This window comes from Tinamus guttatus, unplaced genomic scaffold (assembly GCF_059628265.1).
Source record: "Tinamus guttatus ecotype Peru unplaced genomic scaffold, ASM5962826v1 Tinamus_guttatus_pri_ptg000459l, whole genome shotgun sequence".
Classification (NCBI taxonomy): domain Eukaryota; kingdom Metazoa; phylum Chordata; class Aves; order Tinamiformes; family Tinamidae; genus Tinamus; species Tinamus guttatus.
In genome coordinates this window covers 10230706-10352500 of record NW_028288993.1, presented here as the reverse complement: position 1 = coordinate 10352500, position 121795 = coordinate 10230706, and the positions used below count along the sequence as shown (strand labels likewise).

General features: G+C 50.8%; 4 protein-coding genes and 1 long non-coding RNA gene across 5 annotated transcripts in view; 3 read left to right on the top strand and 2 right to left on the bottom strand.

The window, feature by feature from the left end:
- Positions 1-4048, bottom strand: part of ABCB9 (ATP binding cassette subfamily B member 9) — an 8467-nt gene extending 4419 nt beyond the window's left edge. The window contains exons 1-5 of the mRNA XM_088532534.1: positions 3379-4048; positions 2642-2756; positions 2116-2246; positions 1025-1230; positions 683-880 (exon numbers count right to left, since the gene is read on the bottom strand). Of these exons, the coding sequence (XP_088388660.1) occupies positions 683-880; positions 1025-1230; positions 2116-2246; positions 2642-2756; positions 3379-3979 (1251 nt within the window). The 5' untranslated portion in view covers positions 3980-4048. The remainder of the gene's footprint in view (positions 1-682; positions 881-1024; positions 1231-2115; positions 2247-2641; positions 2757-3378) is intronic.
- An 8094-nt stretch (positions 4049-12142) lies between these two features.
- OGFOD2 (2-oxoglutarate and iron dependent oxygenase domain containing 2) lies at positions 12143-17240 on the top strand. The gene is made up of 7 exons (XM_088532533.1): positions 12143-12265; positions 12341-12397; positions 13056-13166; positions 14225-14324; positions 15376-15500; positions 15994-16251; positions 16933-17240. Exons 1-7 carry the CDS (start codon positions 12143-12145, stop codon positions 17206-17208), a joined length of 1050 nt encoding a protein of 349 aa, XP_088388659.1. The 3' UTR covers positions 17209-17240.
- Positions 17241-19095: 1855 nt separating this feature from the next.
- Positions 19096-21684, top strand: ARL6IP4 (ARF like GTPase 6 interacting protein 4). Its single transcript, XM_088532231.1, has 5 exons — positions 19096-19300; positions 19485-19802; positions 20216-20333; positions 21412-21481; positions 21611-21684. The coding sequence occupies exons 1-5, from the start codon at positions 19096-19098 to the stop codon at positions 21665-21667; spliced, it is 768 nt and encodes a 255-aa protein (XP_088388357.1). The 3' UTR covers positions 21668-21684.
- A 933-nt stretch (positions 21685-22617) lies between these two features.
- LOC148593117 (uncharacterized) lies at positions 22618-23666 on the top strand. The gene is made up of 2 exons (XR_015913817.1): positions 22618-22706; positions 23151-23666. It is a non-coding gene; the product is annotated as an uncharacterized LOC148593117 (long non-coding RNA).
- Positions 23667-25715: 2049 nt separating this feature from the next.
- Positions 25716-120116, bottom strand: PITPNM2 (phosphatidylinositol transfer protein membrane associated 2). Its single transcript, XM_088532539.1, is given in 28 exon segments — positions 25716-25924; positions 25926-25995; positions 25997-26220; positions 26438-26566; positions 27731-27914; positions 27997-28146; positions 28896-29044; positions 29401-29517; positions 30015-30131; positions 30553-30701; positions 32050-32259; positions 33633-33797; positions 37662-37811; positions 40479-40649; positions 41083-41258; positions 45047-45258; positions 45701-45820; positions 46847-47036; positions 47505-47749; positions 48317-48387; positions 49261-49365; positions 52446-52541; positions 54779-55102; positions 60060-60293; positions 61535-61656; positions 63326-63540; positions 78520-78692; positions 120021-120116. Coding segments are annotated over 27 exon segments (4206 nt in total). The 5' UTR covers positions 78598-78692; positions 120021-120116; the 3' UTR covers positions 25716-25891.
- Positions 120117-121795: the final 1679 nt, after the last annotated feature.

Sequence of the window (121795 nt, the reverse complement as noted above, 5' to 3'; positions counted from 1 at the left end):
CCTCCAGGCCCTGCCTTTCCTCCGAGGAAGACTTTGCTAGGGCGGTGCTCAATCTGGCAGCATCTGCTTACATGAACCCCACGGGAGCTGTTTCTGATGGGTTTTGACTGCTTGAAATCAGCTGGATCTGCTCTGACCCAGTTCCCGCTGCTGCCTTCACTGGAAGCTCAGGAACAGCGTTAGAAATGCTCTAATTTTGCCTCCAAGCCTGACCAGCCCCAACCCTCCCACAGTCGTGCGAAGCTGTCCCAAGTCCCAAGCCTTCCAGCCGAAGCTGTTTATGTCCTGGGGCACAGGAGGAAGAGGGGAGCCTCGCACAAAGGCTTTGCGCAGCCGCAGTGCTGCGGGAGAAGTCGCAGAGCACCGACAAAAACGCAGTGTGCGGAGAAGCCCAGCAGCCTCCACCACCCTGGGCAGGCGGCTCTGCAGCCACTTCGCATCCAGAGCCACCAAGGAGGAGCTGGAAAAACGCACAATGCAGCAGTGCGGCGCACGGGGGTTCCCGTGACCTTGGGAGCTTCTCAGCTACCTTCTTGCTCACCTAGACGGACAGCTTGGTGGCACTGTGCAGCAGTGCCCAGAGGGGAGCAGAGCCTCTCATGAGCGGAAAGCCAAGGAAAGACAGGAGAAGCAGCCGCCCCGGGAGCGAGCGAGCCGTCCACGTGCGGCGCAGACCACCTACCCCACTGGACCACACGTAGTAGGTGTAGGCCAGGGCCTCCTTCTTGTTGAGCTTGTAGACTTGCTGCAGCTTCTGCCAGTACACGTCGGCCTCGGCCTCCTCGTTGGCGAAGCTGCGCACAGTTTTCATGGCCGAGATGGTCTCCTCGGCCGTGTTGTTGGCCTTGGCCAGGGCGCTCTGCACCTCCTTGGAAAGCTTCTGCGGGGAGCCAAGGGGAGGGAAAAGGGCTCAGACAAGGCTGGGGCAGAGTCAGGGTGAAGGCAAGGACGGAGCAGAGGCCACACTTGTCCATGCAAGGAGGCACAAGGCATCTCTGTGGTCCTGCTGGCTGCTCTCACCTACCTGGTAGTACTTGCCATAGACCTCGGACACCAGCATGATAATGGGGAAGCCCATGAAGGTGACGAGCGAGAGCTTCCAGGAGAGGCTGAACATGAAGAAGATCACGCCCGTGGCCTTCACCACGTTGCGCAGGAAGATGTTGATGTTCTGGGACACCAGGTCGCTCACGATGGTGGTGTCCGACGTCAGGCGGGAGATGACGTCCCCTGCAGGAAGGAGGGGGTCAGGGAAGTGCATGGACCCATCACCATGGCAGGACCTGGCCAAGTCACGTTCCCACCCATCCAGCTCCCTCAGCACCTGCTGCGGGTGTGAAGCAAAAACCCAAAGCGCTGCATGCACGAGGGACAGGAACCACAGCGATGGCCCTGCTCCGGGTCCCTGCGAGAGCCTGGGGCTGCTGCAGCAATGGGCACCTTCCCATGCTGGCCCCACATGAGCCCGGCAGAGCAAAAATAACATCCCTGGTGTCCTTGGCTACCAGGCCACCAGCGATTGCTAAATGCGGCAACAGCCTCCAGACTAAAAATACTGCTGGGAAGGAATGAAACAAAGGAAGAGCCGCATAGGGCTGGATGGGAGCTGCAAGTGCCCATGGCAGCTGTGTGGAGGTGGTGGGTGTGAGGCTTTCCAGAACCCAAGGGAGATGCTAGAAGGGGAAATGTTGGGATACACAGCCCTGAACATCTTGGCCTGGATGGCTGGGAATCAGGTCGCTCACTGGTGGTGTCCCCAGGGCAATGGGAGACCTGTGCCTCACAGAGCCGTGGCCACTCTAGCAGGCACTGATATTCTGTGCAAATTCAGTTCTCCCCCAAAATGCTTTATCTATACGGAAGCTCTTTTGCTGTGTCCTTCTGCATGCTTGCACTTAAAAACCCCTAAGAGTGCTTTTAAACCAGCTTCCCACTGTCAACTCTAGCTGGCCCCAATCTGCTGCTTGCTGGGTGGGTAAAAACCAAGAAGAAAAAAAGCACCATGTGTCCAGGACAAGTCAGCGGCTCAGAGGAGCCTTGGGATAAGCGTCTGGCAGGATGTGGGCAAAGAGGGCACGTGGGCATCACCGCCACCCGTGGCGGGGAGGCACCGACCTGTGCGGTTCTCATCGAAGAAGCTCATCTCCTGGGCCACCAATGACCTGAAGAGGCAGTTGCGAAGGCGGAGGTTCAGCCTGGCAAATATGAGCGTAAAAACGCCGCCCCGGATACCTGCGGCAAACGAGCTAATTGCAGATAAGAAACGTTATAGAGCAATGGCCACGAAACCCGCGCCTCCGCGACGCAACGCTGCCCCGGCACCGGCGCCACAGCAGCGCGGTGACACGGGGGGAACCCTCCCAAACCCCTTCGGCTGTCGCCAGCCCCTTGCACAGTGCCGGCTTGAAGCCCTGGAAGACATTCCTGCTGGTTTTGCCTGTTGGCAGCGTGGCTGCTGCCATCGCCGGCTCTGCCAGCACGGTGCAACCTTGCCCCGAGCATGGGAGATCGGCAGCTCCCGCTAGCAGGAGGCTCTGGACCCTTCTCCCTCCTGGAGCTTGGGAGCAGCCTCCCAGCTCTTTAGGGACCCTCTGTGAGCGAGATGGAGGTGCCCTCCGGATCAGAGCAGCCCCCTGGTTACCTGCCGATGGCCAGCAGCGACATGACGAGCACGGCGGTGGAGAAGCGGTCCATGCTCTTCTGCACCACGATGCCGTCGATGGCCACCCCGGTGTAGTAGGGCAGGAAGGTCTCTCCTGTGGCCAGGCACAGGGCGAGGGTCATGGAGGTGCCGCGCTCTCCTGGAGCCCTCCCTGGGTCCCTTCCTCAGGCTCCATGGAGCTGCCAGCCGCCTACACCTTCCCTGGCCACGGCTCTGCACACCGCAATGGCCCAGGGCCAACCCTGTCCCTCCCTGCCACAGAGATATCGGCCCTGGGGCGACACGTGCCAGGAGGCCCAGCCAGCACGTGCGCAGAGGCTGAGCTTTGCACCGCATTTCTGCCCCCTCTGCATATTTCCTTTGCATTTCCCCCGACTGCATTTTTCATCCCCACCGCATTTTCCCATCGCATTCTTGCCTCTGCTACATTTTTACCCTCCCATTTTTTTTCCATTTAATTCCCCCAACACTGCATTTTTCCATTGCATTCTCACCCCACGCTGCATTTTTTACCTGCCTCCCATCCATTTTTCCATCGCACCTCCTATTCCCACTGCATTTTCCACCCACCCAACAGTATTTCCCCTTGCATTCCCACCCCAGCCCATGCAGCACTTGCCAACTAGCCCAGCCACAGGAGCACCCCAGGGATGCCCCCACTGCAGCTCCGCATCCCCCCAACCCCATTGAGGTGCACAGCATCCCCCCAGGCTCACCTAGGGCGGCCACGAGGAGGAAGAAGGAGGCCACCCCCAGGAAGAAGGCGTCGGGCTTGGTGTAAGCGAGCAGCTTGTGGATGGTGGGTCCCGCGGCCTCCTCGCGCTTCTGGTGCGCCGAGCCGCCCTCACAGCTCTCCTCGGCACGCGACTCGGAGCCCAGCGCCTCGCGGGAGGACGTCACCGACGCCAGCAGCTGCCACAGCCCCAAGGTGGCCGCCAGCGCCACGTAGGTCCAGGCAAAGAGCCCCCAGAACCAGGGGTCGCGGATGGTCCTGCGCACCTCGGCGTAGAGCAGCAGCTTCACCAGCATGTAGATGCCCATGAGGAGGCAGACGATGGCGATGAAGGCCCGCGAGGCGCGCAGGCGCCGGGGGCCGTAGGCCGTGTTGGTGGCCACGCCGATGGCGGCGCCCAGCAGCACGCAGCCGCGGTACAGGCAGCCGCCCCACACGTCGAGCAGCGAGTTGAAGATGTTGAAGTGCCGCAGGTCCTCGAGCAGGGCCCGGCCGCCGCGGCCGTGCGCGTAGAGCAGCGTCGTCACCGCCACGTCGGCCCCGCTCAGCACCAGCGTGCCGGCCACCGCCTTCCAGGCCCGCATGCTGCCAACGGGGCCCAGGCGTCCCCTGGACACTCCTAGTGCAAGGATGGAGCCTCCATGTCCACTTCTTCCTGCAGGAAAGAAAGCAGAGGTGAGGAGAGATGCTCCCCAATGTCCAGGGCCTGGGATTGATGCGAGAAGACGACGTGGGAGGAGGACGGCTGGGTGGGATGTCGAGCACTGGTGGGAGATTTAAGCACTGCTTGCTGAGTGCGCTCCCCTCTGGAGCTGGATCCCGCCGGGATGCATCGCTGGAATGACACATCCACATGGTCCCATATTGCTGCTTTAAACTTGTCCTCCTCCCTGCTTTCCCGAGGATGCTGCTGAAATGGAGCACTTGGTGGTGGTGGGGGGGAGGGAGGTAATTATTATTATTACTCTATCAAAGCACAGCACCAGCAGCAAGTGAAACGGGCGGTGGGGACCCGAGGCCACGTCCGAGGGCCTCCCGCCCCCGGGCACGGGGAGCGGAGGAGGCTCCGCGCCGGGCGCAAGGGAAGGGAGGAAGAAGAGGAGGAGGAGGAGCAGGCGGCGGCCAGGGCTCCGCGCCAGCCCCGGCTGCGGAGGCGCAGGGCTCAGCCCGGCCGCAGGGAGCCGGGCACGGGCGGTGGCACCGGCGCTGCCGTCGGGGCGGCGGTGGGGGCTGCGAAACGGGGCTGCGGGCTCCGCAAAGGGGAAGGGCCCGAGGGTGCCCAGGCGGCCGCGGTCCCCCCACCTCCACCCCCGGTTACCGGAGCGGCCCCGCGCAGGCCCGGCAGCCCCGTGCCGGGGATTAGACAGCAGATTAGAGCGGTTGGCGCGTGGGTAACGGCTCCCGCCGCCGCCGCCCCCCAAGGCCGGGCAGTGCGAGCGCGACACGGCCCCTACCTGCCCGCTCCGCCCCGGTGCCGGCCCCGGTACCGATGCCACTCGCTGCGGCGCGTCCCGGTCCCGAGGCGGGGCCACCCCGGCGCAAGGTCGCCAGGGGGCGGGGCCTGCGGGCGCCCCGCCCCCCTCGGCAGCCGCGGCCCCGCCCCTTCCCCCGCCGCAGCGGAGCCTCCCGCCCCCCGGCGCGGAGCGAGACCCCCCCGAGGAAGCTCCGCACGCGGCGGGACTGGGGACGCGGCCCGTTTATTTCTGCAGCGCTCGAGCAAAGGAGCGGGGTACAGAGCTTGGAGACACAGCGGTGACCCCGAGCCCCATCCCGCTCCCCAGCTCCGCGTCCGCTCCTCCCCGCGGCGGGATTCGGGACTTCCCGGCTCTCCCGAGATGCAGCCTCAAAAATCCCTTGTTTAAGGTGCCGCCGTGCAGCTCCCGCGGCCCCGGAGCAGGCAAGCGTGGGATGTTGGAGCTTGCCCGCTCCCGGAGAGGTTGGGATGTGCTATGGAAGGAGCTGGCTGCTTCCCCTGCTGCCATCGCCACCAAACGCCCCTTTCTGCCCCGGGCTGTATTTTTTATGATGCCCTCTCCCGAGGCAGCGCCCCAGCTGCTGCCAGGATGCTCCAGCCCTGTCTCGCAGCCAAGGGCAAACAAGGTCCAGCCTCTGCTTCTCATCTGCGCCCTGGTCCCCGCACAGGCCCCGGTGACTCCTCGGGGCAGGATCCACCCTGCGTCAAGGCAGAGAGTTCGGCAACACTCGGGCTCCTGCTGCCAAAGCGTAAACAAGGGTCACGCCACTCCTCTGCCTTGTACAGATGGTCCAAGGGCAAAGCCGGACTGGGAAGGGACTGAGCAGACTGAACATCCTCGTGTGAACCCCTCCTTCCTTCCTCGCCAGGCAGTGCGTGCCCTGGACTCCAGCCACAGACCTCGGGGACAGTTCATGCTACTGGCACCAGCCCTACAGGGTCCCCTGAGCTAACTGGTTGTCTTCGCTGTGGACACGGCTCTGCTCGGGCGGCAGGACCGTCTCAATTTGAAATGACACAAACTGGCCCTTCTTCAGCTTCTTCAGGGAAGTGGCAGCGTTGCTCCCAAACACGGTGTCCTCCACTTTGAAGGGAAGAGTGGGCAGGGCCCGGCTTTTCCTTTTCACGCTCTTTCGCTCCTGCTTGAAAGCTGCGGTCATGTTGGCAATCACCTGTAAAGCAGATTGCTCGGGTTGGGCCTGGAGATGCTGCTTAGAAAGCAGTTGGCCCCTGTCCCATGCGAGCTCAGCTACCGAGAGCCCCACGGCGACAGAGCCGTGGGGCAGCCGAGCCCGGCAGGACGTTGTGCAACCAGCCAGGAGAGCCGCTGCCAGCTCGGGCACAGGAGGGACTAGACAAGGTCCGTCCTTGTCCCATTCTCACCAGGAGCACGTGAGACCTTACACAGCAAGAGATCTCACGTAAGGAAACCACAAGACGAGTGCTCAGGAGACCTGTTCGCTCTCCATCGGTAGAGGGCAGAAGGGGATCTTGGCTGGAGTTACGCTGGGCAGAGGGAAGCTTTTAATTTCTCTTGTTAATTATAGCTCCTGCTATGGCCATGGACCACCAGCAGGTGAGGGATGGATGCCAGAGAAGAAGGGACAGGACGGGATGCTTCGGCACTGCCCCATGCACTTCTTGCTGCCCAATGCCACCCTGTGTATCTCCTTTTCGTGAAAGGGGAATCTCAGGGAGTGAGCTTGAGCTGCCAAGAGAAGCTGGGAATAGATCCCACGTGTTCAGCTTCCACCTGCCCACCTGCCTTTCCTACAAAAGTCCAGGTGAGCTCAGAGAGGACCTTGAATCAAAGAAGTGACGGAGCAAACAAAGGCACTTGAGCCTTGTCTAGCACTTTTTGGCATGCAGCTCTCCCAGCATTTTATAAGGGACATCAAGGTCATTTTTCAAGTCAGGAAATCAAGATACAGAGAGACAAAATAATGTGCCCAAGGTCACCCAGCACAGCAAAGGCACAGCCAGGAAGTGGATGCTGCTTTCTGAACCCAGCACTGTACCACAAGGCTGCTGGTCTTCCTTGTAACTCCAACGTCCCCAGCTCCTCTCCTCCCATCCTGGAGTAGGGTTATGTTTAACAGTTCTTATTACAGGGTAGGTTCCAAAGGTTTTTTTTTTTTTTTTTTTTTTTTGTCCCTGCCTATGAAAGGACTGATCTGAGCTGCAGATTACAAGGGAAAATCCTGGGCAGGCTGAGACACAGCTCTCATTAGCCTTGGCGAGGGCAGCTAATGCCCGGGATTTCCTCACCCAGTCCTGAGCTGCAGCACCCCCAGCTTCCCGAGGGAACCTTGTGGTGCCTGCTCAGTGCTGGGGAGGGCCAGGCCAAATTCCTGCTGCCCTTGGTACATATGGACACATCACTGCCCACCTCTCAAGTCAGAGTGGTGGCATCTCAGGCACCGCTCGACTGGCTGCTCCCTCCCTCTTCCCCAGCCAGATGAGCACCGTGGGCGTCCGCAGCGCGAGGCCTCCCTCACACCCTCCACTTGCACCCGTGGGTTGAGCCCATCAGTCACCTTCCATGTCCAGAGGAGAGACACCTGCGAGATGGTCCCGCTCCATCTGGACAGATGGGGCCAAGGGCCATCTCTGTGTGCATGAGCAGCATGTGTCTTCACATGGCACTTGTACGGTCAAATCTGTCCTGGTGCACCCTGCTGCAAGGGACACTGTGGGGAGCTCAGAGGCCGACAAAATGATCTTGAAGCACTGCAAGACTTACAATTTCCTTCACTGCGTTCTGCTGCTCCTGCACTGCGGCTGTGAACGGTGGGAGGCTGTCTGTCTTAGTGGAGCCGGCTCCCTGTTCTTTAGAGTTCTTAACAAAATCCAGCTGCAATGTACAGATAACTGAGTGTTATTTGTCTGGGTGTTACTTTGGACAGTGACAAACCCCCTCCACAAGTCCCCTTTATCAAGAAGTTACCTCAGACGACAAGCACACGTATCGGTTGAACATGAGGAAGAAGGGGGTGTACTTTGTGACAGAGTTCACCGAGGTGCGGAAGTCGAAGAGCACGGGATCGAGGTGGGCATCCCATTCACCGGGCTTCTCGTTCACCACGTTGCAGATGGAGGATCTGAGCAGCTCAGTGCTGCGGTCATCCAGGGCAGTGCAGTCTGCGGGCTCTGCAGGGGTGAGGATCTGTGAGATGTTCCAGCGCTCACACAAATGCCGGCTGACCTGCAAAGGCAGGGGGTTATGCCCACCCAAGAGCAAGGTGGGTCTGCACCACCACAGCAGTCAGCTAAGAGCCTCCCCGGCACAGGAGCAGCACGGTGCAGGCCCAGGGGAGGCTGCCCAGCAGTGAGCTTCACTGGCAGTCATGAAGAACAGGTTTGGGAACCCATCTTCTAAGTGCCTTAAACTACATGCTCTGGCGCTGACAGGATCTGGCATCGGGAACAGCTAGAAACACCAGGTCACAACTGAAACTCTTGTATCTACCTACTACAGGTCCCTGAATGATGTTAAGTAGACAGGTAGTCAGTCGGAGGCAGCTAGGTTACCTTATTTAATGTACTTGGTTAAAGCAAGTTGACTCAATATCACTTATAATGAAAGCCACTGAGCAGAAATTCTCCTGAAGGCCTGAGAAGGCTACAGGAATGGGAGGAAGGTCTGGGCGTACACCAAGCTCTGCAGGAATGTCAGAGCCTGACAAAAGGTTTTGCAACAGCTATCTCTGTTTGGGGCTTTCCACAGTGCTGGGAAGCCAGGCTAATGCAGGGCAGGGCAGCAAGCTCACTGGCATCACCTCTCAGGACCCTTTCCTGCAGGGGAAGGGCTGCTCTGGAGGTGTGACTTGCACTACAGAACCACAGCTTCCAAATCCCTAACAGTGAAATCCCTTGCAGTGAAAGCACTGGCAAGTCACCCCCTGCTTGTGACAGGGCAGGGAGGAGGTGGCATCAGCCTGTGGCACCCTGTGCCCGGCGTGCTGTGGCTCTGTCTTTGGGACCCCCTGCCTAAAAGAAAATGCTGCAAGCCCCATGGCTTTTCCCTGCACCATCCCATGCCTGACTTACCTCCTCACAGAAGTCCCAGCCCTGACTGGTGTAAATGTTCTTGGATGCTCCAAACCTGAACAACAAGAGGACACACGGCCACATGTCATCAGTCTCAGGGCAAAGTCAGAAGAGTTCATGCCCCATGGAAAAGGGGATGAAAAAGGACAGGGGCCCTCCAAGAGAGCTCAGTGCTAAAGAGACAGGCATTACCTCAGTCTTTCTCCCCACCTCTAAAAAATAGAGGGTAACAGATTCTTTCCAGATACTTTGTGAAGGGCAGCCAAGAGGCATTGCAGACTTCCCTGTAGCTCTTTCAGGGAATCATCTTGTGGACATAGAGTATTTCTGCATCACATGTCCCAAGATCCCTGTCTTTCTGCAGAGATACAATACAATGAGTGACAAAAGAGCCCACCTGTAAAAAATCGTAGCCAGGGCTTTAGCTGCTGCTAAGGGATCTTTCTTCTGCAGAGGAACAGCTTCAGTCCACTTGGTGAAGTAGTCAGTCACAATGAGGATGTGTGTGTTGCTCTGGCTTGTCTCAGGGAAAGGTCCTACAAAACAATTACCAAGAAAAATCAATGCCACTCTGTAATATCACCCAAACAAGGAAAGTAATAACCCAGACCAGCAAAATGATCACTGCGAAAAGGTAAACAACTGCAATCCTGCTCTGTAATGTCATTTGACAGGTACATTTCCATGGCATTTGTCAGCAAAAAAGCATGCGTCACCGTCCCAATCTGGGCAGTGATGCACACCCACGACTCCTGCTGTGCACAGGGAGGATACAGAGCCAATCGTGCGGATGAGGCTGCACCTCAGCAGGCTGCTAAGGCCCCCTCGGCGCTTCCCTGTCACAGATGGAGGCAGTTTTTGCTCCCAGGTGCTTCTGAGGGCCGGCGAGCCCATTTGCCAGCCGTAAGCACCCACCGTGGATGTCTAATCCCAGCACCTCCCAGGGGAATTCCACTTTGACAGGCTTTGCTTTCCGCGCTACATTCTTGTTGTGCTCTGCATTTTGGCACGTTTCACACATTTTGATCTGGAAGAGAGAGAGGAAAAAAAAAAGAAAAAAAAAGATGCATTAAAAGACTTAAAATATGCTGACAAATTCTGTCAGGTTCAGCCTGGATGGGATGAACAAGGCAGTACATCAGAGCTCCTTCCCTGCAACCAGTAAGAACAGAGGGAAATAAGAAAAATGGGACAGAACACAATAGACTGACAAAGTTCACCTCTGTCAAAACTCACCTGACAGCTTTCTCTGACACAATAGCATTTTTTTTTCTTCCAATGTGGCCTACAGCTAAGACATTACACATCCTGCTCTTTGGTAAACATTTGGTTTATTTTAACACTCAAACTGTGAGCTAACAAGAGTAGGGAGCTCTGGGAAAGGCTAAATTACCTAAAGGAAAGGGAACACGCCACAGGAGGGGAAATATCAAGAGATTAAGAGGTTAAAAAGCAGTCATTACTAGACCCTGTGGACTAAGTTCTGAACTCACTGAACCTAATAATTTTAACACAGAAGGAAGTATAAAGGTGAAATTTATTGCTGATAAAAAAGGGAAGTGTGATCACACAAGGAAGATAAGAACATGACAAAGATCAATTTTATGACAAAAAAAAAAGTGACATGTTTGAGGAACAAACTCTGGGACACTGCAGGGGCGGGGGAGGCTCGGAGCATGCAAGGTACCCACAGGCAACACAGCAGGTGAGGCAGAAGCAGCCAGAGAAGGTGGAAACACCAAGCTCCTCCTGCCCTGCAACTGTCCAGGAAAGTGAGAAGCTCTGGCAGGAATCCAGCGTGTCCAGAGCTAGACCCAGTCACGCTCATCTGGAACAAGCCCACGCTCCGCAGCTGGCCCAGCCTGCCCTGCATGAGCAGACCTACCTGCGCAGGATTCCTGACGCTCACGAGAAAGTCACCGCAGCTCTCCAGCTGCCTCGGGCCGTCGCAGCAGGTTCACCTGCAGTTGCGCAGCGCGTGGCTTCGAAGCAACAGGCACTAGACGCCACATCCTCCCTGCACGAGGGCTCTTCTAGCTGCTCATCCAGGACTGCTGCCTGAGCATCCCGGGAAACGCCTCTCGCCTGGATGCTCCAGACTTACCCAGTCCACGACATCCTTCACGATCCCCAGCCAGTAGTAGCGACTCTGAATCTTGTGCACGGTCTTCTTCTGGCCCAGGTGGTTCCCGATCTCGGTGAAGTGGCTCTCCAGGAAGACCTGCCGCCTCCGCTCGGGATCCACGATCACCTCGCGCTTCTCCTCCTTCTTGGGCCCCACGTAGTAGAGGCAGCCGCCTGCAGAGGGGAGCGGGTTGTCAGCCGGGCACTGCTCCAGGCTGGAGACCTGGGAGGTTCATCCAGAGCCATGCGCTCCCCTGGGCACTTTGGCTATGCAGGGGGGCCCTTTTCCACAGCGGGAAAAATGGCCAGGAGACAACAAGAGGGGAGGGTTCCCTGGCGTCTCCTGTAGCACCCGGAGAAGCAGCTACATGGGATTATTCCCGGATAAACCCAAGGGCCTCCTTTCCGTGCCCGGGGGGCAGCCAGAGCCCTCCGGTACCATAAGGTCACCCCGACGGCCTCCCACCACCCATGGCAGCGCGTCAGGGTGCCGCGCGAGTGTCCCCGTCCACTCCCGCCGCCGTCCCCACCGTCGACGACGAATTTCTGTGCGTAGCGCTTGAGGTTCTTTCTCTTGATGGAGCAGAAGCCCGGCGGGAAGCAGCCCTCGGCCAGCAGCCGGTAGATGTCCTCGAACTTGCTGCTGGGGCCGCCCGCCTCGGCCGCCACCACCTCCTCCTCGGCCACCTGCAGCGCCGAGTCCATGGCCGGGACCGGAGCCCGGGCCGGAACCGGGACCGGCCGCGTCCCGCCTCCCGCGCGCGGCCCCGCGCTGCAGCCGCTGGACGGCGCGCGCGCCCGCGGCCCGGGAGGAGCGTCTCCCAGGGAGCGTCTGCAAATAACCCGCCGCCGCCGCACCGGGCAGGCTCTGCCGCCTCGCTGTGCCGCCTGGCGCTCCCTCCCGGCCGCAGGGCCTCCTTGGTGACGCCCTGGAAGTTAAACCACCCTCGAACCGAGAAAAAAAGCACAAAAATGGCAGGAAAGGGACACGTTTCTTGCCTCCCCTCCCTTCGTTTTCTCGCCCCCTGAGGAATTTGCCGACGGCCCCTCGCTGGCGCCGGCACGCCCGGAGGTGACGCGCGGCCGCCCGGCGGGAGCCATGTCCGCGGCGCGGCCGTTCCTGTCCTGCGCCTGCTTCTTCTCGGACAACGTGTTCGTGGGGCGCTACGGGCTGCACGTGCGGTACCGCGACGAGCAGCAGCTGCGCCGCGAGCACGGGCGGGTAACGGCGGCAGCGGCGGCGGCGCGGGGGGCCCGGGGCCGCGGCGCCCTCCGCTGAACCGCGCTCTGGTTGCAGGCGCTGCGGGAGCGCGGCTGCCGGAGCGCGCGGGACTTCGAGGAGCTGCTGCGGGAGGTAACGGCGGCCGCGGCGGGGGGGGAAGCGGCGGCGGAAGCGGCGGCCGCGCGCCATTTTACCTCAGGGCCCGGGGCCGCCGCCCTGACACAAACCCCGCGTTGGAGGGAGAGCAGAGACCGATCCCGCTCCCCTTTCCCCATTTTTTTTTCCCCCTAGGGAATATTAAACCTCACAGGGGTTTATGAAACATGCACGAGCCAGCTGTTGCTACAGCTGTTTCCTCTGGCTGACACATCAGCCCGTGCCTGCCCCACTCAGTAGCAATCGTGCCCTGACAAGCTTCGTCTCCCTTCTGGCTTCATGGTGGGCAGGGTTATAGGGCCAGAACAGAAGCCAGGCTCTTGCAGCATAAGTTGGCAGTTCAGAGGGGTTCAAACCCTCACAGCTCCCTTTGACACCCATCCAGGGAAAGCCTTCAGAGTCATTTTTTGAGAAAATCGTGGTGGGAAGGTGTCTTGAATCCCTCTTAGGCAGCTGACTTTGCAGAGCTTTATTATACATGTCTTGACTACAGAAAAGCAAAGGCACCCAAGCTCTGTCCCTTGGAGGTGCCCTGAACAACAAAGTGGCATAAATCACTGAGGAAATTCCTGGAATTGTTTTAGATGCTACCAGCCTTTGCTTATCTAATGAGATGTCCTGTTATTTATTCCAGATTGAGGCAGAAGTGCAGAGAAGAAAACAATTAATTCATCAGTCAGCGGAACGGAAAGCCATCATTTCACAGTGTTACAAACCCAAGCACCCAGACGTGTACATTCTGCAGGTAGACAGTATCCATGGGCTCTGTTTTGCACCCAGGGAATTGCTAGAAAGTTTGTTTTGGCAATAGGAAGTCCCTGTGCTCCTCAGGATCCTTCAAAATTCTGCAGCTGAACTGATCGAAAAGCAAAACGACTGTCACAATCACAGAATGCTTAGGGTTGGAAGGGACCTCTAGAGATCATCTAGTCCAACCCCGCTGCTCCAGAAGGGGCACCTAGAGCACATGGCACAGGGTGGCATCCAGGCAGGGACACAGCTTAGCATAATCTCCAGGCAAGATTCAGCCTGCTTTACAGCTACATAAGAGTAATTATTTATTAAAGCTGCCCCAGCGCCTAGTACTGGGCTCAAAATACCATTGGTTCTTTAGGTCTGAAGCCTCATCTCAGCAAACAGAGTGTGTGGAGTCTATGAGCTGCCAACAGAAATCAGCATTTAGTGGCTTAACATAGACCAGTTCCTGGCTACCAGCTGCAGGCTGCTTGCAGGTGTTCCCCCCAGGCCAACACAAGCCCTCCTTGTTGTGGGCTGCTCTGATTTGAATTTCCTTGTGTTTGCAAGACCAAAGCCTTCCCAGCTGGGTAATTAGCACAGATCAGCAGTGTGCAGGCAGGTTCTCACACCCTCTGCTCCATGATGCTCCAGCAGCAAGTTCTGCTGTTGCCTGCCGAACTCTTGTGGGGAGGCATTCACAGCAGAGCCTAATCACCACTGTGCCTGTGCCATGGCAAAGTGCTGCCTCTAGTAAGCATGAGTCTGCATTTACCTGCATATTATGTGTCCATAATATGAGCCAGGCTCTTTTCCTCATTATGCCAAGGATAAATCTGGCCAGTAATACTTAGAAACACCCATGAAACACAGGAAAACAAAATCAAAAAACCTGCAAAAAGTAACAATAATTCTGCCTTTCTTGTCATATAAATAACAACTGTGACCTTGGTCGCTGGGCTCTTCATAGCTTCCCATGACTGGAAGTCTGTTTTCTTACTGGGTTTTAAAAGCCTGCATGAGCTAATTGTTTTTCTGTCTATTTTTATCATCCTCCTCTGATGCAAGGATTCGTTCCTGGCCCCGAAGTTTCTAGAAATAGTGAGATACTGCACATCACCAGATGCTCATCTCGATGGCCTCCTACGCTACACAGAGTCCTTCCCAGGTAAAGGAAACAACCCATCAGCAGCAGAGAACTTCCAGTGTGACACTGAAACTTCAGTGGTGACAGCTATTTCCAACCCCTGTCCTCAATATCCGAGTTCTGATACACAACCAAAACAATCAGGGTGTTATTTGCTGCCTGATGAAAGTCTCTGGAGAGACAGTAGTGTGTAGCAGCTACACTCTGGATGAGATCATGTTTTCTGCTCTTCCAGCCCCAACCTGCTGATGTCTCACCAGAGACAGCTACCTGAGTTCACAAGGGAGGCAACTGGAGGAACTTCATTAGCCCGGAGACTTGGTTTTCCCCAAGTGCATTACTGTTTCAGATAGTCCCTTTTGGTTAGAGCTGGAATATTTTCAGTCTACATTTCAGTCTTCTAAAATTTTCCATTTTCCTGGTAGCATCCATGAAGCTCTTTCCCCTACAAGAACCACTATAAATGTAGAGGGGAAGCTGCCTCAAAGGTGCCTCCTTTTCTCAAGGCAACAAGGTGCATTTTTTCAGGGCTCCTGGTGGTTATTTATCCAGGGGACAGTTGCCAGGCACGCAGTTTTTTCATGTTCCTATAACATTAATACCGAGCACTCTCTCCTCCCCATAGAGACCTTTGGGGCCCTACCCTAAAAGGCCACACACACAACACAGTCCTCAAGAAAAGTTGTTCCTGGGCAAGTGAATCCCATCCCCTAAAAGACCTTGACTCCCATTCATCCACAAGGCTGACCTTGGACTGCTGGGGATGAGCTGTTGATGCAGTATGACTCCTCCAGAGCTCATAGACCCTCTTGAGGCATTTCCTTGGCACCTACTGCAGGCATTTAAATCAGTGCCAGGTTTTCTGACTGGTTGAGAAAGCCAGGAAACAAAGGGCCTGTATAGACACGCAGATGTATCCCAGAACCTGTCCCACAAATGGTGCCTGACCACAAGGTGATGCACATGGGTGCTGCATTCTCACTGCTGTCACCATCTACTTACACATTGTGGCAGCCAGGTGCTTTTCTTCCTGTTGTTCTCCCCACCATCAGCATCTCCCTTCTCCTGACAGATAAGCGGATCTGTCGGCTCCCGGTGTTCACAGAGGAATTCTGCCAAGCCTTTGTTGATGAGCTGGAGAACTTTGAGCAGTCGGACATGCCTAAAGGCAGGCCCAACACCATGAATAACTATGGGGTAGGACTCACTGGCTCTTGTTCTTTGGTGGAAGTGTTCCTTAGCAGATGCTGTTTAGCTCTTTGCTTCACATGCTTTTCCCTTCCAAAACAAGTGAAACTGTACTCAAATTATGCATGACTTATAGCATCCTTCCGAGTGAAAGGGCTGAGGGAATGTTTATGACCTATCCAGAGACAAAAGGACAAGGCAAACAGGGGAAGGGGAGCTGATAGAGTAAAGAGCACCCTGTACTTAAGCAATACCCTTTTAAATCCAGGACTCTATTTTTACATGAACATTCAACTTTTGATCTTTCTCACTATTCACCATTATTTTCCACCTTTATCCTCATTCCTTTGTGTGTAGCTGGAGCCTTTGCTCTTCAGGTATTTTTGTCTGAGCAAGTAGCAGAGTTGAAGAATAAAACACAGCTCTGCAGCAGCTCTGCTGTTACAGCAGATGTGACCTAGGTGATGGTCAGATGTTCCCACCTCCTCTCTCTTTGGGACAGGTTTTGCTAAATGAACTTGGGATGGATGAAACTTTCATCACACCCCTGCGTGAAAAGTACCTGCGTCCCATAACAGCCCTGCTGTATCCCGACCTGGGGGGGGCCTGTCTGGACAGCCACAAAGCCTTTGTGGTCAAGTACTCACTACATGAAGATCTGGATTTGAGCTCTCATTATGACAATGCAGAAGTCACCTTAAATGTCTCACTGGGAAAAGACTTCACGGAAGGCAACTTGTACTTTGGGGAATTCCACCAGGTACTCAGCATCTTCCTAATGTGCACCCCAATCCTGTTCCCCTGACACTCTGCCCTACTTTAGACCTATAACTGCTTCAGGAAGCAGCTCTATTAGAAGGAGTGTTATTCATTAGAACTCTTAGAATTAGGACAGTTAGGAGTTTTTTTTGTTTTTTGTTTTTTTTTTTCCCTCTTCAACTGTGGTTTAGGTTTCCGTCTAGAGAAGTCTGTAGATAGAATGAATGGGGAGGGAGCTACCAGAAAGAAAAGTTAGTCAACTTCTGGCTAATCTAAAGACAACAACAACAAATTCACTTCTGACAGTCGAAAGTCACTCTCTTCCTTTCTAAATGCAGGAGTTATACACGAGCCTTTTCTCCTGCAGCAAAAGCTCTCAATAGTTAACTGCAGCCAATTCAAAGAGGTGCTATAGACAACTATCACAGCAGAAACTGGAATGAAAGAAACCAACCCATTTTTCCACAGATAAAACAATGAGCAGGGAGTTTCAACGAAAGAGAAGCTATTTAAATCTATGGCCCCTATTCCCAGGGGAATCCAGACAAGAGAGGGTAATAACACCAATACACCAGTAAACCAGCTTCTTTGACTGAAATTCTGTTTAAATTCCCTCTGGACCCAGTACTGGCTATGTCTTACGTACAGTCAGTTGTACTGAGCCATTTCCTTCCTTTTCCAGGATCCCAGCCCTGTACCAAAGTACCTTGAGATCGAACACGTGAGGACCCAAGGGCTGCTGCACCGAGGAGGGCACATCCACGGGGCACTTCCCATCGCCTCCGGCGAACGCTGGAACCTCATTATTTGGATGAGATCCTCTGCCATCCGCAACAAGCTTTGCCCCATGTGCAACAAGAAACCTGAGCTGGTGGAAGCAGAGGGATTTGGAGATGGGTTCACCGAGACCCTCGAAGATGAAACACCCGAGACTGTGAATCTCTGTTCCTTGTGGTAGCGGGACATGGCTTCTCCACACCAAGATGCTGCTTTCCAACCTCTGGGCACACGAATGGCCTCTGAGGGACACTTCAGTCACGCAGCAAGTAGCAGCACCTGGGAGAACACCACAAACCCGATCCTGCTGGAGGTCAGGAAGCTGCTGCTTGGCCACCGAAGCGCTGGTACTTGGGCCAGCCTGGGCTTGCCCCCAGCCTTAGGCCCTGGAGAATGTTTGGGAGATGTAAAAAGCCTTAACACTTCGATTCAGTGTGTCAATATGTGTAAATTATTTCGGGTACACAAGAAAGACCAAAGCTGCTTGGCCCTTGTGAAGGCCAATAGCAGCATTTTGGATTCCTCTGTAAATGGAAGAGTCCTACAATAAAGTCCTACAATTACCTCCTCTCCCACCTGGAGGGTCCCGTTCCCTCCCAGGTGAGAGGGAAGAGCCTTTTACTGCTATGGAGTGAGGAGGTTGCTGGGGCTTTACCTAGTCCCAGCTCAGAAACACTTGCCAAGAGCAATGCAGGGAGAGCTGATCCCCGAGGGCGGGAGAGCACCTCACAAGGGCTCTACCAGCTCCTTCTGAGCAGACGTTCTGGAGATACCGTGAAGCTCAACAAGCAGAAATCAGCCCAAGAGGCAGCTCCCAGAGCTCGGTGCCCATGGCACAGCCATCCCGAGGAAGGCAAGAGCACAAAACCTGAGCCGAGATGATTCATTCCCTGCATCCAGGTGCCCAGACAGGCGGCCACACAAATAACCCCTCAGTGTGGGCGCAGGAGGCCCGTGACACCCGAGTTTGGCACCTGGATGCCTCGGTGACCAACAGCATTAACAAGCTCACGTGGTCCCTCACCAGTGAGCGGAGGGCATCAAATCAGCTGCAGGTGGAAGAGCCTCTTATTGACAAAACAAATTAAAGACAGCGGATATCTTTCCACTTGGCTTCTGCATTTGGCTCCATAGAAAATTATCTGTGTGTAGTCGATACACACACAGTCCCCTGCATTTCTAGGGGCTTTTAAAAGATTTACTTACTCAACACCAACAACTAGGGTGCAAGGACTGGGCATAGTCAATAGCTTTGAAAGGCCGAGCGTGAGCAGCACCAATATAACTATCGCATAACAAATATCCGGTACGTGGTGCTGAACCCGCAGCAGCACCGAGGGCAGATGCTTTTTCCCCACTTTCCCTATCAGGAAAAAACATTCACAGAATTTCTCAGCACAAAACGTCAGCACTGCCTGCTTGCTGGAAGGGCACCCAAGGAATATAAAAAATATTCAGTTACCGGCCGACAGACATCACTGTAAGCCACCTCTCGCCTGGCACCCGCGCGCAGCAGAGGCCACGAGCGGCTCCGCAGGCCGAGACCGAAATCTCCCCTTTTCGCTTAAAAACGGAGCCAAGAGGAGGCGCGGGGAGCCCCGGAACCAGCGTGCGCCGCCGCTGTTGCCGTCCCGCCCGACGGCCGGAAGTGGGGAGGCGGACGCGGAAGCAGCAGGTCCCCTCGGTGCCGCAGGGGCCGGCGCGGCCGTTACCGGCGGGACCGGGCGGCGCGGGGGCGGCCGGGGCGGGACGCGCATGCGCGCGGCAGCGGCGGCACCGCGGGGCGGGCCCGGTGGGGGCGGAGCTCTTAAAGGGGCCGCTGACCCCTTCTTAAAGGGCCAGCGCGCTCTTGAGCGGCTCTTAAAGGGCCAGCACACCCCGCGCCACGGAGGCCGCCAGCTCCTGCCAGGCCGGGAGCGCGACTCCCCGCTGGCGTTGGAGCCTCGAGGCCTTCACCCCCGTGTCCTCGTCCCCCAGTGCTGCTTATTTTTTAATTATTATTTTTTTTTCCAGGTTCGTTATCAGTTGGTGGCGAGGAGCCCGCGGGCCGGCGGCTCCCTAGGGCGCCATGGGGCACGGCCGGGCCCGGCAGCGCTCCCGGAGCAGGAGCAGGAGCCGCGGCGGCTCACGGCGGCGGCGGGAGAGGAAGGAGCCGAGGAGGAAGAGGAGGAGGGGGAGGAGCAGCAGCGGGGACTCGGCCCGGGGCAGCCGCTCGCCTGCCAGGACGCGGAGCTCCGGGTCCCGCCGGCGCCGGCCCAGCTCGGCCCGGGAAGGTGGGAACCACCTGCGAGGGCACCGGGGAGGAGAGAAGGAGGGTTGGTGTCACCCTGGCACCGGTGGGTTGCGTTGAGGGCACCTTTGAGGACATTTAGGGGCTTCGTTCCCCAATAAGAGGTTGGCAGAGCGGGAAGTGTTGGAGAGCAGCGGCGTTCCCATCCTCTGGCTTATCTGCTGCAGGGAGGAAGAAGGATGGAAAGGCCAAAAGGAAGAGGAAGGCGAGCACGTCGTCTTCGGCCTCCTCTTCCTCTTCCAGCTCGTCCTCATCCTTGACATCCTCCAGCTCCTCTTCTGATGACTCCAGTGACAGTGATGCCAAAGCCAAGAAGAGGCGGCACACCAAAAAGAAGCAGAAAGACAAAAAGAAGAAAAGGATAAAAAAGAAGCAGAAAAAGGAGCCCAAGGAGAGGGCTCGGGAGGAGCGAGCCGAGCCGGAGGCGCTGCCAGGCCCCTCGCTGGAGCAGTGGCAGAAGGAGGCGCTGGGGGACTCCGGGCCGGGTAAACCTGCAGGTCCCTCCCGCCTGCGCTGGGGCAGAAAAGTGTCACCCATGTCACCATGTGCGGGGTCCCACAAGGTTTCTGGGGTGGCAGAGCTGCATACAGAGGGACACCCCTGACTCCCCTCCCTCCTACGTCCCGTGGCCTTCTGCAAGTCACATTTGCAGATTAACACACACTTAGCTCTAGTTTATAAATGGGAGCGAAGAGGCCCCACAGAAGTGCCTGGTTGGCAGTAACAAACCGGCAGCGCTGGTGCCCCCTGCGAGGCCGCGGCGCCCGCGCTGCTCTGCCCCGTTTATCTTCCTCGCGGCTCCTCGGGCACCGCTGTGGCCGTGGAGGTGGCTGTGGCTGTGCCCCTTGGGCTGGCACTGGTCCCACGAGCTTGGTTCTTACTAATGGCCTTGTTCCAGTTTTGACAGACGAGCAGAAGTCCCGAATCAAGGCCATGAAGCCCATGACGAAGGAAGAGTGGGACGCGAGGCAGAGCGTCATACGGAGAGTTGTGGATCCCGAAACAGGCAGAACCAGGTACGAGCCATGGGGGCAGAGACCAGTGCCGGCTCGGAGGCAGCTTGTCCATCCCCATCCCCATCAGGTGGGAGAATCCCATAGGATGTGGGTCAGCATCCACCAGGCCACTGTGATCCAGAAAGTCTGGAGCTGGCATGAACGATCCCTTTGGCTTTGCTGAGGTTCCTCAGCAGGGCACGCGCAGCACCCGCTGCTCCTGCTGCGGAGGAGCCACCGGGTGAAGGGAGCCCCGGCAGCCCCGCGTGTGAGTGGCTGGGGACAGACATGTCCCTGGGGGGGGTCACAAACAGCAGAACTGAGGTTAGTTTTGCTGCCAACTAGGAATGACCCAGTTTTTAGTAAACTGCATCTTCCCGGCGAGGGAAAAACATTGCGCCAAAGAGACTTGGCTGTGACAAGGCCAGCCTTAAAATAGCCAGCGGCCTGTGGCGCTGGGGAGGCAGGTGGCCAAGGTCGCTGCCCCACGGCGCGGGCACCACGCGCGGGTGATTAAAGCCCCGTTGCCTCTGCTCGGAGGTGTGAGCTGCCCCCGGTGCTCCAGGCTGCCTCCCATTCCCCAGAAGCTCTGCAGCTTCCTCGGCAGCCAGGACCAGACCTGAACTCAGTTAAAAATAGTTATTATTTTTCGGTAGGGTTTGGTAGGCTGTGCTGGCCAGCAAAGCCCCTGCAGCACGCCGGGAGATGCTTTTATCATGGGTATTTCCTCCTTAGCTGCACTGGCATTAATCCCAGCAGCCTAATTAGAAGGCTAATGGGAAAGCCTAAGGTGCTAGTTAAGCTTCATTGGGCCAAAAAATTAAACACCCAGTGCAGCTGCAGGGCATGGGCAGTCAGGGAACTTGCAGGGAGTCACCTCAATGTGTCAGCCCAGGGGCTGCTGATGTATCCACAGCAGTGCTGGAGTGGCTCAGGATTGGGTGGTTGGTTGGATTTTGGTTTCCAGCCCCGTTTCCCCACGGTGCCCAAGGAGGGGTGGCAGCAGCAGCCAGGAGGAGCTGGGGGCAGCGCGTTCTGTGGCGGGGAAACCGCAGCCGACGCTGGCGTGAGCCCTCAGGGCCCCGCGTGCCTCTTCCAGGCTCATTAAGGGAGACGGAGAAGTGCTGGAAGAAATCGTCAGCAAGGAGCGGCACAAGGAGATCAACAAGGTAGGCCGGGGGCGGCGGTGAAACCCCGGGGCTGCGGTGCCCAGGGCCCCGGTCCTGCCTCCCGGGGGGACGTGCGGTGCGGGGCGGCTCTGCCGGCCACGAGCGAGCGCCTGTCCCGTCCCCTCGCAGCAGGCCACCCGCGGGGACGGGCTGGCCTTCCAGGCGCGCACCGGGATGCTGCAGTGACGGCGCCGGCCCCGTCCAGCCTGTGGGACGCTGACGGCTTCCTCCGTGCCACCGCGCGGGGCGCGTGCAGGACAGCACCCTGCCCGCGGGCAGCCTCCATCCGCCCCGTAAGTTACCCACGGGGAGGAGAGACATCAGCAGCTCCTCTCCCTCCACGCTCGGCCGCTGGTGCCCGTCCTGCGGGCGGGACGTGCGCGGGGCAGCGGATGGAACACGGAGCCGGCCGCTGCGTCCGCTCTCCTGGGCCTGCTGGATCTGCCCTTCCCGCACGTGCCCTGCAGCCATGGCAGCCCTGTGGCCACTATTATTTCTCCCCTCCGTCTGGGAAAATGGTAAGCCTGGAAAATGTTATAAAAAAGGAGGAAAGGTGGTGGTTAAAGGTGAAGTGCATCCTGCAGGACTGGCCTGCATGGAGCATCTCCCGGGTCTCTTCGTTGCTTTGGCTCCATTAAACCATCTCCTGCTCGTGCCTGGCGTTCTGTGACTTTCTGGCGTCTCCCCAATAAGCAGACAGAGAGCAGCCTTCCCAAGTCTTTAATCGGTGCAGGCACACGCACAACGACAGTGACACAAAGCACACGCAGGCGCGGGGACGATGCACGAACAGCGAGGAGGAGGAGGAGGAGGAAGGCGCGCGGAGGGTCCGTCACACACAGGCGCAGTGGCCACACGGTGCAGGACACGGCCCGCAGCTCCCTCCACCCCTCGGGGACCCCAAAAGCAGTTTTTTTTATAAACAAATGATAACTAACATCATAGAATATAAAACGGACGGTCACGGATCTCAAGAGGCAGAGGGTGCCGAGGGCAGGAAGGGACCATAAGGCTTCTAGCACTAGGAGGAGCCGCAGCGGCCGGCGGCGCTACCTGAAGGGGCTGCTGCAGCGCCCGGCCCGCGCGTCGGACGCTGTAAACATTTTTGGTATTTGAATTTTGCCTCCTCTGACGGGGCGAGCAAATCCAGGAAAAACAATGTGATGCGAATGCACAAGGGCCGTTTTGTTCCGCTTTGGAAAAGGCTTTAAAGAGACAGCGTCAGGTAAGAATTCTCGCTTGATCTTTTAATTAATAAAGCAGCTTTATGTATTCAAAAAAAAAAAAAACTGAGTTCCGTAGAGGAATTTGATTCCCATATAAATAACTGGAAAAAAAATAATGAAACAAAACCAACAACCCCAAACCAGCACTGCCAGCGGCCGCCCTGCCGGCTACCCAGACACCAGCCGTACAGAGGGGTATGAGAAACTTTTAATAGTCTTTCAGTTCAGAGCAAACAAGTTATTTGTAACAAAGATAAACTAGGTCTTTGACCTGACAGTGCCCCTTCAGCACGGGTGGATGTACATTCATGTCGCCCTCACCGTGTCCGGCCGCTCCTCGCGCGCTCAGAAAGGCAGCGCGTCGCGTGCATCGCTCTCCCCAGCGCGTCGGAACGAACGGGTTACAAACACAAGGAGTTGAACTATTGCTATTGTTCTTCGAGTGCGTGGTACGTTGATCTTTGCTTCGGGTAGGTGAGTGCCAGGTGGCTGAAGAGAGACTGATGGAGACTGGGATGGACCAAAGAGGTGGAGAAACCCCCCGGGCATCTTCCTGCTGACTACACCCACGTCACCTGGTTTATTGCAGCGATAAAGGTCCTGCTCTACAGTTGCTTCTCCGTGTTGGATTGTACAATGGCAACAGACCGGGGCGCAAAGAAGGGGCCTGGGGAAGCTTCAAGGAGCTCAACAGAGGATGCAGATGGAGGTGCTGTGATTGTCAGGCTGACTGGTTAGTATCTGCCGAAACACGGAGTGATGGAGAGGTGAGAGTAATATTGCACTTCTGCATTCAGTGACAGTTACATTAAACTTGGTCCATAAAATAATTGCTTTGTACATAATGCCTGAAACAAAAAAAGCTACATTTTTAAATATTAATAAACCCTGAAGGTTCCAGTCCCTCCAGACATCTTTTTCCTCTACATAAAATAAATAACTTTCAATTTATATATCCACTTTATGTTGAACATTTACATTCGCCCGTTTTGTTTTACACTATCTACACATAAGAAAATGTGAACATCCGTCTCATCAGCACTGGAAAATGTGCAGATCACACCTTGCTGCGGACTCTTCTTTCAGAGGAAGGTTGAATTTTGTGAAGGCCATATCCAAATTTGCAGAAATTACTTCGTGACGTGGTTGGGTGACTCTGTGGGACGGATTGTGGCTTGACCTCCTACTCCGATGGCAAGTGCTCAATCCAGCGTTTGACTAGTAGAAAGCTGGGACAATTCCCCTTGGTTCTGAACCCAGAAAGCTCTGGCTATACATTCAAAGAGAGCTAAGCTGAGCTGGCACAAAGGGAAGTTGGTTTTCAGTAAGGAAAATCCTCGGGTGCGTTTTGGAATCGGATAATTACTCAAGTGGCCAAGTCACCGCTGGGCTGCTGGAGCTGGGAGCCGCTGTGGCCTCGAGCTGACGGACACGTGAGCCCTGTCCGCGGCGTCCGGGAGATCCCGCCGGGGCCGGGAGCGGAGCGGCGCTCACAGTGCTGCCCGTCTCGGTGCAGCCGCCCGCGCTCCGCAGCCAAGCGGGTAATAAAACCAAGCAGCCGGTCTAAAAAATCTGTTATAAACAAGATCCTCCTAAGTAGAAAGTGGTATAAAGACAGGATCCTGTGCCAGAGGAAAGCACTACGTCGGGCAGCTCGGTAGGACTAGAAAATCTTCACGGACACAGGCGGGCTGGAGTCTGCAACATCCCTGGACCTCCAGGGTGGACGATCCCGAGCCCTGGAAGCCACGTGCGGGACGGGCAGCGGGCCCAGCACCGGGATCCGGGAGCTCTCCGGGAAGCGCCGGCTCTCGGCTCCCGCCCCAGCCCGGCCCTGACCGCCAGCTCGGGCACAGCCGCTGCAAACGCGCCAGGAAAACTGAGATTTGGCCTTTTCTTAAGCTTGCCCGACTGCTGCCTTGCCTCCTTACAGTCTCCTTACTGCTGGAAAAACTTCTGCACAGAAAATTTATATATTTTATATATATATGTGTATATATATACTACATATATGTGTGTGTATATATGTATACATATACACGCTCTGGCTTAGCAATATTTCATTGTCATGCACTACAAAGGTAGGTGCAGCTACATGAGATGGTAACAGGTTTCCATTCTAAAAATTATCAGTGCAAAAACAATGAGGTTTTACAGTTCAGTAACTACTACCGATAAAAGAAGCGTGTCTAATTCCCATGAAAGCTGCTACTGAACTTGGAGACAACCTGGGAAGAAGGAAATGTTTCGGATGTGGGTGTTGAAATAGTCAGACCCTGCACCTGGATGAGAACTGTTACGCAATCCAGCCGCTGAGTGTCTTCAGCTGCTTGCAAATGTATGGTGGTTACTTTGGGAAATAACATACAGCAATAGAATTTGGAGACTTTTAGCAGACAGTAAAGTAAGTGTCTGAGGTTTGTAACAGCTTAATCAAAATAGCTTGTATTCTTCTTTTAATAGGTCAATGCATTAAATTCCATCAGCTTCTAAAATGTCTCTTTATAAAAATAACAGTAATAACAATAACGACCCCACTTCCTTGGACGTGAATCTGCTGAAATGCTGCCCCTACCACCCGCGCCGCCGTCCCTGTGCTCTGCCCCTGCACGTGCTCCTGCAGAGAGCGGCTCAACTCGAAGCTCTTTGTACAGGTCAGGCCCGCGGGTGCTCCGCCTGGCACAGCCCAGGACAGGCCCCCTCGCGCAGGGCTCTCCGTGCCGGGAACGCGCGTCTTCCCCGGGCCCAAACCCGCAGCAGGGCCCGACCCGGGACAGCCAAGAGCAAGATCCCGCAGCCTCACCCGGTTCCTGCGGCTCTGGGGACGGCGCCGGTGCCGCGTGTCGGAGCGATGGCTAACGAGGCGAGGAGGCACAGGTATTTACAGTCACTAAACCTGGATAAGAGAAGGAGGCAGGAGAGCGCGCGATCCTGACCGGGAGACTGTTCCCCCCTTGGTTTCCAGCTGTTCCTGGGGCTCCTGCTGCACACTCGCGCCGCTCCCCGCTGCAAGGCCTGCACGTTCCGCGTGGGAAACACCCCGTCTCCTGCTGCAACACCACGATGTTATTAAGAGTAGCACCATATTTACCCTTCCAGCGCGTAACGCCGGCCTCGTCCCTCTTCCCTTTTTCATTTTCCTCCTCCGGTGGCTACAGCCGACTGTCGCTGGGCTCTGGCCTGGCTATTTCTGCCCCAGGAGGCCAGACTCCAGGCGGGGCCGCCGCGCTCCGGCCCCAGCACCCCGTGGCGATGCTCATGCTCCTTTGGCTGCGCTCCCTGTCCCTTGTCGCCGTCGGACTGGCTCTGGGTGCGCTCGGGCCGGTGGCCGGCGCCGGGCGGCTGCGAGGAGATGGTCCGGAGCAGGTGGTTCCTCTTGCGCAGGAACTCGGTCTGGCCGGGCAGCCCGAAGCTGCCCTTGCGCAGCGCCATGCGCGTCGTGTTCTTGGCGGGCCGCGCGCGGTGGCTGTACTCCAGCTGCGCCAGGTGGGCCGCGTAGCCCTCCGTGATGAACTGCAAGACAGCGGCGCCGTCAGAGGGGACCGCGCGCGTCTCCCCACGGACACCCACAGCCCCACGTGGCCCTCACCAACGCGCTGGATCCCGGCACAGGGGATGGTCCCTGTCCTCTTTGCAAGCACCAGGTCGGTAACCAGGACAAACCCCTGCTGCCCTCCCGAGCCCGGGCTCTGCTGACCGCACAGGAGGGCTCGGAGAAGCTGCCTCCTACCTGGCACTGGCTCTGCAGCTTCTTGGTGGGGCGGCCGACGATGTAGATGTGCGTGGGCGGGAGGCTGATGGAGCTGTACACGGAGATGTCCTTAGTGGAGCCGTACGCCGCGTGGATCTTCATGTGGAGCTGCGGGGCGGGAAAGCAACACGCTGTCAGGACATATGGCACTCCGGGCTGCCCAACGCATGGGCTTTTTTCCGCCCCCCCCCCATTTTTTCCCTCTTTCTTTTCATTTTTCTTCCCTGTCTTATTACAGCACTTGCAGAAATCTCAGGGCAGGAAGTTATGTAAGATCCCAGCTGGATAAGGCACCGCTGAGCGAGGCGCTAATTAACAGAGCCGGGGACACGGGCAGGGCAGACGGTGACAAGCAGCAGCAACACGAACGCAGCCCTCCGCTCGCGAGCAAAACCGGGGGCTGCGGGGCAGGGAGGGGAGCGGAGGCTTCGGCAGCCCCCGGTGCCGCAGGCGTCAGCCCGAAGCGGCCGCGTCCCGGCCGCGCTGCAGCCTGCGACGCCGCTGCTGCCGCTGGGGCGGAGGGAGGAGGCCGGGCAGCCAAACGCGGCCGGTCGCGGAGAGCGGAGGCGGCTCCCGGCCAAGGGCCTCGCTGGTGGGATGACACCGGGGCTGGCAGGGGAGCCGCTGTCCTGCCGCACGCCGGCCCCGTCCGCCCCCGCGCTGCAGGAAAAGGGAATTCTGGCTGCGGCTGCAGCCTCCGGGCGAGCGAGGGAGGGCGTCTGCCCGCCCTGTGACACGGGCCAAAACACAGGCGTTAATGAAGGGCTTCCCTGCAGCTGCAGGAAGGACGCGGTGCTCTGCACACCGGTGCTGTCAGCCCCAGGGAGATCTTCATGATACCCAGTGCAAAGGCCTTGTGAAAGCGTAAAACAAGTGCAGGCTCCTTGGAGTATCCCCTTGAGAGCGCCCTGCCCTCCCTATGGCATCTGGGACCTGCTGGTTACGCCACGGGCAGCCCCAGATCTGGCTTTTAACCCAAATCGGTTAAAAAGCACCCGCATGGGGAGGGAGAGGCACTGCCCGCTTCGTTTTATTAGGCATTTTGTGCTGGAAGGAGCAGTGATGAAATGGGACACGGCAGAGAGGAGATGACACGATTTAAGAGCGCAGACGCTTCTACAGAGAGCAATAAAAGAAACGGAAACGAAAAGAACAGGGATTAATCTTGCACTGCGGGTCGCCTCGCTGCCAAGAGCAGTGCTGACAGGGGCAATGAGAGGAGCAGCAAGCCGAGCCCGGGCCGCAGCCGCGTCTGGGGACAGCCAGGCTTACGTCCGTGATGAGGGATTTGAGGAAGTTGGCCTTGTGCCGCAGCGGGTCGTGGACCAGCCCGTCGCAGAAGGAGACGATCCCGTGGGGGAAGTTGTGCTGTGCCAACCACGCCACCACCCTCTGCTTCTGCATGTCGGGGCGGCCCGTGACGTAGATTATGAGGTAGCCGAGGTCTTGCCAGTGCCTAGAAGAAAAGCCACAACCCACCGGGTTACAGAGCTACGGCAAGGCCGAGATCCAAGCGAGCCGACCGCCCCAGCCCTGACCTTACGACGTCGACCGCTCCGGCGCGGACCTTGGGGTCGCTGCCCATGATGGACACGCTGGCTGCGAAGGAGCCGTCGATGCTGAACACCACGAACTCCGTCCCCTTAGGCAGGACCGTCATGTAGCTGTCTGCAAACGTGTGGTCACCCCTGAAAGGGACACGAGTATTTAAAGGCTTCAAGATGCAGAGGCTCTTTTGCAAGGCATTGCAAGCCCAGGGGAGGACCCCAAATCTGGCTTCAAGACTCCACTGGTTATGCCACCCTTGTCTACAGCAGTGGTGGGTGCTGCAGGAAGACCAGTGAGCTAAAGCAGGGCTGGGAGCAGTATTCTGGAGCCCTGGCTTTAGTGCATTTCAGTGGTTCAAAAAACACCCTCAAGAAGATACTGTTAGTTTTGCCACTGAAAAGATGCTCCCTTCCTCCTCCTCCTCCTCCTAATAGAGCTGAATACCAGCAATCGGAGCTGAGCTGAGCCCTGGGCTGTGACTTACCATGAAAACAAAGTTCTGTCCCTCATGGACAAGTTCACGGTCTTTAAAATATGCCTAGTTGTGTAGTATTTGCAAATGACTGTGGGGCCTTATGTCTGGGGCACAGAAGGCCTGCCCTGGGGTGGGAAATCAATTGCCCTGCAGCTGGTGAGAGCCAAATGCAGCTTCTCCTCTCAGAGCCGTGGAGTAAACACGACTTTGTCTCGTTGCTGATAAATCAGACTCTAATGCACCTGAGAGTCTGAGCTCCCACATAAGGAGGGACCATATTCCGCAGTCATTTTCCCAACCAAGTTCCTCTTTCCTTCATTGGCAACAGACGTGTGGTTTTGTATCATGCAACCACAGGGCCTGTTTCCAGCACCTTGTGTCCTCCTGCAGACGCCACCACGCAGGCAGCCTCACCTGACCACCATCTTCACGGGGTACACGCCAATGCCCAGGCGGCGGCTCTCCGGGATGACGTAGGAGATCCTGCCGCTGCTGTTGCTGATCTCGGTGTCGAAGTAAACCCACTCCCCGGACGGCGGCTGCGTCATGATGTGAATGTCCACCTGAGAAGGCAGTGGGGCTGAGTCAACAACAGCATCCAAGGTGACACAACAGGCCACGCGCTGGCATCTTCTCCCCAACTCCCTTTGCCCAACAGCAGTGCCAGGTCCTGACCTGCACTTTGCAGAGCTGGGAAGTGCCCCAGCATCCCAATATGGGGATGAAACCTGGTGAAATCAGCTCTGAAAACCAACCTGGTCACAGCTGGTCCTGTGGTGGCACCAGCTGTGCGTGAGCAGGGGAGCCCGGCAAGGACCAAGGGTGCCAGACCCAGGCAGGGACCATCTCCCCACACCCTCGCTGCCCCCAAGGACGGTTTTCCCAGCACGGTGCCGATCCCCCCGCGCAGACACGGTACCTTTTCCCCCGTGAGCGTGACCATGTCTAACGGACCGTACATAAACCTTCCAGTTAAGGTCTGGGGCCCGTCTTCATTAGCGATGGTGTCGTTTATCCTGTGGTTGGCTGTGACATTCTGCACAAATCAAAGGTGGAAAAGAAAAGGTAAGAACAAGTGAGTGAGTCCCCTGAGTGTGTGGAATGGGCACCACACGGTGCAAGGCCAAACACAACAGGTCTAACTGAGCGCAGGTTCCTCTGGGTTGTGGCCTCCCTCTGCATCCCACAGCTTTAGATGAGAAAGAAGTTTTGACCCACAACAGCAGTGAGCACCTGCGCCCCACAGAAACAGGGGTTTGACCATACCTACCCCAAGAGCCAACTTAAGCAGCAGCGATTAATTCCGGTCCTACCCCAGAGGAACGTTGGATTTAGGAGGCAACACATACAGTTTCCAGCAGAAATCTGCTGACACTGTTTTAGTTCTAGTGCAGAACTGTCCCTTTTGGGAATCAGAGATGTTTCCTGAGAGTGAAGGGCGTTATGGACTGGGCAACTCAGTCTTTTGGATGTGGAAAGGAGCTCGACCACGGACCCTCCCGCAGCCCGAACCCGCCGGCCCCTCTCCCTCACCCGCAGCTTCACGTGCGTCCTCTTGCGCAGCCACTTCTCCCGGGGCTTGGAGGGCGTGAAGACGGACACCTCCTTCCCGTCCAGCTCCAGGACGCTGCTGTTCTCGTGCCTCATCACCTGCGGGACGACAGAGCCCTCCCCACGTTGGCCACGGGACCTCTCCTTCTGCCCGCGCCAACCCAGCCCTTCGGAAAGCTCAGGTGAGCACTGCCAGCCCCAGAGACGCTTTCGGCTTCGCTCCTCCTCTGCTGGGCACTGAAAACCACACACAGAGCTTCTCCTTCACTGCGGTTACATTTGGTGCTATTCTACACTAAGAAGGTTTTCCTCAGGTTTCAGGGTTGAGATCCAAACATGCATCCAGGGAGCAGCTTGCTGTTGAGAAGGGAAAAGAGAGGACAGAAAACAGGTCTGCGGCCGCAAAGGGGGTTTCTTCCCCATCTCCAAACCAAAAAGAGTTACGGAAGGCGCCAACGGAGGGGGAAAGCAAAGGAGCCCTAACAACCTCCAGCAGAAACGTGGCCTGGGCGGCCCGTACCTGTCTCAGCAGGAAGGAGACGACGTCCGTGGACTCCCAGTAGCTGGCGTGGAAGAGGTGCGGCAGGGCCACGGTGGGGAAGGCCGTCAGCGCGTCGGGGCAGTACAGGGCATAGTCGATCCTCTTGGTTCCCCACCACTTGGCGGCAACTGGAAGGAGAAGGAGCCTCGTTGAAGAGGGCTGGCCGGCGCGCGCGGCCGCAGGCCCCGGCGCACGTGGACGCAGCGGCTCCTCGCTCCAGGACACGCTGGGAAGCTGCTCCCGGCTGCTCTTCCCGCGGAGACGGGACAGAGCCGGGCCAGGGCTCGCACGGCGGCACCAGCACCTTTGCTCAAAGGGAAAGGAAGGCACTAGGGCAGGTATTAACCCCTGGGCACCGGGACCCCAGGCAGGATGTGCCCAGGGCCCCACGTCCTCCTCCTCAGACTTTCACAAAGGGATAAAAACTCTTTGGCATCCAAGTATCGGCTGCACCGGGCAGGATCCGAACCCTGGGAGCCCACAGAAATGGTCAGAGATGCCAGTTCGGCCTCCCCGCGAGCACGGATGGAAGAAGCATCCTGGGCTCCAGCACTCTGCACTGGGGACTGAAAAAGAACCTGGGATTTGGAGCGGGGGGTAAAGTTAAAGCCAGCAGAGATCAGTTTCTCCCCCAGGCAGAGGGGGACAGGCTCCCCCGTGGGACATGGCCCCAGGCTCCAGCGCTGCCCCGGCCCCATGCTCAGCCTGAAGACTCTGACCCTGCCGCCGCCTTCCTGTGCGCTCCGGCTGCGGAAAGAGGAGCCAAGAGAGGAGAGCAGGGAGAGGAGGCGCAGGCGCATGCACGCTGCGAGCTGGGGCTTTGCAAGGCCTTTCCCCAGCTCCGTACTGACAATTCTCCCCTTCCAGGGGCTTCCAGGTGTAAGGCACAATCCATCAAAACCCTCGTGCGAGGGGGAATCCGGCTGGCACCGAGCACGGGCGATGGGCAGAGGTCACAGACCCACCGGCTCCTTCCAGAGCCCCGTGCAAGCTCCCCCCATGCCAGAGGCACAGGCATCCCAACGGCTCCAGCATTCCCAGAGAGCCCCGGGCAGGCGGAGAGGGCACTGCTGTGGGAGGCTTTTCCGGAGCGCTCAGCCCTCTCCTTGCAACCGTGTCCGACCCCGCGCTCCAAACTATCAGGTCCTGGTCACGTCCCAACCTTCCACCTTCCATGCACGTCCCCAGCTCAGGCACCATTCGAACGAAGCAGCCGGGATTTGCTGTTCCATGCTCAGAGGACAGCACGAGAGTGGTGTCGGCAGACCCGTTTCCCAGAGGAAATGCTGCTCTTGCTGCTGTTAGCAGTGTTAGGGCAGATCTTTAGAGTAGAGTGACAGAAATACTTGTTAAAAAAAGTGCAATCGGAAACCGCAAGTGCCTCGGTGAAAGGAGAAAGTGTGTAGATTTTGCTGTGAAGTTTGGTGATACCAAGTGCCAGAGGAGGCTGGAGCAGAACGCCTCGCTCCGGAGTACCTTGCTTCATGTCCAGGTCGGGTATCCGAAGAGCACAGCCCGCGTCCCGGCTCCATGGCCCTTCGAGCTTTCTTCCTAAGTGACTCGGAGGGATTTCATGCTTACGCGGCCTACGTCTCTTGGACGAGGTCTGGGTAGGGGATTTGTGAGGGAGGGCAAGTTGGGCCAGAAGGCTAAAGCCTCTGCAATGATTAACGTGGTATTTGGTTTCTAAAAATAAAAATAAAATACAGGAAACAAAGCAGAAATCACACATTATTAAGGCATCCGCGCGCTGAAGGCAACAGCGTTTTCATGCTCCGGAAATTCAGAGGGCAAGAAGGATGTGCACCAGGGAGAGCTCCTAGGAGGAAACTGCGACTCGGCGGCGCCGCCTGGATTTCCTCCTGCTCTTCCGATGGGATAAACGCTAACGCATCCAGCCCTGGGCTCCGCAGCTTTCCAGTGCCGCCGCCTGAGGAAAGCTGAGCCTGGCTGCCGCGAGGATGGAGCTCCAAGGATGGGGCAGCATTTGGGCCCCAAGGAAGGGGCTGTGAGGGCCCGTGTAGCCATGAGGAAGGAGCCAGGCTGAGGATGTGTCCTGTAGCCCCATCCCGTGCCCGGCCGGGGCTCCGCGGGCCTCCACGGCGGCTGCTGAGGACCCGTCTCCGCCTCTCCCATTGGAAAAGGGTTTCAGCTGCTGGGACGCAATCGTGGGAGCAAGTTGCACAAAACAAAGTCAAAGTAGTCGGGAATTATGGGCCGAGCAGTCCACAGCTCTGTGAACTGATGTGATCCCTAAATCTCCACCACCTTCCAGGAGGAAGCTTAGGCTGAGGCTCGGGGGCTCTTACATTTGTTTTTCAGCCTCTTTCTGCCCAAGCTACCCGAGGTCCCAAGGACAGGCCCAGGGGATCTCACACCCCGCTGCAATAAGGAACACGCGGAGCCACTAGCAGAGCCCGCTGGTCCCCACTCTGTAGCTGGGGAGGTTAAGCAGGTCTCAAAAACCCAAAATCCTCTTTATGCCTTGCTCAGTGGTGACGTGGGGGTCATAACTTGGCTGACTCGCTGAGCTGCTCTGCAGGCTACAGAAAAGCTCAATTTCTACTCTTAGAAGCCAAAGCTTTTTCCTTCTTGGCATTGCAGAAGACTCTACCCACCCCTTCTTCCTGTGGGTCGCACTGAAACAATCTGCATCAAGGCACCTACTGCATCCTGCATCAGTCATGTAGCCAAGCAGATCCCTGGTGGTCCTGAGACTCCTACCAACCATCCCTCTGGATTAACCCCAACCACACACAGCAGCCAAACGGTGCTCGCCATGATCAGCCTGAAAATAATTCTTATTTTTTAACATTTGATCATTTACACCCATAGCCACCAGCAGAGCCCAACAAGCAGCACGATGGCCCCTCTACCAAGAGCTGCTCCGAAGGACACGGTGCCGCCAGCCGGGACAAAACCGGACTAAGGCAAAACGGTTCCAATGATCGAAAACACAACAGCAGACAGACAGACTGACAGACAGAAGCTGAGCGGGTCTGTCCCGGCACGGGACGGCCGGGTGCGAGGCGCCGGCGTCGCAGCGGGGAGGCACTTACTGTTGGCTATGTTGGAAGCAGTGTAACTGTCTGCCATTCCCGAGACCTGGCTGGCAATGCTGATCTCACTGGCTCGTCGGAAGCCCCTGAACTGAGGGGCGGACATGGGGGTGGACAGGGACGCGCTTTCCATGAAGACGGCACCATGAGACTGAACAACATCTGCTACAAAGTTGAAACAGGGAAATCAAAATATTAGACCGACAGACAGAGGCTGGGCAAGATGAACTCGAAGAGGAAGAGGAGGGAAACAGGGCATTTAGAGGCAAAAATAATAATAAAAAACTTTCAAGAGTGATTGGTATGAAGCATGTTTCATTGCAGCTCTGCTTGGAAAAGCAAGCAAACACCACGGCAGGAAGAGAGATGTGTGGCTGCAGAAGCGGTCTTTGGTTGAGAAAAGCAAAATAATTAACTCAAAAAATACATCTAAAACCCCAAACAGAAATCAAGGCAGGCTTATTTGAGCAGCAATAGCAGAAGCATCTGTCATACATCCAAATGTGAATATATACAGCTTTATACATTCACATTGAGGCAAAATAATTAAGGGAAGGGGAACAACATCATCCTAGAAAGCAGATATGTTTTCTTGAAATATTTAGTTTTCCTGAATCAACATCTCTCCGAGGGGGAAAGTGTTAATGCAAAAATATCAAGAAAACATTTTCATGCCTGGCAGGGGCTAAATTTAAACTTGTATTTTATTGCTAATGATACACCAACACTCGTTAAACTAAAATAAGGGTTGCTGAAAGGAAGGGGCCTGGTGCTGAGCATGCTCACAGGGATCATCTATGTGCATCAGAGGGAAAAGGACCCAAAATGCTCAGGACTGGCAAACCAGGAGATGCTAGAAGTCAAGAGGAGAGCTCTGCACCTTGGTTTTCTCCCTGCAGCGGGTGGGAGCAGCATCTACCCGCCTGTGCAAGGCCGAACTAAAAGCCCCTGGCATATCCCAACCTCCTGTGCTGCCAGGGATTTAGGATAAGGAGTCCCAGCAGGCAGCACAGGAGGGACAGGACCATGCACGAGCAAAGCGAGCTACTGTCATCCCACGTTGCCCATCTCTGCTGTACCTGGTGGCAGCACCTGAACTTTTCCTGAGTTTCACCCAGGTAGGAGGTGCCAGGGGACCGCGAGCGCTAACACTTGCCACCTATTCCAGCCAGTTTAAATGTCCTTGGATTTAACCCTGCTACACAGCTTACCGAGGGGGTTGGGCTGGCAACTGTTTTACTTCAACGCGGATCTTTTTGCTTGGGGCTCCTGATCAGCCTCCTCCGTCTGTGCCCCCGCTGCATCGCGGGGAAAGCCAAACTCCGAGCGGGAGCACGGGGACAAGGGCTGGTGACAGAGACCTGCCCTCAGCAGGGAAAACAAGACCACAGGCTGCTCTGTGCAAAAGCTCCGGGGGCTGCTAAATCCGAGACCGAGCAGGAGCCCGACCCGCTGACGAGCTTCACGCGCTGCCCACGTTGTGCCTCCAAGGCCACCCCCAGCATGGCTTTCTCAGCACTTTCCTCCTCTTTTTTCCTGCCTTGCATGGAAGCTGCCTGCACGGCTTTCCGAGCGCCGCAGGCATCGGGGAGCAAGAGGAGGGGACTCGGGCCAAGGCGACATTCTGCCAGCTGCCCCCGCATCGGGCCAGGCGCCGCGGGAGCTCCGGCCTTGTCCGCGCCAGGAGAAACGTCGGGCTCCGTTCGGGGTTAGCCAGCGCCTACCAGCTAAGCCTGAACTCCTTCCTCCTCCCCCTTAAAAATAAAACAGTTGTGGCCTGAAATAGGAAGCAGCTGGAAGGCGTGCTAAAAAAAGCATTACAGCAATGCTGCACGAGAGGGAAAGCGGGGCTGAGCGCGGGGCTGTGTCTGCACCGAGCCCAGCCCTGCCTGCACGAGCTCTCTTGAGAGCAAAACCCGAGAGATTAAAAAAATAGCAGTTTTTTGGCTTGTTCTTTTCAGGCAGTCTCCCTTTTCCAGGCCTGATGCTGAATTTTTGCATATGATGGGCTTGAAGCAGCAGCCCTCAGAGTAGCCTCCTGGCTAGTGCCAGCACAGGAGCAGTTTTCACGCGCGCAAACGCCGAGACGGCGCTGGGGCTGCTGAACTGTTCAGCTTGGTACCGCCGCGTTGGCGGCAGGAGCCGGCTGTGCCAGGGCTGGGGCGCAGGCTGACAGCAGCTCCAGCCCACTCACGCTGCCTCCACGTTTCCAGAGATACTGGAATAGCTTTTTTAGCACCCATGCAGCCCCTGTCCTCAAAAGAGGCCAGTTTTTTGAGAGCAACAATGGCCAGGAAGCGGCAGGCTGGGGATGGAGGACAGAAAAGTTCTCCTGGGCATTGCTCCTGCCATAGTTGAGCTTCGCTGACTGGCAAAGCTGCAGCAACAGTGACTTACGGATCAACCTTAAGACCTGATTCCCTCGTGGAAAAAACCTGGCACAGCCACTTGGCACTTTCCTCCTAAGCTCCACGTCCTCTTCGCACCAGCGTCGCGTGCAGCGCCATCCTTGCCCTTTAGATGCATGGGTTGACCTAAGCACCTGCCGGGGTTTCTGCTCCAGCATGGCCGCGTTTTCTGCTTGTCAAAGGTGTCTTTTTAAGGGCAGACTTTCTGAGGGCAGTGTCCTCCTTCAGACAGAGGACACCTGACAAGCAGAGCACCCTGATCAGCCCTTCTCCTGGCATGCACCGCCCGGGGCTGTGTGGTGAACGGAGGGTTTCCTGCACTTCCAGAAAGGGTGGGACAAGCAGCACAACCAATTTCTTTTATTTTGCCTACCTACAGATCTTTAATACTCAATCCAGTGCTGTGCCTTTCCATTTACGGACTTGTTTGTCAGTGTTCTCACTAATTGCTTCCTACTAAGTGAACAGCTCCTAAGGCACCGCTGACACCGTCTTAGGTCCTTGGGGTATCCGAATGGCAGATTCCAACACATGCAGGTTGAGCTGTGGCACCAAAGCAGGGAGTTCCAAAAGCATTCAATAAAAATAAATAAAATAAAATAGCCAGGAATTGTTCAGCACCAGCCAGATCCTGCTTGCACTGGAACCTCTGGTCAGAAGTTTTCATGCTCAGTGCCATGGCCGGACTGGGACACTGGCAATGGCCACAGCTGAATCCAGCACTCTTGGCCAAGCCCTGTTCTTGACACACAGGGCAGAGAGCAGAGAAGCTTCTGAGTCCTGTCCTGGCAGCGGGGTGTACCAGATAACAGCTAAATGGCATTTCCTCAGCAACCTCCAAAGTGATTAATTCATAGCGCCTCATCCTTTCCCTCTGCTTTCTCTACAGAACATCCCAGTGCAGGCAAGGTGGCCATGGCATACCTACAAATCTGCAAACATCCTCAAAAGGTGGCAGAAGGCACTGTGTGGCATTGTCAGCAACGCTGCCATTCGTATGACCACGTAACGCGCGGCACTGCTCAGCTTGTTAGCAAAATTAAAAAGCAGCAGAAACAAGCTCTCAAAGCAAAATGCTGAGAAAGGGCAAGAACAGAGAGGTTAAGTGAGAAGAAAAAACTCAAAGTCCAAAGTCCCATTGAGATTGCAGAGGTAGCAACAGCCACAACCAGAATAAGGCCATGCAGCACTTATGATGGAAATTAAATAAGCCAAATACATCAAACTTCACTTTTAAGGCAGGAATTGAGAAATTAACTTTAACAAAGCCACCGTAGGGGCTGAAAGCCTCATTCACTGAACTCAGCAGAGCCACAAGAAGTGTCCCAATAGGAAAGACTCCAAATGGGCAAATGCTGCTCTCCAACACAGGCCATCCCAGAAGGGGAAAAATAAGCATGTGGCTCCCGGCTGCCCTACAGCATTGCCCCAGGGAGGGTCACAGCTCGTGACTGTTCCCGCTGTTTTCCAAGGTGGTTGCCTAGACCTGGACAGTCATTTCCTGTGGCACAGCCTGAGACCCAGCGTGAAGATTTCAGCTCCAGGAGGCAACAGAGCAATCTCCAAAGAAGCACCCCAAGTACCCGACACCATAGACAATACGAAAGTGTAGATTACACACACTCAGCAAAACCAGCACTTTTATTGGAAACATCTTGCCAATTCAGAACGGGAACAGGGATACTTGTTTCCATGAAGCTGTCCTGGTGCTGGAGAGCACCCAAAGGGCTGCTTTCCATGAGCAGGATGGGATTGTTCTGGATTGTCTCAACTAGAAGCAGATGGGGAAGAAAACAGAAGGACAAGGAACAACAGACATGTGGCCACAAGTGTTAACATACAAACAGTTACAACCGAGCACTTAAGACTGTGGATCGGGGTCTTCTATGAAAGGACAACCTTCAAATAGAGGAGAAGAAACCAACCTGAGTGACTTTCCAAATAGACCCACACCAGCAGATTTTAACTGGTAGCAGAGGAAAGCACAAGGACGGCATTTCCCCAGCAGAAGAGGAGGAACTCCTCTTACTCGGCTCGCTCCTCCAAATGAGCCAGCTCCATAAACACCCAGCAGATCCAGGGAAATCTTTTTTACTACGAGGACAGGAGTGTACTCAGAGGGGAGATTTACTTGAATCAGATTCCCAGCCTACACACTGCAAAGCACAGGAGTAAGCAGGGATGTGAATCTGATTTCCACTCCACAAGTTGGCTGTAATGAAATGGGGACTCAACACTTAGTACAGATGGGAAAACAGAAAACAAAACAAAACGTCTAAGAGGCCTCCTGAACTCTGGGCTTGAAAGGCAAGAGGAAACCTGGGGCACAAGCAGAGTCATGGAAGGTTTTGTGCACAAATAATTATAATCGAGCACCTGAATTTTACATCATCACCAAATCCCATGCCTTAATTACAGGAGCAATTAACTTGGTGAGGGTGCCCTACGGTGCACGCGCCAGCGTCAGGTCTGGATTTGCAAACCTGGGTCTGACCAGTCCTCCTGTGTAATGTGTAAATCACAGCTCTGAAATTTTGATTCTGATGAAAAAGAATAGCCTACTGCTTTCTGCTAAGCAAATGAAGAGGCTTTGTCTTAACGCAAGAAGAGAAATCAAAGCTGCTCTTTTTATCACTTCTATTCATCACGACAGAGCAGCATCTCCTCTAATAAACCTGGAGAGGGCTTTGGAATCACTCTGTGCATCTTGTACTTAATTGCTGTTTAACTCCTCTCCATTATATCACAAGTGTCTCTCCAAACTTTGACACACCAACTTAACCAAGGTCCAGGGAGGCACCGTAGACTAATAAGTCCCCTGCTGTTGCACAGAACGATAACCAGAATGTGAGTTTCTCAATGTCAATGGGGTTTCTGCCTCAGGCTTCTATGGCAACAGGGGATTTTAAATGGATTTAAGAGGAAGAAAGTAGGATATTTAGGATTTTTCCAAGAAGCCACTCGCAGCTGATACTTAAAATACACCCAAGAAGCAAACTGCTGTTCAAGTTGCTATAGATTCCCTGAGCTTTTCTAAGCCTAACTGGACTTGATACAAATGTAGCTGTGGGTGGATCCATTTTTAAAAAGCTCTGTGGCAAAATCTTTGTGAAATCTGAATAGTGTGTGCAGAAAGCACAGAAAGTATTCCATTTGCTTTATTAAACACTGGGTCTAGTTCATGCCCATTTTACACAGCAGACCTCCAGATTCAGCAATTAAAATACTGTATTTAAATGTATAGAACCATCAGGAGCACTGCGTTGCATTTCAATTTTAAAGTGATGCATAGCACAGAGTTATTCATCTCTAGATATGCATTCTTCTTCATTTAGTCCTGCATGATTCAAATATTAAACAAGTGGAAACTTACCAGAGCTTTGAAAGAAAAAAAAAAAACAGCCTTGGTAGCTGGTGGCTTTGACATTCTACTTTGGTTTGCTGCCTTCGTTTCTTTCGTGTTGTAGGCCTAGTTTTACAGCAGTGACCCCTAGCCTTTGACTGACAACCTCTAACGTACACACAAAGAAAAAAAAAAATATGGTGCAACTGTTCTTCTTGCCCCAAAGCCTCAATCCTGCAGGGAACCAAAGCTCCAGGTGAAGCAGAAATGTCAAATTTAATTTAATTCTGTAGAGCACTGAGCTTCCCTGAAAGCTTCTTGCAATGAGAGCCTGTATGGGGATGGCAACAGACCATGAGAGCCCAGGCACAGGAGTGAGGTGAAGATGGTAGGAAATATAATTTGTTTTATCAGATCAACTGCAAGAGCACTGATGTAATGGGAGCTGAGGCAGGACATGGCAAGGACACAGTTGCTTCAGTGCAGCCCCGCAGGACAGCAGGGCAAGCACACAGCCATTCTGGACTTTGCTACTACTGCAACTGGGGCAGAGCAAGTGAGGAGGCCACAGATGGCAGAGAAATGTTTCCTAGGGAAACGGAGCATCTCCCTGGCAAGCTGCTAAGGGCAAGGCACTGTCACCAGCCCAGCAAGCCGCAGCCACCAGTGCTTTGCCTGGTCCCACCAAAAAGCACCTGGTGCAACCAAGTAAATCATCTCATGACCACACTCTTGACTCTCCTCCTTCCAGTCTTTGCTGGCCCCCAAAGCAACAACCTCCTAAAACTCAGCCAAGTTGATCATGCTTTGTTATTACAGAAGAGTCCCAAGCACAAGAGCTGTCTGGGGTGTAAAACAGGGACCTCCACAGAGAGGTCACTGCATGGTGACTCTCCGCAACTGATGGCCTTTGCGTGACAAGTTGGGGCAATCTGGGCCACAAGACACCGGCTTTGTCAGCAGAAAACTACTTGTCTGCTAAATCGGGCACCAAGTTAACATGACAGGGCCAATTCTCCTTCTTGTCATTCCCAATTGCTTTGGCAGTGTCACGTAGAAGGCGACTAGAGCCACCAGGGACACCAAGAGACTCACCCAGCACAGCCGAATTGCCGTCACCCAGCGGGAACCTCTGGTAGCGGGGGACGTTGAAGGGGGGCAGCAGGTAGAACTTCCTCTCCAGCAGCGGCTCCAGGCGGGAGGCGGACGGGTCTGCGGGGTGGAACAGGTTATAGACTTGCTGGCAGGCTGGCCTCAGCTGAAAGACTGAAGAGGTGGGGAGAAAAAAATAAAAATAAATTAAAAAAAGAGAGATTTTCAAGTATCCTGGGGTGATGTGGTGGAGTATCAGAAATATTTCTGTGAAAGGGGTGTAAAAAAATAAAATAAAATAAAGCACTAAAGATTAATTACCTTCCTCCAATTCTAGTGTAATCAACTGAATCACTTTATCGGTACAATATTTAGGGAGCAGTTTTTTGAATCTTTGTTAATGTTTGGAAGCAAATCACAAACAGACTGCCTAATCAGCATTGGCTGGAGCAGCCAGTGCTCTGTTTCCTTATGGTGCAATATAGATTATATATGCATACTTGGCTTTACCTGCACTTAGAGTTTGTCTCATCAAATTACTGCATTTGTAGCAGGAGGTGCTTCAACCCTCTGCTCGGTGAGCACAGCGGTTTATGTCAGGACTTACTGTCTAGAGCTGGGATGACAGTTTTTCTCAGCGCAAGAACCAGCCCCAGGGGAGAACCAAAGAGGAAGAAGTCCGTGATCTCAAATTCAAACTTTCCAATATTTCCTCCATCCAACATCGTGGAGCTGCTGGAGCGCCTGGAGCCTGGGTCGTTCCTCAGAACACTAGAATGTAAACTGGGACAAAAGCAGAAAAGCAAGTCAGAACTGGGTGCAGTACGCCTTCCTCTTAATTGAAGGCTGAGTAAGTGATTGACAGTGAAGATAACTTCTATCACTTTCGTGAAGGAACTGTGCCAATCAATCCGCCATGCCTCTGCACTGCAGTTGCACTAGCCAGCAAACTGTCCCTCCGCTTCATCGGCATAATTTAGACCATGGAAATTCAGGCTCTGCGTGGGCTCATTGACACACTCCTCCTAGCTCCTCAAAGTGTTTTTTGGAGGAGTCAAAATGTGGGTTGCTGGTAGTGTAACAGCCATTTGCAAGCTAAAAAAAAAAAAGCCCCCTCAGCAAACCAAAATTACTACAATACCAGGGGAAAGAGAGCAGCTTTGCAGTGATTCATTTAATTACACATATCACTGTTATGCTCTCTGCTTGTCAACATTTGAGTTCCTTTCATCACCTTATTCTCAAATGTTACGGAAAGCTGCACTTATCCATTTCTTCGTCATGGAAGTAGATGGACAAATATTACAGGATTAAAAAAGAAAAAAGAAAATGAAAAAGGAAAAAGAAAGATCAAGATCTGCAAGACAGTTTCTAAGATCCTTGTGCACTGATTTCACCCTGCAGTTTCCATGCATGTACAAATGCACAGGGGAAGAATTTGGGCCAACGGCCGCAGTGACCACATGGTAAATCACATAGTGGTAAGTCTTTATCATGCACCTGCGAGACTCCCACCTCTCTTCATGCTCTCTCAGGCCACACAAGCCAAGCTACTACCATCCTAACTACCTCTCAATCAGCCCAGCATATGTAGATCATTGTAATTAAAATAATAATAATGATACAAAATGTCCTTAGCTTTTTTCCCGTTTTGGTAAATCAAGGATTGCCCCAGAGAGAGCACCTGTGCCGCTGCCAATGCCATGGGATGCTAACGAAACCTTCTCTTCACGCTGCACTATTCTATATTCTCCCAGTTCTCGCACAAATTATTCTCTTTGGTTACCCAGCACCAAGAAATAACAAGCTTCCCTATGCCAGACATACGAAACACAAAACCAAAATGGCAACGTCTAAAGTGAGGGGAATGGAAAGCCACAGAAAGTGGCAGCGAAGACAAGGAGGCTCCCCTTGGTGTGAGGGGACAGAGTCTCCCCGAGACCATCCTGCCCAGACAGGCAACACTGGAGAGCATCTAAAAACAAGGCACTTTCGGTGAAACTGGGTGGGTTTTGGCTGTCAGGCCTGCAAGGAGCGTGCAAGGAACACAAAGCTGTTTGGCTGTGCAGACGGCAGCCAGCGCAGCTCAACTCCAACGAGCACAAACCGACAGGGTCTCCGGAAAGCAGGATGGTCGCACGGGCTTTGAGCACTCCGGCCTTCCTCCCACGGTCTTCCTCATTGTGGAGCAGCAGAGAACAAGGAGGCTTCTCCTGCTACGCCGTTTGGACAGCTTATCCCCTTTCCCTGGGCATTTGATAGTCTTTTTAGCAATCAAAAGAAATGAGAGCCAAGGGGGAACTCTGAATCCGTCATGCTCCAAGCAACCTACAGTGCTCTGTTCTGCCTTTAAAAAGCAGCAGATGTACTGTGTGCATTAATTAAACACGAGCTCATGGATTTCAGAAGCAAATCAACTCATTTACAATAATACAAGTACAGCACAGCCAGAAATAATGGACTTGTGCAGAAGGACTGAATTTAAAAATAAATGTGTGATTGTAATCTCCAGATGCTGCTCTGGCTTGCTGGGCCTTATCCCAGAGAAGGGGATAAGGCTGATACATGAATAAAAAAAGAGTATCTTTGGCACAAGTCGAAAGCTGCAATAGGCCTGGACAAAAAGGCCTGCGTGTGCCAAGCTGCCATTTTCTGTGCCCATTAGCAAACCCTGGCTCCGTCTTGCCCGTCTCCGGAGTAAAGCCATGCCACAACAGGGCTTGGTTTGCAAATGAGAGAGTGAAGATTGCTCCGTGATGGAGCCTGGCGGGATGCTCTGCTGAGGGCTGCACGGGCAGCAGCGACGCTGCAAGCGCCGGGCACAGGGCCCGACCCGCCGGAGGGCACGGGCTGAAGCCCTGCAGCGGGACGGGCACCCGGAGCAATCCTGCAGCACGAAGCCTGTCCCTTCCCGCAGGGCATCCTGCTCTGGAGCCACGGGCAAAGACTCATTTCTCACCTGTGGTGGACAGACAGATTACAACAGAAGATCTGTAAACCCCAGAAGGAGTGAAGGAGAGCCCATCCAGCAGGGCACTGAACATGGGCAGCCCTCGCCAGGCTCCCTACAAGCGCTTCATGTTGGGAGCAGGAATGTCCCTTAGGACATGGAGCAGGAGGCATCAGGATGACACTCAGGACATGGCCTCAGGCCACTGCTTATCCCGAAACGTATGTAAACCCGCAGCCAGATGCCGGCCCCCTTCCCCGAGCTTAGTCCATGCCCAAGTGCAAGACCAAGGAGGAGGACACGCGCTCACGTGACAAACATCTTCCCCTGCAACAGGGGAGGCTGTTTTGATAGGGGATGAGCATGACACTGATGATGTTTTAGTCACCTGCTGGAAAGAGCTGAGAAGATTACTGGTTTTTTTGCAAACGTGGCCATCTTTCTGCATACAACATCCCTGAGCACCACCGACAGCGCTGTGACCCTTGCTCACTCCCATGGGGCTGTGACAAGGGAGGCCAACGTGAGCTGCAGCAAGGGCTGCAGGCAGCGAGGACGGGGAGAGGAGCGCGTGGGTCAGGCCTCTGCCCAGCACGGGGCCAGAGGAACAGCCCTGTGAGCACAGCTGCAATGCAGATAACGGGGTTTGATGGCTGGGACCTTGCTCCCTAGCGCCTGGGATCTGGGAGGAAAGGGTGTTGAGATGTTGGTGCAATTCTTCTGGGCCAAAAGCAGAAAAATGCAGGGAATGTCCAGCTCCCCAGGCTGAGGAAAAGGATGCAGTGAGGAAAAGCCTCCAGGCTTACGCAGTAATCCCTGAACAATCAGCAATGGAGAGGCTGCTATGAAAATTTCATTAGTTATGTTAACAGATACGTTTTCTGAAAGTCCATTTGAGGCAGCTTAGCGAAGCAACCTGGAGAGCTTCAGCACGGAATAACAAATTTCAAACATGACCTTGGTGTGAAGGAGGTGCCCTTACAGGAGCCAGAATGCGACCCCCCAGACCCTGCTTCACACAGGGAACTCACGTTTCTTTGATGGAGAGTCATATAAAACATTACAGATGGAGCCATCCTCATCCATGGCTGAAGGCTGCTCCTCGAATCAACACAATGAGGGTTGAGGATGCCTCATCCAGAGCATCTCCATTGCCCTGGCAGCGAGGTCCTACTCATGTGACACAAAAAAGGGCACTGCAGTCCACTCTTATCCTTGAACGAGGCCAAAATTAAAGGATACTCAACTTGTGGGCACCTTTAACAACTCTGTTTCACTGCCTTCACACACACATTGCTTAGAGATTTGCTCGATTTCTTCCATTCTGCAACAGCAGCACAGAAAAAAGCAGCCACCTCAGTGCAACCGCATGAAGGGCGTTTCTGTCTGCTGCAATACAGGTGCTGCAGAGCAGTTGGTTTCTCCCACTGCCACTGAGCAAGGCTGCTGTGAACAGTTTTCTTTTTTTTTTTTTTTTTTTTGCATATGCACAAAAATTTCTACCCCTCTAATCTCACTCAACACTTTGCTTGCCATAGGATGACAAAGTAATATTTGAGATGCCAAGTTACATCCCTCTTATCCCCAGAATATTGGTGGTTCTGCTCCTTTGAAATCGTACCTTGAAAGAAAGGCCTGATGCTGCTTTATTGTGTCCAGCTCGTAGGTTGATGAATCACTCCTCTTGCGTGGCAGCTGCTTCTTTGGATCTTCTCCGTTGCTACGAGGAATATCAATGTTGCTCCTGCTGAGGTGTCTGCTGCCTTCCAGATTAGAGCCACTGGAACAATAGCTATTGTTCACTGTTATTCCAGGAGACAGGAGATCGGTATCCTGAGGTTTGAAATATATGGATTTATTCCTCCTGCAGCTGAGTCAGGAATACAGCCACTCTATAGCTTCCTCCTTCCAAAAACTTGCTTCTCCATTTGCCCCGATCCAGCTGACAGCTACGCGGTACCCCAGATCAGATGCTTCCCAAAGGTGTGTGCACACCCACAACGTGATCTACAGGAGCCACCCCACAGATGAGCCACAGCGCATAAAACACCCCAGCAATTCAAACCCCTTCCCCTACCAACCCTGCCTGAGATGTCAGGCAATGAAGCACCCCCCGTTCAGAGCAAAGCTTGCCCAAGCCCTCAGACACACGTGCTGGCCTCAATCAGAGAGGCTTTGGTCTTTCTCACAAAGATCCTTACTAAAATCAGGCTTGGGGATGCTGCAGCTGGCTGAGCTGTTGCAAGCAGACCTCCATGGTGTCTTCACTCCTTACCTGCACGCTCACCACGCTGCCTCGCCGGCTGCTGTTCTGGCTCTCCGACACGGTCTGATTGCTGTAGCATAAGGCATCAAACCCCAGAATGCCTCCGACACAGTCCCCTACCAAGCAAACCTGGAAGAGGCAACACAAGCAGGGGAGGAGGAAAAACACCCCCCTGGGTTCAGATCAGAGAAGGCAATGAAAGGAGCGCTGGTTATAGCTAGGAAAGGTGGGGCAATGGGATGCCTCGTTTTTATCAGTAGAATTGCTCTGTCAGTGGACACACGCTCATCCCGTGCAGACTCGCTAGCAAACACAGCTAATGTGTCCTCCTAGTTGTCCCCATCAGCCAAACAGAGAGAAGTAACAGCAAGATGGAGCACAGCTATGGCCCTAACGCAGGTCCCGAAACACAAGCTAGATTCTCTCTTTGCCAACCTTCTGTATGACTTGGGGAAAGCTTCCCTGCTGCTTCTGCTCCTTGTCTCTATGGAGAGAAGACAACCTCGTTCTGCCTGCCAGGGTACTCGGCAGACTGGCACAACGAAGTGTTGAGACCCCTGAGTGCCAACAGCCTGTTTAAGGAGTTGGGGACCATGGGCTCAGTGCTGTCCCAGAGCAAATCCCGGACGGGGAAATCACACCACAGCAGTGCATGTGCACAGCTGGCTGATCTCTCAAACCATGCTAGGCTACAGAGCCCCTCTGCTCACAGAGGTGTTCTGTTTTGGGGGCCAGCAGCTGTGCTGGCTCAAAAAGCAGCCCATTTCTGCAACAACTCCAGCACTGGAGGCCCTTCGAAGACAGGAATGCTTAAACAGCCTTGGCTTGCCATGGGAATAGAGATCACACGTAGCAACAGCGGTAGCGCTCCGAATTTGGAAAGGTGTGTCGTGCTGAAAATTGATTAGCTTCACAGCTTTGTAGCTTCATTTCTGAACACAAGCTCAGGCTTTGCTCTGAATCCCACCGGTTCAAGACAGAGCCTAAGCAATAATCTCTCTCTCAGAAAGAAAAGGAAGCTCAACACTTCCTTACTGCAGCCCAACACTGTCGCGTTTCCATCCCTTCCAAGAGATTAATGACAGAAGAGCTTCAGAAGGAAATTGCTTCACTTGCTCTTCCTTTCATCGTGGCTAAAAGCAGCCCGTGGCTCACCTGGCCGTTGAACGACGTGCCCTCCGGGGAGCGGATGAACTCGCTGTAGGCCTGGTTGGCTCTGACGATCACGGTGGCCACGGCCTCCTGGTACTGCGGGGACGAGGTCGCTAGCAAAGGGAGTGCGGCGAGTGGGATGTGGTCCTGGCTGTTGGACAGGCAGCCTTCGTCGTAGCTGTACGGGCTGAGGCTGCACAGGGCAAGAGAGATTGGAAAGACTGAGCCCAGTGTGCAGGGAGATGAAAGGTGTTCGCAGGCTGCATGGTCAGTATTGTGGATCATTAAAATAAGCCTCAAGATAGAAAGGCCATTTATTCCACTGTGAATGGGCAAGAGCTTAATAAATCTTTCCCTCCCATCAAATACAAATCTTCAAGAACAACATACTTACATTTGTAGAACAACCCTTAGACAAGAAATTAAAGCCTTAGTATATACTGGATTAATTAGAATAAATCAATCACAGAAGTCTTGCAGCATGATTACTGTATTCACTACAACTAAGTATGAAATTGAGATTGAATGCCTCACTAGTTTATTAGTGAGTGCATTTGCAAAGCGTAGTCATAGTTCCCAATATGACCTGCAGAACACCTCATGGATAAGAAAAACAGCAAAATTTTATACGTGTCTCTGTGATAAGGTGGTGGCAACTTACCTGGACACCAGCGAAAAGGCTTCAGAGCAGATGGCTGGGCAAGGGACTAGCTTGATGGCAATGTGTCCAAGAGCAGCTGGGTAATGTACCCTCATCACCGTGTCAAACACGGTCGTGATGGTGTTGACGTCCCCTTGTTTAGAGCTCTGGTCACCACTTCCTGAGTCCAGGATGTTGCCTCCATGCAGGACCAAGAGGAGGACATGGATTTTACTTGGCTGCATTAAGGGCTGCACTGATTCATCCTAGGTGGGAAGGAAATACAGTGGAATCATCCCCAGGTAAAACACAGCAGCAGTAAAGAGGTTGCTTGTGCATTTTAGGCTGGGAAATGAAGAACCAAAAATCAGGCATCGCTTTCTGTTGGGTTTCTGTGCTCAGCTGCAGCAGTTGACAGTCAACCATGTATTTAGCCAAACCAGCAAACATGAGCAGATAGGTCAGCAAGTTACTGGGAAAACAGTTGTAGGAGGATGTCAATCATTGCCTCTGCTTGACTAACTGCAAAGTTATAAATAAGTTTAAACCTTCAGGTTTACTTAAAGCCTTGTAGAAGAGGAACTGGAAGAGAAAAACCTTCAAGTCCCCTCTCACCCAGGGAATGGTCAACATCTGGTTGGTTGCCTGCTGAAAGAAGAAGGGAACAGCTGTCCAGATCCTTTGCTTCACCCTGATAAGGCCACCAACTGCATCGCCCACTTTCTATGCGGTGTCCAAAAATGGGTGAAATAACCCCTGAAATCCAGCCCTGAAATAGCTGGGGCACCTCGGAGCGCCCGCGGTGCGGGCAGCGAGCGCGCCGCCGCGCTCACCTCGATGATGCTGAGCCGCTCCACGCTGGAGGCCACGCGGTACTCTGCCGACGGCTCGCGGTACAGGTCGCCTGCAAGCACAGAGGGTCGAAACGTCAGCGTGCCCACTGCAAAGACCATCCTTCATGGCAGCATTGCTTGCGCCAGTGCCTCCCAGCCCCAGATCTTCATTATTCCCCCAAAATTGCCCTCTGCTCCCCTCCCTCTTGGGCAGCCCGGACAATGTAGGCTCACTGCTGCCCAGCATTTCTTATCACCCTAGTAAGCGGAGGGCACTAGCAGCCGCCTCTCATTGCTCACTTTAAAAAAAGTGAGGATACTGGGTCACTGCAACAGTGGGATATTGGTGCCCAAGTGTCAGAAATGCTGGGTTTGTGGAGAAAACAAAAGGCACTGGGCGAGCTGTGCTGCAGGAGCAGAGCTCTGATGTGATGCTGAACCGCACCGGCACGGAGCTACGTGGCTCCCAAAAGCTTAAGTGTCATTTTCCAGCACGTGGCTACACAGCACACGCTCGGGTGGACAAGGCGGCTTCCCTTCCAACTTGCACAAAGGGGAGCAGAAAATAAAACCGAGGCAGGTAGAGGGGAGAACAAAGCAAGGAGCAAGAGGAAAAGAAGAGCCGGGAGAAATGCAAGTAATTCAAGCCAGAGCTGGAATGTTTCATTATTAGAGCAGAGAATCCTGTTTGTCGCACAAAAGAGCCGAACCAAAGTGGAAAATAAAGAGAAATCGAGAGCTTCCTCTTCCCAGCTCCCACCGGGCAGCTTGTTCTGCAGCGCCGGACAGATATTTTTATGCTCTGTCTCAGCTTTTCCTTTTGTGAGATAAAGATAACAAGTGTTACCTTTTTCTGAATGTGGCTGCAACAATGACATGGAAAGACTGTAAAATGCCACATGCAGTTCTTTTTTAAAAAAATAAAAAAATAAAAAAAAATTTACCCTGGACATCATCGCATTCAGGGGTTTCAATTTTATCCATCAGATCATTGGAACTCCATTTGGTTATTTCTTTCGGGAACATTTCCTCATTGTCAGACAAGTCCTCTTTAAAAAACAGATTTTTTTTTTTTTTAGAATCACACAAATACATACACAGAGAAGAGTACAGAACAGCATTAGAAATAAAAGTAAGACCTCATAATTCTCTGTAATCTTATTATGACTTAAGTCAGCCAAATGTTTTTAAAGCATGATACCATGGCTTTTGCCATACAGAAAAATCGAAGTTCATTTAAAGCATGTAAACCAACATGTTGTTAACAAACGAAATCCTAGCACGTGGGAGAAAATAAAGCCAAAAGCGGGCATTTTTCTGCTCCCATTTTGAGGGGGAAGCTGGAGGTTTGGCTCGCCTGCCTGCTGGCCGCCCTCGCAGCCCTGCTCCGTGATGCTGCTGCAGGAGATGGGGAAGCTGTGATACAAATCCCTGGATTAACAGGACCACCACCTAAAAAAGCACGAGGAGGGGAGGAAACGGGAACTCTCGGGGCTATCTTTAGCCCGGTTTCCTCTGGAGATGAGAGCGGCTCGCTCGGAGGGCGCCTCTCGTTTCCTGCCTGCCCCAACAGCGCCAGGATCTGCCGCCTACCGTGTTCATCGGGAACAAGGGACCCCCCAACATCACATTCCAAGAAGACTAAGGAAAAGGAGCAGATGCCCCTGCGGTTTCTAGTTTGGCTATTAGAGACATCCAGGCTCTCCCGAGGGCTGAGAAGGGGCCCAAAGACGCACATGACAAATGGCACTTTAGCCGCCGGGCACGGACCAAGGCCCAGCACCCGCAGCCCACGGCCGCCCCGGTCCATAAACCCTTCACCAGGACACCTTGGAGCCCACGGGAATCCAAATCTGGGCAAGCCAAGCCCTGGAGGAGCGCCTTCTGTTTGGGCTGTTGGGTTTGTTATTTTTTAATTTGATGATGCATCTTTGGTTAGAGAGGTTAATCGCTTTCTGATTAATTTATTGTTCTAGGTCTGGTATTTCTACCCCGAAAATTTAGTGTTTGGTAAATTTAATAGAGTTATAAACATCATAATAACAGCAATTTCAGATGTCTTGGAGATCGAAAAGCTGTAATCTTGAGAGTCACGGACCAGGATTCCCTCTTTCTGGTGTTGTTACTAATAAAATAATCAGTTGGAAGAATCCCAGCATCAGTGACAAACAGGTTTTGAAATGCGTTATTCTTTGTGGCGAACCTAAGCCATAGCTTAAAAGCCCCTATGTACAGAGGACTGTACAGAGCTGAGCAAAGACAGTTTATTTTTAGGACTTTCTATTAACACTTTGACCATAAAAGACAGCACCTGGAGAGCGCGGTGTCAATATGCTGCTTTGTTTTTCAATTGTGTGAAAAAAACGTGAGCAAATTCCCCTCTCTCTGCAAAAGGGAGTGCGGAGCGACGTGTTCAGAGCGAGGCGAATGTGCCCGCGCGCAGCACTCCAGCAACTTCAGCTAAATATTAAACTTCTTTCCCTGAGAGGTGTAATTACAACCCTTCTTGCTGCACAAGCCATGGCGATGGGGACACTGCTCCTGTTATTAGTGTTTATTACAGGGTGGGCACTGCTGAATTTGTCAGCACGTCCCCAGCACCGCCGGGCCGGTCTCCAGGGCTGCCCGTGCAGAGCGGCACGCAGCACGGCTCCCACTCCCAAGCCCAAATCCTTTCCCATTAGGCAGATTTTCCAAGCTCCTCTGTGTGGATTGCAGAGCACAATCTGTACATCGAGAGACACATTCTGTACTAGCAGAAGCAGAGCTGCCTTTTTTATTATTATTATTATTTTACCAGCAAGCTCCTTGGAGCATTGCAAAGGAGCTGCAGGTACCCGGTGGGGCACAAGGCTCAGTTTGGTTACCTCTCCTTCCCTGGCCCCTTAGGAGCCCTCCAGGGATTCCCCGGGGACCTGGATCCCAATGGGCAATGTCTCTATCTCTATTTTTATTACCGCCTAGTTAAAAAGGCAGGACAGAGGGTGGATAGCAACGAAGCCATTCCGATGACTCATTCCTCTTTTCTCGGATGCATCCTGCTACAATAAATCCCTTACGCGCAGGTCTTGCGGATGCTACCTGAGTTGATAAACAGAGACACTTAAAGCAAGTTGGCCCTTCTTTTTCTGGGCAAGAGCCACATTTATCACCTCGACTTGCACACACGCACAGCACTTACTCTGCCATTGTGCAAGTCACTGCTCTACAGCAGCATTCCCCGGGCTTGCTCTCACTCCCTGGGAATTTGGGATGCACGCCTGAACACTTGGCACGAGCCCCCTCCTGGAACGCCAAACTACCAGTTTCTTGAGCCTGAACTGCGGTTCAGCCGAACATCGGCGAAATTCTGCTTTACAAAAACGGGGCATGATCTTCTAACAACTTCATTGAACAGAAAGGTCACCAACTTCATCCAAACGTGTTGGGCTACCGGGCTAGATTAGCATTGCAAGCAGAGCGGGGAGTCCATCTGTCATCAGCAGAGATGGAGCCTTCCAGGCTTAAATACACACCAAGTACAATATACAAAATGAGTGCAGGCAAACAAAGCATCTCCACACGCACATGCACGGAAATAAAACCAGAGCTTTTGCCCAGCCCAAAGTCGAATTCCTTTGGGAATTCTGCAAGCCACATGGACGAGATTTGGCACCTGAAGTACCTCACTGCATGCACTATCATATTTCTTGCAGCAGGAGAATAAGGAGTTAATAAAGGCAAATGGGGGTGTCCTATGGCCCAGACAGGGCAATTCATCATGCTTTTTACTGATCTTAAAAGAAGAAAAAAGAATTCAGTCATTCTGAATCTGAAGGATTCAGGCACACCCACAGTTCAGTTCGTATGGATGGATTTTACCCACCACTTTGCACCAAATAAAATACATCTCCAGACACTAAGATCACTTCAGACAGTTCATCCTGAGCCCCGAACATCGCTGCGTGAAATCTAAGGGTGTGCTGGGAGATGCTGGGAATGCCTGAAGAAGCTGCACCCAGGCTGCACATATCTCAGTTAGAAAGGAGCAGATTTCAGACAAAGCAAGAAGTCTCCCCCACCCCGGGCTTTCTTTTCTCTCCCCGCAGCGCTTCAGAAAGCAAACGCTGGTGGTTCAGCTTCCACATACCATGTGCATCGAAGAATTCATCGTCCGAGCTGTCATCCGAGTCTCTGGCAATGCTCTGCATCCTCCACTCCGAGATGCTATGGCGTGAGGGACTTGCTGGAGAAAGCAGAAAAGCCTTATGCGATACGCTAAACCGGCAAGACAGAGAGTTCCCAACATGATCTTTGCTGGAGGAAGAGTCGTGCGCTCCCTATGAAAAATTCACTGCTGCAATATTAAAACACAAAACCCCGATGATGCGGGTGTGATGTCAGTGTACTGCTTTAGAGATCCTGTTTGTTTACTGTTGTTATAACCTGCCAGCGAGATGTTACATGAAAGCAAGCTGTTTGTATCACTCTTAGGCTATTTTGAATGGCAGCTATTTATAATTGTTAGTAGGATGTGCAAAGTCAGCTGGGTTTTAAAGTTTGCAATTAGCAGGGCTGATGGGGAGCTCTGCGCGCTCGCAGCCGCGCACCCACCGTGCCTCAGCTCCAGCAACTTTCCGACGGGCAGCTAAGCAGAGCAGCCTGGGCAGAAATAATCTGTTTTCTGCAAGGAAATTGCTTCCACACAAATTGGATTAGAGATCTATTTAAGCTCGGAACTTGAATGATTTAAACAACATGCTCTCCCCGGCTTCGTCGGGAGCCGCGGCAGCAGCTGTCCTGCGGCAGCGAGGAAGATCCCGGCGAGCCCTCGGGGTCCTGCTCGTCTCTCAGCCCTCCCTGCTGCCCCTTCCTTCCCACTCCGCCGCTCCCTGTGCCATAGGAGTGTTTTACGGCGTTAGTTTTGCCAGCTGTGGCTCAGCCCCGGGCCAGCCTCAACGCCTCTCGCTGACCGTGTCGCCGCACGGAGGCTGCTGGAGCGAGCGCTGCCGAGGGAGACGGGCTCTCCGCTCCTCGGGACCGCGGCCGCGCCGCGGAGCCGTCGCTGCAGCCGCCCCGCGCCGCAAAACCCCCGGAGCCTCACAAACCCGCGCTTAGCATACGGAAAGACACGGAAAGGCTCTGGTTACTAGGACGGCTGTACAAGCGGCTTCACGCTAGCGTGGCCGCGGCATTCAGCATGCAAGAAAAACGCTTTTGTGACTCCGTGCTGGCACGTGGGAGGGCTCCGGGGACGCTGCGCCGTCACCTAACCGCAGCTCCGCACCGGGGCTCGCGAGGCCCCGGCCGCCCCGCGGGGACGGCGAGCGGGGAGGCTGGCGGAGCCGAGCCCCGTCCTCGGTGCTGTGCTGACGTCAAGGCACTCGCATAATGGATGCTAAAAATAGAGCGTAAAATAACATATGGGGTGGTGACAAGGGTCCTGCCAGCAGCAGAGGTCTCGCTCGGGCGGTTTCGAGAGGCTGAGCTCCCCGGGAGCCGCGGCTGCGGGGAGGCCGAGCAGCCCTGCTCGCCTCCGCATGCTAATGCGCTGCCATTTCTTACAGCCAGCACGAAGAAGGATTAAAATATCTGCGTGACGTACTTCCCAGCACATCACAATTCATTTCTTTCATTAGTTTTTTTTTTTCTCCTCTCTAAAAGCTGAAGCAATCTGCAATTTGAAAGAAACTCAGCTTTCGCTACCCGAGAAAACCTCCAAGTAAAATCCTGAAAGGTGGGAAAACGGCAGCTTCCAAGGAGGCTTCCACGGGCTGCCCAGGAGGTGCCCAGGGCACCACAAAGCCTGGGCCCAGCGCTGTAAGATCCTGGGGCTTTCATATTTATGTAATTATTTATAAAGTGACTACTAGGTTCTTCCCTGGGGCTCACTCCACTGAATCACTGCAAGGTAAAACTGCTGTTCATTTCCCGGTCACCCTGGGATGAAGTCAGTGCTGGAGTGGAAAAGGAAAAGCTGCGAGTCCATGTGCAATCTTTCGTGTGTATGAAGGATGGCAAAGCTTCCCGCACTTGAGGGAACCTGCTGAGACCTCAAGCCCTCTTTCTGCAGAACCAGAGCAGGTAGCCACCAGCGAAGCCCTTGGCCATGGCTCTCTTTGGAGCGTGGTGACTCCTCCTTGTCCCCAGGAGCTGATGGGGATGGAGCTGCACGAGCTGGACTGCAGCACCCAGGCAGCCTAACGGCAGCGCTTGGCATGATCGGCACGTAGGAGCATTTCCCCACAGCCAAAGAGCATGAGTCACACCCGTGGACAGCTCAACACATCCCCTGCAACAGGGCATCTGAGAAGACGGAGCCTGCACCAGCACCAGAGAAGGCCTCTTGAACGGGCATTACAAGGGTCTTGCTGGAGCAAAATGCCTTGTCCCACAAGGACAGCCATCAGGCATGCTCGCAACACCAAAACGCACAACCTCCCCCCAGCTCCCAGAGGAGCAAGTCACCGTGTCCCAGCTTACCTCCTCTCTTTGAAGAGCGTGAGGACTTGGAAGAGGTGGACCACTGCTTGGTGAGGGACCTCCCGGACGCCGTTTCGCTGTTACTAGCAACATCCTCTGCGTCAACAGGCGAAACGGCGTCAGCTTCAACATCCTTCTCGCCAGCAGCGTCCTTGGCTCCGTGCTGCTCGCTGTCGTTTTCGCTGCAGAACTGGGCCATCTTCTGAGCCAGCATCAGCTGCGCCTCCTTCTCCAGCTGCCGGATATCCTCGATGGTGAGCCCGTACCACTCGTCCTGCCAGCACCAGGCCTGCCGATGGGCACGGACCATGACCTTCCGCAAGCCTGCAAAGCCAGAACGTCCCCGTCACCAACGCGCCAAAATGTTGCAAACATTAAGCGTTTCCATCCCCTAAACCTCAAGGCATCGAGTGTGGCATTGAGTGCAGTGGAGTTAGTGACACTGTGGTGGCATCTGCAAAGTAGGACCTTCATGCAGCAACCACTGGATGGCAAACTGGTCTAGGGCATCCCCTTCTTGCCAACCAGACGCGCACCAAAATTATTCTTCTGCAACTGCTTTCCACTGCGGGAGCGACTTCCTAATTTCCAATCCAGGATTTTGTTTGGGGACAGCCTGCTCTACCAAGAACAAAGGAGCTGTGCAGTGCCCTGATGTCCCAACCCCATCAATGTCGAGAGAAGTAGGGACATTTGGACCCAATCTTCAAAGTCAAGAACGGTGCCAGCAAAACAAACAAGAAAAGAAACAAAGACCCCAGACCTAACCTTCTTTTGTCCAGGAGAGTTTCAAGTGGTTTCTTCAGGGACACTGCACAGCCAAGAGGCTGCTAATGTGGCAGCAGTGCTGAGATGACTAAAACCTCTCCCATCCCTGGAAACCTGCACTCGTTTTCTATTTATCTGCAAAATGGTCTCACAAATATAAGCTCTTGAGATAATGGGATGGGAAGCAGAGGAAGGAAGATGGACACTTTATTTTAGAGATACGGTCCCTTTCTGCTGCTGCATGAGAAAAATGAATGCCATAAAACCAATTTAAAATACAATTTCAAGATATCACATCCCTGAAAAGAATAATCATCAACACACACAATGCTTGTGACCAGGCAAAAGAAACTTTCTTCCAAGAGTTAAAAGTGTTGGCTACCATCGTCATACCACTAAGACTTTAAAACAGGATAATCACTCACAATTTCCAGCCAATATTACTGCTGAAAAGCTCATGGCAGGTCAAAGCTCCAAGCAGGTATTTATTACTGATAGGAGCACGGAGCATTAATGGCTCTTTTAAAAGCTTCTATAAATATCGACAAGCAAATCCTCAGGAGCCCTTATGGAAAAATCAAAGGCTATGGCTGCCCCAGTAACTCTGGGGAAACTGAGGCAGGGATGGGTTGAAGGACATGCCAAAAGCAGCAGTGGGAATTGGTGTCATTGGGATTACGGAGTCACAAGAAGCTTGCAGCAGAAACATCCTGCACTGCAATGCTGGCAGGTGCGGTACTGTACGTGTGTGTGTGTGTGTATATATATTTTTTCTCTTTCCAGGCCATTTATCTGCTGTTCTGCACCTCGGTTAGTCCCTAATACCACAATCCATGCATCACCCGCCACAAAATATCATCCTATGCGGAGGAAAACGAGTATTGGGACCAGCAGCCAACACGATGAATCAGCTCAACCTGAACTTCGCTTGCACAGTAAGATTAAATTTATCCATTTTTCATGTATTTCACTGCCTGGCTTTCCAAAAAGCAGCTCCAGGTCCCAGACGGACGTTTGAGGCAGCAGGCTCTGACCTCCAGGTGCAGAACGAGGGTCCCCGGCAGCGTCGCTCCGCTCGAGCTTAGCCGGATTCAGAGCTATTTCCCCCTCCTGATTACTGTTTTTGCAGAACCGCCAGAGAATGTTTTAGCCTCTTCACCTCCCGTCATGATTGACATCCCGCAGAGCTTCGAAATGAGGACAGAACTCCCATCGCATCGGAAGCCAAGGAAGCGTTCCTCTTGCCGTAACTGTCCCAGGAAGGGGCACAGGAGCGGGATTTTTCTAAGGAGGCAGGCGCCAGCTGATTTCAGTAATAACAGCAGCGAACAAGATTTTATTACTTCTCTAGCACGCGCAACGCTTTGGTTTAGAGAGCAGAGAAGCCCCACGCGCGCACGGTCTTTGCGTTGATTTAATTACAGCATTTCCTGCTGTGCTCTGCGGAAAACTCGTCCGCAAGGAGTCTAGCAGGGCACAAACACTGAAATCAGTCGCCTTGTGGCTCCGCACTGCAGCCGCGCTCGGCCCCGAGCACCGACCCAGGTGACGGCTCTGCCTGCACAGAGGGGCAGAGGGCCGGGAGCCGGGGCCGGGAGGGCTCTCGAGTAAATTTGAAAAGCTTTTGTCTACCCTTCTGGGTCGGTCTTTTGGTTTTAAATTAAAATAGTAACTCTGGCAGAAACTCAACGCACGCACAAAAAAGAACGAAGCCCCAAACCTCAGTCAACTCCGCATGATCTACGGGTAGCCAAAAAGTTGCTTTATATACCCAGAAGCAGATTATAACATGCAATTGCCTGGCAGCGGGCAAAGGATGTCTGATTTTCCCGGTGTGACACTATTTCCTTGACAGTCACAGCAGATCCCACCTCATTACTACAGCCCTCCTGGGCTGAAGGCATCTGCCCATACGTAGCCTGCAGGTACGTCCGCTGGCTGCCCGCTCCTTCCTCTTGCTCAGACCACTTGCGACGTGAAGCCTGTGTCACAGCCACATCGTGCTACCTGCGGGCTGGAAAAGCCAAGACTGCACGTTCAGACCCCAAGGGACAGCGCCAAGTGGATGAACTTGCTCATTAAGGCGCTTAAGTGAAGCAAAAGTTGAGGCAAAAGAACTTTCCAAAGTGATTCCATCGACCCTGAGCAACAATTTGGGCATTGGCTCAGGCTGAGTGCTGGCTATCGGGATGGGAACGCACGTTGTCGCAGGGTATAATCAGTGCCCCGTACACAGTCAACACATTTGTTTAGCAACAAAAGAGTCATAGCCCATGTGCAGCATTAGGAAGTGAGTGGGAGCAGAACATTATGCAGTGCCAGTCCAATTAAACTTAAATTCTATGGAAAAGGAGTAAAAAAGCACACAAATATTACAGCCAAGTAGACTAATAGCCCACAATTTCAGTCTGTGTCTCAGGCTGTCAAAGCACTGAGTAACTGTCCAATTAGTCATCAGAAAAAAATGGCTCTTACACTCAGCAAGAGAGAGAACCTTTCAACACCATCCCCCAGAGTTACTCCCTCCACACTCAGTAGCCCTTCCACATATTACAACCCATCCGTCACTTAATTCGCAAGTTTTTTTTCTTTGAAGCACATCTCCAACCCGTGCCCCAGCAAAGGCCAGCTCCCCCCTAGTTTGGATGCTGCTCATCGTGCCTTTTTTTTCTTGCTGGCTCGAGGGCCCTGCACATGGAGAGCCCATTCCCCAAGAAGCAGCTTTGCCAGGGCTGGGCACAGAGGAACGAGGGCAGAAGCGCCCAGGAGGGGCTGGGAGACTGGGACACATGTGGCACCTGTGCCCACCACCTCGTTTTGCAAGGCACAAAGCAGGGGACAGTCTACAAGCTTGTGTGGTAGCACATATCTAACCTCAACATCCTCATACCCAGTTGTCTTTCGTGCTTTGGCTCTGGTATTTTTCCACCCAGTTGTTGCTTGTCCACAGCCACTGTGTTGCAAGGTAAAGGCTACACACATTCTGTGGGTACCTGCAGTTTTTGCTTTCACTCTTCAGTCATTCCACTTTGTCTCTCCTTGAAGACTTTTCTGATTTTATGCATCTTAACCACATTGAAAGACATTATTTGCCATCATTATAACAGAGTGGAAAAGCTTTTGAAAGGCAGACAATGAACTGGTTGGCTCTCCACAAAGCCTCAATCAAGAGGAAAATGGCAGGCAATCTTTTATGAAATACAAAAGCAGCATTTCTAAGGGACCACAGTTTAATCTATGCCAAACACCTCCTAACAACTGGAAGAGTCACATGTTTCCTTTTTAATTTAGCAGCTACAACAGAGTTGTTATTCTGCCCCCATGTTTTGCAGAATACACTGAGTTAACCCACGTCACTGAAACACCGAGGGAGCTCATTGCAGACAGCCACTTGTTACAGAGTCTGTAACAGGTAAAAACCCCCATCTGCAGGCAAAGTAAAACCAAAAGAGCTCCGAGAGCGCAACCTGGGACTCTTCAGAGAACGGGGTATGCCTTGCTCCACTGCTCTATCAGTGGTTTCCACATTAGCTCTCAGGAGCACGGTATGACTGAAAGGAGCTATAAGACCATTTACTTCCTCTAACACCAAGTGCTGCAAAGCAGCTTTGCATGGAGAAAAGGAGAGCTGTAGAACTGACACAGGGGAATTCACTGTGTACAGAAACTAGCCAGCATCCTTCACGCATACGACAAGCTGGCGCCTTCTTCATCATGTTTGTGTCCACAGAAAACCATTTTTTAAGATGGAAACCATTCAAAGAAACATTCCTTAAGTTTTCCACTTGGCCACAGATCCCGTCTCCAGTGGCAAGGCTCACTGAAACTACAGCAGTTGTGTTATAGATTTTCTGCAAAGAACAAATTACTGCCGGCGCTGCTCCCACTGCTCCGACTCACGCGGTCTCCACTTAGTTACTCCTGGGACACAAACAGCAGCCACCTCCTTAAAAGCACTTGACCTAAGAGCGATGCATCCATCAAAGTGTTCACTCACCACGGCGGGTTATGAGCACAGCGGGGTTAAGAGCCACGGACAGAACAACGGGGAGGGCAGGGATATGTGTGTGTGCATGGGAGCACCCACCCGCCGCGGCACAGGGTTCCACAGAGCCCCCTCCTGAACTCTGCACAAGGAGGACTGTAGATGTAGCTCATTTCTTTAGGCAGCCCTTGAGGATTTTGTCCAAAAATAAGTGGCAGATTTTGAAAAATAACTGGATAAATATTAAACAGACAAATCCTTACCTAAAAAAAGGCAAGATTTTGCCTGCCTTTTGCCTACAGGACCTGCATCTATTTCTACATGGCCTACACATGATCCGGACTCCCACATACAGAGATGAGAGAACAACATGACTTTTTCTGTATGTAGCAGGGCAGCCTGGCCCACAAATCTCCTTGCAGACACGTCCTGTGATGCGTTACATCGCGCGTACCTCACCTGCGAGTTTCAATTCAGAACCAATATTAAGCAGTTGACAGTGAACCTTGCAAGACTACAAATGCTCACCAACATCATGGATAAACCGCTCGATTTTGGACTGCATTCCCCAGTATCTGAACTCGACTTTACAAAGTTTATATGCACACATGATTGGGTATTTCCCAGGGTTGTTCTTGTATTCTTCAATCCAGTCTTCGGAGAGGGGTCCTCTTTTAGTCTTCACTGATTTATACAGTTTGGGATCCTCCTCAGCTTTGTATTCATGTGGAGGGATAGGATCTTTAACAATATCAATAGGATCTACAAAAAGAGAAGAGAAATAGTTAAATACTCCCTTTACTTGAACAGAGGAAGAAAATATCATTTTTCAGAAGTTGATGCCATTTTAGTAAGTACTAGAAACATTGCAGCAATTTAGTTTCTTTCTGCTTACAGTTAAACAACTGATATTTAGATTGTTTATCTATTGCTCCTGGGCAGTGATCAACTCTGCCAGGGGAACTTAGTCACATGGCTCCAGAAAAGAGATGCTTTGCTTCAAACAGATATTTTTGCCCACAGTGACAGCAGGTCCACAGCACCCAGATTCCCAGCTCCATAAACGTCTTTTGCACACCCCATCTTTCGGCTTTTCTGCTCTCACTCCCAGTGCTTACAGCTCTGCCTCATCTGAGACAGTTAAAGCACATCTGCTTTTTGTAGTGCTGTAATGGAAAAGATGCTACCCGCTGAACTCCTTATCTTTGGAGCACATCAGGGGAGCTTACTGCTGCTGTTGCACTGTTGTATTTGCTACCCTCTTTAGTATAAACTCCAAGTTGTCCTCATTAACAACAATTGCCCATGTAGGAGTGGAGAACGCAAAGGAGCAGAGTGAATGAAGACATTTGAAAGACCTGCAACCCGCCCGCAAGCCGCAGTGAAAACATCCAGCATCTGCACCGAGGGGCAGGATCCCACTGCCCATGAGAGGGCAGCTCTTAGGCAGCCTGACTCCAGCCTGGTTAAAGGTGAGAGGGGGTTCAGGATGGGGAGCCTGATCAGACACACACAGCAATGGGGACAAAAACCAACTGGGGTTCAAAATAAAGAGGTTTAAGTCAAGTAAATTGCATCGCGCATCCTGTGTCAGGCAGCAGAGCCCAAGGGGCAGAGCAGCCGCTAGGTGTCCTTCCGCAGGCCCCACGCACGCGCTCCGCGCTACGGACGGAGCTCCGGGAATAGCCGAGTCCCAGCAGCTCCACGAGCAAGAGATGTTTTAATTCAGTGGGATGATAATTGTCAGCATTCCTGCAAATGCCACCGCACGGGCCACAAGGGACAGCAAGGCCAGAAGCTGCCATGACATGGGCCATTTCTGCCCTCTTACAAGATGTTCTCTTTTGCCTCTCCCCCCTGTTTAATCCTGAAGTATTTAAGGTTCATGGACCTCTGTCCACTAATGGTGGGGGGAAGTCATGGGACACGCCAGGAAAGATCTTTTACACAGCAAACCAAAAGCAGAATAAAGGAAAACAAGCTAAAGGAAAGAGGCTATTCACCGAGAATGGTCTGTCTTTTCTCCGCAGGAGAAAGATTGAACACATTGGTGTCTTCTCCTGGGTCAGTTTTGTAGTAGGTCTCGATATCAATAGAGAATTTCTCCACAAAAGGACACGTATACCTGAAAGAGAGAACAGTGCAGCTTAGAGTAAATCCTGCTGGCTCCCCAAGCACAGAAAACACCGCCTAGGAGGTCTAAAACCAGCCTCAAATCCAAGCCAGCCTTTACTCATGCTTTACTTCAGAGAGATTGAAAATACCACCTATATGGATTACAAAAAGAAGCCAACATTTCTGTAATAACTTCTTAAGGCAGGAGCTTTTGTCGGACATGTGGCTTTGGCGCAGTGGCTCTGCTTTATAAAACCCCAAGCACAGAGCAATAAAGGAGCCTGTTCTCCACGGGGCGTCACACGGATCGCAGGAGAGATGGAGCCAACACACCCCATGCAGCTCCTGGGCACGGGGCATCCACGCAGGCCCAGAAACAGCTTCTCAGCTGGCAACAGCAAGCGCTGGCAGGAGAAAGCCCGAGGGGAAAAGCAAATGGTCTCAATTTGCAGAGACACTGACAAAAAAACAGCAACTCGGTTTGACAGCATCTCCTCCAGGAGATGACTACGAGGACACGCCGCTTTTAGAGCAGCGGTTTTCAGCAAGGAGATGGCATTCAGGTCTGCTACATTAGCAAGTTAAGTCCTAGTAAGATAGGACACAGGTATGAACATGGGGATGCTCTGGGAATGCACCTCAGGCAGGAGAAACCTGAGCTCTCGCCAAGAATTTGTGGAAATGAAAGAGCCCAGACTGATTCTAGGCAGAGCTGGATTTCCTGCCCAGCTTACTGGGCATTTCAAGAGGACTAAAAAACCAGACAGAAATTGGCTTGGATCACATGAAAATTGGACAGCTCCGTTACTTACAGTTGTGAGCAACCGCTTGTGCAGTCACACGCTTTCTGCCCTTCCCCAAACTAACAGCATAAGCAGAGGCCAGCAAAAACAAAACTCTGAAACTTTTCTAGATTTCTGAGGAAATCAGCACTTTCATTACAGCCTTTTTGTTATGAAAGATGACAGTAACATCAGCCTGGTAAGCCTGGAATAAAGCAAATGCTCTAAACCGAAGTAACGGGCATGGAGTGAGATCCCAGACTTTATTCCAAGATATCTGAAGCCTTCCCAGACGAGATCAGCTGAAATAAGGAGGTCCCAGAGAGCTCCAAGGAACTCTCTCCTTCTCATTGTAAAGGCTGCAGGTTGCAGGTTTATTATTTTCCAGCTAAATGCTAGTTAGAAAATCCCCAGAACAAACCAGAAAACATGAGAAAACTTTCCACATTTTACATTCTTTTAAGGTTTCTCTCACCCCATACTTTCTCTAGAGCAACGAATCTTACTTTACTTGACAGTGTTCAACTTGACAACCTTCCCATCACCACGCACATTTAAATCCAGTTTCACCAAGCTGCTAGACACCTGCAACGTTAAGTAGAACATGCAGTGCAGGGTACAAGACTAAATAGAAAAACTATTTGAGATTTCCCACGCTCTGATCAGCAAAACAGCTCACATCTCAGAGCAACCAGCCACCCCTCTGAAGTACTTGCACAGGCAGCTCAGGCAACGCTCACACTCCTGGGATTTGAACACTGGTAGGAATTTTAGGACTTGACCCCACAATTGCTCTAAAGGATGATACTGAAGATGTAAAAGACGTCGCTGTTGCACAAAGTGACACCAAAGCCTCTAAAGCAGAGGAACGTTTCGGGATGTTGCGACAAGCGTTACCTTGTCCTCGTGTAAGGATACGCGTTCCAAGATTCCTCCTCAACTCGCAGCGCTGCCTTGGGCAGTATGGACCGAAACCAGCTGGGTATGTGCATACCAATGTGGTAAACTTTGTGCGTGTACTGCCCGTTGCCTCCGGGGCCGTCCATGTAGGGCCTGTTCTCCAGGATCTCCACTCCACTGCCTTCCCCACATGTCTCCTCTCTGCTCTTTTTCTGAAAGGCAAGACATATCACCACAGTTATTGCTTCCAATGCACGGTAAATACCTAGATATTGGAGTATGGGACATGGAGATGGTTTCCAGGACTTCTGTTGAGCATAATTTTACACAATCACCAGTGCTGTGCAGAACTGGAGCAGCACCATCACCAGGGCACTACGATCACCAAAGCTAGAGAGAAGAACTGGGAGAGACTTAGCAGCTCATCTGAACCTCTCAACACCTCTAAAACTAAGAGATGGTTTAAAACAGAGGCCCAATAACACCTCAATTCCCGCTCCCATCACAGGCTACGCAGGCTCTGAACACAACAGCACAAGAGGCTGCCACGGCAGTGGCTGTCACAGCCAAGGGGAGTTTGTCACCCTTGGTACATCCTTGTGGTATAAGATGAGCACGAAGAATCAAGTGCAGGCTCAGTGCAACACCCACAGTCCTAAAGATTGTGTCCTGTGACCTAAAATCACAGGATTTGGGGGTCTGCTGCTCGTGGTCTGGCCAGGCAGCAACTCTCCGAGAACAGATTGAAGACTCCGCTCTGCTAATTAAGACATTTAGAAGAAATAGCCCAAGTTTGCCAGACTGCACACAGCACTCTCTGGCAGCCTCCATATTTTGGCTTATTTGCAGTATTGGCCCTCATGGAAAAGATCAGCAAAAATTCCTTCCAAAAAAAATAAAAATCACCCCAAAATTCTGCTTCTAAGAGCTAGAGACAATCCAAATATTCATTGATTCGTTTTTATTCATTTCTAACACATTTCAGCAGATACAATACACTAACAGTCACTATTTCCAAACAACAGATTCATATTCTTGGTATTTTCAATGTACTCGTCGTGTTTGAGAGGACAATACCGTGGCAATTAAGAACACATTGGAAACTACTGCAAGAATCAACTGCAAAAAGTAACGCAACAACAACTCTGTTTTTTCCATACAAACAACACCAAGGAAAATGTGGTTTAACACGAAGTGATTAATATGATGCAAGAAATCAGCTCTTCTTCTGGGGGCAGGACGATAAGCAACACAACTATTTAAAAAGCGGGATATTTACTTCTAAATAACTCTCAAGTGATTTTAAGTTTAAACAGCAGTAACTGGAAAATCTAAACAACTGACAAATCTAAATATTCAGTTCTTCTCCCACTCCATAAATTGCAATGCTACAGCAAGAGAAGCACTTTTTCTAAAGTTTATACCAAACATTCAACTGGCAATTCATTTAAACACACAACCTCTTCAAAAAAATTACTGTCTTTCAGCTCTTGTATAAACACTGGCCAAGTCTTGTACAAATATTTATGACAATAACACTAAATAATCTTGATGACCCCAAAATCTGGTTAATTCAAAGGTCTCTGAAAAGGCAGCAGACCAGCAGGCAGAGCAAATGGGTCAGACAGAAAAACAGCCCAACATCTGGAAACAAATTACAAAAATTCAGAGTTTTATTATATGGCAGGAGTGCAGGGGAATTATAAGGAAATATGGATTCACTTTGGGCCAAATGACCACATGCAGGACTGGAGAGCAGCTGGATTTCCAACTACCCTCCTACATCGCATGATCACCAGCGACTCCGGGTCTAACTGCCCTGGTTCTGAACCAAACACAGTTAGGAGTCCTTCAGCATCCAGAGAAATCCCTAGGGATGAGTGGTCTCAGCATCTCCTAGGACTGTGCCAAGCCTGGCCAGAACACACAGCAGCCACTGATTTACAAACACTCGTCTTGCATCAGGAAAGAAAAATCTTGAAGATTCAACCTGCTTTTAGAGCCATGACCTGAAACAGGAGGAAAAATCCCTCTAGGCTTCTCCCTGGAAACAGTTCCATGCGTTTCCTTTCCTAGATACAAGCCAACAGCATCTTCTGGCTCATCTTCCCTGAGCTCTCTGGGAAGCAGGAGTTTTTCCCCAATTTGACCCACCTGCAAAGCTGCAGGGCCAGCACTCGAGGTTGGTCTCTGGGCTACGATCTCTCCACAAATCGGACCTGTTATGATCCATGGCCTGGTTAATACGGCCCATCTAAGGACATGAAGCATCCCTGCTCCCTGCACTGGACCCCAAGCCCACGGATCTGCTTTTTCTTAGGCCATTTTCTTAGCCATTTTTAGCCCCGACCACCCTCACACTTGCCCAGTACCTGCAGAGATGGCAGCGCAGCCGTGCGAGGGTCAGGAAGGGCTCAACCCATCACGTTAGAGGGTGAACTTGTCATAAAAATAAAAAGTAAATACATTTTCTCAAGAAAAAAAAAAAAGACTACCTCAGCAAGCCTGGCAGGCCTTGGCAGGCCAGGCTGACACTCTGCACATTAGTGGTGCTGTGCAACCTAATGACACTCTGCATGTAGGTGGCCCTAGCACTTAGGGAAGTGAGGAGCAAACTGCTTTTCAACTGTGCAACCTCTCCACGTCTCCGGTGGCTCAGCTGGAGCGCGGAGGGGGCTCGTGCCAGGGAAGCGGTCTGTAAACAACAATTAAAAACTAGTCGTTGATTAGGAAAACATTTGGCTTGAGAAGTCCTCTCTAAGGGTGTCTGATTGCCAGGGGTGGCAGATGTGCAGCCATTTTAGGGTCACTCTTTCAGGTTTCAGCTTTGCAGAGCCATGACCCTACAAAAGGGAGCTTTTCTCTAGCACCTCAGCCATGCTATTATCTGGAACTAGCTGATAACATCATCTTCTCCCTCCACAAATATCTGAGGAATGGTCCTCAATGAAATCAGAGCATAGCTAACAGCCTTTATATACAAGTTATCTAAGCTGTAATCACAGTAAACCGTCTTATATTGTATTACAATGGGAAATCCAGTCATCCCTTTAGAACTCCCTCTCCCCCGCCAATGACACTGGATGTTCTGCACAGCCCCATCAATAGCTTTCCAGGACAGATGGTGACACAGATCCCTTCCAGCTAAAGTAATAGCATTAAATTACTCATAACAGGGAACCCAGAGAAGCAGATGCACCATGATTAGCAAGAACGCCAGTTACTTAAAGGCTTCTATTAAAATAAATCTCTTGGCACAGCGACATAGCATGGGACACAACACATGACCTCACAGGATGAATAATTCCCATGAATGTCACTCCAACATGGGGCTGGTCTCACCCCATTTATCATCTGCCCTTCACAACAGCACAAGAACGGCTGTAAACACAAAGCCTTCCAGCCAGGTGGATCAGCCTCAGGTTTTCCATCCCCTTTCCCACCGCGGAAGCCTCTTGGCTCCCGGCACAGACATCATCCTTGCAAAGCCCAGGCACAGCAAATCATCCTGGCACAGCTCAATGGGACCAGGTGACTAAATTAATCTCTTAGCTCAGAAGAGGAATTATCACTGCTGACAACAGAACCCCCCAATCTGGGAGGCTCAGAAGAGCTGCAGGAGTTGAGCGTTCACTTTGTGAACAACAGGGTGATAGTGCTGAAGTCTGCACACATCCCATGTTTCCCAAATCTGCTCCTGTCAGGGCAAGGATTTCTGCAAGGAAGATTAGCGGCATTCCCATCCTAGTCTGACTGGCCAGTTGTCAGCCTCAGGAGCTCCTGATCACACTTCTCCCAATCACCGAAAGCTCTTCACCAAGCCTCAGTTATGCTGTGTTTACAAGATGATTTGGGTTTAATAGTTTTCTGCAGGCCACACCTGAACCTCTCCAAGGTGTATCTGTGTTCATAGCTTCAATATTCAATAGGTTAACATGCAGCAATGAAGTTTGCAGCTACAGAAGAAAACAGTTTAAAACCTGTGGTCCACAGAGCACTGGGTGTCTACCGGTCAACTCCTAAGAGGCATGTGTAAGGAGAACAAGGAGAAAGGAGGCCTCTCAGGTTGAAATTTGCACAAGGCCGAATGCTTGAACTTATCTTGATCTCTGAACACCTGGCTGAAAACAACCGCGCGGTTTCCCAGTGGTTGCAGGGCAAGGGCTCACGCTGGGGCAGGAGGACACACAGGCTGCGTCCATGCCCAGAAACCCTTTGCACCTACTCCCTTAAAGCACTGCAAGGCATAGCTGAAGCTCAAAGGGTACCGCCATCCTCCACAGAAGCTGAACTGAGACAACTTTTGTGGTGCTGGGCTTGACCCCAGCAGAAGACCTGTTCTGGCAATCAGAAAATGTAATATTATTGTGTTGTCCAGGTATTTTGCAATACGACTCAGAAGAACAGTGAGAAGAGCATTACCTACACCAACACTACTCCACACCTCTGCATTGCCCTGCTCTGCTCTGAGTAAAGTGATTGTATTGCAGAGAACGGTAAAAACAGGGCAGGCTGCATGGTGACAACAGGCGATCCAGGCATTGTCCTAGCTTTTTAAAATAGATTATAGCGATAGTCTTATCTTGTTTACCACTGATTATAGCTTACGGTTCAACCCCTCAATCTAAATATATTAGAGAATGATTACAAGGGCTGACACGCTTTCGTTTCGCAGTGAAGCTCCTTGGTGCATCATTGCAATGTATTTATGCTGTAAGAGCAGCCTACTTCAATACCACACGAGAGTAATGACTTGAGATTGTTTAAATTACGCAGACCGACAGCACTACACTTGCTAGACCCATTGTCCGTAAATAACGGGGACAAAAATCACTGTCTGGGAACAATAACCAGAAAATTTCTTTTTCTCCACAATGCTCCAGCTCCCATTGGGCAGGGGTATAGTTTGACGGTCCAGGAAATTCCTTTGGGAGAATCCATTAAAATAACACTAAAGTCTTGGAGTTTCTTAATCCCATTTAGAAACAGATACAGATATAAAAAAATTTGCAGCTGGTACATGGCTTCAAATGACAACCACAGCAAAAATAGGCATCTACGTATCTGCTGAAGAAGAACATGACAGCGCCTCTCCCCAGAGGATCTTGCTAACATACTTGCTCACACTGTTCTGGCAAGGGAGGCAGAAAAAACATTCCCTAGGACCAATTAGGGCTTTTTTATTGAAATGCTACGGCTACCACGAGGGCCAATTAAGACCCCAGAAACAGAGTCATCCCTTTGGGAACCGCAGAAAGCCCAAATTGCCTCGCACTGCTCAGCAGACAACAAAGTACCTGAAGTCGCTGAGGATGGATGATCCCGACTGTTTCTGGGTGGCATCTAAGACCTGTTTCACTAATCAGACCCGCTTTTTCTTCTGTTCAGCTTTCGAAAGGAAGACTTCTAAAACGCAAAGGGCTGAGGCGCATGGCTTAGGGATTCAGAGTGAGGATGCGGCTGGGCACCACGTAGGCCGATGGCCATTTGAGTCTTCTCAGCAGTCTGGGACAGCGCTGGCCTCCCCGTCCACAGCTGCTGCCATCACCATCTCACCCCTGGCACACGTGGGACATGCTGACACAGCGGGGACGAGATTTGGACCTCTGGAACCATCTGAACCTCCGCACGTGTGTGATGCAAAGCACAGCTGCTTTACAGCATTATTCTCCTTCCGCCCCCAGAACCTAGAGGCAAAATCCCAACCATCACAGTTTTCTTTTGCCTTTTTTCCCTCATTATTCTGCAGTTAGGTTGCACAAGCCGAATGTTACGTTTGGGTAAGAAATTAAATCCTCTACCTCCTCCCAACTATGATGCTTAAAAATTGTCTCTTTTCTCATCACTGATGGACAGACAGTCAATAATCTTTTACAGAAGCGCTGTGAGGGGTTATAAGCGATGCAGCCCCTCAGTCACGGATCTGGGCTTGCGGCTCTCCTAGCATTTAAGCACCACAAATAAAACAGCTTGCCAACAGGCACATAGTTTCAGCCAGGGTTGCTGCAAGCCAGAATTAAACAGCGCCTAAAACCAGAAGGCAAATGATAGAAATACTGGAAAATACCTAAAGGTCTCAAAACTAATGGTTTATTTTTAATGCCTTTTCCCAGCATAGGATTTCTGTCCATGATAACACGCAGCACAATTGTGTGCGTGCACATGGGTGCAGCCTTTCCATCCTCGCTGTCTCTTGCTGTGGTATGACTCAGCTCTGTGTTTTGTTAACTACTCTTTTTTGATTATTTGAACTGACATCTAATTCATTACGAGCAATCTGCTTTCACCACCACCAACCTTCTGCCTGCTGACACCGCGGCCAGCACTTACTGCAGGTACTAAAAATCTCATCTTCAGCTATGAAAACAAAATACCTTTTTACCCTAAAAGTTCAGTTGTGTCATGCATGTCAAACCATTTTTTTTCCAAGTGTGTGTGTCATCAAGGACCCAAAACAGCTAATTAAAATTTTATCAACATAATTAGGCTGATATCTGAGGAGAACACATTAGTGAGAGTTGGGGAGACAAGACCTACTTGGTTCCTATGGTGGCCAAGAAGCAGAACTTCTGATCAGATCAAAACTGATGTAATTTGATCAGCACCTAATGCGCTCCAAGAGTGAACAGGAAGCTAGAGGAATTAAATTAAAAAACAAACAAACAACTATTCCTATTAATGCATTAGACTACTAAAGCAGGAAAGCCCTCACAATTTTGTGCTGGTGCCCAAAGAGTTTCTGCTTTTTTGCTACGGGCACTCTCAATGCACTGAAGATCCAGCCCTAGCAGGGGGAACAAAACCCAAAACCCCAGAGCCGCTGGCGCCGCCAGGTTTGAACATGGATCCTTCAAGCCCCGTTCCAGCATCTCGCCCTTGAGGCAACCTCCTCCTCCAGGCTTTTACCAAAAGACACCACAACAGCCCAGGGACACGTACAGTCCTCAGGAAGCCATGTGAGCAGAAAGGTTCTCAGGAGAACAACCCAACAGGAGGCAGGAGCTGGGCCCGAAGCAATGGGCTTTGAGAATCCCAGAAGGGTTGAGGTTGGAAGGGACCTCTAGAGAGCATCTAGTCCAACCCCCTGCTCCAGCAGGGACACCCAGAGCACGGGCACAGGGTGGCATCCAGGCAGGCTGGAAGATCTCCAGAGAAGGAGCCTCCGCAGCCTCTCTGGGCAGCCTGTGCCAGGGCTCTGTCACCCTCACAGGAAAGAAGTTCTTCCTCATAGGGAGGTGGAACTGCCTGTGTTTCAATTTACACCTGTTACCCCTCATCCTGCCACCAGCCGCCATGGAGAAGAGTCTGGCCCCATCCTCCCTACAATCACCCCTCAGGTACTTGAACATGGTGATCAAATCTCCTCTCAGCCTTCTCTTCCCCAGACTAAATGGGCCCAGCTCGCTTAGTCTTTCCTTATACAACAGATGCTCCAGTCCCTTAATCATCTTTGTAGCTCTACACTGGACCCTCTCTAGAAGCTCAATGTCCCTCTTGTCCTGGGGAGCCCAGAACTTCCCCCAATAGTCCAGGTGCGGCCCCAACAGAGCGGAGCAGAGGGGCAGGATCCCCTTGCCCGTCCTGGAGCAGCCCCTGCTTTTGCTCACACGTGCCTCAGGGATGCCGGCAACCCCCAGCCGCAAGGCCCGTTTCCATGGCGCCGCGCCTGCATGGGCAACGCGCCGGGCCGAGCTCAGGCCGTGGCCGGCCGGGCCTCGGCGCCGCGCACAAACCGTTAGCACTAACGGCAAATGGACGTCGCGAGTAACCATGGCGCCCGCGGCCGCGCTTCCGGGGGCCCTTTGAGCCCCGACACGCATCCTTCACGCGTGACGCAAAATTAGTCTAATCCAATTAGAGGTGTTAGAAAAAAAAGGTAATAATGCACCAAGGGCCTGTGTCAATAAGGACTTAGCAGAGGAAGGTGAGCTGGAGTCAGGCAGGGATCGGGATATGAGGTTCGACAACTGCCCTGGCCTTCCATGGTACCAGGAACCACCTGAAACAGGGAGAGGGCAAAGAAATCTGTTGCTTGTAAATGTCTTCATTAATATAGGCAAAGAAGAATCCGTTTTTTATCCCCTCTGCAGGTCTGGCGACTGGTAGAGCATCCTCCTTCCCTCCAGTGCTGCCCAAAGTGAGCAACGAAAAACCAGAGAAATTCAATATGTACAAAACTGCAACCATCCATCCATCCCCACAGCCACTTCTGGAGGAGAGTTTGAGCCCCCAACCTTGTCTTACTCCCCACAACCTGGCTCTGGTCTGTCATTTAGCTTCTGTGATTTCAGTTTCTTAACGCCAAGGCTCTATCTCAGGACAAGTACACGGAGGCACCACAGGAGCGTGCAGCCGGCCCAGGTTTGTGTTCATACACTGGGACAGGACTGGTGGGGGCTGCAGAGCTTAAGTGGGGAGAAATTGGAGAATTCATGAGCTCAGACCTTAACTCTGAATTAACAGAGAAAAAACACCCATTCCCAGGAGAGCTGCTGCTTCAGACACTGGCCTCTTCAGATGCAAATTTTACAGTGGTTAAAAAGCACAAGAAAGACCAAAACCCCCCCCAAGAGCCTCCTTGACGCAGCTTCCAGTCCCTGCAGCCCTTCTGGAGAGCTGGAGCAGCCCAGAGCTGGTGGCACCGGAGGCTCTGCCCTGGCCAAGGGACAGCTCTCGCCATCCCGGGCTGTCACCTGCAGCACCATCACTCCTGACATTCAAAATAAAATAAAATGAAATACAAATCGTGAAGGCAGGTTGGGCTTCGGCCGCAAACTCGCACGAGACAGAGCAGAGAGATGCGCAGCATCCATCGGTACAAGCAGCACCTGGGCTGCACGTTTAGAATCAGGCCTAGGTATTAATGAAGCTGTTTGTACCACAGCGGGTTATTTTGGGGACAATCAATTGTGCGGGACTATAAATAATTTACAGCATCAAGAGCCATTGCAATGGCCACTCATTAATCACGCGGCCTCGCGAAGACGCCCGGCCACGCTCCGGCGGAGCTGCGGCTCCGTGTGCCAGAGGCACAGGAATTAGGAATCACTTTATTATGGAGATACCTCAAACTTGTTTACGCCACATGCTCCATCCTTCAAAATGTCTGCTACGCTTCCAGCTCAGTATTTCATCCTGCTTTAATAAGAGTCTTTCCTTCCCTCTCTGCCTTTAACTGGATTTTTCACATATTAACTCTTCCATCGGAGGATTACTGCCCTAATGCACAAGGAGGGGGGAAATCAAGTCGCCTGTTATTATACTGTGAGTCAGGGAGGATATTTCAACTCAGGGGGTTTGAATCAAATCAGATCCCGACTAGACCCCTGATATATTAGGAACCAATTTCAACTGGTCATTAACAACAGGCTATATACTAAGATACTGTCGGACTAGTCTAAGGAAACTCCCCTAGTTTTCCTAATACCTCAAGTCAATTCATTATTTCCCTTCAAGTCTATGAACCCTGAGGACCAAATTCACATGAATAGTCACAATTTTGTCCACAGCGATAAGGATCAGCCTGGTTCTTTCGTAAGAATTTCAAAAAGGAGGAAGAAAAATAAAAAGGATTTTTTTCACAGCTACAAGCACAGTACAATTGCTAGTGCTGCACCTTGTATTAAAACCAGCACAAATCTAAAGTTTAAAGACATAGTGATGCTGCAGCCTTATCTTCATTTCAGTCAGTTTTCTTTTAATATGAGGGAGAGGGAAGGAGATCTCAAGTAAAGATAGCTCATTACTGTATAATTAATCTTCTCTTGCCAGGTTAGGATTAAGAGGTTTCCAAAAATGTGACCACAAAGAAAATGTTATAAAAAACAGAGGAGCAAGAGAGAACCGGGAAGTCACAGGTTTTGAATGCTGAAGCACAGAAGCAGCCTGAAAACCCTTAGGATTTTGCTCTTAGGAGATCTGAGCATCTTTCAGGGTCTCCAGAGCGGCCAGCAGCATGTCACCTGCTTTGAAAATCAAGGCACACATGTCTATCTGTCCAGATTGCCAAGGCATCTGTAAATGAAACCAAAATAATCAGCCATCCAGTTCTTCAGGATGCAGAGATGAAGGGTTAGTTTGTTTTCTCCCACTCGATCAATCTTTCACCATCTGCTGAGCCTGCTGGCAAGCGCCAAGCGCAGCTGACAGTCTGAGGGACACGACTCCTGCACCGAGCTGGTAGGGCAGAGCATCCAGAATTACCACCACGGAGCACGTTCCAGAGGTCTCTTCTTAAAGGCTCTACCTGAGGGCTACCCAAGAGGAGGAAATAGGCTGGCACAGGGGCCCGAGGGGCAGGAAAGATGACCGTGAAATTGCACGTGTTGGGCAGGTACTCGGTCGTGCCAGGGAGCACGGGGCCTGGAAACGTGCTCTGATTTTTCAGGAAATTCAATCAAAGGAAGCCCCAAGGGACAGCGGGAAAGAGGCTCATGTTAAAAGATGAGAAGCACCCTCTGTTCCCAGGATCCTGCCCACGTTCAGCACGCAGTGCTTAGCACAAGACAGGTCATCCTTAGCAGAGTGCCACATTCAGAGGCCAGAGTCCTTCCAAGCGTGGACCCTCGGAGGGCTGAATGACAAACTATTACCATTATTAGCTTACAAGGATGATGCAGCATCTTAAAATAACCCTCATCCTCAAAAGGCAATCCCTGTGTCCACAAGAATATTTTTAAAGCACTGTCTTCTGAGGAAGGTCACAAGTATTCAGTAAAAAATGGCTCAGACCAAAGTTATTTACAACAGATAAAGTAAGCTATGCACACTGATTTAAAAATAAGATTTAATAACAGGAGGAATTCTCTGGTCTTATTTAAGGGTTGGAAGGGCAATGCTCCTCTGAATCCCACAGTGAGCAGGGCTGTGGTAATGAGGGTATTGCCATGATGAATGGCCTGACCTCTGTCTAACAACCTACTGATCCTCCTGATGAACGTGCTCAGATCTCAGCGTACGAGCTTGTAAGAGCCAAAGGGACTTAATATTAAAACGTGTGTTTTGGAGAGTTAGGGAGAAGGCTATCAGCAAAGGTTATGTTTGTTAAACATAAAAGAAAGGAACGGTTGTAGAAAAGGATAGCTGTGGAGATACGAATGTACAAGAGACCCAAAGGGGAAGAATTAAGAGAGCTTTTTCTAATTTCTATTTTAAGTATCACAGAGGATAAACAGAATGGTCCTGCCTGTGTCCGACAGGCTTCAAAGGCCTTGCAGGGACAGAAAAATGGTTTGGATGTGACGCACAGAGCCAGAGGAGACATCCATGTCATAGTCCTTAGGCCAGTATTTCTGCACTAAGCATCAAAATCCCTACCAGTACTTAGAACTGTCCCTCAAAATGGTTTGTGCCTCAGGAAACTCCTTTCAGGGCTGCACCGAAGTGCGTCCCTCAGCGTGAGGGCCTCTCCTACCCCTGGAAGCAGGACAGGCTTTTAAGTGTGCACATGGGTGTGCACACCCATGTGGACAGATTTTAAGCCAAAAAGAAAGAGTAGGGCAGTGTCAGCGGGGCAATGGAAATGTCTCATGTACCAGACTGTGGCTGGCTACTACCATCACCACTTATTTATAATGAACAAAGCAATCCTTGCTGCAATTGCGCCGAAACAAAGGTGGCTCATCCCAAAAAGTGAGTATCAGTGAGCAGGGGAGCTGAAATCAAATGAAACCAAGGCACAAGTGGCTCTATAAAACCATTAACTGGAAAAGTCTAGATTCCTGTCTTGAAATATTTTGCTGGATTCCATCTGCCTGACACCAGAACAAAGGAAGATCACTGATTTTGAGGCCAGATACAAGTAATTTGGGCAGTGAAAGAGAGACGCAGCAACGATGCAAAAAACCTCCTGTATATGGAAGAGCTAAGACCAAACTGCTCTGTGGCTAATGCAGCAAGGACTCCTCATCTGAGCACGTTGACAACACTGCCTGAGAGGTTTCCCCATGGAAATACTGATATTGATAGTTTGAGATTTAATAGAGAAAAACAATTCCGTTCTGATCTGCTAGGCTGCAAGTCAAAGGTACATTAAGCCCCTTGCTGTAATGTAAAATTAACTTATTTATGGAAGAATCTAAGTGCTGCTTAAAGTACTGAAACCACCGTCCCTGTAGATGATATTTCAGAGGCCAGTAGAAAGCAACACTGCAGAGACTTGTGATTCTCCCCTCCTCATTGCCCTCACCAAAAGAAAACCAGCAGGTCAATTGCCTTCATTTTCAGAGCCCTGGACACCAGTGAAGACCTGGACTAGGGAATTTTAAGCATCAGAGCAACCACAGCAGCATGGCCAGATGCATGCAGTGATTTACTGCCTGTCTTCCTGCCTGGTGGCACAGGGAAATAAGGAGGGAGACACTGGATCATGCACTGCACATTTTTTATTCTCCCATGGAGTAAACACAGTAAATATGAGCGCAGCCTGGCTTGGCTCAGAGGAAGGATCCTTTGCTAGTTGGATGTGCTGTTGCTTAACAAAAAAAATCCACTGGATTTTATGTAAGTCTATAAGAGAGGCTGTTCTCTCTTGGTCCCAGGAGGACCTTCTGTGAGAAGAAAACCCAATGTCTGAAAAACAGCCCACTAATACTACGGCTCCCGCCTGAAAATCTACACTCCCAGGTCTTCAGAGTCACCCCTTTGGCAGAAAATGTCCCTAAAGCAACTGCACAAGGCAATGGCTTCCCCCTCCCCAGGTGAGAAGGTCCTTTTGGAGAACTTCAGTTTGGGGCCAGATTCGGGACATCGACCTCTCTGCTCTTGAAGAGCAGCTCCATAACCAGCTGGTTCAGAGCTGAGCAAGAGCTTAACTCTTGAGCTTGAAGTTAGACAAGTGTTCAACGTCAAGCAGCTGCTCAAGGCTCTCTGAGCCTCTTGTGCAGCACGTGCCACATCTGCTTTTGCACTGCTGGAAAACTGCCTCTAACAGGCATTAGCATCTCCAGCAATAATGAAAACACTCTGTACACAATACCTGTCTCCAAAATGGACCTTTTGTTCTTAAAAATAGATCTTCCCAGGAGCTACTCTGGCTGAATCATGTAGAACAGAATGATCTAAAGATTTCCAAGAATTCTCGCTACTTCGCTGTTTTCTGCAGCGACCTCTGCTTGCAGCTCTCTAAGTTCCCCTCAAAGCACACAGCTTGCTTCTCCTGTGGCCCTTCTGCACATTCGGGAGGAAAAATAATTAAAAAGGGAGACATGAAGCATCCTCTCATTCTCTGAGGAGAACAGAAGTCATGCTCCCGATTGCTTCTGCTCCAGCTTAGCCCTTAAAGACAAAACCTGCACTTCAAATCAAACAGAAGAAAAGGGACATTTGGCAACGCGGTCTAGGAAAATCTCCCATTGAAGTCAGCATGAATCTTTCCAGCAATTTCAGCAGGAGCTGAAGCAGATCCCTATCAAGCACTAACAAACAGCCTATAAACCCTTTATTCCATCCCAAGGTGTTCACTGAAATATTTTAAGAGCACAGACCAGGATTTTCAAGCTAAAGCACAGCTAGTTTTTCCTCTTGGACTCCTCACACGCATCCAGGACTAAAGTCTCTGAGCTGCCATATGGTTCCCTAGACTGCCTGGACTTTGGGGAAGCGTGCCCAGTGTTGCCAGTTTACTTCTGGGTAAAAGCAGGAGCACTGAAGACCGGACCCTGCATCCCCTTCCAGCACTCCTGGCCTGGGGGAAGCCTCGCTTTGCTGCAGATCAGTGTTCCAGAAAATCAGCACAACTGAAGCAGGGCTGAGCCGACTCGGAGGGCTGTGCGTGCAGCCAATGAACCTCCCCTTGCACCAAACCCTACGGGCTCATTTAGCCCCTTTATGTTAAGATTCAGCTAAAATCACCGCTGAGCAAACAAAATGCAATCCAGTGCTCTGCATTAATTAGACCAAATAGGTAAATGAACATCTGGAAGTGAATAGCAAGTGCAGCCCACGGACCGAGTCCTCCTCCTGGCAGCAGACGCTCCCCAATTAGCAATCCCCCCTTAATAGCAGCCGGGCACCCCCTTCCCAACCGGCTCATCCTCCTGGATGCTCTGCTGCTCGCCAGCAAGGTCTGCAGGGCTCAGCACGGCTTCCAGCTCTGTAGTTAAAGCAGCTAAGCCAAGTTTGGAAGAAAAAGTTGTGACAAAATAATTACAATACCACTAAAAACAGCTACAGCTTCAGGAAAAGCTACACAAAACTGAAGCCTCCTGAGAAAGCTGTTTATTAATTTATGCTAGCATTTAGGTTAAACACACAAGGATGATGCATATTTTATAACTGTGCCAGAAAAAAAAAAGGAATTCCATTGTTATTCCTGGAAAACACACACCATACACTGTTGTAGCAGTCAAGTCCAAGTGTACAAATCCTTAAAAGGAGCATAGCTGCAACGTAGGGAAAGGGAAAGGCGGGGAGGAATGGTGCCTTTACTGCTTTGTTTTATTTTTCTTCCTTAGTTTTATTTATAATTCATTTTAGACCTTAAACCAAAGGTGACTTTGCTAGCATTGCTTTGTGTCACCAAAGGAAATGGAGTTCTATTAAAACTAAATATTAAACTTGTGTTTTGCTGGATTAGGGCCATTTTAAATTTCCTTTAGTGTGTGGGACAAAGAAATAATACTTCAAATTCCTTTTAAGAAAATCTTTCAGATTTCCTTTTTAAAAAAACCTTCTGTTTGTATTTCAAACACTGGAAAAGATGGGCATGCAGGATTTGAGTTACAAAAAACAACATTTTAATTAATGCTTTACTGAGGACAGGGAATTTAAAAAAAAAATCCCATCAGAGCTCAGAAGCATATTAAAATTAATCTACGTTCTGCACCTAAACTGATCAGTATTTCTTTCATAGCACTGCATAAGCAAAGTATTACCCCTAGATATTTTTATTTTTGAACTCAAGTTATGCCTTGGTTTAACTTTTAAAATTTACACTAGACTGCTTCTTCCCGACAGAATAGCAAGAGCATTTGCTTGCAGCCGGGGCTGTGTAAGGAGGTACCTGGTTAGGCGGCACCTGCTTGGCCTCACTGCCTCCCTCCATAGGGGTGGCCTGTCCGTGAGATGCCATTTCCTGAGTAAGTTTCCTCAGAAAACCTCAAATTTAGAACACCCAGTTCTTCAGCAACACGTACTTCCCTCTTCCACATGAGCCTGCACCCACCCATGCGACGGACGGACGCGTTACTCACCTGGATCATGTAGAGCTGGGCAATGCGATACTCTTCCACGCTCATCGGAAGAGGAATGCGATATTCCTTTATGAGCATTTTGAAGGCAAAATCTTTTGTCCGCTCAGAAGCACGATCCAAAAGCGTCTAGCAAAGGCTCCTTAAATAACGGTAAGCAAATGCATGGAAGTTCCCTGGAAGAAAAAGGGGAGAGAAAAGCAGTTTTTTTCCATTCTTCTTGGAGATTATCTTACCAAGAAAACATTAATTTCTCCTAATAGTAATAGGCTTAATAGGAGAAAGGATGCCTTGAGTGTAACCAGACGCTCGGTATCAAATTGAACAGAATCTTTTGGACGAGTTGCCCTCCTGACCCTTGCTGTGTATCCAACAGGCTTTCATTGGCATCTCCTCGGGAGAGATGCGACAAAAGCTCAAAATCAATAGGCAGAGTTTTTGTTGCTGGACAATAGCGTCCCTCTCCAATGCCAGCAACGTGCCAGAGATGCACCCGCTAAAAGGTACCAGATTTTACCCTCTCACTTTTGTTCAGCTGGGAGAAAAGGCAGTAATTAGACTTCCTTGGCTCTCAGGAACGCCGCGATGGAGAGCATCAATCGGATTCTAACAATGTGGTCTGTGGAAATGCATTTTTCTTCCTTGCTTTACTCTGAATTAGTGTCTTGTTGGGATTCGCTCTCTCTCACCTCCTAAGAAGTCTACAGGCTAATTCATCTTGCCATTGATGTGAACGCCAGCTCATTTTTACACTCCCGTAGCAGGAGAGCGCAGCTGAAGATCAAACTGCAACACAGAACATCCCATCATACCCAGCCTGAAGGCAATTTAAGAAAATTGTTGCTTAAGAGAGCCCTGCATTTACTACACCCAGGGTTAAAACAGTAACTTTTCAAACATCCTGAAGACTCCCCTTAGGATGTGGATAAAGGTGTCAAAAAAAATTAAGGGAGGGGAAAAATAAGAGCAGCAAGGACACAAGTGAAGCCCCAGTACAGCATCATTTGGTGGCCGCTTTCCTAGTGTGTAAAGCAGGAATCCAGCTCCTCTGCATGCCCCAAACTCGCTGCTGTCCCTGCGTATTGGCACTCTTGAAGCAGAGCTGCTGAAGCCAATACAGTTTGTTTGAGGAAAACAAACAAAAAACCGCACCCAATACAGAATAAAGCCAACCAGCCGATCCAGCGGATGATGCCGATACCTGGGACCCAGGGAAGTCCACCACTGCCATCAGGAGGTCCCAGTGCCACTTTGCACGGGCATGGCACCTCCCCAGCCCTCTACAGAACTGAGCACACCCAGGAAATAAATAAATCAATCAAATCCACAGTCATGAAGTAACCGGGGACACAATTTGAGTTTATAGCCCAGGTCCAGACCTGGAAGAAGGCAGCTTCTTATCTCTGGAATGACCCTCCTGGAATAGCAGCTGCTCTCTGCTGCTGCAGCATCTAAACAATTTATTTAAAAATTCATTTTATTGATGTCAAAGGCATGTACGTGTGTGTGGGGAGGAAACAAAAAAACAAAAAGGTTTGATGCCTTCCATCAAACTAATCCTCCAGAACAAGCGGGGATAATCTCATTAGATGGGTTTTAATTAGTGCCACTGCAAAGGACGACGAGCAGAGCGGGGGGATAGAGCCCGAGCACAGGCCGTGGAGCTCCAGGATCCCATCCCACCTCTCGCTACCAGCGGGTCTCGAGCCATTCGTTCCACCCCAGCAAGCTGGAAAGTTGGGTTTAAAACCCGTCCCCTTCCTCCCTGCAAATGATCTACAGCAGAATCATTCCTGCTGCGGGGACGTCAGCCGCATCTGCCTTGGCTGCTCGCTAAAAACAGGATATTTCAATCGATTGAGGGAGATGAGTAAAACAAAAATAGAAGCTTAAAGGCAATAAAATGGCAGGAAAGCAGTGCCAAGATGAAAAAAAACGTGTTTATAATGAAGTGTCACGCAGGTAATAATTCAGATGGCCAAGACGCAAGAGAGCTTATTTCATTACAGGGTGAAACACCAGGAAAGCGACGGGTCACCCTCCTGCTCACCCTCCCGCTCGGGCTCCCTCGGGAACACAGGGACAAGGACGGAGCGGGCCGGCACACCGGGCACCTCGGATGAGTGGCCTGACCCTGGGGAGGTACCAACAGGGAGCTCACACAGCCCCACTGGATTTGCTTCACCCACCCGCCTGGCTTTTTCCCCTCCTTTTAAAGCTAGTCTGATCTTTTAAACCACGGGCATTACCCAGACTGGGGGCCTGGGGAACACCACATCAACGGGGATGGACCGCAACCCCTTTGCGAGGGCTGGGACTTCACAGGGACCCAAGCACACCCAGATCGCTCGTGGTTCTGCCTAAGAAACACTGCAGAGAGGTTGCCAGCTCCGGCCCGGCCTCGGAGCGCCGCAACGGACCTACCGCAGCTTTGCCAAATCCCGGCGACTGCTGCGGCACCACCGGGCCCGGTGAAGAGCCAGGGCAGCGCGCGCCCCGTGGTCGGAGGGAAGCAATGGTGACATGGGACATTTCCGGACTTCTAAAGGCTTTTTTAAAGCAGGGGGGAAACTACGAGGATCAGCAGAAGTGATGAGATCAAGAGAGGCAGCAAAGCACCAAACTCACCTGACAGGCCCGGTGCTTGGGGCAGGCCCGTTGGGAGGCCCAGGTCAGCATCCCTATTGCTAAACGAGGTGGCAAAGGACTGATGTCAACTGACACAGCATAATTAACACAATTAATGCATTAAGGGCATCCGAACTGTACATGCTGGCCGGCCCTGACGGCCTGGCGCTGCACTGCAGAGCCGGCCCCGTTACTGCTCCACTCCCAGCTCTGCCGTTGTGGCTCTCCCAGCCGCCCCTTCCACGGCTCTCGGATGAGCTCACGCCCCCCGCACAGGCCAAAACCGCCACGGCAGCAACGAATCCCTGCCTCAGGGCTGCTATCTCATGGATTCCATGCGGGGGAATAAAGCCCGGGAAGCAGACGGCAAGGGTAATTAGCTCTCTCCTCCTCACTTCGTTTTGTGCTATTAGAAACTCAGGAGATTTGCCCCAGGAAGGAACGCGGAGGCCGGCGCCAGCCCCGGGCCCGCGCGCCCTGGTTGCATCAACCGCTGCCTGCCTGGGGCTGCTGCTGCCTCGAGTTGAGTGAGGTCTCTCGTAGGAAAGATCACACTAACGAGTGAAGATCCGTACCCAGCGCTCCCCTCCTGAACAGCGCTCCTTGGAATATCCCCTCAGAGCTGAGGAATGAGAGAGAGGTAATAAAAAGCACCGAGAAGCCCAAGCCCAGCAGGTGACAACAAGAGGACGAGCAAAGGCAGGACCTGGACACCCCACCTACCGGCTTCCTTCAGGCTCCTTACATCTCCTTTGCCCCAACAGGTGCCTCCTCGGATGAAGACGTTTTTAAGAGCTGCTCCCAAGCGTCCAGAGCGTTTGGGCTTGGGCGAAACGACGGGCTCAAGGGCTGCCCATGGTCCCTGCCTGGCCAGGCTCCTTGGAGGGAGCTCGGTGGCCTCCCGAGGCGGCTCGGGGTGCAGACGTATCGTGCTCCGATTTATTTGTGCCGTTGGAAAGGCAGCATAAACGTAAAGCAGATTCCTAGGAGCCAGAGTCAGCACTTTTGCGCAGGCAGCCTCGATGCTCGCGTCTTGATTAATGCGGCATCCTCCTCCCTGGCCCCGGCGCAATCCCGCTCCGCCTCGTCCCCCGGAGCGTCGCTGCTGCCCTGCTCCGCCGCTCGGCCCCAGCGCCTCCTCTTCCACATCAAACACCCCCAGCCCCTTCACAGCCCCCAGGCCAGCCCGGGCTCCCGGCCGGCAGCCCCCAAAGCAGCAGCTCCCAGGGAAGCTCCCATGGGGTTAGTCCACAGCATCCCCATCTCCACCTGGACGCACCACCAAGCTGGAGCAGCACCATCTCCTCCAGCCACACGGGCAATTACATGAAGGGCAAGGGGAAAACCCCCATAATTTGTGTTTTCTAAGTAGATGAATATTGAGTGTTTGTACTTGACCATTCCCTTCTCCTCCCACCCAGAGGGGTTTCTTCTGAGCAGGCAATGGGCCATTTTCCAGCCCATATTCAAGTTTAGAATGCTCAAAATTTCTATTTAGTAATTTGTGGCTACAATGATTCACTAATTCATTTCAATAATATTCATTCTTTACTAAACCTGAAAACTCTTATTTTAAGAAGCACGTCATCCCCTCCTCTCAGTTATTCAGTGCACATGCGATAGAGCTGAGTGTTGTATCAGCCCGATCTGCTGCCTGACAGCCAAGCAGATAAAAATACAACCGATAAAGCCTTGGAAAAGTCAAGAGAAAGACTTAAAGCACCTTAAAAATGTACCGTTTGCACCATTACTACTTAAAGGGTACTATGTCAATAAGTGGTGCGTTCTTTGTAATACTGCGTCGCGATCAGACATCCAGCCTGCTGCATCTGTTTAAAATTAAGGTTTGTATGTGGATGCTTGCACAGCTGCATTTAGGACATCTCACTGCGAGATGGAAACTTGCTCGTGTTGCAGCACCCTGGCCCGCGGCTCCGGGCACCCAAACTCCCCGGCCGTGCCGGGACGTAGCCCGAGCTGCCGGCAGCGACAGAGGATGAGGAGGAGGAAAACGGCAGCGCATGGGGACAAGCCTGGGGACAAACTCACAACGCGCAGACAGCAGCTCAATGCGCCGAGGACCAAACGCTGCTCGAGAAGAAAGGCGCAGGCAGCGGGCGAGTCGGGTTTACAGAACTTAATCTTTTTTCCATTATTAGATACAATTTGACGTCACTTATAGAATTTAAGAGCTCATTGTAAAGCAGACGTTTATTACAACAGAAGGATGGAACCCATCCAAATGCAATATAGCTACACTGCAGCTATTAAATCTTGTTATCGTTCACTGGGCAGCCAAATGCTGGCTTGAAGAAAAAAATAAAAACCACATGACACAACATTTTTCCTTAAGTATTCCAGAAAACTGCATCGTTTCTTCATACTTTCCATTCTCATCAGCATTTAAGGAGGGAGAAACGTCACTCCCTTTCATCTGCTTTATAAATGATGCTACGGAGCAAAGCAGGACCCCTTATTTGACACACGGACTCGGAGGGGAACAGGTGAAGTTCATCAGTTGAACTTTGCCTGGAAAATAAATGTTTCAAGTCATGTCATGCCTGGAGGTTATGCAATAACGAACTAATAAAGAGAGCCATTACAAGAGCTAATATGCACAGTGAAACCGCAGACGAGTTCAGAGGGAAAGACAAACCAGGCTCTAATCCTTCTGCTGATACTGAGGATAAAGCTGGATATTAAAAAGAATCTATCTGAAAGTAAAGGTTAAGAGTTTCCAAGTAGTCGTCGTGCTCTGCGCAAACCGAGCGGTCACAAAACCCGGGCAGGAGCCCTGCAGCCTTGCTGCAAACAAGGAGGAATTACATATATACGTATACGTCCAGGTGCATGCAACATCCCTCTCCCCATTAGTTGCACAGAGACCTGCATTCAAGCTATCCCACACCCTATATTTTTTCCTTTTTTAAATCACAGCAAGAGCAGGAGGTTCTAAGAGCTCCTACTCTTTAATCCTAAGGTTATTGGGCACCAAACAACCGACTGCCTCTTGCTGGTCGGGATTTTGCCTCGAGGCCCCTCCGAAGCCGCCACCTGAGGCTGCCTGAGCTCTGGGAGCAGCTGGAGGCCAAGTCACCGCGCGGGTCCTGGGGCCGCAGCCCAGAGCAAACCCAGGCCGGAGCCACCTTTGGAGGTGCCCTCTGCTCCGCGGCTGCTGGGGAAGCTGCACTATTTCTCACCCTTCAGTCTGTGAATAAGGAGATTTGCTCAAGGCTGCAAAAACAAGGAGCCTCACAGCCCCCCCGGCTGCTGCAGAGGTGGAAGGGTTTTGCTGTCTAACCTAAATTACTCTTGCTACAATTTAAGCCTCTCTCTTCTTGTCCTTATCTCAGGAGAGGCAGCAAATGGTTCATTAGCGACTCTTCTGCAATACCACTTTTTCCACACTCAAAGATGTGCACAGTGCCCCCCTCCTTGTTTTCTTCTGGCTTAAACAACCCTAATTCTTTCATTCTCTCTCCAGCAGTGAAGTTTTGCAGCCCTCCGTTAACCCTAGCTGCTCCTTCCCCCTTCCTCCCGCTGATCCAAGTCTCCAAGAGCACTGCTAAACCTTATATGAAAAGTGGCACATGAAAAACAAGAGGCACCATATAACGTTAGCCACTAGGATACGGTCAGTGATTGCTGCTTGGTCGGAAACCCACCGCAGCCTTTACTGCATCTCCATCACACCAGTTGTGCCTCATTTTATAGCTTATTCATGAGCCTTTGCGCTCCTCTCCACCAAATTACAGCCCATTTCTGACTACTTCCTCAAGGTTATTTTAAATTCTTATCCTGCCCTCCAAATACCTGCAGATCGACTAAATCCATTTTTGGAGACACATAATGTGCTATTCCCGCTTCAGCATGCAAGTCAGCTCTGGAAAACTCAGGATTGCTTCCTTAGGAGCTCTCCAGCAAACTGAGACAGCAGCAGCGACTCCCGTTTTTCAATAGTTACTGCCTCGATGGAAATAATATTTTACCACCTCACTTATGCAAATATCATGCAAAAAAAAAGGGAAGGAACATTCATAACTGGTTTAAAAAGACTGTTCATAAAGGGAAGCACTGTATGATTGCAGAGCCAGTGCAGCAGCACCATAATATTTCACACTGGTTTCATTAGGCTGAGATTTGCCTTGCCTGAAGGCAAAATAGGGATAGAGAAAATAAGTCCTACTCCATCAGGGAAAACTTGTAATGGCACCTAAAAAAATCAAACCTGGGAAGCAAAAAAAAACCCAAGACAGAAATGCAGCAGTGGAGGCTGATGAGTAATATTGCAACCGAGACTGAAAGTAAGGGGCCATTTTGCACAAGAGTGGTAAATGTTTAATATCTCCATTGCTTCTTTCATCCATAACACCAACAGATTAACAAGGTTTCTGTGGTTGCATAATTTCTTTGGAGTTTTGATCTTGGAAATAATTACGCTAAATATTTCATAAATGCCTTTGAAAATGATTTTTTTTTTTAATTTAAGGGACTCGCTGGCCGCCCTGAGATTGCAGCAGGATAATGAAGGTGCACGGATAATCAATAACCACTTTCAGGTCATTAGTCAGCACATCTCGGGGCTGCTGCTCCTTCCTTCCTTCCCTCTGCATCCCACATCCCGAGCGAGGGAGCGTTTCTGAGCCGGCAGCTCCGGCTGCTTCTGAGACTTGGAACCCCCAACCCTCCAAATAGCTCCCTGGGACCTCACGAGCAGACGCCCCTGGAAGGAGGCTAATATCTGCCTCGACCTCCATCTCAGAGGAAGCACATCTGCAAAACGACTGAGGCTGAAGCAATTTTACAGTGCTAGGAGAGGGCAGCTTGTCTTAAGAATTAGGGGGGGGAAAAAAAAAAAAAAAAGAAAAAAAAGCAGCAGCATCCTATCGATCCAACTATTAAGACCCAAGTCCAGCCTAAGCAGCTTTTCCAGCTAACCCCAACGCTCCAACAGTGATTTTCCATTATGCATCCAGGAGCGACGCGCATCCAGGCCAACTTCCCGCAGAGTTGGCACAGCGATGACGAACGGGCCCCGATGGCTTTGCCACCCCGCGCGGTCATCCTGCCCATGGCCCTGCGGTGACGCTCAGCGCCCCGAGCCCATGAGGAAACCCCTGTGATGCCTTGGGGCAATCCCTGCTCGCAGCCTCCGTCTCCTCAAGCCGGGCGGGATTTTGGCTGCGCGGGAGAGCGGCCTCGCTGTGCTCCACACCCCGCGCGGACAGGCTGAGGATCAGCAAACGAAAGTGGGAAGAAAGCAAAACCAGAGCAAAGCAGGACACGCGCTGTGCTCGCCTAAAACCCCGCCAGAGCTGGCGCTGAACGCAGGACGCGGGAGAAGCCGCCGACCACAGCGACTCCCGCACGAGGGCAGAGCCCCAACGCACGGAATCCAAGTGCTGCAAGGCTAGAACTGCCCGAGGCTTCAGCACTGCCAGCATAACCCCAAACTGCTGCGTTAGCACAGCCAGAAACAGGGGGAAAACCCACTCCCGATTGGTGGCATTTTTGTGCAAACGGCCCAGGTGTCACGGCACGGACACCAAGGGGACACACGGCTTCTTGGGCAGGTGGCAAACACGCTCAGCACTGAGGTACAAACCAGAGAGACGAGACACAAAACACAGGCTGCACTGCCATAGGGCAGGGGAAAATAAGTCAAATTATATCTATACCTTCCATGCAAGCCGACCCTAGGGATGGGATTTAAAAGCCTCCACAACAAACGCCCACCAAGTATTTAAAGGGCTCGTTAAGAAACAGAAACACAATGGTAATTTGCTTCCATCTCCTTGTTAGCTCTTTTTTTTTTTATTATCTTTTTAATCACCTCTTCAGCTCTGCTTCTGAATGCACCAAGCACTTTCTCAGAAGCCCTGGTATCTCCCCACGGCTACAGCCACATTCCCATTTCCCAGAACACAGAGAAACCTTCGGCAGAGCCTTCAGGAACCTCAAGGCAGAGGACACCTGCGGAAGAGTCAATCATGATAATATCCCAGATGTGAGACAGATTTGGGTGCGAGGAGGCTGATTAGGCATGGAGAGGCTCCCAGGAGGGAAGGCAGCTGCGCCTCCGAGCTCAAAAAAGCTCGTGCAGAAGTTAAAATGTACAAAGCACAGCGTGTTTCCGCATAATACGTGCAAATCCTTCTCTATATGAAACTCAGGGCCTGCTCTACTGCCTTGCATTTGCTTTGCTTTCTTGCTGTGCAATACAATTATTATTTGCATCGTTTTGCAGCAATTGAGTTAGTTGTAAAATAAAATGTGATCCAATCGGAAAAGAAAACTGCACCTTATCAAGGAGCATCAGCACCGCCAGCCGGTCTGGACACCTTCGGTCCAAACGTGCCTCGGGTCCCATCGCTCCAGCGGGTTTTGCCCAAACACTCCAAAGGGAGAACATTTCAGTGCCTCTTACCCCCTGCCTTTGCATCCACCAGTGATCTCTGTGGAAAGGAAAGCGATTCCTGGAATTCACAGCTAATTGGCTTCTCTGAGAATGAACAGGTTCTCTGTGCAGGGCAGCAGTTTCAGCAAAGTTCCTTAAAGCTTCAAGAACTTCTCTCAAAAATACATAGAGATACACACTTATATGTCTTACAGAAACACTTGTCCCTGGGCTCATAGCACGGTAACACCAGCTGCGGTTGTGCTCAGAGCACAACACTGGCACTGATGTCTTGGGAATCAAAGAACAGTTTAACTTTCTGGCTGTGAAACCACAGGACAAAACTTGACAGCAGTTTCTGTATCATGATTTAGCCTTTTATTCTGATCATTTAGCTCTTAAATTTTTTTCCCCAGCATTTCCCCATTCCCATTCGTGCCAAAAAGCCAAGTTGTAACTTTACCAGCACTATCAGAAAGCCTTGCTGCAGCCGGACCCCACGGAGGAGGCAAAGCGCAGCCCAAGTCACACCGGCTCCTCCTGGATGTCACTGCCATGGCCCCGTGCGCCAGCGTTATCGGGTGGCAGGAGCCTGGCAAGCCCTTGGCAAGAGCCACGTGTGCCCTTCGCTAAAGGATGTCACAGCTGTATTTATACCTGACGTTAGCCTGCTTTGTAAACAGTGACCTGACACGGGATCTGGACTCCTTGGACTGCAGTGCTGAGTCTGTGCTGGCCCAGCGGATGGTCCCATGGCCACCAGCGGGGACATCCCCCTCAAAGCCATTCACTTGCTGTGGCTCTTCGGTTCCCTTCCATCATGGCTCACCCTCCTCAGCACTGACAACAGCTCAGGGGATCTACAAACCTCCAGAAGACACGTGGAAGTACAAAACCACCCGAAGATGGAAGTTTTGGCACATCTGGAAAGCTTTAACAGTGACCTCCAGGTAGAGGAGCCAAAGAGCTCGGACACTGCAACTCTGACCATGACACGGCACGAAGAGAGGAGAAAAGACACAGGAGGACAACTATCCCCAGGGATGAGAATTACCTACATCTTACAGATACATTTTACAGATTTTACAGGCAGCAAAAATGTTCAAGGGACACAAGTTCTTCATATATTTTGGACAAATGTATCCAAATGCTTGTGCTTAGCCAAAACAGAAATCAGTAGCTGAATTGAAAGGATTATGTAAGTTCCTTCTCCAAGAATTAGACCGTTTTCTCATCTCATTTCTATTTTTCTTTTTTTTATTACTTGCTGCCAGTGGCATGACAAAAAGATCACCTCATTAAACCCATTCTTAGAAGTCTTCAGTTTTTGCATACAAAGTTTGCACTATCAACAGAGTCTATAAAGTGCAGCTAAAGTACATAAAGGAAACACTGGAGCCGTAACTCCAGTTTAATCTGAATCAAGTCACCATAGTCACAGAAGTTTTTCCAAAATGGTAATTAATTTTTAAAAGAAGAGATTAAAGGGCTTCTCAATTAATAGAAGACCTTTAAGAGAGAAGCTAGAGAGGATTGTACATTTTATTAATATAGCAATTTAACAGCTATTCAGCATCTAATAAATTCTCATTAAAAGTCAACCCTCTCCCCTTTTCAGCAGATTAGCTGCATATTTCTCAAACACAAAACAGCTTCATTAACCTAAAAGCACAATTTCTGTTTCCCCTGATTTGCTCTTATTGTTGCTATCTCAGTAACCTAAAATCCTGAATTACAGCAAAATCAAAACTTCAGGAATCAGTAACACAAACACTGTATTGGTCTTTTAGGAGTTCTGGATGATATTTTGAATATCTCAACCCTAGTAAGAGTCAACCAGCACAAGAGTCAGGTAGCAACTCAGGCAGCAACTTGGCTGCTTGGAATTGGATGCCCAGGTAAGAAGGTGACAAGCAGCAGCTTCTGCATTCACCAGGGCTCAGTTCCCATTCCAAACTTGCCTTTTCAGCTTAAGCAAGGGTCTTCGCACATATACCCACCAAGAAGCCCCGGATGGTCCTGCCCCAATAGTCCTCAAGTCCTTGGTCCTTATCTTGCCTGCAAAACAACTGTCCCGTGCCACAAGGACAGCAGTGACAGGTCCACGGGTCGGGCACAGGGACAAGCAGAGCGTGTGCTCAATACCAGCTCTTTCAGGTCTAGATTTAGCCACGAGCCACGCTGACTTTCTGCTTTACCAAGATAACTGCTATCGAGGAGAAGCTACTGGAATTAGAGCACAGGGACAGCAGTGCCTTCCCAGTCCTTCTCTGGCTGTGTCATGACTAGGCTCTGCATCACCAGGGGGTTCTAGAAACTGGGGGGTTGGTTTTTTTTTGTCCTATATCCCATGTAGAAAAGAAAACACTGCCGTGTCATGAGTCCTCTAGAGAGGGTGGACCTCACCGATGGGATTCGGCAGCTACAGCAGTAACAACCACGTCCCCAGCAAGAGGACAGCCCTGCACAAGAGGGGACGGCAGCTCCCCGGGCACAGGGTCTGCCCTCATCCCTGCGGCCTGGGACCTCCACTCTACTCGGAAACCCCGTGGACCACGAACGAATCCATCCGCACGGATCGCGCTGCAGTCTCAGAGCTCTGGGAAGTCTGTTTGAAAGATAACAGAAATTGAAAGAGGTTATAACCGAGGCTAATACCACCCAAAAGCTAAAGCAAACAAAAACATTCCAGTCAGTCAGCCTTATGTGCAAAGACTATTCCAAGCGTGTTTAAGCACAGAACAGCCACAAGCAGAGGCTTTAATAGAGGGGACACCTTTAGCCCAGCTCCTGGTGTTGCAATTTTAAAGAACAAAACCAGACATCAGCAGAAGGGAAAGTTCAGGATATATACGGCACCGCTTTCCAAGAGAATATTTCTCATGTCACTGGAGACCAAGCTTTTAGCCAACTTGGCAGAAAACAGACAAGCTGCAAAGCTACCCTAAAAATACCAGTCTTGCTAATTACAACAACAAAAAAAAAACCCACAAAGCGATGGCAGCACGAACAACGCACACTTTTTGTGACACCCTATTAATTTTTTTTCCAACATCCACCATTTCTATAACGTTGCCGCAGTTGCTCAGCTGCGCCATAGATGTTTTTAATTTTTGCCGTGCAATTAAGGCACAAGACAAGCTTGTTACAGACTGATGACTTACGGCCTCATCTGGGAGATTTACTAACGCTTGTCCTCCTCCAGCTCTCTCCACCATGGCACTGCGGAGTTTTCAAATTCGGGAGGTCATCTGCTCGTCACAAGCACCGTTTCTTCTGGGCACGTTGGTAACGCACCCAGCTGCAAGCAAGGCACTGAGCCAGGGCGGCAGAAAAAGGAAATACTAGTGGGAGATTAGGGAGAAAAAATAATTGTCATTGTGCATCAAGCCCATGGGCCATCTCACACGACAGCAGCGAGCAGTAGATGCTCCCAAGTATGTCCTGGATGTGCCCAAGAAGGTAGTTATAGGCTGGTCACTGTCCCCAAGCTCTGCTCCAAGCAACTCCTCGTGAAACCAGAGCATAGAGGAAGGGGTGGCAGAAAGAGCAGAGAAGGGTAACTTGGAATTACACTTTTTGGAAAGCACGAGGACAGCATAAAATAAGCTGACCACATCACGGCCGTTTTCGTCTGCAGAAGACGAGCGCTCCGCGCTGCAGCCGGGCTGCACCACTGGCATCTGCCATTCATTCACCCTCCCTCGTTAGGGTAATTACATGGGCAAAGAGCAGAGGAGCCATCGGAAAGAATCAAACTGGCATCACGGATTATGCAATCCGAGATCTCATCCTTCCCTCCTCTCCCACTGAAATACAAGCTGCTGCCAAGATCCATCTATCCCTCCTTTCCTGGTCTAGCTCTGTTCAACTTTAGTATCTTTAATAAAGTTGATAATGATCAAGAACCTCCAAAAGGCAGTTTAAAGCCTCCTAAGCTAGAGGGGGAGGATGGAGGAGCCAGCACAGAGAAGCTGTGCTGGACCAGAGGCCACTGCAGACTTGTCACCAATAAGCACAGGAGTCTAGAGCCGTAAAAATCAGCCTTGTCACTAAAATCCGTCAGGGTGACTCACAACAGCCTCACTGAGGCGGATCGTTGTTATGCAGGCGCATTTCACCCATAAAGTTCAAAAATACTTTGAGTGACAACGATGACAATGGAGCCTAATCGCCATAATTAACTAAAGCACGAGAAAGTTTCCCGGTTCCAAACTAACCAGAACTGCTACTCCAAAAATGAATGAGAAGTAACTTAGGAAGTTCCCAATCAGTCACTGAAATGAGGAGAGAAAAATAGAGCCAAGGGGAGTGCCACCATTTTCTGCAAATTGACTCCCGACATCCAGGTAGCCCCCTCAGAGGGGAGAGCTGGACCAAGCTTTTTTCAGAGAGCCGATTTTGAGGATGTTCACTGCTAAATACAACTTTGCAAGTACCTGCTGTTTATAAAATAAGTTAACTGTATCCAAACCACCCTCAAACATTGGATAAGACTTTTTTTTTTTTTTCCAGCAGGGTTAAAAAGGAAAGTGAGGATGACTGCAAGCTTTGGAACTGACTGACGAGCCTACGGATGCCTTGCACTTTGGGGAGTTTTCCCTCTTTCATTTCACACATCTGAAAATAGCTGGTGTAAAACTAAACCCTCTCCCGGGGAGCGCGGGCACCCCTAGGAAGCTGCAAAACCTCCTTCAGGGACTTGGGCCGTTGGAAGACAGGGAAGGGCAGGAAGCAGAAGCGGGCGAGACGGCCCAAGCACAGGGGATTTCTTTAATCCAGCCGGTCATCTGCACCGGGTTCACAGAGCAAGAGGTGACAGCGCAGGGCACAGCCCCTTGGTGACAGACACGCTGACAACAGGCAGCTACAGCGCGCGGCGCGGAGGGCTGATACCCAGAAGTCCAGCCTGAAATACATTTTCTGACAAACCTTTTCCAGACGGAGTTGGCACCTTCACCGCCCTCCTCTCCACCACTTTTTGGCTTTATTCTATGTCCCTGGAAGCACCTGGCCGGCATCTCTGGACCTCCCTGGACCACCTTGATGGAATTCTAGGTACCCCGACCATCACATTGGGTTTGGCCAGGAGCTCTGGGCCAGCTGAACATCCCCTGAGACAGACCCATCAGGGGTTTGCACTAAAAAGGCAGCGCAGAAGAACAGGACTCGCCAAGCTGCTGCTCACATCTAGGACGAGCCCTACTGCTTCTCCAAGCACCAGAGCTGGCGAGGCTTTATTTAGGGTTAAAATCCAGTAGCTTCCCCCTGAGTAAAGGACAACACGGAAACTATTCTCCTTGTAGAGTTTATTTTGAGCTGGAAGTACTTTCCAGTTTCATGCTGACAGACAGGATAACAACACTGCGTTATGGAATAACGCATTGAAGTTTCAAGGCCTGACACAGGAAAATAGAGATAACTAGGCTTTTCTCCCTGTGTTATTCGCTCCTGCAAAAATTTTTTAGGGTTTCAACATAAGGTCGTGTGCTCCAGTAGCACAAAGACGCAAGCAAACAGGCCACAGCTTCTACCCTATCCACATCCCAGGCCTAACCGAGATAATCAGATTAACCCAAGTTATTATTTGACCATACCTGAAGAAGGGAGTCACTTTCTGCTGCTCCTCTTCCTGGCAATCAGAGCCGAGATCTTCAAGAGAACTGAGCAGTACCAGCCTCCCCAGCATTTCCCAGCACTGAACTCCTCTGGGACTCCAGGCCAAATTCCTTCAGCCTCTCTGGAAGCCCTGATTTAGACTGTCACATTTACTGGAGAAAATGTCTTGCTAAAATGATGTGGTAAAAGCATGCATTAATACCTCTGGTTTTATGCCCTTCTCCTGTGATATGTATTCTTGCAAATGGCTAAAGAAACCCTCCTGGGAGAGATTGTTCCACTCTTCACCCAAACCAACACGCTCTGACGCAGCCCAAGGTCACTTTATAGACACAGAAAGGAGGATGATTTTCTGTATTCCTCTAGCATCTCCCACCCCAAGAGACCCAACACCTCATGTTTTGGAAATGCTGCCAGACCAAGGGCAAGGGGAGCATCGAGCCAGAAAGCTAATGAGCCCAAGGAGCAGATTAGAGTTTGTTTCAAAGGTCTCACCCTGCAGAACTCAGTAAACCGCAAAGAGCAGCATTTGCACAAAGGGAAATCCCACCCGGCCGCCTGCTTATGGTGCGGGGTGCCCTAGGACCAACGCTTAATTTAGCATTTCGAGTTGCACGGAAAGTGAAAGGGGTCGATGACCTCAATACATATATACTCTTAAAGTTCAGTCCTTACACTTAACTACACCTGTACAGCCTCGTCTGTCTTCGGAAGCCGCTCTCTAGGGCAGGAGCGTGCAACGAGGCCACGGCAGCAGCAAGGGGAGCCACTTGCAGCTCTTCAGCAGTTAGACAGCACTTGAGCTTAAAAGCCGTGCCCAGCACCCAAAACAACCCGCCAGAGAACACCAAGCTCTTTTTCTTTGAGAACAGCAGGTTGATGGTTTGCAGGAACGCAGCTGATGTGTTTTTCCCCTCCGTGATTTGTTGACAACACCAATCCTGCAAGCAGGGCTAAAATCTCTGCTGCGCGATGTCAAGAAATGCTGCAGAAGAGAGCACTTGGCCTTGATCTGAGGAGGGCCAAGCAAAGTGTCAGCAGTTTTTATTTTGAAACATATAGAGATTTGTGCACAGAGCTAGGAACGCTCCCAGCTCCCTTAGATGTTTTCACATGCACCCATTCACGTGAATCATCCCAAACCTACCTGGCAGCATGAGCTGCTGGTGCATTTCGGGTTTCTCTTCTTTGGATCTACCTTGCATGGAAGGAGAGGGCACCTGCTTGGGCCTGCGGTTCCTGTTACCGGCACTCCTGGTTACTGTGGCTTTGGGCACTGTAAACAATGTCATTCCCCCTCACCCGTCCTGAAGGGTGACTCAGGCACAAAATTAGCCCGAGCTAAGCAATAGAGAGGGTGACTGCACTGCAGTCATGAGGGTTACTACTCACCACCCAAACCCGTGACATTTCCATAGAAACCAGAGAGGGAAAGGGGAAAGCCTCAAAAAGCTGACAGGATTAAAAAAACACATGGCAAAATAAGCAATTCTGGAGGGAAAAGGAGACACGTGCAAGATCCTCCCCAGTTCTCCAGCAGACCCAGCATCCAGAGGCAACAGCGGTGCCAAACTGCGGCCAGCAAAGCTGGACAGGACCCACTTGGCTACGTCACCGGCACCGCGTCGCAAACACGGAGCAGCCAGAGCAGGGCTGGAAAAGCACAACGCGGTGGCAGCAGAAAGGCCAATCCTGCTCTTTAGAAAACATCGGATCAAAGTTCAAGGAGTTCTGGGCTTTGAAGTCCTGGCCATTAAGAGCTCTGACATGTTTTCTTCAGCACGTCATTAATTTTGTCCCTCAGGTTTCAGTCCCTCGGGCTGCCTGATGGGAATAACTGTTCTTACCCAGTGGGGACATTTCAGAGGACAAACTTGTTTTATGAGCAACTTTCTTCCCTGTTCCTTACAGGCCTGTTCTTGCTGCTAGTGCAGCATTAAAGGCCCTTTCTTGACTTTTTTCTTAGGTCAGGTAAAGCCTGGCAGACCATACATTTTCCTTGTTTGTAGGATCAATTAAGGAAATAAACACAGGAATGTGCATGAGAAGCAATTGATTCCTCTGGTCAAACAACACCCCTCCAGCAAGGAGAAACAAGAAACAACCCATAATGAAAGCAAGAGCAAACACTTCTGAGTGCCAGATAAGACGCCAATGAAAAGGAGCTCAAATATGTTCCTGTACACATTCACCTACTCCAGAGCAGTGATTCTGCACAACATAAGAGTCACAAATGCTAAGCAATGTCTTTTAAATAATTGAGGGTGCTCTGCTCTTTCTGGAGGACGAGTCCACTTGCAGTGCTTGGCAAGGAACGAGCCAGCTCCTCCAGGAGGGATGTGAACACGGATGGAAAGAGGCTGCTTGGAGCAAACTGAATCATTCGGAGACACCCGAGGTGCTTCCAACCCCTCTCCGGATAGAGGGATAACATCCTGGCAACAAACTCACCCGGCTCCACGCTGCAGCACCTTTCTCTAGAAGCCAGAATTAAATCCAAGCTGAATTCTGCAAGGTTTGGCAGCAAACCTGGCCATAATAGTTGTTCAAATGGGAAACTCCACGGGTGAGGGCGCGACACGAGCATCCTGCTCGCCTGGTACGGGTGCGATGCTGCGAGCTGATTTGCCTCAGTTCTTCCCCTTTGTAACACAAAATTTTTACCATTGACATCCTTCGTAGGCAGCCCACAGAGTGCTGCTTAGGAAAACAAAAGTCCCTCTTTTCAGGACTCACAAGATACCCAAGTCTGACAGATTTCTGCCCACCACTTCATCGAAAGCAGAGCTGGAGCCACAATAAGTCAATGCATTACATGGTTTCTCTTGTTAGAGGTTTTACAGCTGCTTAATTATGAGTTCTGGTAACTGCTGTATATGTTTATTATTGTAAGAGAGTCCTTGAAAAGAACCTATGTAATCACATAACCTGCCCTTTCAACTGCATAAAAATTCCACGTGCCAATCAACAACATAATTAGCAAGAGACTAAAATGAGTAGCAGAAGCCACAAAATATAGTAAATTACATTCGGAGAACCATTTTACCACCATATTAAAAAAGTCCTATTAAAAATTCACACATGGCAAATACTAGGACATATACCAAGCAAATGCAGATCTGGATAGCAGAGAGAGCAAATACATTGTGTTCCCTGACCAGCAGGATAATAAAAGCCCAGCAATGGGCTACAGCCTGACCTTTAAGGGTCAGTCACATTCTCCGTGCACTGGTAACTAACGCTTGCACAGGAGGGGGTGAAGGGAGAGGAATCAATTCATAGAGTAGAAAAACATTAAGCAACCAGCAAGAAATTAGTCTTTTGCAATCAGAGCAAATGTCGCATTACTTAACTACGCAGCAAGAAAGTTTAGTGTCGCTCTGCCAGCGTTGTGGCATTTCAAGGCCTGGCACCTCTCGGGCGGGCACGAGACGGGCACGGCCGATGCTCCGGGAACAGCAAAGCTGCAGCGAAGCTGCAAGCCCGGGCTGCGAAAACCCACGGCAAGAGAGCCCGGGGCAGCCGAGCACATCTGCTTCCTGCAGCTCCACCTTAAAGCAGAGTAAACCTGAAATTCAGACAGCCTGAAGCAGCCTGTGATGCAAGGCTGGAATGGAAACGAGAGGCCGCGGGGGCAGGCGGCGCTCCCCGGGCAGCGCGAGCGCAGCCGCACCGAGGGCTCTTGGACAAGTTGGGGTTTTAGTGTTTTTTGTCTTCCCTTATCCCCTATTTTTTTAAATCATTTGATTTTGTTGCCTTTTTCCCCCCTCTTTATACCAGCTACTTTAAAAGAAAGGGAAACAAGCCTCTGTGAGTAATCCTCAGCTTTGCCAGCTGACAAAAACCACTGCATTATCACATACTATGTAAAAAAAATATACATATATACACACACAGACACACATACACACACAAATAAATACATAATCTCTCTTTGGACAAGGAGGAAAAAAGGAAAGCAACCCTAGGTGTCGGTTTGTCCCCACTGTTCCCAAGGCATCACCTGCACACTCATCCTGAAGGAGGATGGAGCAGCTGCCGTCACAGCTCCCCGATGCCCCTCGCGCAGCAGAAACGTCACGTTTGGACAGAAAGAAGGGAAAACCAGCTCCCTCCTCGCTAGGAGCTGGGAAAAGAGCTGCTGGAGGCACTGGAGGACGCGGGGCCGGGAGCTGGCACGGCCGCAGCGGAGGGAAGCGGAGCCGGCAGAGCTGAAGCTTCCAGACGAGAAATTACCTGTAATTACTAATAACACAATTTCCACGCAGCCTCATGGGAAAGAACCAGCTCTGTCCTGGCAACGGGGAGTGACAACAAAAACCATAAACAGTGACCAAAGAGTATGGTGGGATCGCTGGGATTTTTCCTCTTGTTTTTGAACCTTCATGGCTACCACAAGCTGGTCCCGCGCGGGGAGCCCGTGCAGGCCCTGCCGAGGCCACGGCCTCACATGTCTCCTTCGGGCCTGAAACCTGGCCAGAATCAGGAACCCCCAGCCTAGACAAGAGCTCACAGCTCCCCCAGACAGCTTTAGCACTAGGAAGAGAAGAGAGGAACTGTTCTGCATTACCACGTCCTCTGGGTTTCCCCATTTTTGAAGCCTGTAGCGATAGGGCTCCTGGAGAAGCGCTTGGTCTCAATTACAGGACACCTCATGAGTCCCCCACATGAGAGGGCCATGATGGGGAAGGACTCCCGGCTCCGCAGGATCCGGATCCTCCGAAATTCAGTTATGGGCCCCTTTTAGCAGAGATGATGGCAGGTATTTTTAAAGCAGGTCTGTTGGGGCCTTAGCACTTTTACAGGAATACGAGGAGCTGAAGTGATGAGAACTGAGGAGCTGAAGTGATGAGAACCGAGGAGCTGAGGCGGTGAGAACCGGGAACTGAAGCGATGGGAACCAAGGCCACCCGGAGAAGATAACGCTCGTTAGCAACTTTTTAATGAACTAGGCCGGCCATAACCAGATAAGCATCCGGGAGGACCAGCAATAGAGCATCGGAAAGGAATGTCAGCCAGCTGCAAGCTAGTTATGCATGGACACTATAGCTTAACCAATGAGAATGCTGTTGCTTAGCGCGTGTGTACGCTTACAGGTGATAGAATTGTATAAAGCTACACCGTAGAGGATAGTAAACGAATTGAACCTGCTTCACATTGAAGTGTCGTTCATTCCGTCTCGCGGGGTGGGCCTCGGCACAGGTCATTCTGAAGTTGGATGAAATCTAAGAAACTGCATCCTAAACTAACCAGATTTGGCATTGCCCAGACACGCTTGCTTAGGAGCTTTTATGAAGTGGAAGAAGAGCTTTTCCACGGTGAAAAATGATTTATACAGTTGTCCAAATTTAAACACCTATTTAACAGTAGATCCAGTCTGTCCTTGGACTCACCCATGTTCTGAAACGTGCCCTTAAAAGGAGAGTTGGTTGTTCTTTTGCATTAAGCAAAGCTGCGTTAAAATGTTTGTTTCCAAGCGAGCCAGGAGACAGACCCTGATGGAAGTGAGTTGTGCTGAAGACCAGAATTCCTGGCAGATGGGTCAAGAGCAGCAGCTGTGAGCACAGAAAACACATGCATCTTCGTCTACTTAGGGTTGCCATTTGGAAACCATCACGGAGGACAGTTTACAGCAGGAAAAAGGGCTATTTTTGACAACAGGTGTCAGGACACCCTTATCCTGAACCTTTCCAGGAGGTGTTGCAGCTGGATGCCTCACTGGATAGGGAAAAAAGTCAACATCAGTAAGGAAGCGGTGCTTGTTCATGACAATATTAGAAATACATGTCAAGATAGATCTCTATTGCAGCACAACCACGGCCTGCATGAAAACAGCACTTGCGCGACTGGGTTGAGCTGCTGTTGTTCACAGCCAGGCTTGAACTGCCTTGGTAGCACTGCAGACCCGTGCTGCATCCCCTGGGCAAGCCAGGAGCGCCCTTCCCTGCTCCCAGGAAGGGGGCACATCTACCTGCACAAGGCACTGGGGGCTGAAAGTGGAAAACAAGGGGCATCGGTGAAAATAAACAACAAAAAAAGTGACGCAAGGGCTTTGGTGTTCATCCTCGATGGGAAGGTGGTACGGGGATGGCCGGAACGACTGGCCAAGGTGGAGTAGCATGAGATCCCAGGGCGAGGGAAGAGATCCCTTCTTTCAGGATGTTATTCTCCTCTGGTTGAGTCAGGGAGACCCAGGAACTGTCACAGTGAAACTATGGAGTTTACTAAATCCCTTATGCCAGGGACACTTAAAATGCTGCCCCAAATACGCTATGGAGCAACAGTAACCAAATAAGCAAAGCCACTGTCCTGCCAGGATCTTTCCTGGGGGGCACTTCAAGCAAGTCCACTTGCCACACAGTCATACACACAGCCTCTTAGCAAGGGGTAAGGAGGTAGCAGACCTCTTCCAGAGAAGCACGGTGTAGGTTAACAGCACTCATTTCCTCCTTTACAGATATGACACAGAGGAACTCGAAGGGAAATGCAAACACCTGGCTTAGCAATCCACATCAGAGAGCTGGCAGAAGAGGAGGAAGAGCATTAGAGACTTGTGTTAAAGACAGAGGCAGCTCTACAAGCTTTTCAGAGGTGAGCACACCAAGGATTACTCCCCAAAATCAACCTGCTATGGGGGAGAGAGCAGGACAGCAGGAAGATAACTCAGCAACACTGATCATAAAGGGAAATAAATCATCATTAAAATAAACTGTCCTCAGAATCACTTTAAAATATTACCCATACAGAAAGCACCTCTCGAGGAACAGGATTCTGGAAAAGCAGATCACTTCCAAATGCCCAGAACTGAATTCTCAGGGGCAAGTTCTGCAACTCTCAGCATTACCTCTTTACCCTAAGCAGGAGCATGAAGCAAAAGCCGATGAGCAGCAAAGCCCTTTGCTTCATCGAGCATTCACCAGGGTCAGCTCTTCCCAGGTTTGATTCCCAAAATGCAGCGATCCCTTCAGCGATCCGCGGTTCATGCACACTGCTCTTCTGCACCTGCCCGATCCTCATGAGCATTCACAAGTCTCCAGGTAAGGCCTCCTCTACTCATAAATAGCAGAGCTCAAGCAGAGAAAGATCTCAGCATTAGTCAGAGTTATTGACAGAAAGGAAATTATATAGCAGGTACAAAGAGAAAGCCTGAGCTTGTGTGTTCAGATTTAAATGAAGTCGACATTTCTCCAAATTTTTTTTTGAAGGCTGCAGTTGCAAGGTAAAATTCTCTCCAAAAATAATCAAACAGCTATTCTTGTCTCAGTGGGAGACAAGGAGGGCAGCAGAGAGGCTGAATACCACCTAATTAATACCCAAACTTACTGTGGAACGAGGAGGAGGCATAGCCAAAGGAGGGGAAAGTCAAATGAGAAAGGAAAAGAAAAAAGCCCGCAAGGATCCAGGGAGTTTCAACACTTAATGCGTTGTCACAAGAGATAAATTTCTCACCACAAAGCAAGCACAGATGAGGAGTGACCCGTGAGATGGTTGATGTGCGCAGAGGTGCCTCTTGCATCCGACACTGCTGCACTCAGAGAGGAACACGCAGGGAGTGTGATTCCTGCTTCCCTGCTACGCATCCCTGTTCACACCTCTGCCTCCCTTTCGGCTCTGGCTGAGGGTAGGGAGAATGCAAGATTTCTGCAAACGAACGCCTTAATAAATTAGGGATGCTTCTCCTTATGGAAGGAAACATCCCCCTGAAAGTCATGCCCAGCAAACACAGCAACTAATAAATACAAAGAAGACTCAAGGCATTTGTGTTATTACATCTTAATTCCTTATCAGCTCAATTATCATCTAGTATTTTTTCCTCTGTTAAGCTTTCTTCTCTAACCAGCATATTGCATTACCGGCCCATTGCTGTTTCAAGGATTCCCTCTGCCCATCACATACTAACTTACCACTTCAAACCCCAAATCTATAAACACACTAATTGAACTTTAGACTACAAACACAGTGCTGTTTTGTGCAAAGCTGAGCTTTGGTAGAGTGGAAAATGGGGTGGAGAAATCAAAAATAAATCAGACGAGTAAAAGCTGAAGTCCTCCAACTCTAGAGACCCTGTGTCACCAGATACTCAAGCAAAAGTAGCTGCTCCTGCCGAGGCTTTGGCATTGCCCTTCCCTTACATGAAGCAAGACGAGGCACGGGAGCATCGCGCTGCATCCCTGACACTTCCCTTCCCAGTGCACGCGCTCCCAATGTCCATCCTCTGCTTTCCATGGACACAGTAACCTCTCTTCAGGCTAAACACACACACTCAAAAACAGTTGCAGATTGAAGAACATGCAGGAGCAGCAAAATAAAACTATCGTTTCTGACATTATCCTCCTGGTGAGTCATCAATTAATTCTTGTTTGTCAGTTCCTATAAAGGCCAAAATCTTCAAAGGCAGCTGGGGCGACAGAGCCTCGATCCAGCAGGCAGCAAGAATTGGGCCCGGATGTCCCCACCCGCCTCCCCTTTACCTCACAGGACCAGAGAGGCCCTTGGGGGGACAACGTCTGTCCCTCCAGCTGGGAGGTGCCACAGAAACACCGGGATGCTTCGGATCCCGCCAGCCAGGCTGCGAGGGGACACGGGGACCGCGCTTGGGTTCAACGGCAGGGACCCCTCGCTAGTTTGCGGGCTCGGTACCAAAGCGACAAAGGCGCCGCTTGCACGGAACGAGCGCTCCGCTCCCTTTCCTCTCGCTCCACGGCTCTTCTCCTGCGGCGACCCGCGGAGCCCTTCCCACACTCCTGCTTTTCCCTGAGGACGAACGCGGTTCCATCAAAGCTTTGCGCCGCAGAGGAGCCTGTTCCCTGCTGCAGGCAGCCAGACCGGGCTGTTTCTGCTAGAAGCAGCAGCGTTTCAATTTAACACTAATCTTCCACAACTCGTAACTAGGAAAGACAGATCAGCAACACCAAGACAACCCCGCCGACAGGGACCAAACACAGGGTTTCTCAGCCCTGGACACGGCTGCCCGCAGCCCCCTGGAGCAGAGCGGCCCACGAGGGCCCCGCGCTCACGCACGGCCTCCTCCGAGGGCACGCGGGGTAAAGCGTCCAAAAGTCCCATTAAAATTAGCAGCCTTTTAATGCTAAGTGGCTTAATGCTTTTGGAAAAGACAGACTTAGTACCCTGGCAATCCCGCGTGCTAGCGGAAAATTGTGTTTGGACCGCTTAAAGCTTGCGGCTCTAGGAAAATTCAGGTTGCAGGAGAGGTTTTCAGCCATAAAACCTCACATTGAGCAGCTTGAGTTTTCCTAAGCTAATTAGGAAAAGCCAACGCTGGCAAGGCTTGTTACACACTCGCTTAACGGGTGCAGTAAGAGTGCTCATTTGTGCACACTTGGAAAGGGCAGCCCGCTCTGCAGCGCTCCTCTTGTGCCGTTATACTTAAATACATTAATATTTTAATCTGCTAAAAGCACAAGCAATTTATCTCTTCTTCAAAAATAAATAAGGTGGGGAAAGTGATCATTTTTTGAAAGCGGTATCTAGAGGAACTTTTTAGTGCAGATACAGACGTGTCTCGATACCCCACTGCACAGAACAGGTCAGTGCCAAGGGCGCAGGGGAGCAGCAATTCAGGATGGCCAAAGCAAGAGCTGTTCATCTGCTAAAAGGAACCAAGTTTTAGAAGACAAAAAGCCCACAACCATCTATTAATTGCTTCTGAAAAGTCAGAGAAGCAAACAGGCTTCTATCACTTCAGAGAAAGATTTCCTCCTATGTTAAAAAAATAAATAATAATAATAATAATAAAGAGACAGAGGAGGAGACAGACAGACATCTGGGTTATGTTCCAAATGTAATTAGAAGCCTGACAACAGGACACAATAATGTCAAACAAATTACGAGCAATGTGTTTTCATTCACAGGATGACAAGTCAACAGGCAGTCAGTTGGCTTTAAGACTGATTATGTACCGATTCCTTAAATAAAATAAACACGCTCTGGTGCACGTAAAGCAACCAGGCTTCCAAACACGCCATTGATTTTGCTCGGCCAGAGCTCAACATCCCAATCCACGAAGCCGGCTGGGAAGCGATGAGTTTTGAAAGAAACAAGAGAAACAACAGCAAGAATGAACCCCAGAAGCAAAAACACCCGTTCTTTTCCGGCTGCCCAAGCCACCACGCTTTGGAGCCCTGCACCTTGGGGGTCCTCATATGCACCAAAACCCGACACAGGTCGCTCTGAACACAGAGCCCAGCCCACACGGTGCCAAGGCCTCCCCATTTGCCTGGTTGCTGGTGGCTTCGCAGGAACCCACAGATCCACAGGGAGACCGAGCTCCGACGTTCCGTAGGCGGAAAAGCAGTCGGAGCGGCACGGAGCATGAGGCAGCAACGGGACTCGACAGCAGAGACACAAGGCCACAAGGAGAAATGGTGCCACGAGGCAGCACGACAGATGCAAGGGAGAGGTTACGAAAGCAGAACACCCTAGAACGGCACTTATAGGATAACAACCCCAGCCTGTGCTTCTAATTATATCTGTAATACTTACAGCTGCAAGGATTTTAGAAGCCCCATTTACTGTTTGTCCTCTGTGCCATTTTCTGTTGGCATTTGCCCCACATGCCTGACAACACACGGTTGGTTTTGGGATCGGCTGCCATGCGGGAAGCCCAGAGAGCCCTGCAAGAGCTGGGAATGCCGGCACTGCACACCCCACCTGGGGCAATCTGCACCCAAAACCACCTCCGTTTATGCTAGACCTCTCTGGGCTCTTCCCGTTAAACGATCTACACAACTTCAAGATTGCAGCTGCAAATAACTGCATTTAAATTATCTCCCTCAGGCATCAGCTGGCCTAAGCTCCCTCAAAAATTTAAAGCAAACCAATAGGGAATAATATACAGTAAGATCTATCAGTTGCAATTGCAAAGTTACTCAGACTGGGTTGTGCTGCAGGGAAAGGAACGCTGAGCCTCCTCCTTGGCGAGCCGCGGTGCTTCGGCTCAATCCGGAGCCCTCGCACCCTGGACAGCAAATTTGCCCTGCAATTTGGATGCCTCGTGCCCAGCTTCACGAAACCACCCCAAATTTCAGAACACCAAAGCCCGCAGCAAGGCTGCTGGGACAGAGGTCAGAGCAGGAAGCATTTTGAGTTGCAAATAAATCAAAATAATGAAAAACGCAGCCTCCCTTCCAGCGTGCTGCCGGAATTAATGCTACCGTCTGAAGGGAGCAGGACTGTCTCGGTGCTCACCATGTGCTGCATGATTCAAGAGCCTTGCACATCCGCAGACACCTGAAGCTCGCTGCTAATTAGTGTTTTCTGCCTGGGAATAGGGTGAAGCGAAAGACTTCGGGAAAAGAAGAGAAATGACACCAGAAATGTTGTTAAAACAGCTCAGACTATTTCAAACCAGGCTGCAATGAGAGATCTTACTCAACAGCTTTTGGGAAAAAGGCAGTAATATTTATCATCATCCCCTTCCCCAGTTCAGTATGCTAAAAGCCATGTACAGAAAAATAAAATAAAAAAAAGAAACACTCGAAGAGTCAAGTTTTTTCATTACTTGTAACTGAATCAGACCGGAAACCCAGGCTAGGATGACAGACTTTGCACATCGCATTAGACCTCATCCCACAGAAAAGATGAACACACTTCTGCAAAAGGAGACAACTGCTCTAGTATAGTGAGTGTAAATTGATATTTCTGAAATATTTCTAAATTCGTCAATTTTCTAACGTATACTTCCTCCTGGCAGACGGAGGAGGCTGGATCGAACCTGCTGCAGAAAGGACCCAGCTGGGACCGGGCACGTGAAGGCCATCGCCCTCCGGCCGCGCTGCGCTCGGAGGTGCGCGATGCCCGGAAAATGCCAGGTTTGGGAATGGGGATCTCTCCAGTGGTGGTTTCCTAGCCAGGAGCAAAGGCAGCTCTGCTTTCCAGAAGTGCAAGTCCCACCTGGATCACACCGTGCAGGCAAAAACCACGGGGAGCCGCTGGCGGCTCCAGCATCCCTCCTGCAGTGGCTCTACACAAGGAGCCTGAGAAAATCAGTAATAAATGAGGTTCAGTTCTCCTTTCTTTTAATAGTATAACTTCAACTTAGCTTTCACGTCACTAAAGCAATACTCCATTTAACAAAGCACACCAGTATCAATTAGGATCGAGCAATCGATACCTTCATGTTAAGTTATGCCCATTAGCCTTTGATTTACGAATACATTTTTGTCACTTTTGATTTCTAATTTAAGATGCTGGTATCGTGAAGGATAATAATTTACTCCATTGTAGCAGCATCTACTATAAAAAATGCACTATCACAGAGTCAGAGAACATCTACATGTTAGCACTGAAAACAGGCTATTAAGTATTTAACAATTGTTTTCTGTACAAGGCTTAAAAAAAGATAAGAAAAATCTCAAGTCTAAAGGCCCTTTCTGCACACGTTTTTGGTAGAATAGTTAGTTCCAAATAATTCAGCTTGTGCTTTACTGTCAGGAGGGAATCGAGCAAGACGATGCAGGCTCCTTCCTGCGCTACCAGGAATAGCTGGCATGGGAAGCAGAAGCCTCCAAGGACGGACAACTGGTGGATCCCACACATAGGTTATAACACAGAGAGACCCTCCCAAAAAAATCTTCAAAGGAAAAAAAAAAGGTCCATTTTGGTCTGTCCCTACCCGGAAGGAAGCCCTGCAGAGCAATGCTGCCTTTTCTCTCCTATTCTGCACATGGGTAAATCCAGTTCAGCTGTTTCTTACACCGTATCAGTGTGAGTAAGAGGAAAAACGCTTTGTGGATCACAAGGCATTGGCTGTACTGCCAATAGGAGCACTATGTGCTTGCTGTAAAGGCTGTATTTTTTTAAATGTATATATGAATCCATGGAGCTTAGTGTTATCGTATCGTATTACCTGCCGTCACACCCTGCACCACTTTAAAAGAAGGCAAATGAAATTATAGGGCAAATTTACCCTCTAAAACAAGCATATCTTTTTTTTGTACTGAAGTCACCAGTGAAGAAATATAAAACAATTGCAACGAGCTGGGATTGCTGCTTTCAACTCTAATGGCTTCAGAGCAGTAATTAAGGCTTCTTCCCGACTTTGTAACTACACCATAGCCCATTTATCAAAAGCACATTACCACCACCGACACATTCACTCCTCTGCAACCCTCCGACAGCTCCCCTTGGACGCTATCAGTAAATAAAATCTTATGTGGTCCAATTAAAGAAAGCATAAATCCAAATCATTTCTCTGGGGCTATCTCATCGCGAACGCACCGCGCCAGCGAGTTTTTAAACGGGAAATGAACGAGTTTTGAATGCTGTAAGAAATTTCCTCTTCAAAAGTGCTCTGGGATGCTCAGTCTTTCCTTGCTGAAGCACCAGAGGAAGGAAGGAAGGAGAAGGGTGTTACCCAGCTTTGCTTTCATCGCAAACACAGCGGAGACGCTGCTGTCGAGGGCATCTGGACTCGCGTCAAGCCTCTGCCTTGAGCAACGGGAGCGGGAGCCCTTTCTGCAGGGAACCGGAGCACTCACGACTGCTCCTGGGGCAGCCAGAGCAGGGGGCAGCGACCGGGCCCCGACGCTCAGCGGCGACGCTCTGCCCCTCCGATTTTAGTAACTTCTGCAAAAAAATCCCCCCGGAATTTCCCTAGCAGCATGCAAAGCACCTCGCAGGGGTTTGTGCCAGGGTTTGCAGGGGGCAATTTGGCAAGAAACCTTCGGGAAAGCCCAGGGTGAAAGGAGAGCCCTCAAATTGGCTGGGAGCCCTTGAGAGCCCTCAAATTGCTAAGAGAAGAGCTTTGTCAAGCACAGAATTGTACTTCACTGAGTGGTGCTTTGAACTGCCTGGAAGGGCTGCCCCAACTTCTGTTTCAAAAATAAATTAAGCTTAAAAATGAAAATAAAAATCCATCATCCAGAAACAGACTAGCAAGATTTCTTTCAATGAAGCACTGTTAGAATAAAGTTAGTTCCTGGTACTAAGCTAATGGGTCCTTAGTACAAAAAAGTAAAAAATAAAAAAACAAAAAAATAAAAATGCACACTTAGCAAGGGATTTACCACAAATTTTCCTCAACAAATCCTTCCTCCATGCACCAGAAGCCAGGCTACCAGCCCACCAGTCATTCTTCCTCATGAGGGAAAAATAAAAGTGAAAATTCAAGCCTGAAAATATTCCTTTCACTTTGGCAGCAGGTTAAGCTGCAGCACACGCCAAAGGTCCTACCTCCATAAACTGCCTGCAGAGGGAAAGCAGAAGAAATACTCAACCTCCAAGGTGCATCCCAAGGTAAATAATAATTTAGTTCTATTTATGCTGAAGAGATTTATTTACCTTAGCTTTATTTAGCCTAAGGAGAAAAGGTCCTGGCACAGGCATCTCCCTATGGCCGCAGCAGAGGCTGCTGTCACGTTGTGCCGGGTGTTCCCTACCACATCACCTGTCCTTGGCTTATCCCAAAATCCAGGGTCCCGCGAGCTCCCGGCGGCTCCTACTTGCCCGGATCTCTGTCGGCTCCCGCGGGCTGCTTGGTGGATGCCCCACGACCGTCTCCCTCTCGACTCGCATCCGTGTGGGGGAAAAATGCGGGAACGCAGGAGGCTCCGGGCCCCGGTGACAAGGGCAGGAGCGGCCACCTCGTCTGGGCAAAGTGCCACCAGGTCCAGGAACAAGGTGTGTCCTCCCTGAAACCCAGCCTGGCCGCAGGGAAGCTGGCACAGGCTGTTCCACCAAAACACAAGATTAATCCTCATAAAAACTTTGCGCAGGCAGAAGGACCCAGCTACAATAAAGTTTTATCGCTTCCTACGCCCAGGCCTCCTGGGAGTCGGACCGAAGCCTTCGCCAGGGCTCGGATGCAGAACAGCGTGCAGGAGGGGGGAAAATAATTCTCTTGCTGGCACGCTGGCCCTCTGAATTGTCAAAAGGATACACAGGGTCCATTTGGCCCTGAAAAGGAGAGGAAAAAGCACTTCACACACACTTACCTGCTCCGGATGCCCGGTGCAGGCAGGCATCTGGAGCAGGGAAGTTGGCAGCATGGGCACCTGGCAGCACCTGTATCCATGCAGAGGAAAGCAAACTGCTCCCCAGGAGGGAGAAGCTTCCTTCCAGCCCGTGCTCCGAGCCGGCCGCACCAGCCCGGGACGGGACGCAGGGGACGGCTTTAACACCCAGCAGGAACAGGGATGCCACCGGCTGTAGGGCACAAATGGCTCAGGGTGTAGGGCACAAAACTCACTGTGTTGGGTACAAACAGCTCAGCCACTTTGGTGTTTTACAGAGGCCATTTCACAGGGCCTTTACACTTCACTTACCAAATCGTATTTGAATAGGCGCAGTCATGCCCATTCAAGAAACCATTATGCATCTTTTCCTTTCAAAAAGGGGAAATAAACACTTGATTTTAAAAGCCCTTTGCATGAGAGGGCTTTGCAGTGTAAAGGCCCTGAAGCTGGTGGCTGCTCTTCCTCCCAGGGCTCCGAGCCAAGAGCTTCGCCCCTCGTCTGGGATCTCCACCTCCTCCCCGAGACACATCCGAGCAGGCCAACGATGCACATTATCGAGGGGGATTTTATAGCCTGAATTTTTCTAGCACCTTCCTCACCATTATACACATGCCAGTGTTTGCTTGCAACTCATTCCATCAAAAACAAATTTGCTGCCACTCCCTGGCAATGGGATTTGCTGAAGAGAACGGGCCAGAGAAGAGCAGCCACCTGCACCACCTCCCCCTCTCGCTCCGAGCCAGAGGCATCTTACAATTGCATTAAGCCGACTAAATAAAATTATTTCCCCCTGTTCCGAGACATAAAACAAGCACGTTATTATAGTCATAGCCACCGTGATTTAATAATTTTAACAAAAGACACGCGCAATGATGGGAGCACATTAAGTAGCACAGCACTTCATTACTGCCGGAACCGCCGTTTATGATCCCCGAAACCAAAGATGGACTTGAAGATCATAGGTGCAAATGTGTCACTTCGAAATTGCAACTTAATCATATAGTACAGAGCTTTTTTAAAAAACAAAAACAGAAAGCCACGTGATCTTTTGGTTTGTTTCCCAGGTTGAGGTGAGGAAGCTCTCGGAGATAATAAATCATTTAAGGTATCAACGGAAACAAATGACTTTGGAAACAGGATTTGCAATGCAAAGAGTGAATCGGGAAGCATCACCTTCCCCTGCCCTCAGGGATGGGAGCCCCTTTCCCCAGCCCCTTCCTGCAGGAAAGGGCTCCGGATGGAAGGGGCCAAAGGTGCCACCAGCCCCGGGGTCTCCAAGGGCCTGCGGAGCTGGCGCCCGCGCTGCACGGAGAGCTTCATCCAGCGGCAACGCCTCGGGCACGGAGAGCTCCGCGCCAAGACTGCGGCCGACACGTTAACAAGTGAAGTTTAACAACACCCACAAACACACGATTCTAGCTGAGGCATAACCATGGCTCTGCAGATTTTTTTTTTTTTTTGCTCTTCTAGTGGTCCCATTAAGAAATTAGTTTTGCATTTACTTTCCAAGCCCAGAATACACATTTATCGGATATTAGATTTGCTCTTGTTTTGTTTCCATAGGAATTTTACTGGTTCCATGTTAATTAAATTATGTCAGGAACAGACAACACTTCACAAAGGACCCTCTAATCAGTGGCTAAAAAGGGACGGCTGTAATACTGTATTTATGTAAAACCCGCAAGATTATTTTCAAAAGACAAAGCATGATCTCCAAGAATGAGCCATTGTCTCACCACCCATCAAATGCAGAAATTAAGCAGCGAGAACAAATCTTAATTACTACGTTTGCAATGCTTTGGATTAGGTGAGATAAATCTGCAAAAAAAAAAAAAAAAAAAAAAGTAGCACTCCCTGGAGAAACAAGAAGACTCCAGCTCCTTGTGACACATAGGCCATGCATTAAAAATAATAAATATTATGCGGAAAAAATAAACAAAACCCAAGTCAGCAGCAGATTCCTAGTGAGGCCTCTGCAGCCAACATCACAGCAGGGAAACCTTCCCTACCTGGAAGACCCACTACTGTTTTGACATATTAAGTTGTATTGAAAAGCTGTCTATTGTCCCCAAAAAGCAACCCAAAAAGCCCATTGCCACGGAGGCCACACAAGCAGCTATGAATATTTCATCTCTTCCCACACTTTCAAATGCATCAAGCGAGCGTGCAGGGGGAGAGCACACTCCACTAATGGAAGGGGCAGGTTTCAATTAACGACACCGATCTTTGGGAGTCAGCAGAGACTGCACAAATGGCTCATTCGGGAAATTTTTCTTCCTGAAAGCTTCTGCGCGCTGTAATGAAGCAACTATGGCAAGCATTTATTTATTAATACAGAAAGATTTATTTATGAGAGATCTGCAATCAGCTTAACCTGCGAAAGCGCCGCTCGCTGCAGCTCGGCCCTGGGCTGGGGTATCGCGCCCGCGTTAGCGCCGGGGGCAGCTCGGAGCAGCTCAGGAGACACCTCGGCACTCGCAGCCGCTCCGGCAGCTCCCCTGGCTTTGCTTTTATACCCAGCTCCCAGATATTTCACACCCAGATAGGGTGAAGAGGCAGATTTTGCAGGCAGGGGAAGCTGGTAGGTGGCACGCTGAGGACCGTGGTGGCTTTTTGCAAGAAGCTGGAGAGCTGGGGGCTGCCTGCCCCTGAGGCCTGTGACACTGCTGATGGAAGGCAGCTTGCAGAAATCCTACTCTTCCTATGGGAAAACCATAGGGTGACAAGGGGTTAGCACGTCTGCACGTGGCAAGTCTCTAACTCTTTATAAAAAGTCTTTCTAAGAGGCATGACAAATGGCACAGGACCTGTCTGTGAGGGTCATGAAAGCAACTACACCCTTGGGGTAGCGCGTTTGTTCATGGCATGAGGAAAGGGAACGGCCAGAGGACGTATTTCCATTCACAGAAAGGCAGCTCTACTTCCTACTGCTGTCTTATCCAGAAGGTTTTGCCACATTCTACTATTAAGTTCTCACAAAGCCCAGAGAGTCAATAAAAGTCTGGTCTGGATCTTCAAGGAAGCAGACCCATGTGCTGTTCAGCAAGAGACAAAGCTGGAGCCAAGCCCTGCCCGAGCGCCTGGGCCCTGGTCCTCGCAGCGTGGCCTTTATCGCTCCCGAACAGCCTTGGTGATAACAGCAAGACAAAGCACGGCTGTCCGGAGGCACCGAGCAAACCACGGGATTAAACAGGAACGTTGCTGGGACGGAACAAGGGCAGATGCAAAATCAAGGCAGCTTTTCCAGCAGCAGCAGCCTGGGATCACACCGCTCCATCCCGCACTCCCGCCTCCTGGCATCCCATGGAGACAAGATGCCTTTGTCCCCACGTTGCGGAAAGCTGCCACATACGCACGAAAGAGCAAAGCTCCTGATTCCAGGTGACGTTTCGCTTGTTCGGCGCAGATGTGGGACGCGGAGGCGCTGCTGTTGGCGAGGCCGTTGCTGCTCCTCCCTCACAGGGACCCCTGGTCCCCTGCGGTCCCCGTTGCTGCCCCAGGACCCGCGGCAGGACGCACACCCCGCCGGCTGCCTCGCAGCAAAGGAGAAGGACTGAGAAGGACTCAGGGACCTGAGTCCACGTGCTGAGGAACCGGGCAGAGGTGAGGGGCAGTAGCGTTAGGATGTCTACTTGGAAGCATGGAATCTTTGGAGATTTTGGAGCCACAGTTGCCAACCTTCCAAGCCACAGGACCCGTCGTATCCCTGCTGGACTCTGCCATGCAAGAGCCACCAGCACAGCCAGGCATGTTCTCAGGCACCTTCCTCTGCTCCAGGCGGCCACCGCTCCACTAAACACGTCCCCAGCTCCTCAAAGCACAGCAACACCCATGGCCACCATCAGCGTGGTGGGCAGACAGCGTTCCCAGGCACCAAGGCAGGGGCAGCCCTTGGGGTGCTCGTGCAGGAGCGTCCTTGCCCACGTCCCCTGCCTCCATTTCAGGCTGCAGCCACTTGCCAGCACAGCTGCTCGTTAAAGCTTGAAGTGACACGTGAGGACTCAAAGGCAACAAAATAAAACCCCTAAATTTCTTAATCCAGTTCCTGCTTCTTTAATGACTGGAGTCAGTATCGCGTGGAAAGCACCTCTTCCCAGATAATACTTTGACCACTGCTGTTCACCAGTGTAAGACACTTGCTAATGCTTTGCTGAGCTCCTCACACAAGCATTTATATCAGCACCCCTCTATTTTTTTCAACAATAATCTAATTCATGTGCCTCTTATCTTAGCTATGAAACAGCATGTTAAATCCAAGACCACAGCTCATTTAGATAAATGGCACTGGGCATATCTAGCAAGTTAATCCTGCCGTGACATTTCTGCTATTGGCATCGTTATTTCCAGGGCCAGGGCGGGCAGGGAGGGGGAAACAGGAGCTGCCCCTCTTTGAGGGAGCAGAGGAGCAGTTAAACTGTCAAAAAAATAACTCTGCTTTGGTCTACTCACATGTTAATTAACATTCTGGCAGCCTTTTCCAGAAATAACCTTCAACAGTTACCTAGAAACATAATCCATCAAAATAAACCTCAGGAATAAATAAATAAATAAATAAAACACCAAACTTTTCCTGGTAGATTGCTTTCTAGCTATAGAAAGAATTAGCAGACGCACTAGGCTCGTTGATGAAGCAGCAGCTCAAATTAATCTCAAGGTTATTTTCTTGGCCAGTTCTCTCAAATACAAGTACTGCTGTCGGAAAGTTTCCCTCTCGTTCCTCTCCATCAGCTCTGTAGCGTTTACCGAAACCCTGCAGACCTCTGCAGACCTTCAGCACATGCAGTGGCACCTAAGCACTTGGTAAGCCAGGCCTATTGCTCTCGAGTTTGGCAGTTAAGCCATCCGGAATAGCTTAAAACTTCCAATTAAATAAATATGAAAGCTCTCCTCTAGCACTAACCATTCCGCTTTCTCCAGAACTCCTTCCCCAATTTCCTTTCTAATCTGAATAAATATTGTATTTGCATCCCCCCTACCTTTCTTTAAATAGACCCAGCTCCTGGGATGATGCAAATATAGTGCAGCCAAAGGATTTTCTTTAGATACTCAGAGCACTCCTGAGCTGCATATTGATTTTAACTCACTATTCTTCTTAAAACAAGATGGTGAGAGAAAAATTTGTCATATGCTGGTGCCTCTTGCTCTCCACTCAGAGCCCACAGACCCGTGCCCAGGGGTTAGCACCAGCTGGGACCACAGATCCCGGTGCCTTCCTAAGAGATGCTGCAGTTTCCAACTGCTCTTTAACCCAGAGCAGCCAGAAGACCTGGGACAACACGCGTACGGCCCAGGCGAAGGTGGATGAAGCCCCAAATACTGACACAGCACAGGCTTGAAGCAGGTGACTGAAGGTAACGCGAGGGAAGACGACCTCCAATCTCACTAGGTTCCTCCAGCAAGGTCCTGTTCTATGCAATAACAATAATAAAAAAGTCAGCATCACACTTATCTGCATTACACCAAACATCTTTTGCTTCCAAAAGCCCTTCAGGCAGCGTTTTCCGTTACCTTTTCCCCCTTTACCTCCACTGACATTAGAGCTCTTATTTACAAGGCTGCTGCCAGCAGATACATGGGTCTCTCTGGATATCATGAATTAAGTTCTATTTTTTTCTGACACTTGCGCAGTTAGAAGGACATTTACCAGGTTAAGCCCAGATTTCTTTCCCTGTCTTACCCAGAGAGTTTTGGATGACTAATCAAAAGACTGAATATATTTTAAAGATCTCATTCTCCCTTCACTATTTATACTAGTCAATGTCACTTTGACACTCTTCTGGCTTTAGACTGCAAAAAACTTTCCTACTTAAATCTCACAAACCGAACACGCTCTTATAAGCTCTTCCCTCCCTCCACCAAGTTAGCTTCAGCTGTCACACATTCACACTAAAGTTATCTCACCAAAACCACAGCAAGCATTTTCCTGCTTGGGAACTGCCTGTTCTCGCAGTTATATTCAGTGGACCAGAAGATTAGGGTATAGTGCACAAAATCAGATAATTATTTTTCCTAGCTGCAAGAGAACCTGTCTTGGCCAGATAGAGTTGTCACCATCCAAGAGCCAAGAATTCAGCTCAGTGAGTTACAGAGATCCCTCTGCAACATAAATCAGCACTGCAAATAGTGATCAAGTAGTTGCCCATTGCTGATATGGCTTTGCAGCTCGGATTGTTCATTAAAAAGAGTTTGTTCTCACAATTATAAATAATTTCAAGCAAAACACTTTGTAAATTAGTCTAAAGATTTTTCAAAAGTGCCATTCATAAATCGCTACCCCTTATTTTAGTAACTGGAAAATAGTCAACAGCTCCTAAGAACTTCTGTATTTGTGTCTGTTTTCAGTTTGCACAAATTCAGAAAGAACATTTTACTTTAGTTTGAACTTAAAAAAAAAAATCTCAGATAAGCTTGGCCTCCATTTTTGCCATGGTTTGCACTGCTCTCTTTCACCCACGTTGCCTTCAACTTCAACTTGCAGCGAGTTATGCAGAGGGAAAGCAGGCCAGCAGAAGCAGAGCTGAGGTCTGTCTAGATCCTCCAAGATACACTGACCCTGGGACTGCCCCACGGCGCTGGGGGACGCAGAGCTGCCACCCCCACAGCGGGCCCTCCTCCGACAGCGTTTTGAGTATTTGATGGGCAGCGAGTACCAGTTCTGGGGAGCAGTGAGCAGAAAGGAGAACTCAGCTTGCAGCAAACAAGAGAGATGCAACCACCTTCCTAAGGCTCTGCTCAAGACACCAGCTTTCCTCTGATGGTTTGTTTACAAGAAACTCACATTGCCCTTTCTACCATGGTGCATCAACATGCAAAGCACAGTCCTATGGAAGGGAAGAGGTCTCCAAGGACTCCCAAGCAAGTCAGAAATATGAGGACACCCACCCTGAACTTATTCTCTTTGATGACCTTCTCTCTCGATTAACTGTCCCTATAGCTATAGGTTATGGTACAGGTGAGTCCACTAGCACTTGTCTTGCTGCCCCTTCCTTATCCCTATCCTTATTTCAAAAGGATAGAACCAACCAAGGAATGGGAATGTTATCAAAGTCACCGCACATTACCTAGCGTCTGCTGCAATGCTCAGGACAACCTTCTCTATGGAGCTTTTCCATGAGGGGTTGTTCATCAGGTCTTATTTTTAAAGAAACTGGGGCAAGTCATCCCTGCTGTAGCTTTAGTGACGTCAATGAGCTACAGCAGGGGTGAAATTGGGCCATTATTTTTTATGTCCATATGTCACGTGCCCATTTAAGCGAAGGAAAACACAGAAGATGAGGTTGGAAAAAGTTAATGAATCTAAAGATCTACAGATCTAATGAATCTGCGCTGTACAAAGATTAACATCTAGATGGTGAAATGTCTCTTCTGCTCCTGCTGTATATTTATAAATATAATGGTTTTTGGAAAAAGAAATACTTCTGCAGTAGCAAGGTACAACGTGAGCTCTGTAGTGACAAATTATATTCACATTTTATATCCTGTTTTGCTAAAAAAGAACAAGAAAGTCTTTATCAGGAAAAGGCCTCTTCAGAAGTCAAACAAAAAAAAGTGACACAGAATTGCCGGTAACTGTTAGTTTCTCCATAGCAAGCCAATATTAATCACACTCTGCATATCACCAGCCTGTAATAAAGCCCAATGGAGCTTGTTCTGAGCTCTTGTTTCTTCGTAAATCCAAATCAGAATTAAAGTAAGAACATGAAATAGCAATTTAAACCCAAGCCATATTTTCTGCAAATATTCAAAGCCTCGAACACCACCATGGACAGGAACAGAGGTGAGATGAGGAGGCCAGCCTCAAATGACAACAGTAGCAGCTGCCTGGACATGCCACGATTCTGTGGCAGTTTCTGGAAGGCAGAGCTGTACCGTGATCTAGAGTAGGTGCATATTAAATATTTCCCATTCATCATGGCCTGGACCACGAGGTGCCATCCTGGACCATGAGCAGAGACTTAGACTGGCTGCACCAGGAGATGCATCGCAGCCAGCAAGACCTAGGGCCAGAATTCCCTCAAATCCATATGTAAAGGTCCACTTAACTGACACTCAAACAGATGAGTAACTGTAGCCATACAGGCCACTCACTGCCAGCACAGGTAAAATTACTCGCAGATACTTTAAAAGTGTATTGACATAACTCTGTAATAGACAGCAAATTACTCAGAAGCATCCAGAAACAGCATCAGATCACAGGAATTAGGTGTTCAAAACCATTACTTTTAAGAAAAAAAGTTATTTGAAAACTATAAGAGAAGATATCTTTGCAAATTTTGACCCTGATTCCCCAAGTCTCTGCTTTGGTCAGAAACAGTCTTTGTAAAGGCCTTTTTTTTCCCCCATTGTTTTCCCTCATATTAATGAGTTGTTTTTTCCACAATAAACCAGAGCAGTTTGGGGTTTTGCTTTTTTTAATTTCCCTCCTCCTCCTCCTCCCCCCCATTCCTGCACTGGAATCAAAATAACTTGAGATGGAAAACGTGTGACCTCCCAAGCCTTTATTTACAGTATCACAAACCACAAGGGAAGGATGTGTCCAAGTTTTCCAGCTGGAATGGGAACAGCAGGGAAAGGAGGACTCTCATTTTTGCAGCTGTGATATTTTACACATCCAAGGGGAGAAGGGTAGGGGAAAAGGGACAGGAAGGAGAGTTAAAAGCAAGAAAGGATCCCATGGAGATGTAGGATGAAAGGATCTTGAAAACACAGGTTGGTTCATGTGATTATAACCTACCTCCCCAGAACCAGAGCTTTGTACATGCAAATTTAATTGCACAACGAGGCTCACGCATATTAAATGGGGTTGGTTTGGGCTTTTAAGTTATACAAGATCATTAAATAGACTTCTGCCCTTCACTGGTCCAGAATTTTTATTATTTCCGTAATGATCTCTCTACCACCAACCTCCAGAGAACTACAAAGACTTTGACAAAAACAAGAACCCCAGAAACAGCAGAACCTTCCTCAGATGTTTAAACATCAGAGACCAACACACGCTAGTGAAGGAGGTTTTTATCTATAGAAAGTTACTAGCAGCAGGAAACTGTCAGTTAGTCTGTGGTTACAACCACACCAGAGTCATCAGCTCTTTCCACCCAGTCAAATGCACATGTCCAAACAGGGCCTCCTGCCCTAGTATTTTACTGCAAAACTAAGAAAAATAACCAAATAAAAGCCCATATCTCCACTGGGAGTTTCAAGGTGCCAGACCATGCAGGAGACAATCCCTTAAGGTCCTTTTGTTCCTTTCCAAGCCTTTAGGTCCTAGACAGTCAGTTCTAACTTGCATGAGATTCAGCTGTCTCCCTCTGGCAGAGATGCTGACCCACCACCTATGTCGTGGAGCTGGGCAATGCCACAGTTGTGTCACCAGCACAAAGACAGCCACCAGCCCAGCCCTCTGAGGGGTTATTGCTTCTATCTGGCTCCCCGGGCAGCATTTTGCAACCTGTGAAGGTTCTAGCATGAAAACAGCCTGCACTCAATCGCACTCTTCCATTACTCACCCGTTTACAGGGGGATGCAGTTCTCAGGTTGGGGTCACACTGTGAGCCCCTCATATATACAGGGCATTGAAAGAAAGCTGGATTCAGTCCCAGTTCACTTCCATGTCAAAACCCATAGGGCTCTGGAAGGGCAACAACGGGTTGCATTGTACCAGTCTGAGGGTGGCAGTTGGTGAGGGGGGAAGTGGACCTACAAATCTGAGCCCAGGCCAAAGGGCAGGAGCTGCCGGCAAGGGAGGAGAAGGAGAAAGGAAAGAACCAGCTGTGAAGCAGCCCCATGTTTCCTGTAATGGACATGAGTTCCTTGGAGATATGGGGGGCATGATTTGCCCCGAGCCCCAAATGGCCCCTGTTCCGACCCAAACAAAGGCAGGCTTTAACTCCACACGTGCCCTTCCGATTCTGCCTGCCTGCTTGTACCAGCTGCCCAGACCACTTCCTTGGATTTTAAAACAACCCCGTGAAAATTACGCTCAGGTAGGATTTCCCAGGAAGGCTTCTCCGTGGTTTTGCTCGCCCAGGAACCTGGATTTGGCACCCCCGGGGCCTAAGCCACAAAAGGCTGGCAGGAAAAATCAGCCGGCGCCCGCAGCAGTTTCCCTTGCTCTGGGCGGTGCTTTTCTGCCCCTTGTTTTCATGAATGCTGCATTCCTTGACAAGGTTTAAAATCCATTTATCTCCCCACACACCCTACCTGCCGTTCCAGGGACATCACTTGCTCTCTAGTGATGCAAGCTGCGTGGTTTAATTTTGCTGCGATGGAAGGCACCGCTCTCTACCCGCCCAGAGACTTAATGATCACTTAGGCACCTTCTGCATAAAGGAGTGTCAGCCCTGCAGAGTATTAAACCCTCCAGGCAGGTGAAATGAGCAGAGCAGTAGCCTCAAGGCAAAGCAAACCCCAAACACGCTAAGGGCTGCATTTCTCCTTTGCTCTTACCACCAATCTGGAGGGACCTGCTCCACGGCAGCCTAAGGGGGAGCACACGGACACCCCTCAGCTCTTCCTCAGCGCAGGAGCACAAGTCCAGGTTGCAATTAGTGACTCCAAGAGCATGAGCTCCTCTGCTAAGGGCTGCTGGCAGCAGAAGTTATTCCAGGGGGACTTGTCCCCAGCCACCTCGCAGGCAGCAGCAGGAGAGCAGGAGGCTCTCGGAGGCAACGGAGTGTCTCGTGTTGGGACACGCTGCGGTGCCGGGAGCCCTAGGGCTCCGTGGATCCGGGGGAGAGGAGTGTCGGAAGGGAATCGACACAGCAAATAGTGATGAACTCACTGGGAGCCACAGTCCTCACAGGAGATACTTCAGGTATTCAAATGATCCGTAATTTTCAAGGATTTCTGGTAAAGCTAATGCATGCGAACACGGAGCTGGTGTCGGTGACACTGTCATTTCAGCGTAACTGCTATGACTCTAAGGCATAAACCCGGAGAAACTCAGAGCACCCTTTAGTCTTGTACATGAACAGCCCCAGATCCCAACCCCTTCCTCCTTTCTCTGCTCTTCCCAGTAATCCACTGCTCAAATCAAAAGACAGAAACCAGGGGTTTTGGCATAAATGAAAGGCTGGTAAAGCTCAGGAACACTGTAAAGCAGGACACTCGGTAGTGTTAAGGGTTAAAAGCACCCTTTGGATAGAAGAAAAAAATTTTAAAAAGGGTGAGGAATGCGCTGGAAGAAAACAAGACACAACTGAGGTCAAAACTATCCATTCAGGACTGATCTAAAGGCTGAGTACCCGTCTACCGAAAAAACTGCTCAGCCACTAATTTTGGATTTAGCACTACGACACATATTTTTAGAACTCAAACAACAGAGTTTTAATGAGATGAAAAGATTCGCAGGAAACCTTTAACGGAAGCTCCAGAGGTTACAGTATAAGGGAATGGCAGGTAATCATGCATTTCACATCATAAAAAAATTTTCAGGTGGGAGACCGATCCCCCACAAAACTTAAACATACACAAAAAGTTTCTAACAGGTACACACCCTGCTTCCTTTTTAAAGCATTTGCTTAAAAACATTTCGAACAAGGGTGCTGGCTAAGCCAAAACAAAAGGTGAGGAGCGTGAATTTTCCTTAGAAAGAGGTTTGTTCCCAACACACGTCCACAAAATCCAAGCCAACACGTCCTGCAGCTGCCAGGTTGCCCTCTCAAAGGCAATCTGTAGCATCGTTCCTCCTGGCTCTATTTTTTAAGAGTTTTTCCAAGCATCTATGCAAGTGGAAACCAAGCTAAGGTTAATCCCCTCTCTCACTGCTGGCCAGCTAGTAGCCTTCAGAGTCATTGCTGTTCCAGTAATATTTGAGTCTTCTTTTTAAATTGATTTTTTTTGGCAATATAAAAGGACAGCCATCCAGCTGCACTGCGAGGACCTACCTTCTGTAAAATAAATCCCTCCAGAGGCTTCTGAGCGCAGGAGGGAGCGGAGACAGCCTTGCTGGAGGAGGATGTCACTGGAGGTCCACATGTGTCAACATCCTAGGGGAAGATAAAGCAGATAAAGCTTAACTGCAGCGCCCGGGGGAACCGGCAGCCCGGGCGAGCTGCGGCGCTGCCGCGGCTATACCATGGCTAACAGCTCCTATGCAAACACCGTGCAGCTCCGGCGCTTGCTAATTGCACATCAGAGTTTCTCTGCAGACATCCCTCCGGAATGTCAGCAATTCAATACGTGATGGTGGGCGGCAACGAGCACCCCGGGGATTTAAAGCACGTTCCAAGCCATGAGTCATCGCCAGCTCGAACTCATGGAAATTTAGAAGGGAAAAAATAAAAAATAAATAAGCGTTGCACTGACCACTCATCGTGTGCTCTCTGCACAACATCACCCCGACTTCCCGCTACCGCATTTCCCATTTAGAGGCAGTGCTGAGTGATCTCTCAAGTCCCCTTAGGCCTTTTGGATTTCTCAGCTGAGGAGGACAACGATGAGTGACCGGAGGGACCGCAGGTGCCACCGCCTTCCTCCAGCCCGTGGGCAACGAAAATGCAACAACAACAAAAAGCCAGAGAAGGTCAGATTCACCCCGAAGGAAACCCAAGCAGCATCTAAGGACTGTTAATCTCCCCATCCTCATCAGGAACAAGCAGCCAGGCAGCTTAAAAATATATTTAGTCCACAAATGCTCATTAGCATCACCGGCTGATTCACGGCCAAGCCAGGCACGTGGAGCCTGAACGTCACTTTGGCCTTGCCAGCCGGGTGCCAGCGTTGAAAGCGCCGGACATGGAGTCACCTACGTTATCCCAACACCTCAATGCCCGCCACAAGGCTCCAAGGGAGGGATAAACCTGGGAGAGAAAGTGCAGGGCCCATCTGCACCGAGACCAGCGGCTCCCAGTTCTGCATTGGACACCCCCTTCTGCATCCTCATCCTCACGCGGAGGAAACAACCCTGCATTAAAAGAATTGCCACACTTTAGAAATTGGCGTCTGCTTCATTTTCTTCTAACGCACCAAGCGCTTCCAACCAACTTCCCGGGACTATCGGGCAGGAAAAAAGTGGTTCTTTCCCTAGCAGCATTTATGATGGCTTAAAGTGCAAAGGATTTCTTCCCCCTTAAATCACCTATTCAAATCTGTATCCTGGAAGTTTCAGTATAAATTAACCTTGGCTTTGCATTTGATTTACATGCTTTGGAGTTCAGTCTCGTTGGTCATTTTAACCATTCTAGCACACTGAACTGTAAATCAACAATAACTTTAACACATTACTGTTCTTTAAAATATAATAATAATTGTATCTGCATAGCTTTATAGCCCGACATACATCTAAATAACATCAAGACCCAATCTGATTAGCGTTATACAGTAATTCATTCCTCATTAGCTGCATCAAGCTTTGTCATCGCCCACTCTAATTTAGTTTTCACAAGGCAGACAAACATCCGTACGTGCTGGATACACGAGACAAGAGGCTCCCAAAGGAGCGTAACTCAAAACACACCCTTGAGGATGAGCCAGTTACACCAGAGCTGGGCTCACTGCAGAGACCCGGTGCTGCGATCCGGGACGTGGCTCCCGGGACGAGCAGGACCCGGACGAGCAGGACCCGACGTTTAAGGAGAAAGTTCCAATATGTAGCTGACACCCACCATGGGGCAATGCTGGAAGCCTCCCTAGGAAGCTATGTAAAACTAGGAGAACCTCC

What these genes read in the sequence shown, in the direction of transcription:
- OGFOD2 (XM_088532533.1), top strand. Translation starts at nt 12,143, where the DNA reads ATGTCCGCGGCGCGGCCGTTCCTGTCCTGCGCCTGCTTCTTCTCGGAC. An exon ending in TCGAGGAGCTGCTGCGGGAG is followed by an intron (nt 12,398 to 13,055) that starts GTAACGGCGGCC and finishes TATTTATTCCAG; the next exon opens with ATTGAGGCAGAAGTGCAGAG. An exon ending in ACACCATGAATAACTATGGG is followed by an intron (nt 15,501 to 15,993) that starts GTAGGACTCACT and finishes TCTTTGGGACAG; the next exon opens with GTTTTGCTAAATGAACTTGG.
- ARL6IP4 (XM_088532231.1), top strand. Translation starts at nt 19,096, where the DNA reads ATGGGGCACGGCCGGGCCCGGCAGCGCTCCCGGAGCAGGAGCAGGAGC. An exon ending in GCCCAGCTCGGCCCGGGAAG is followed by an intron (nt 19,301 to 19,484) that starts GTGGGAACCACC and finishes TATCTGCTGCAG; the next exon opens with GGAGGAAGAAGGATGGAAAG. An exon ending in GCTGGGGGACTCCGGGCCGG is followed by an intron (nt 19,803 to 20,215) that starts GTAAACCTGCAG and finishes GCCTTGTTCCAG; the next exon opens with TTTTGACAGACGAGCAGAAG.